We start from the raw sequence: 144179 nt of genomic DNA on the forward strand, positions 1-144179 counted from the left end.
GTGAGCATGATACACATTCGTGTCAGAGGGACCCACTCTTCCATAACATCATGTGTTATATAAGCAACTAAAGAATAAACAAACTTTTAATTAATATAAATAAAGTTAAAGAGAAAAAATAAAATAAAAATAAAGAAAACTGAAATTAATAATTATTACAAAGTGCATGTGTGTTTGTGTGAGACGAGTGTGATGTAGGTGTATCTGGGAGTTATGTATGTGTGTGTGTGTGTGTGTGTTTGTGTGTGTGTGTGTGTGTATGAATCATTGATGTGCATGTAGTGTCAGGATCGGACCGGCGATTTTTTATATCGCTAGGCAGCCTGTAAACTATTGCGCTATTGATGTACGATTGTAATGTAATGTAAGTTTAGCATTTGCTTCTACAAACGACTATTAAGGCTCTATAAATATATATATTTTCTCTGTATGTTTGTCCTTCAGTATAAATGTTTTAGAGTTATACTACTCGTGCGAATTCGGGACGCGTTGCTAGTTATTAAATGGCACTTCCCTATGCATTAAGGTTATGTGATACTATCAAAAACTATTTAGCGTTATGGCTTTTTAGCCTGAGCAAATGCATTGATTTACGTGAATCAAAATTTCGTTGAGTTGGAATTTGTATTTATGTTCATTCATTCATTCTTTTATTTTGATTTGGTATCGCTTAGATTAGATGGTTATTTTGCAAATAAAACTAAATATATAGAAAAGATTTGAAGTCCTGAGACTCTCGCGGACTTTGACTCTAGTACGTCTCAAGACTCAAGACTCGACGACAAGAAAAATTACAAGAAAATGTCGACACTTACCAAACTCTAGTTTTGATAGACATACGATACTCAATAAAATAGTAGGCAGATGTAGTTTGCTTTCTACATTAACATCGTATATAAATAAAAATTACACCAAATTATTGCGTTATATTTAAATTGAAGTAAATTAAGTTATACATTCTGTTCAATGCGATGCATGTCAAGCAGATATTAGTATTGGTGGAACAATAATACCATCAAAACACACTACACACATTTAGAGTTGTTGCGCTAGTGTGTGTTCTCGCCAATCATATTTGTTTATTCTTATTTAAACAGGACATTACGCCACCTGATTATAAAGTCTTGATCCCATGATCAAGACCGTTGAGTTTTTATGAGTCTTTAAATTTTTGATGTAAAATGTTTATGGACGGATAAGACTGACTCGTATTCGGACCGCCAACAGCCTGACGTCATTTTCCTTCTGCCTTGTAAATCCTTGTATGCGTTTTTGCTGTATAATATTATAATGCTACGAAAAATATATTTATTGTATTAACTAAAGGCATTTTTATTTTTTTACGTCATATATTTAATTCATTCCTGCGGGGAATCACGCGATGGCCACGTTATTGTCTCGTGCTCAGTAGTGACTAAAAACATTGGAAAAATTAATTTCTGCCATGTGTATCACTAACATTTGAGCGCCTCTGGTCTTTGCGAAGCAGTTGCACATTTACATTCCTTACCTTACCGGTCCATTGAAATAAATTAGTATCAATTACATCACGCAATAGTTCTGACATCGCTTTATAATGTAACAAAACAAATTAACATCAACCATGTGCTTGTTTGGGCGGCCACAAATGCAATTTATGAACGGTACAGCGTGCCGCCGGCTGCCTTACAAAACTGGAGCCAAGCGATTTATGAGCGGACAGCCTTAATGTCCCGGGTTTTCCGTAACTATTAAAATCTGGCTTAGCGCATTTACATTAATGTACTTTTTAATGCTAAAACTTGCAGCCTTTGTTTTTAGTTCGCTTAGACCATTAACAGCAAGGTATGGATCTCTAGTAAATAATATAAAAAAAAAAAATCATCTGTATGTCATTAATTAATGCCACGGGAGGTGACTGAGCATTCAATACCAATTTTCATACGACTCTGTTTTAAGTTGCCAATTAGTAAGTTTAAAGTTTATGTCAAAAATAAACCGATTTAGTCCAGTGGCTAGGACGCGTGAATCTTAATCGAAGTTTATGGAGTCATGTGCTCAATTTGTGTTTATAATTGATCTCGAGCTTGGCGCTGAATGAAATTATTATGTTAGTACCAGCAGCGGGACACTTACAAGCTATTAATCTTAGTTTTTACCTCCAAACATCATAAATTAATAAGGCTGATTATTATATATGTCCCCGAAAACTTTAAACGAATATTTACTATTTTACCGTGACATACACATATATTTTGTCGGTAAACTTAGTTTACTTGAGGTCACTTATAATTTTTAACGATCATGATTTCGTTTTGGTCGATTTCCGTCACAGTTTTTTAATTAAAATACAAAACGATGTTAGCCAGATACAATATATTATACCTATAATATATCCTGCCTGGAAGTCAATTTTCAATCGACTATATAATCCTGTATTGAATAACATGCTTTTTTTATTAATGTAAAAAATACTTTAAATACATAATTCAACGAGACTTCTTTATATAAAAGTCTTATTGAAATCTTCTATTTAATTTATATTATTTTGTGAACATATGTTATCTAGTTAGTTATGTACGTCCAGTCCAGGTTGTAGCTCTGCTGCAGTTAAATAATCGTAAAGTAACTGGAACGTTAAATTCTAGACTTTCTACAGTCCGACTAGTCAACATGTACGTATCAACGTGTCGATATCTGTCTATAGAAGAAGGAACAATAGACCGCAATTATTCCGTAAACAATAAACTTCATTCAATACAGTTACTTATTCGTGTAATGCGAGCAAAACAGATTTAGAAACCTATTAATCCGGAACGGCCGGAGCGTATTCTACCCTCCCAATATTGATAGCTGAACAAAGGAAATCTAAGCGTTCACTCGAATAAAGGGGGATTTCTATAGAATGGATGAATTCAATAATTTGGGATAGAACTCATTTGTTTTAACCATTTGATTTTAAAGTACGTTGAAATATTAAAAGCAGAGTTTCTTCCACGAATATCGGATATATATCTGCCTGTAACTTTCCCACTGCTGGGCTAAGCATATTCCACCACGCTGCTCCGAGGCGATTTGGTGATTTCACATGTGGAAAAAATTCAATTTTTCTTCACCGCCGAGCACAAGATGAATTATTATAAACACAAATTAAGCACAAGAAAATTCAGTGGTGCCTGTGCTTGAACCCACAATCATCGGTTAAGATGTACGCGTTTTAACCACTGGGCCAACTTAGCTCTTACATAAGTAAGCTCGCGTATTAGATAAGTTGATAAATTATAAATGCTACGAGGATTTTTTACGTTTGTTTCTTCTAAAATTTTCGTTGAAATAGTTTCACGAAGTTTCGTCATTGTTCTAGTGTTGTTTTTAATCATTTTGGACGCACAGTTATTCCTGTAACCTGTTTTTTTTTTATTTACGTATCAAGATCAAAGTATCATTTCTTATGTGAACGTTTGCATTGCCATATCAAAGGATTTTTTTTATACAATATTTGGGCTCACGTGCCAATGGGACACTTGATCGTATGTAATCATTGTCCATAGAATTTGGTACTGTAAAGAATATTAAGACATAGTCACTATTAAATATATTAAACATTCCTTAGATCACCAATTCGCCACTAATTTTGGACACTAAGAGCCTTAATCAAATTGGCACTGATCCCTAAACTGGAATTCAACTATAGAATTATTTTTTGACTGTAGATAATGAATAGGTGAAACTTATCAAGGCGAGCTTGCACAACGCCTTCTATTAAACACAAGGCAATCAGCTATCAGTCAGAAAAATAAACTTTACAGAGCATACTGTTGAAAAACTTTTGTATAATAAAACATTTTTCTGATTTCTACAAATTTTTAAACATCATCAACTGGAGCGTTAAAAGGTAAAAAAGATTAATAACGGTTATTAAATATAACATCGTTGTAACATTGTTACTTTCTCATTGATTTAATAATATTTTAGATGATTTAGAAGTTCATTAATAACTTGTGTAAAATTTTCGATCGTCAATTTTGAAGACTTTTTTAATTAAATCGATATAACTGTCTATCTACAATAATTGACATTCTAAATTCAAAATTACGTTTAAGTCATCGTTCCGTATTATATTTTTTAGTAACTGAACATTATCACGATTTAACGTCAAGTCTTAATTCAAAATTTCATAAGCATCTGAGAATTATCATCAAGGTTGCCACTGTTTCAGTATTTATATTCTACCGACAAGAACCGCCAAGAACGTCCGTAGTTACTTTTTCCCATCATTTCAAATACAAATATAAAAACAATATTTATATGAACTAAGAGCATTCAAGAATCTACTTATACCCTTGCAAGAACCTACCCTTTTAAATGTAACTCCTTTCCTCTCATGACTTGTAATTCACGGCTCGAGTTCATATAATTAGGATTCATGGAATATATTATTTTTTATAATATTGTTAAGTGGACGCGCAAATGGACCGCCTGGTAAGTGGTTACCACGGTCCATTGACTTTGTGGCGCTGTACGAAATATTAACTATTCCTTATATCGCTGATGTGCAACCAATCTTTGTAGTTATGACCCTTGTGCCTGTAGTTACACTGACTCACTGGTATGTAGTGGTAACTCATATAAACTTCCATAAGGTCATCTACCACCAAGTAATTAATTCTAAAATATTATGTAAATCTCTTATTTAATTTTTAAATCCATTTAGAATAGCAAATATTTTGGAAAGATTAAAAAAAAATAGTATAAAGGTTATTTAAAATAGACAAAATGAAAATACGCTTTGAATCGTAAATTGTTTTTCTTTTGCTTTACGTACAATATTGAAACGTCAAATATATTCAGATTATAGAACAAGAGGTAGCTGGAGAGAGCCTAAAATAGCAACATACTTGAACGCGAAATTGCCGGTAATATGTGTACCAATTAACAGTTTGTTAATACGTCAGTCAAATTAATAATCAAAGTGATCTCATTTATGACGTATTTACAAAGCGACTTGTCGTTTGGCACTACCGGGAATTTGTATTCGTTGTTTTTGCCCCATTATAATATTCCGTGTGCGCCCATGAGTTTTTTTATAGTCTAAGCATGTATCGTTTTATTATGGCATAGGTGGAAAATTGTATTGTAATTATTGTTTTGTATTGTTTTGTAATTATTAGTTTTAGTTTTTTCTTTTTCTTTTATTTTTATTTCTTAAGTTTTGTTTTAAAGTTCAATACTTTATAAGTGCATGTTGTGTTCTCCTATAATTGGAGGTACATTTAATATTTTATTGTCTAAACTTGTATTTTTTGTATTACATATGTACCTGTGTTGGAGTTCCATATTAAATATTAAATAAATAAATAAATATTAAATAAATCACACCAGGTTCACCCGATGGAAAGACTAACACCCGCAAGACGGTTCCGTAAGTAGATTCTACCGAGAAGAACCGATAAGAAACTCAGCAGTTACTCGTTTCTAACTTTTGATATATGTACAAAGTTATGTGAATTACAATTAAATTTATACAACATATCTGTAAGTCGCCAAGTATCAGCTCCACGCTTTTTTTATCACCTATATAATCTTGTGTTGAATAATATGTTTTATTTATTAATGTTTTAAATTAAAAAATATATATATAAATCGGTAACTTAAAAATGTCAGCGGAAAATCGTTCATATGGTATGGTATATACGTTTTAGGCATATAATCGTAATGCAAAAAGTTATTAATTATATCGCTGAACCTTATTTTTAACATCAATACAGGTATTTTTATTTTTAACCTTTATTAACATATGGAATAAACTCATGAGATGTTAGTTCAATACATCATCCTCCTGCCCTTATCCCAATTTTACCATACTTCTCTGTCGGACGTCATCTATCGTCTTTCACACAATCCATCCATCTTTTCTTTGGTCGTCCCCTACCTCTATATCCATCCACATCATGCTCAAGACCTTCCTGTAAGTTCAATACATGAAAGTATATTATGTTATGACTGTAAAAGAAAAAAATGTATTTTTCTTTAATTTGAATTCCGCGCATCAACCGTCATCGAACGCGCAGTGACATGACAATTAAATTTTGTTAGCCATGAAAAATATTATCAATCTCGTAATTGTAAAAAGTAAAGTATAAAGTATCTTGTGATTTAGGAACAGACATTGTTAATAAATAAACATTAAATGTCGTTTCTCTTTTTACAGGTATGTAATGGTAGTCCTTCTGATTACTGATTACAGCTACGATGGCTATTCTCAATAGAAACTAGAGGTGCTCGGGATATATAACAGTGCACAAGCGTTCATATGTAATCTTATAATCCCATCGTATGGGAAATCCTACACGATCGGAAAGAGTTCAAGCGCAGCTGAATGTGCTTTTCAAGGCATAATACTATGGAAGTTTCTAAAAATTTAATGCTAGAAATATTTCTCAGGGTTTTGCCTCGGTAGCTTAAGACGTACAGTTTTATAAGCAAACCACTAGATCAAGATCGTCTTACGACTGTTTAAATTTTGTTTAAGTTTCAATAAGTCTAAAGTGTACGAAACTTTAGAATAGCCGCAGGTTCGATCAGTTCCTGTCATGTTAGTGTCATAATAATCCCCAACAATTAAGCTTAACAAGTTAATTGAAATTTTAGTATTTACTTGAACACAGTCATTTTTTATAAAGGGCGGATGAACAAATACGCCACCTAATGGTAAGTGGTCACCACCGCCCATAGACAATGGCGCTGTAAGAAATATTAACCATTCTTTACATATTCAATGCCCTAGCAACCTTGGAAACTAAGATGTTACGTCCCTTGTGCCTGTAGTTACACTGGCTCAATCATCCTTCGAGCTGGAATAGAACAACACTGAGTACCGTTTGGCGGTAGAATGTCTGAAGATTGGGTGGTACCTAACCAGACGGGCTTGCACCAAGTAAAAATGTCAGTCAACGTATATAAACAAATAAATGAATAATATTAATATAAAAATTAGATACGCAAAAAAAGTAGGCGTATATTTTGTAGCTATACCTTGTAAAATTTCTATAACATTTCCAATGTGAAATTATACAAATAAATGTTATACTCGACCGCGATGGTTGTATTGAACATAAGTTGCTATTCGAAGAATGGCATTCACGATAACATTTTTCTGTAATGATTTCCGCAGCTCTTCGAAAGCCACTCGAAATATACCGAGAGTTCGCGTTATATTGAAGAAAATCATTTTCAGAATTTTCCAGCTAATTTCTATGGTAACTATAAAATTTATTATAATTTGACTAATGTATATGTCAATGTTCCTTACTTTTGATAATGGATCCTATTGAAAACTATTTTAGGACATTGATAAGTGGACGGGCGAACGAGCCACCTGATGGTAAGTGACAATTTTAACCATTTCTTACATAACAAATAAGCCACTAAATAAAATAATAATGTTAAGAGCCGGTGCCGCTGCGGAAAAGGCTGAAGCAAAAAAAAAGATCTAAATATTCGTGTCTTATGTCAAATTACTTTTTTGTCCCATTTGCTGTCGAAACACTTGGCCCTTGGAGTAATGGTGCAAAAAGCTTCATCAAAAGTATAACACCTCGCCTTATTGCCTCCACTGGTGACAGGAGGGCTGGTTCGTTTTTGCCCAGAGGATCGAAATTGCGATTCAACGGGGAAATGCTGCCAATCCACGCGGTCAAGATTAATACAGTAACTATTTTTAATTAATATTTGTATATATATTTAAGCACTTAATGTTATCTATCTTTTAATAAATAAATACAAATAAAAAAAAATATATAAGCCACCAATCTTGAGAATTGAGATATTATTTCCTTGGACCTTGAAGTAACACACTCAACCTTCAAACCGGAACACAATAATACTAAGTATTGCTGTAGTAAATATATATGATAATTTGTGGTACTCACCTAGATGTAATTGTACAAATCTTAATGTACATTATAATAGAAAATTAAAATTAAACAATTTTTCAAATATTATCGTAATAAATAAAATCTTGAAAAAAGAAAAAAAAAACACTTGCGGCATTACCTGCGCTAAATGTATAAAAAATTACCTATAGCACACAAACCATCACGCCAATTTTATCTCATCGAGGGGTCAGTTACAAAACGCCCATGTCCTTCCCCTGGACTCAAACTATCTCCATATCAAATTTCATCTAAATCGGTTCAGCGATTTAACCGTGAAGGGGTAACAGACTGAGTTACATTTATAATATTCGTATAGATAGTATTGGTACCACCCATTAGCAATGGTGCAGCAATGAATCACAAATGGACTATAAATTCTGTCTGAGTCTAAAACGAGCATGCTGACTCTAAGCTTGCACGCCGCATCTCTTACGCGTAACACGAAAACAATCGACTATCACATCACATTTATCTTCAACGCATTGGCACATCGAGGCAATACCGTCAGCACTTTCAATTGTTAATATTATAACTGTTATAAGGCTGTTATAAGCCTTTGAGGATATAATTATGTATAGCCAGATTAAACCCATAAAATGGCATATTATTAGGAACTGACAAGAGAATCTTATAAATTAGCTTAGACTGACAACGCCTTTGAGGCGAAATTTAATATACTCGTATATTTAAGGGTACGTTGGTGGCCTCTGATAAAGCCATCACCGATACGGTATGTAGATTCTAAGAATTTGCTACGTTACTCTTTTCCGATCAAGTTGCATATATTTAACAAAGATCTTACAAAGATTTAATACAATTGTTATTTATCCTGGATCGAATTTTACAAAAACTAACTTCACACTTTTTTATCATCTACATAAACATAATCAGCCTGTAAATTTCCCACTGCTGGGCTAAGGCCTCCTCTCCCGTTGAGGAGAAGGTATGGAGCATATTCCACCACGCTGCTCCAATGCGGGTTATTGTTACAATAGGTTTATGTTTTATCATCTATATATCATTTATAGAGTTATATGTTTCACTATTTTAAGATTTCTTAACATGTTTTTGATGTGTAGTCATTATCAAAGTTAAAATTAATTGAAGATGCTTTTCTCTGCTGATATTCTGATCTTCGTACAAAACGCCAAATTTAAGATCAAACGTGCCACCTTCGGTTGGCAGCCTCTAACGTAATTCAAATTGGTTGTCATGTGAAGCTCTGTATATTGTTACGAGCTTGTGAAATATTTTGTATATTTGATATTTAATTGGGTATTAAGCTGGCAATCTCTTTAGTCTTTTACTAAGATTCATCACAAAGTTAATAGTCCTAAGATATTTTTGTCACCAAAATCGCCTGATATAATTGATTTTATTTAGTTTTTTTTTTTTTATAGTATAATACACAAACATGTGATATCAAGGTAAGTCTTATGTAAGCCAACGAAGGTTACATTGTAACATTAAAACATGGAGTAAATCCAATGAGAAGTAATTAATATTAAAAAAACAAAAACAAAAGAATATTAATGACAAATAGAGTTTATTAACGCTCTTAAGAACTTAAACAGATTTACGTTGAAGATGTCTAAATTAAAGTAATGTTCATTATAATTGTCACATGCTCTCACTAAAGAGCGATTCTTGGTATAAATCGTTCTAAATAAAAGGAGATAAAACGTATCCTTTGAACGAGATAAGGTATAAAGGTTTATAAACTCAATTCTGACTGGTTGTAATACTCAAGAGTAAGCAACGATCAATGGAATTTATTCTTTTATTTGTATTGTGCTTACTCTAATTTATTGAAACCAATTAGACGCACATATAATATAATATCAATATCACAATATCACTCGCACCACCTAGATGTCCGAAAATCCACAACAGCGCGATTTTTAAGACATTTTCTGCCTCGCACAACCACTCTGTGGAACCAGCTTTCGCCGGCGGTTTTTCCGAACCGATACGACTTGGGAACCTTCAAGAAAAGAGCGTAATCTTTCCTGAAAGGCCGGCAACGCACCTGCAAGCCCCCCGGTGTTGCAGATGTCCATGGGCGGTGGTAGTCACTTTCCGTCAGATGAGCCTCCTGCTCGTTTGCCACCTCTAATATAAAAAAAAAAAAATTAGACGCATTATAAGTATTAAAAATAAACGGGCCAAGAGTTAAATTAAAATTACTAATTGCAGATTGGATGAGTCAAAGAGTCCGAGTTTAACACCACTTATCTCCTCTACTTCCTGAATCGGTGTTTGAGGACAATGTTGACAACCCTTATATTTGCTTCAAATATAATTGTAAATATTAAACATATTATAACTAATTTGAAATCATAACACGGTAATAAAATAACTTAACTGTGAGGAAACTCATTAAAGGTAGATAATTCAGTAATTGATGTGATTGTTAATTTATTTATATAATAAAGAGGAACTCTCATAGATACGATAGAACGATCCAAAAATACGAACTTAGTAGATAGTGTTAAACCCCCCAATTACCTAGTGTCGTGTGTTAGTGTAACTTTAATTATAAATAATTAATAAAACGAAAACAAACAAAAGTAATTTATGTACTACATTACCAATAAGGGAGGTTTTATTAAAAAAAATTGCGACTTTGTGATTGTAGCCTTGATTCTACCGCAAAACAGCAGTACTTAGTACTGTTGCGTTGAATAGTGAGAGTCAGGTTTACTGCACAAGCATTTAAGTTCCCAAGATTGGTGGCGTATTGGTGATATGATTAATGATGAATATATATCTTTCAGTACCAATGTCTGGGCAAATGATCACTTGGTATTTTTGCCAGCTAGACAAACCTGCTAACGTAAATAATAATAATTACAAAAGAAAATCAATTATACGTGTATGTTTGACTCTCTAAAAAACTCTTGAAAGCGTTCGCTATTAGGTCAAAGACAATCAATAAAATCAGAATCAAAATGTACTTCATTCGAGTAGGCTTTTACAAGCACTTTTGAATCGTCATTTAACAAATTATATTAAGTGAAGCTACCACCGGTTCGTAATGCAGATTCTACTGAGAAGAACCGGCAAGAAACTCAGTAGTTACTCTTTTTCAACATTTAAAAATAAAAAGTCATGTTAGTTATATACAATTACATATGTATACAATACATCCTGCCTGGAAGTGAATATTTAATGCCACTGGATAATCTTTAGGCCGGCGAGTATGAGATTTAGATTTATTTTACTTATTTTTATCAATTTTCATTGTATAATTAAGTCTTCTGTATATATTAAGTAATAATAATTGTATAATGACGAACGTTAATAAATTATATTGTGTTATTATTAACTTTATTATGTACTTTTTATGTGTATTAAATACGAATGTGTGTGTGCTTTTTAAATTTTATTATTTTAAATGAACTTTAACCTACTACCACAGATACAAAGAAGTATAAAAGAAAAAAGTCTTCTAGATGATCAGCCAAACAATTGGAATATTATGAAAAGTAACATAATTATTTTATCAATGGAATAAAAACAACATATTACATTAAACTAAATATATAAAATAATGAGATGTTAAAATAATGAATGTGTAAATTTTTTTGTTATTTAGCAGTAAAACTGTTTAACATTCGTAGTCCTGTTTATAACGTGAAAATCTATATTAATATTGTAAATGCGAAAGCAATTCTGTCTGTTACCTCATCACGGTTAAACTGCTGAACCGATATAGATTATATTTTCTATGGAGATAGTTTGAGTTCCGGGGAAGGACATGGGCTACTTTTTTATTCTCCCCTCGAGCGGGTAAAATGGCGGATGACTGTTTGTGTGCTATAAGGGAAAGTTTTATTAACTTCGCGTGGGTAAAGCCGCAGGTTCAGCTAGTACATATTGTTTGATTTAGTTTTAATTTCATTTCGTGTAATAAATGTTTTTAAAATCAAATATAGTGCATTCTTTATAAAAAAAATGACTGAAGGAAAAATCTATTGTTCTATTCGATTTGGTAGAGCGAAATAAAGTCATGTGTTCGATTGAATACCACTCAACGCTTTTAGATCTCTCTGTTTTACGCTTTTTCATTCAATATCAAGTTATTTCATTTTATTTTGCATTCATATTTAATAAAATGTTATATATTCCTCATCGTACTTGTATACATGGTTACTTAAAAATATGTTTTGATAGATACATTACATTAGCAGGCTGTAAATTTCCCACTGCTGGGCTAAGGCCTCCTCTCCCTTTGAGGAGAAGGTTTGGAGCATATTCCACCACGCTGCTCCAATGCGGGTTGGTGGAATACACATGTGGTAGAATTTCGTTGAAATTAGACACATGCAGGTTTCCTCACGATGTTTCCTTTACGGCCGAGCACGAGATGAATTATAAACACAAATTAAACACATGAAAATTCAGTGGTGCCTGCCTGCGTTTGAACCCGTAATCATCGGTTAAGATGCACGCGTTCTATCCACTGGGCCATCTCGGCTTTATATTAGTAATAATTATGTGAATATATAAATAAAAAATCAAAAATATTTATTCAATATACAAAAATTACATTTACTTATTGATTGGCACAAAAAATCAACCATCGGTTCCGAAAGAAACTCCTTAGCTCTGTGAAGAACCGGTAAAAGAAAAACAGTGAGTTTTCGTTTGTTTGCAGTTGCATTTTTAATACAATTTTTCATATTCATTCGAAACTGCCTGAAGGCGATCGTATCATTCCAGAGGTATATTATCATCTAAGAACATCGATATCTGAACATCTTGATCCTGTTGTAAAAATATATGTACTGTCTAACAAAATAATTATGAACCTCGTATAGATGTTAACGTTCATAATTACCTTATGCTTGTTCCTAGTACTAATGTTATGTAGGTCAGATATTCTACAAAAGTATTTTATATTTTTACGAACACAAAAATAGTAACACCAATATATCCATAAAGATCTATTCACTTACGAAGGCGCGCCCTTCACGTCAATTTTTTACCGTCGTGCATTAGAAGGAGTGATTGGTGCTCGTACTTCCGAGATGTCTCAGTGTGCGTGAGATGACTAAAGACAGCAAAAAAAAAAAAAATTGTTAAGTTAATTTTATTTGAAAATAATTAATTTAAAGTGGAGGGGCGCGCCTTCATGATTGAATAGAAATCTATCTACGATATAATAACCTTTTTTATTGCATTTCTTGTAAGTATATATATGTCACCGTAAGATTACAAACATCGTTAGATTACAATCTATCGCGTCAGATTGTAAACTGTCGAAATATTGTGAACCGTAAAATATGATTGCAATTTAACGCATTATTTTTCGCTATATTCACTGCTGACGAGATAGATTGTAATCTAACGATGTTTGTAATCTTACGGTAACATATATATTTCATTTGTATAAAAAAATAAAAACAATTGCGATAAATTAATTTTTTTTCGTTATGTATGAATTAACGTGTGAAGTGCCGAATCTAAAATAAAAAAGAAAAAAGCTCGTGCACTATTCTAGCGGCAAGGTACGATGGCCGTTTTGACACATTAAAAAAGTGATGTGAAATGTAAATTTATTATCGATATAATATATTCAAATCTTTGTTTTTTTGCAAGTAATTTATTTCAAGTTTTTGTTAATGAACTTTCTTTCCCATGTAATGATGTAGGTACGTTCTGTTGCCTGTTCTGAGTACTAATATTATTTCTATTATCATTTTCTACAATAAACATATATAAATAAAATAAAATAAAATAAATAATTTATAAAATAGATAAAATATTTACTGTCAACACAAATATAACACCGACTACGAGGTCGAGTGTGAGAGTGTGACGTACACGTTTACGCAAAAAAATAAATAAAAAAGTTATCTTCGCGGTACCCTAATATTTGTAGTTTAGAAATCACATTCGATAAATTTTATGACTAACTGCACGTCACTATTGACAATAAAGAACAACAATTTGCTCCTTTGATGTAATTATTTATTAAATACGAAACTTCATGAGCGGGCAAACGTCAAAACGGCCATCATAGCGTGCCGCTACTATAACATACGCTATTAAAGTTTTAATCTCACAAAAATATAAAATTTACGATTGTCATGCCAATAGTCTAAATTTAAAGCAAGTCAAAATACAAGGCTACTTATATAAAACTAGTTGTTGCTCGCTGATTCGCTCGTATTTTAGGAATATAAATACCCATGTCCTACCTTGAGGTTCAAGTTTGCTCCATACCAAAATTTTATCAAATACAGTTCAGTGGTTTCGTCGGTAAAGCGTAAATGATATACAGACTTACTTAAACATTTACAATATTGGTATATATAATTATATACTAAATTAAGTTTTTTGTGTATTGCTTTATTGATATTTTCAGTTAGGCATACGAAAATGCGCCTTCATTTAATCGTATAGATCATACACCAAGAAGTTTCACCTTAAAAGTTCATAGATGACTTCTCTACTTATTTATCATCATTTCTATCTATATTTAATATAAACGCGTATTTATATCTTATTCAAGTTTTAACTGTTTAAATGAATTATCATCCACCAATACAGATAACAAGAAATCTCAAACCGTAATATAAAAGGAGACTTCTAAAAGAACGATCAAGCTGTTTGAGTATTATGTACAATTACATAGTTATTTATTATATATATAAAATAATATTTTACATTAAACTAAATATAATGTTGTTTAAATAAATTTAATGGTTAAAACTTTTTATTATTCGTAGTCCTGTTGATAAAACGGCGTATGAAGGACGCATGCGTTGTGGGAACGTTCGTGCTTTTGGACCAGTATATTCTGAGATTCGTCGGGACACGGTCCTGGCACACTCTGTGATCCCAGTACGATTTCATCGATATAACCGCGTGATTCAAATAACGTGTTTAATATTATTTTTCGTAATTCACTTATTATCTGCGATAGATGGACGAAGACCTTAAATCTGATCAACTTTAAAAATAAAAGTTTGTACAGTTTAAAATATTGGTGAAAGTGATTGTGTTATAACTTTTGTTACGAGTGTCAAATAACAATTCCGTAGTTGAATATGTTTAACTAAGTGTGAACGGGGTTTTATGTTAATTACTCTTTGAAAATTTAATGAGTATAATTTCGTGGTGAGTATTTTTTATACTAATTAAAAGTAGTTTATAATCAGTTATTTTAATTACAAGAGGTATTATTTAAAAAAAGGGTTTTATTTCGAAGACTCAAACTCAGTCTCAGACGAACTCATTAGTTAAAAGTGTTTTAAATATATTTTAATCATAATAATGAGAAGTGAAAAGTTTTGTTATAGTAATCGAATACAGTTTTAAAAGTTTTTTATTAAAATAAAGGGTAATCATTAAAGTTTATAATGATAATTGTAATTTAATTATAATTTTTTTTGTGTTACTTTTGTGTTATTTCTTACTGTATAATAGTACCAAGTAAATAATAATATTTTTGTGAAAAAAAATCACATTATAGAACTATAGAGTCTATACGAATTACGCTTACGAAGATAGACATTTTTATGAGTTTTTATTTAATTTTACGATGTGTGAGTCAAATTTCGTAATTGAATTTTATGCATAATGAAGGTTTTGATCGATTTTACTGTTTTTTTCTATTTTTATGGTGTTTATGATAATATAATCTAAAATTCTAATTATTGTTATTATAAAAATGGGCGCCAATAAAATTGGGTTTTAAAAATGTTTTTTTTTTTTAACTTTGATTTATTTTAAGAATAATGATCAAACGAAAGCTTAAGTAAACTTACAACACTATGAAAACATCTATTATAAATGTTACATCAAATGTAAATAATTAAATAAAATATAAAATACCGAAAAATATCATGATTTTTTTTTCCGACATCATCGGATTTGATTTGACTGTACCGTAAACGTATATTTTAAGAACCGCACCGATTATAAAAAATCAGGAAATCGAAATGTGTTTCATAAAATAGATTTATAAAAATATATATATCAATGTTCTGTTAATGTAGTTAAGTTAATAGGCCGTGATTATAATTGCCGGAAGAATTTTTTTTTTTTTATATTAAATGTGGCAAACGAGCAGGAGGCTCCCCTGATGGAAAGTGACTACCACCGCCCATGGACATCTGCAACCCGGGGTGCTTGCAGGTGCGTTGCCGGCCTTTCAGGAAAGAGTACGCTCTTTTCTTGAAGGTTCCCAAGTCGTATCGGTTCGGAAATAATAATTAAATTAAAAATATAAATATAGGAATACAAAATATACACAATTGTCACGACAATAGTCTAAATATATAACGGGTGCAAGTACAAAGTTACGCTACTTACATAACAATATTATATACTAAAACCTTCTCCGAAACGCAATGCATTCTCTGGTATTTATTTTATGTATATGGGTTAAGCAGTCCTTTTAGTTAGGCATTACAAATCGTCCCATTGTTTATTAATATAGATTTAATAATACATAGTAAGAATTTGATTAAGATTAATCAGAAGAGATTTCTTTACCCAATACTCAAACGATTATAATTCTTAAGTAAGTATGCTATTATTTTTAATTCCTTTAATTTCAATTCTGATACTTGTTTTAATCACTTAAGTTAATGATTAATATTTTAATGTTGTTTGTTAATAATGTATTTATCGTGTGGTAATCAGCTTGGTGTTCTCTATGTAAAATACCGATTTGTGTCGTTTACCTTTTATTGGTATATAAATAAGAAATCGCTAAATAAGTTCACAGCCAATTATTAAATACAATGATACTGACGTCTAAGATTAATTAATTAATAATCGTGGGTGCTCTTAATGTATTGAATTATAAAAATAAGTCAAGTGTGACAATGTGACATTTGTATAGAGACACACTCCACATCGGTTTCGTAATATTAATAAGATAAATCTTTTTGTCAAGCTCGTCAATACAATTTTCAAAGGCTCTTTCACAGCCGCATGGCGACGTAAAATTCCAGCGTGAAAAGCATTTCCATAAAGGATACAGCCGATCGTAACAATGTGCTAAATCCTTTCTTCTTTCAGTATGTCGAATGAGACTCCTGTAATACAGTGAGTGATGGTGGACGTTGATTAAATTGAACCCAAAAAGAACTTTTATTGTTTTCAATTACAAATAATTAAAATGAATCATTTCCCTTGGTCACACTATGACACGAAAATGACTGTACCGATTTCATTCAGTTTGTTTTTTAAAATCTAATACTTTCCTACGGAAAAAAAGATTAGGAAAAAGGAAATTTTCAGAAAATTTACGAGCGTTTATGGTTCTATGTTGTGTATAAAAATTTATTACAATAAATTTATTCTAGTTCGAATTGAATATTCATATCTAAGACGCGATAATGTCTGTCAGATCAGCTAGTTTTATATATAAAATGTTCGAGTAGCTGTTTGAATTTAATATAATTCAACATCGCACATAATATGTGTATTTTATTAAAGAGTATTCTACTATCCAGTTTGTTGTTACTCGTCGCTAGATGGCGTTGCCAGGCATCAACTTCTATATCGTCTATTCGATTTCTATGACTGTCAGTATAAATAAAGACCTTACAACATCTACTAAGTTTTACTAATATATAACTTTAATGAAATGTAATACATTAAGTATTTTGGGCTTAACATATGTCTGTTAGTTTCATCACAATAAAAAAAAAGACTATTCAAATCGAAATTATGGTATTTGTAATAATTTATTTATAATGAGTTAATGCAATGTGCCATAAAAACGATATTTTTTTAAGAAGCTTCTTTATTAATTAGAAATTTCTGTAGGATTCGTTAGTATTGTGTAATTTTATTTGTAACGATATTAATATCAATAAACTAAACATTATATCTTTACATGCAATATTATTATATAGGATGGTAATTAAAAAATATTTAATATATAATAAATCAATATAAGATTTAAAATAGTTTATGATCTCACTTATCATTAAATAAAAAAAGTAAAAGCTAAGTAACAACTTAGAGCTTACTCCACTTAGGTACTCCGATGTAGGTTGGTGGATACACATGGCAGATTTTCATAATCCACGTGCAGAATTCTTCACGATGTTTTTCTTCACCGTCAAGCACGAGATGAATCATAAATACAAATTAAGCACATGAATTCAATCGTGCCTGCGACGGGTTTGCTCTCAGAATCATTGATTAAGATTCACGTCTTTTAACCACTAAGTTACCACGGATCTTTAATAAACATATATGACAAACATTTAAACTTGATGCCAATAATGTTCAGAGCATATATGGGTTAAAAAGGTAGACAAGCAAATGAGTCACCTGATGTTAAGAGGCATCATCCACATAGACGTTTACACATTCACCGCTCAAACTGGAACATGGAATAACTAATGAGTATAATGTCCATCTAGGCCGTTACACTAAGACGACAAGCCTATGGGTCGTATAAATAAAGCATATCTCGATTTGTAGTAAAAATAATAAAGCGTAACTTGATACGTAACAGTATTAAAGTGTATCTGGATTCGTAATAGTCATGAAGCGTATCTTGATCGTGACAGTAATACAGCGTATCTCGATTCATAAAAGTAATAAAGAATATATCGATTCTTAACACTAATGAAGCGTATGTTCGAATGTTAAGAATGTTTCGAAAAGTTTAAAAAAGTATTTCTGTACAAGACGGTAGAAGAATTCAACCGTTAATTGGCAACGGTAGAACCTGAACTTTGAACTTCATTAGCAAGACAGCAAATGCTCGACGAAGAAATCGGAAGACTAGTTTTACTTTTTATTAACACACAATAGTATTAACTATTGTGTTCTTAAATAGCTTTTAAAAAACGTTTTATTCTACGTTTACTTGGAGAAGGGGGCATGTTTTACGTAGCTTAGGTTTATGTTTAGTTTTATTCAATGGCATAGATAGGTGGATGCTCAAATGAGACATCTGATGATAAGTGGACATTTATGCTGGCATTACACTATATTGGCATTACAAAAAAAACAAACAATTACATCTCGAATGCGCCTTCTATCTTGCAAACTGAGATGTTATGCCTCTCATGCTAGCACACCCACTCAACCTTCATACCGGAAGACAAAAATACAAAAGTATTGCTGCTTGACGGTACAACATCATGATACCGTTCCAATCAGGCAGGCGTCAAACACTACCATCAAGTAAATAGAGATATAAAGTACATATACTTCAAATTTAATCGGAATCCGGTCAGAAGTTTTGGCGTCTAACAGTAACAAAGAACCATTAATCCTGCCATACAAATATTTGAAATATTTCGATATTATTATCGAGTAGGATAAGATATTTTAATTACAATAATAGCTAAATTAAATGGTCTTATTGAACAAAGCTATCAAATATATTGCTGAGTTTTAGCTTGAATATAAGTGAGCCAATGTATCTGTTATAATTTTATGCAAGCTAAATAAAGATAGGACTTAAGACTTCAGGCTATTTTGTTAGTATGCCAATTATAAAAAAATAATTGAGATGATCTAGTAATTGGAATTCGAGTGAAACCAACAGTTACTAGTTAAAATAACTGCCTGTATTGTGATACATTGTTGGAAAATACTGCCATGAAGGATGGACGTATTTATTCTGAATTCTTGAAAGAAAATGATTACGTTGCTGTAAAAAAAGAAAAGTTACAGTCCATAAATACTGCTGCTGGGCTAAGGCCTCCCTTCCCTTTGAGCAGAAGGTCTGGAGCTTATTCCACTGCGCTGTTTAAACGTAGCAGAATTCCATTAAAAAAAATAGACACATGCAAGTTTCGTCAAGATGTTTTTCCAGCTACGTTATCTTGCTATTGACTAATTATGATGTCATCTTTCGTTTTTTTTTTTTTGTAAAATGTTGGCAAAGTTTCAGAAATCCACGAAGCAGTGACAGATAATTTATGGTTGCGACAAGTTTTTCTTAAAATTTTTATTGCAACAACTGAGAATGAAATATTTTCAAGAGTTGTCGTGAAGTCGAATGCCTGTGAATGTTGTTTACGGAAACGTGGAGTCTGTAGTTTTTGATTTTTGAAATAGAAGCAAATATATTTTACTTGTAAGATTTTTTTGTAATTTTATTTATTATGTTCTTTTTGACATCAATAAATAAAATTATGAAAAGTTTTGTGCACGCCGACTGTCATGGTATGGGCATGTTATGCGGAGGAATCAGGACCATATCGTGAGGAAGGTCTTGAGCATGGACGTGGATGGATATAGAGGAAGGGGACGACTAAAGAAACGATAGATGGATTGTGTGAAAGACGATATGGCTAGAAAGAATGTTACTTGTGAGATGATGCAGTCAGAGAAGTATGGAAGAAGAAGACATGCTGCACCGCCCCAAATAAAATTGGGGTAAGGGCAGGAGGATGATGATGTTTTCTTCGACATCGCGTTACGTATTTTTTGTGGACATTTATTAATATTATTTATTAAAATACTATTGGTGGTATCACTCATTTGTTATATATATTAGCAACAGAAGTATGCTCTACTTAGTATTCATATATTTTAAGAAGTGTGAAGGAGGTAGTAGGGTCACGTGCTAAAACGAATCACACACGAGTACACTTTGATGCGGTATAATGTTTATTCATCCTGTTAGGTGGGGAAGGAAACCTGCACGTATCGCAATTTTCGTATATGTATTATTGAATAAGCTTCCCCCCCTTCACCTCAAGAGCAGTGCAATTCTGTAAAAATTCACTTCGTATCTAACTCGTGAAATGTTGAAAATCAACTTACGGTGCAACGCCATTTTGATATGCATATAACACTCTGAAATTTCTCATTCGTGTTCTGCAGTAAGTTTCGAGATTTTTTTTACAGAATCACTATCACGTGACTTATATTTAATTACTACTTTTTGCAAAGGACTGACTTCAATAACATAGCAATCGCTCTTGATTCGCTGGAATACATTGAAGATTTTTCGTCTGTCTCCGAAACTCATCAACACGTCTTTCTGTAAATTAAGCGTAACTTTCTCCTAACTTAAACCTCGTTCTAATAAAAAACAATTTTTGGTTGTACACGAACATTAATTATTTCAACAACCTTGCATACATTTTCATTAGATCTATCTAATCTTTAGAATTTAATCGACTCTAGAATTTAATTAGTCTCTTAGTGCTAAAGATAACTCTTTTTTTTACAATATCGGTAGGCGGACGAGCAAATAGGGCACCTGATGGTAAGTGGTCACTACCGCCCATAGACAATCGCGCTGTAAGAAATATGAACCATTCCTTACATCACCAATGCGCCACCAACCTCGGGAACAAAGATGTTATGTCCCTTGTGCCTGCAGCTACACTGGCTCACGCACCCTTCAAACTGGAACACAACAATACTGAGTACTGCTGTTTGGCGGTAGAATATCTGATGAGTGGGTGGTACCTACCCACACGAGCTTGCACAAAGCTCTACCACCAAGTAATAACAAGTAAAAACTCGACAATATACGGTATACAAAGGCCCTTAAACAATTAAAACATCTTCTAATGAATCTCAAAAGTACAAAAACTGAACGTTATTTAAGTGAACGAATAGTTAAATTTTAATGTGTTTTATAGTCTTTACTTAAATAATGATGATTCCCCATACAAACTTCTACTCTTATTTTTTCACCCATACGAGATGATTTAAATGATAAAAACTAAATCCGTCCTTGGGACTCAAACTATAACGAAACTTTATTTATTCGGTTCATCAATTTACACGCAAAGATGTAACAGACCGAGTTACTATCGAATTTGTAATATTTGGCATTGACATATTTGTAACATTTGGGATAGCAATTCACGTAGCAACCGAGGAACAGATTGACATATTTTTTTGCTTTGGTAGGTATAACTTATCCGTAGATTAAGACTTACTTACTTTTTGCCTGACTACAGCCAATACGAGGGATATGTTTTCAGAAGGCTATAAATACATGTTCCCCCATATCTTTTAAGCTACAAGTACATTTTATACTCAGACAAATAATCCTGACCACAAACATTTGACTTTGAAAATTAACATCGGATGATATATATAATATAATAATTTAATTTAAAAAATATAGGTATATACCTCTTTTTAGATTATAAATAAGCGGTTGTAGACCAAGGGTTCAGACAAGAATGATTTTTTCTTTCGTACTTTTGAGATCGCGATTTTTTCATAGAAAGGTTTTTGTTTTCAAACTATTTCTTTCATTAACACTGAAATTAATGTTTATACGCTTGAATGATTGAGGCCGTGGCCTAATATAAAATAATATGATTCCAAGTTCAAACTCGATAAGATAATTTGTGTTTATAATCATCTCTTGCTCGGCTGTGAAGGTAAACATTAAATTTGAATCTGCCCTAGTAACAAATCCCTATTAAAACAGCATGGTCGGGCAGGTTTCAGACCTTATAAAGGAAACATCTTAGTCCTGCGGTGGGAAATTTACAAGATGTTTACTGTAATATGCACATGTGTGAAATGTGTTTAATAATATGCCAACTGATGAATATGACGATGCAACTAACGATAATATGACTCCTAGGTCGGTAGGAAACTAGGTCACCTCTTAGAACACCGGACATGAACTGACATTAACAGCTGCATTATACTACGGAAAACTACACGGCTACACGACTAAACTCGTATGTAGTTAGTTAACGCTTGAAATATACAGTGTAAGAAATTTCAGTCTTGTCACGTCAACAGCGTACAAGCTGATGAAACTGCGAATTTCATCTACTCGTGTAATCATTTTTTACTAAACCTTCCCTGAATTTTTATTTTAATGATTATGGTACGGAGTCCTTCGTGCGCGAGTCCGACTCGCACTCGGTCGGTTTTTCATATATTAGTTTAGATTTAATAGAATCGTTATAAAGTTTATGAAAAACATTTTTTTTTGTTATTATTAAAGTTAAAATTTATCGTAATCTCTAACGAGGGATGTTGCCGGGACGGTTTTTGAGATAAAGATCTTGTCGTATTTACCACTGACTTCGTCCAAAGTTATGAAAAGAGAGAGTGGATTTAACTAGACTCTCTCTATTGTTTCCGTATATCGTCAAGATTACTTCTTATACGAAGATTTTAATCACATCTTCCATTAAATACGATTGTTTTATAAAGAGGATTACAGTGTGGTATTTTATGTAATATATATTTACCAAACTACAATAGAGTAGGGGAATATTTTTTTAAATTATTTATGGCAAAGGAGAGGAGGAATAAACCCAGCAGTGGGCTATGCAGACTGTTGCTTATGAAATATATCTTTAGAGTAATAAACAACTGAACATTATATTTGATCATATTTGTTTTATTATTTATTTATTTGTACAAAATTAATCAAAGGCTTAATGCAAAACGACGCGAAAAAAGATCAAATTATAGAACATTCAAATTAAACATACAAAATGAGATATATCGTGGGACACACGCATCGAACAAAGTTTCTTTCGCAATATATTATATATTAAATAACAGACAATGAAAAAAAAAATAACAACGTTTGATACTAATTAAATGGCAAGACGTAAAATTATTATTAACAAAATTCCGTGCAATAATAAAAAAAAAATCACATAATATTATATTAAATCGTTTACAACAGAAAGAGACAGAGAGAAAAAGAAAGAGAAGAATAAACGCCTGGAGACAACGCTTTTCCTCACGTGACGATATCTGCTAGTTCATTACTGTCAGCCGCGTAAAAGAACTTCGTTCGAACCAGTCTGGGTCATCACCTACTCATAATAGATTCTATCACCAAGCAGAAACACTTAGTATTATTGTGTTGCGGATCGAACGGTAAGTGAGCCAGTGAAACTATAGACACAAGAGACGTAACATATCAGCTCCCAAGGTACTAACCTTGCATTGGTGCATTGGCTATTTAGTAAATGGTTAATATTTCTCACATAGTCATTATACAGTATTAACCAGACTGTAACATTTCCTTCATTATAATTTCTTACTCATTTCTGTCAGTTATAAGAAAATAATTAGACTAATACATATTTGCTCGGTTAGTTATATTTTAACCGTAATATAAATTAGAGTAAGTTTATTGATTTTCAATATTAAATACTCAACTGAACATCATAAATTTTTGCTCATTGTACAAAGAGGACATGGGTTACCTAACACCTGGTTCTCCCCCTCACACATGCGGACAATCTGCTGGCGAATTAATAACTAATCATTAATAAACATATTATTAATGATTATATACTTTACATATAGCACATAAACTACCACTCCCTATTTTACCCCTTCGAGGGGTGAATTATTAAAATAAGTCGCAGTCGAGTTACTTTCGCATTTATAATATTTGTATGTATATAGGATTTTGATAAATTTAATTATAACTAATAAGATTTTATGAGCAATTTCTTAATATTTATTATTATTTAAATAGTAAACAGTTTTTATTGTAATATTTGTTTGTAAGATTTTTATTTCTTTTGTTCAAAGAAAGTCATCAATTTAATATCAAAGAGCCATTAATTTCACTCCAACAATTAATCTTTATAAGTAATTAATATAAATTGTTTGAAAATTTTGAATCGGTTGTATTAACGCTTTAAAGGATAATTTGAAAGGATTTACAATCGATTTACTCAAATTGCTAAGTTTACTTTTCGTACGTCATGAAGATCTTTTTCAATGAAATTGACCCAGTGTTTTCTAAAGATGAACTTGTAAGCTAAGGTTTTAATATCTTTATTACAATTTCAAGTCCTTTATTTACTACATAAATTATTGCAGTCCATTGCTGGCTTTAATCTTATTTCAAGACGCGAAAGCTTTCTGCCAAACCTTCTATATCAGACTGAACTTGTATTATAATTTAGGCCACTTTTCCTCGTCTATCTATCCTTTAGATATCTATTTAAAAAGATATCCTTCCAAAAGGTTTTTCTTACTTTTTATTCAGTACTCTTCTGGAAGATTTTTTATATGCGGTTAGGCAAACGGAAAAATGGACTACCTAATGGTAAGCGTCGCCAACGTGCAAGACATTATCCTTGTAAGAAATATTAAATGGTCCTTACATCACACCGAAGCGCCACCATGGAAGCCAAGAAGTGCCTTGCGCTTGCAATTACACTGGCTTCCATCGTCCATAAACGTCCGTAGACATTGGAACTGTAAAAAATCATGACCATTCCTTCGCGAAATTGTCGTACCACGAATTAAGTATGGAGTTCATAAGAAATAGTTACTGTATAAACAAATATATATATTTTTATTTAAGCTTATCTTTATTCTAGAAACCTTACCGATTATGGGAAAATAGATTAAAACGTTAATAATTCCCATGAGTAAAGTACCGGACCGTGCGTGGTCTGAAACGAAATTTTCTGAATTATTTTAATCATAGCTAAGTAAATAAATGGTGGCGTGCTTGTAGTTGTTAGTTAAAGGTAAAATACGAGCATGGAAACTTTTGTTGCGTCATTGCTGTATAAATAGGATGAATGGAGGTACAGTCAAGCTGAAAAGGGGAAAAGCGATTAACGATACAGACGCGATAAAAAACTAATCCCGTCCATTAATATTGGTAATGGTTTAATTACTTACAAAAATGATTCAACATGATTTTGCACAATCTTTATTTTGGTTTATTCGTGTCGGGTTTGGGTGAGTACCACCCACTTTCCAGTTATTTTACACTGTTGTATTTTTGGGTCGAATGGTGTAATAGATGGTAACTGGTAAATGGTTACCATTTCTTGCAGTGAAAATGCGCCCAACTAAAATATTATGTTCCTTGTGCCTGAATTGCACTAGCTGACTCTTCAATTCGGAACATGATAATATTAATCATTACGGTTTAGTGGTGAAATAGGTGATGAGTGGGTGGTAGCTATCCTTACATAATGCCTTACCATCAAGTAAATGCACTTGAGTTATAACTTAGATCTCAGGATGATGGATGAAGAGGTTTACAATTCATTCATTAATCCATGAGCTAAGGTGGATCATTTCATCGTCTGCTTTGCTGGAATAAATTAAAAAAAGATTTTTTTTAGCAAAATATAAACTTACATTTTTGAATTAAAATAACATACTTCGCACGAACGAAACTTCCGTCATTAAGTTTTTTTAATAACTTGACTAGCCGCAGCTAGCTTAATTAACCTAGATACGACCGAGCTATCCGATGGCTTGACATAACACATTATTAAAACGCTGCATCATACACGACTGAATAGATCTCATCTAGTTGACCTAGAACACCTTTAAGGTACTCTTCACTCTTAGTACTGTGTCTTAGTGTTATTAAATAAATATAGAGAGTTAATTAAAATCTGAGTTTGAATGTCAAATAAAATGAAATTCCTTTATTCAATATGGTAGAACTACACACTTGGTTATTTATTGTCTATTTAAAAACTACGATTCGGAAAAGAAAATACAGGGGACCTAGAAGAAATGGCGAAAGAAACTCAGTGGGTCTTTGTTTGTCAAATTTGTATTTACAAATATTCAATATCAAAAGAAATAGCCATGAACTATAAACGTCTATGAATATTATGAAGTTTTATATATTCGAGCCGAGATAACTCATTGAACACAATAGGTGGAACTTAATTGAAGGATGGGTTCGTATCTGATATCTCGAGTGCTGGATGAAGATCTACCACATGCCCAATCCACATTGAAGCATGCTGCAATTTGATAATTGCAAACCAAGCAGTCACCCAGTAGTGGATATATACTGGCTGGTATCATTACTTTACTCTTAATAAATATTTCGCAAATTTAAGCTGGTATATTTAGCCAGTTTTCGCCGGCGGTTTTTCCGAACCGATACGACTTGGGAACCTTCAAGAAAAGAGCGTATTCCTTCCTGAAAGGCCGGCAACGCACCTGCAAGCCCCCCGGTGTTGCAGATGTCCATGGGCGGTGGTAGTCACTTTCCATCAGGTGACCCTCCTGATCGTTTGCCACCGCTTAATATAAAAAAAAAAAATCCCTAAGAGATTGACATATACCATCGCAGACTTTTTTTAAGACCTTTTTAAGGTGTACAATATTGTAGTACAATATTTTGATCTATCTGCGTTTGCAATGTAAGCGCAAAAAATGTGTTCATTTACGGCATCACTTTAGAAAACTATAAAATTGCTGTTCAACGCTAAAAAAATAAAAGTCGAAAGACGAAAATTCATTTATACCCGTAATGAGATTCGGAACTTGTACCAACAGGTTATTTCACGCTCACCTCAGAGTATGAGATGAAAAGTAAACATAAATTATGAAGCATGTAAAATTCAGTAATATTTGTTCAGATTTTAACAAGTGGTTGGTCGTGATTTTCATATGTTTATATTTTTTACATAACATAATAACATAATCAGCCTGTAAATTTCTCACTGCTGGGCTAAGGCCTACTCTCCCGTTGAGGAGAAGGTATGGAGCATATTCCACCACGCTGCTCCAATGCGGGTTGGTGGAATACACATGTGGCAGAATTTCGTTGAAATTAGACACATGCAGGTGGTTTCCTCACGATGTTTTCCTTCACCGCCTAGCACGAGATGAATTATAAACACAAATTAAGCACATGAAAATTCAGTGGTGCCTGCCTGGGTTTGAACCCGAAATCATCGGTTAAGATGCACGCGTTCTAACCACTGGGCCATCTCGGCTCGGCGGCTTTTTATTTTAATGAAAATAATTACCCGATTATGGCAAAGTAAAAATGTTATCATTATTTTTGTCCACATACTGTTGTATTTTGTGTTTCATTTCTATATCATATAATTGTATTTTGATCGTTCATGGCTCTTTTACATTTCTACTATTAACTATTTGTCGACCGTGGCTTCGCTGGCGCTTTAGGGTTTGGTTGTCATATGTTCTTGCTTGGAGTTCATATTTGCTTTATACCAAATTTCATCGAATTCGGTTCAGTGGTTTCGTCGTGAAAGAGCAAGAAACACACAGACAGAGTTACTTTCGCAGTTATAATATTAGTAAAAATGAAAATAATTATATACATTTATTGGCGTAAGGTGAAATATGGGATACTGCGGAAAAATATTTTTAATAGGATTCAAGCAATATTAAGACATTATATATTTATATTATGTTATACATTGGCGGACGAGCAAATGGGCCACCTGATTGAAAGTGGTCATTGTAAGAAATATTAACCATTCCTTACATCACCAATGCGCCACCAACCTTGGGAACTAAGATGTTAAGATGTTATGTCCCTTGTGCCTGTAATTACACTGGCTCACTCACCCTCCACCCGGAAAACAACAATACTGAATACTGCTGTTTAGCGGTAGAATATCTGATGAGTGGGTTGTACCGATCACCACACCACCATGTAAATCTTTCAAATTACCAGTTGAATTAAAAAAAAACATACTTGTCCGTCACAGGACACCCGACAGAATTAATAACTTATACTAATCTAAGTCAAACGTCTAGAGAAAGAGAAAAGGAAGCCCGACAGATTGGCGCCGTAACGCGTTACGTAACAAAGTGGATTACCCTCCCATAAGAAGTTATCACTTCAAAAATATTTTTTGAAGGAGTAACTTGAGGACGGTTTAGAGGCCATTGAACATGAAATAACATTTTGTCCCCCAGAAACCACGCTAGTAGCTAGTACGTAGCTAACATATGTTGTATTGTAATACAGTCATGAATTTTACCAACTATACTTATTCTTAAGAAGATCACTTAAAATAGTAGCCCTGAATTTGGTCATGACGCTGTGACTGGCTATGACGTTGTATGTATGTTAAGATTTAAGTACGTTCATATTTTCCCTTATAGCTCTTAAGCTACTCCTCGTATTCCGGCGAATGAGGTGTCGTTATACTTTCCGAGCTAGACTTAGAGTTCCGCGTAATATAAAGGCTATGTGATGTCGTTTAAGAAAATTACATACATGATAAAAAGCTTATAGTTAATATTTGTTGAATTCGGGCGCGACATATATTTAAACAATGTATTTGTTTGACGTCATTTTGTATTTGAAATTGTGGAAAAGAGTAATAACTGAGTTTCCCGTCGATTCTTCTTTGTTTAATTTATATTTGAAAACCGTGGTTGCCTTAGTTTTAATGTAATCCTGTAAAATTACATTTCAAAAGCCTTGAATCTTGGAATGAAACATATTTTGATTTTGATTTAATTCAACACTGTAGATGTGACTAAAATACGCCAAGAAAAGAAATAGATTTAATTATATTAATTCACAGATATCGTAAATGTTATATACCATATATATCAACGGTTCTCATAATTTCATAGTCATATTTATATTTTTTAAATATATGAAGTATTACTTGAATTAAATTGAAACCGAAATATCTTGTGATTGAAAAAGGAAAAAATATTAATAAACTAAACCACGGAAAAAAGTAAGTTAGCGCAGTTTCGTAGCACCCCTTTTCGTAGGCTTTCGTAACCTACCTTTTATTAATATCACAGTAAAAGTAACTCTATTTGTCTGTAATCTGAGCACGACTAAACGCTGACCCAATTCTACTGAAATATGAAACTGAGGTACCTTATTAGGACTACTGTATAATAATTACTGGATTTACGCGGAAATATAATAGCTTGTTTATTATAATAATAATAGAGAGATGGTCAAGTACTTAGAACGTGAGTCATAAGCGTTGACTGCGAGTTCGCAGAAGCAAAACTGAATTTTCATGTGCATATTTTTTCTTAATCTCGTGCTAATGAAGGAAAAAATCGTCAGAAAGTCATCATGAAAGTCACACTTGTGTATCCACTAAACTATATAAAAACAGCGTAAAACTAAGCTCATTGTCTCATCAAAAATACAGGAGACTTTGGTCCAATATTGGGACATATACAGGCTATTAATTTTATTTCCTTAATTTTTTATCCTGCTCGATGGCAAAGATAAATAATCGTATTCTTTTACGTATTTTATTTTCCGTTTTATGCTTTAATACATTTAAACTAATGGACTCATAAAATATTTTGTAGACAAAGTTAGATCAATAAATAATTTGTAATTAAATAAGAAAAGCTGATAATGATGTATGTATGATAGCTAAGATAACGTAGGGTGTAGAACGATCGGATTTTTTTTTAAAGAATGCGGATTCAGTCCCGGGCTAGATCCATATAGATAAATGGTACATACATATACTAATTCAATCAAATTCTTTTGTTCAATATCGAAGCATAACACTAACTTATTGATTCTCAAATTATGAGAAAGAAAATAAAAATAAAATAAAAGAACCAGCGGAAGAAACTCAGCGGCTCCTTTTTTTTCATATTATATATATATACGACCACCAGTGTGCATTAGAGCAGATTGATGGAATTAACTCTAAGCGCATTGCCCACCAGTGACATATCAATAGTCTATTTATTATATATGAAATCATTATTAAAAACAAAAATCCGTTCTACTTAACTACAAACGGTTACTTAGTGGTAGGGCTGTCTTGGTACCACCCATGCATCGGATATTCTACCGCTAAACAGCAGTACCCAGTATTGTTGTTTCGGTTTGAAGGTTGAGTGAGCCAGTGTAACTGCAGGCACAAGGGACAGAACATGTTTCAAGGTTCATTGGCGATGTAAGGAATGGTCAATATTTCTTACAGCGCTATTGTCTATGGGCGGTGGTGACTACTTACCATTAGGTGACCCATTCGCTCACATGTCACCCTACAACAAAACAACAAATTTAAATGTAATAATATAACCGTAGCGGTGAGAGCTTTTTCGGTTATAAAGATAAGAAGTTAATAAATAACCATTTAGATTTGTGTTTACATAGAATTTATGAAATTGTTTTATGTATTCTTTCTACGAAGTTGTTTTACACGGCTTACAGTAACTGTGAACCGAAATCTTCACATAAGGAAAAGGCGTCATGCTTGCAAGAGAAAGAGAGATCACTCTATCTCTTTCTTTTTATTAAACACCATTCAATATAATTTAATTCTTTGGTTATTGCTTAAATAACGCTTTTATTTCTTGTTATTTAATTGTTCTCAAATTATTTTAATTTATTTCACTGTGTTTAATACATAATGTATCGTGAAAATAATTTCGTTCCAACCGGTTGACCCACGATATATCTCGTTTTTGTTATTTGCTAAAATGTTCTTTATAAGACTAACACAGTTGAATTTCTCTGGAATTGTATCTGCTCATATAAACAATACCCTACTGCCTGACCATAAACGAAAACGTACATCTATGCTATTAGACAAGAGGATTTGCATTCTGGAGGAAACCTTTGTTGGTCCAAACATTGGTCAACAAAGATTGGCCAATGGTGATGATGAAATGTATTATGAAACGATTTTGCGTTAATATGATTTTAAGAGTGCAGTATTCCTTCTGTTTCTAACTATATTCTGTATCTGACTTGTTTCCGCCCACATTTTTGACCTCGTTTTCAAATTTGAGGTACCCCATGCCCATTACTGTACCTAAGGTCTATGCTAAATTTTGTAATGATCAGTTAAGTAGTTAAGACGAGGAAGCGTAACAAACAAATGAATGATTACGGTTTCAAACCCAAGCAAGCACTACTCAATTTAAAAGTGCTTAATTTGTGTTTATAATTCATTTCGAGCTCGGTGGTGAATCTACCAAACCGTTTTAAGCAACATGGTAGAATAATACTATATTTTTAATTGTATTATGTATAAATAGCCTATGTACATGAAGTAGCTATGTATAACTGTTTAGTGTTTTGAATATTTAAAATTCGATGCAAAGACGAAAGTAAAATTAAAGAAAAATATAAAGCAAGGCATGGATTATATATTTATATATATCTAAAGCAGTTGATTGCGTGCAACATAAAAGACTAGTCAGCTACGTGAGTTCGGTATTAAATAAGCTGTATTTAACCATCTGATTTACTATCTTAGAAATTGAATCCAATATTACGCTTGATATCGTTATTAGACATAAAACTTGGTAGTGTGGGTGAGGTCAGAATACAAATTACACTTTAGAAGCATTTACAATACTTTACATGGATTTGTCAATAACACAAAGATTATAGGTAGAAGAAAATAAACATACCACAAAGATTTTCTTCGTGGTAGGGCTTTGTGCAGGCCCGTCTGGATATGTACCAACCACTCATCAGATATTCTACCGCCAATCAGAAGTTGTCAGTATTGTTGTGTTCCGGTTTGAAGGGTGAGTGAGCCAGTGTAACTACAGGCACAAGGGACGTAACATCTTAGTTCCCAGGGTTGGTGGCGCTTTGGTGATGTAAGGAATGGTTAATATTTCGTACAACGCCATTGTCTATGGGCGGTGGTGACCACTTACCATCAGGTGGCCCATTTGCTCGTCCGCCTACCGATGTCATAAAATAAAAAACAATCAAAATTATGGACACAAATACAGGTTGTGGGGTTATCTGCAAGTCCATCTAGGGTAGGTACTTGACATATTTATCTTAAAGCCTAAAAGCAAGAGAGTGAGCCAGTACAAAAAAAAATATTTTTATTATATATTTCGTATATATAGTACATATAGTGACAATAACTGAGGCTGGTGGTAACCACTTACCGCCGAATGGCCCTGTTCACCCCCAATACTACATTCATATTCTGATGGTACGGGAAATCGATACAATCTGATATAGATAAGACTTAGGATCACTGTAATCCTTTACTAAGGCACGGGAGAGTAGAACTATTATTTTAAGTATAAGAATTCTTATATAACGTAATAACTTTTATTGACTCAACATGGGAACGTCCAAGCTTACGGCTAGACCAATCAAACAATCTTATTATTGTAGTATTAATGTCTCGATATTGTTTCAATTGATCGTTTGTTCATTAATCGTTTTACCGACAGTCTCTTGAGATTTTGTCATAAGTTTACGAGCGGTATTTGTTATGTAATATATAAATTAATCCATTTCTACAGCTTGCGTTAGAAGCTTGTGCTTTAAGGAGGGGTAAATAGCAATATAGGAATATTCTTATAAAAAAAATAATCGCCGATAGAAGGGTCCTTGTTATGAATAAATATAAATATTAATTATATATATATATATATATATATATATAATTTTTTACACACACATATGTCTGGCAAATACTGTCGTGCACAAGTCCGTGCAAGTATAGTCGCATTCTCTTATTGTTCATTCTTATAGTCCAATTCGAAGAGGATCCAATACAACCAGATATATTAAGATCAACAGTTTCAATTGCTTTCCGGGGTACGGGGATTTAAAGTACCAATAATGTAATTGCGATCTATTGAGATACTTTATTTTCTTACCAGATCTGCCAAATGCTAGTCTGGTAATTTCTTTCAGGACCTACAGGATTAAAAGAAAACTTCATACAATCAAGTGTCTAAATTCAATCAACTAGTACTATCAATGTAATATTACATAACAACATTTAAGATAATAACCTATAAAATAACAATAAAATGTTCAGATCGTTGATGTTATTTGATGCAATAATACGCAACACTAATTAAAAAATCACAAAGAACGAAACGAAACTCATTCAGGTTAAATCTTTGGCAACGCAAAGACGACACAAGTTGCGTTTGTGGGAAAGTAGAGCACTCTTTCAGTCTTTACACTTAACTGTAACGCTTAATTACGCAAACTGGTTTGTATAACCAAAAACGCAAAGTGATTTCAGCGTTTAGACGAACTTTTACGCTTTGGGTTTTGTAAACGTCTAACTTTGGATAGTTTTCAATTCAGGAAACTCCCAATTGTATAATTTAGTAGAGCAGCTTCGAATCGCTGGTAACTTGACTAATAAATTCTCTAGACACTTGTTTTGTTATTTAATTAGTTAAGGTAGACAAATCTTTCCAGATTTAAATTAGGTTCTGTTTGGTGGTAGAGCTGTGTGCAAGTCCGTCTGGGTTACTCATCATATATTCTACTGGTAAACAGCAAAACTTAGTATTGTTGTGTTCCGGTTTGAATGATAAGTGAGCTAGTGTAACTACAGCCACAAGGGATACAACATATTAGTTCGCAAGGTTATACACTGATACAATACTAATGTTTATTTACTTATTTCTTTTTAATTTTCGTTACGTTAAAGGATTTAAATGAATGTAAAGCAAATACTGCGCAAAGGCGTTATCGTTATCCACTATCTCTGCCAGGCGACTTCTTTTCAGAGCAAGCAAAGAACAGAATGGGAATTTTATAACGTGCTCTTACAAATTACGGATTAAAATAAATTTAAAACCAGAGGTTTTCTGGTGTCCCAGATATCCCGGTTGGGACGAAGTTGCTTTATCTGTATATTATGTATTAAATAACTGACACAATGAAATAAATTAACAACGTATGAGAATCTCGGCGGAGCCGAGATGGTCCAGTGGTTAGAACGCGTGCATCATAACCGATGATTTCGGGTTTAAACCCAGGCAAGCACCACTGAATTTTCATGTGCTTAATTTGTGTTTATAATTCATCTCTTGCTCGGCGATGAAGGAAAACATCGAGAGGAAACCTGCATCTGTCTAATTTTAATGAAATTCCACATGTGTATTCCACCAACCCGCATTGGAGCAGTGTGGTTATATGCTTAGCCCAGCAGTGGGAAATTTACAGGTTGTTAATGTATGTAATGTATGTATGTGAATAATTAAATGACATGAAATACAATAGTAAAAAATAAGTTTAAATAATGTAGTACAAAACTATATACAATAAAAAGAGATAGAGAGAAAGAGAAAGAGAGAAAAAGGTCGCTTGGAGGGGGCAAAACGCTTATTCCTCACGTGATATCCGTCAGTTCACTCTACTGTAAGCCGCTTAAAACAACTTCGTTTCAATAAAATATTAACAATTCCATATTTAAATTAATAAATAATTATGAAATTAATCAATCGTTAATGCGTCACTAATCTTGGGAACTGAAATGTTATAAACATCCTTTGTGAAGCTGGCCCACTCACCTTTCAAACTGGTATACAACAATACTAACGTTGGTACTTCGAGATGGGATATGTGAATGTAAACAAGATTTGATGGAACACGATCAATAAGCAAATATAACGCTTCTACCTTTATTTAATAAAGATTTTGTCTTTGTCTTTGACAACCACAAAATATAAAGCCCTACCACCGATGAATTCTGAAATTTACCTATAAATTCTGGTGTACGAATTACAAGAGGCATTCGATAGAGTGAAATTCGCGGTAAAGGAATTACTGTATAATTGAATGTAACCGAAGAGCACCGAAAGTTTTTCATCGCTCCGGGTGTGCAATGTTAAAAGGATATCAGAGCCGAGAAAATAGAATCACTCACCCACTCCGTGAACAAAAAAAACTTTTACCATTAAAAATACTTTTACCGGGTCTTTGATAAAATGACAAATGCGAAAACTACCAAAATCGATGCCCAAAGTTTTGGGTTTGCCTGGGTTAAGGTAAAGGTTTACGAAATTGGTAGAATATTTCATACATAACGCGGAAAGGACATGCAAATTAGCCACCAAACTGACTCTTTTCTTTGTTGGGATGTTATCGAATTTACGTAGTCTAAGTAAGAAATGAATATAAATATAAATCTGTGTTTTTTTCGCCGGTTCTTCTCAGGTCCGACGTATTAATTTCCGATCCGGTGGTAGATTTTTGACTATCAATGAGCAAGTGCAACGCTTGTATATCGAATAAAGTTTTTTGGTTTTGACTTTGAAATAATAGATATAAATAAAAAATAATAATAAATGAATAGTATCAAATAATTTTCAAAATCAAGCCTTACAAAGGCTATGACGTTTCGCGTCTATGCTATTGACCATTGAAGAGTTCCTTTATTTGGAGCTAATCTTGCGGGTAGAATCAGGTCATGTTATCGGAACTGACCGAACATGTAAATTCAAATCCGTACGATAAATTAAAGTGGCTTTAATTCGGTTTGCAAGATTTGACCAAAACAAACTAACAAAAAAACTTTGCTCCACTACTGGGCTAAGTCTTTGAGGTTCATTGTGGTTCGGTGGATATACGTGGTAGAGTCTCATCCACCACACTCAGATTTCCTAACGATTTATTTCTGAACCGCCGAGTACGAGATAAATTGCAAAAAAAAAGAAAGAATATAATTAATTTACTAAAAAGTAAATAACACGGGATAAAGCCTATCATAAAAGTCACGAATAAAACCATTGGGAGGCGTTTTTCGCAACCTACAAAAATAGAAACACAATTGGATATTTGTGACTGATGAAAGATCTCGTTCGATTTCGGGCAAGCACGATTTTGTCCGCCCAATAAACATTATAAGATTTTTCTTTCATATTATTAGAATGACACTATAATCAAATACGTTTTCTGAAAGCAATAAGAATGAATTTTTTGAAATGACAAATATTTTATACAAAAAAAAATGTTTATGCTGAATATTTATACAAAAAGTTACAATTATTGTATCATCTTTCGGTCGCGATGGCGTTGAATGTACAAAGTAATATAATAAGATTATGAACATTTTTTTTAGGACTTTATTACGGTACAAAAACTTTTAGTAGTTTAAATAGATTATGGTTGTTCTCTCAGATTAATCGATATGTTAATATCTCCAAGTATATGACTGAGGCATAGAAATTTATTCATGGTCCTTCGAGCCGGATCATTATTAATTGACAACCAAAAGTTGTCCAAGGATAAGAGTTTATTTTAAAATTCTGTCATAAAATGCGTAAATGTTACGTTTAGATGCTCATAATTTTCAATGACAACCGGCTTGGGAACAGACGCGACATTTGACTTTACCGTCGTCGTTAACTGTTGATAAAATGCTATCCGTTTTATAGCAACAACGTTACAATAATCTTTTTATTTTATGATAATGCTTAATGTCTGAATATTTTAATACTATTCAAGAAAAAATGTTACCAAAAAATTTGATTTTATCAATATATAAAATGGATATTAGTTTCTGTTGACATTATTAGACTGAATATTAAGAAAACTTGCACAAATATGTCTTTTTAATGACGAAGAGTTTTTAGATTTTTATAACTCGCTGCTGAACGGTGCTAAGACGCTAATTATACCATTTATGTATATATTGATGACTTTTTTTGTGACATGTGGTTTATTTTTTTTAAGCTGCAGCCTGTAATTGTCATTGTTTGAGGCAATAATTATGGTTCTTATTTCAACACGTATCTTCGATGTTAGTTGGAACTTCCACATGTAGCAGATTTTTATCCGACATATTTCATTTTACCTCCGATATTTTCCTTCACGAGCGAGCAGAAAATGTACTATGAACATAAATCAATTACATGAAAGTTCAGATGCATTTCCTGAGTCTGAACCAACAGTCTATATTCAGCTCGGCTCAATGTTTCTCTAATTACTTTTTTGAACAAATTAAGTGAAGCTTTTCTATGAAATGCATGTAATTCCAAACGCACAATAAGAATATCTAGGCTAAATAATATACTCACTGTTTAAATTATACAAATGAATTGTATACATTTCAAAAGGCCCAGGGTTAGCGGTTTATTGGTGGTGTGGTTTGAAGCTATTTAATGGATGTTATCAACATTTTAGCGCTTAAAATTGCAACACAATTACGCTTCAAAAACATTAAATCTTTGTGGTTTTAAACTTACTTTAGCCAGTAATTTTAACAATTAATTTGTGGTAATAGTTGTGTTCTTGTTGTTAGTACATCACTGCAGATCAAGGTCCCAAGTTAAGTTTATAAACTACTTAACTTACTTTATAATCTCACGTTATTATTTTATGATTAAAACATCGTCGCCGCGGGTACTGGTGTAAGCACATTGGTCGTGCAAAATGTATGCTCTGAAAAAGAACTTCGTTGGTTATCGGGATGATATCTTCTCCTTTTGTTCTGCTTCGAGCGTGATGGAATACACAGTGCACCTGCCTTTAATACTTCATATTGTAGCTGTCTTACCTTCGTTGAATGATCGTCGTAGCTAAATTCAGGATGTTTTATTTTATTTTACTTTTCTATGAAGGCTCAGTGCTTACAAGACGTGATTCTTAACCTAACCAATGATTCTAAATTCAAAACCGGGGCGAGCACCACTCATTCACAATACATCTCGTGCTCGGCGGTGAAGGAAAACATAGCCAGGAAACCTGTGATTCATGGTGGATAAGAATCTACCACGTTATACATTAACTCGTATTGGAGCAGCTGGAGTAGGCTACAAACCTTTTCTTCAAAAGGGAGAGGAGGCGTTTGCCAAGCAATGGAACGTTAGATGGCTGAAACTTTACTTTTTATTATACCTTATTGTATTATTTTGTATAATGTATATGTTTACATGCATAAACAATTTTATTACTATTTTAAAGTTCTATGATTGATTTCTTCTTTTAACACGTTTTTGATGAACTCGCTTTCAGCAATTTTTGTAGAGGCTTTGGATTGGTCAATAATTTCACGATTACTTGAAATTTAAAATGAAATTTTATTATTTAAGCACATGTTTTATACGCAGTTGAATAGTTTTCGAACGCTTCTGTGGCACAGAACATTTTGCATGTTAATTTTATTTCATAGAAATATTATGAAAAATAAATCACAATAAATTTCGATGTTCAAGTTAATTTTTTTTTCAAATGGTAACATTTTAAAAACAACTTTTTAAAATGCCATTTATATGCTTCATTCAAATTTGAAAGCGGGTGAAATGGAATTTATTAAAACTATCCTAGTCAACGTCTCGATCCGTTTGTGGCTGAAAATTTCGTTGGTAACGTCTTAAGTCATTGGGAATTCAACGAGGTCAAGCAGATTCAATTGTAAATATCTCACAGTTTCCAACTAAAATTACACTAAAAGGCAAAAAAATATATTAAACTAAAACTAGTGGGTCTCCTGCTAACTGCGCGTTTATTCAAAAGATTTAAAAAAAAATCGAAACCTACATATGACAGGTTTTATTTAAATTTAATTTCATTGTAAACTGCAAGTCACTCTATATTTTGCGCGGAATTAATTAAACTTATTTAAATGAAAATTTTAAATTCAAATAGTATACATTAGTTGAGTTAGAATTGGAGTTTGTCGAAAACAATGGAGTTTGTTCCACCGGTCCTTCTCAGGTCAAGGTATTGTCCATTCCGAACCGGTAGTAGTTTTAAATTTGACAATCTATGTGTGAATGTATTTAATTATATATTTAATAAAGGATTTCGATTTCATTTGATTCTATTACGTATATAAATAACTTCAAACAGCTCAAAAAAAAATAGTTGTAAACTTTCCATAGCAGAGCTTAGTTCAATTAAGGCTTGGAGTTTATTCCACCGCCCTGTCTGACTGCACCCGTATTGACTTAATAGATAACCATGTGTCAGGTTTTCAACTAATACACATAGGCTTCCGGTTAAGATTTGCGTGTTTTAGCCATCAGGCTTTTTTAATTATGCTATTTATAAAATAAAGCTTGTTGTCTGCCTAAAATGGCTTACATTATCAAAGAGCCTGTTGAAATATTTTTAAAAAGCAAGACTGAACTGAACCCAACTTCTTAAGCAGACACACTTAATGGAAGAACTTAGAATTTTCCAAGAATGTACATTCCGGGAAAATAGTTCGGTACTAAGTTAATATATATTAGGCAATCTTAAAATTTAGCTTGTGACGCTGCCTGGAAACAAAACCATGCAACATTAAAATAACATCAAATCAAATTATTAGAAACGAATACAGTAGATAATAAAAAAGAAGTTTTAATAAATAAGTAGGCGGGCTAGCAATCGGGCCACTTGATGGTAAGTGGTCACCACCGCCCATAGACAATGGCGCTGTAAGAAATATTAACCATTCCTTACATCACCAATGCGCCACCAACCTAGGGAACTAAGATGTTATGTCCCTTGTGCTTGCAGTAATACTGTCACTTCAAACTGAAACACAAATATACCGAGTACTACTTTTTGAAGGTGTAATATCTGATGAGCGGGTGGTATCCACCTAGAGGGACTTGCGCAAGCCCTACCACCAAGTAAGAATTAATAAAGTAATTTAGATAATAGTTAGTATTGTCGTTTCATAAGAGTTGTAGGTAATGAGTGTACTAAAATGTTACGACTGTCACACAATCACGCGGTATTACTTTGCTGCAATACAATTACAACGAAACCACTTACCTGAATAACTTTGGTAATTTACTTTTATCACCAGAACAGTATCTCTAATGAAATTCTCGAAATCGTTTAAGACGTTTGTGTTGTTTGTGTAATTCAGAAAGCAGTTGCTGTAGAGATCACTTGATTATATTTATTTCATTTAAATCACGGTTTTATTCAGTAGTTTAATATAATATTTGTCATTTATGTAAACCACGTTAAATCTTTTATCTAATTTAAAATTGTATTTTAATTTTTGATCGTAATTAATTAAGAATTTATATTGACAGGATCTTGTAATGCAATCAAAGTTTGTAAATAAATGAAAATTGTAGAAGGCAGTTATTTTAGAATGTTATTAAATTATTAATGAATAAGGCATATTATAGGATAATAACATTAGCATCATTAACAGCCTGTAAATTTCCCACTGCTGGGCTAAGACCTCCTCTCCCTTTTGAGGAGAAGGTTTGGAGCATATTCCACCACGCTGCTCCAATGCGGGTTGGTGGAATACACATGTGGTAGAATTTCGTTGAAATTAGACATATGCAGGTTTCGTCACGATGTTTTCCTTTACCGCCGAGCACGAGATGAAATATAAACACAAATTAAGCACATGAAATTCAGTGGTGCTTGCCTGGGTTTGAACCCGAAATCATCGGTTAAGATGCAGGCGTTCTAACCATTGGGCTATCTCGGCTCGGCTAGGATAATAAAGATAAGTTACATTTTTATCTGTTTTCTAAACTGTTATATCTTAAACTATCAAAGGAACATCATGAAAAACTAACTTGGTCGTAGGTGTCTGCAAGCCCGACCACTTATTCATCAGATTTTCTACCAAACAGCAGTACTGAGTATTGTTGAGTTTTGGTTTGAAGGATACGTGACCCGGTCTAACTACAAGCATATAATTTCTCAGTTTCCAAGGTTGGTGGTGCATTGGCGATGTAAGGAATGGTTAATATTTCTTACAGCGACATTGTCAATGGGCGGTGGTGACCACATACCAGGTGACCTATTTGCTAGTCTGCCTACCTATATCATAAATAATAATAATAAACAATAATGTTACACATAGATAGGGTTAAAGTTAACACGCGGGAAAAGTTACGGGCGAATCGAGAATATGATAAAATAACCAAGTAATAGTGTGCGTTGTCTGTCTAGAATCTACATTCAGAATCGATAGTAGCTTACATTAAATAGGAATGTATAAAATGAGTAAAGTGCTTATAAAAGTCTATATGAATAAAGTATATTTAGATTTAATTCGATTCAGATATTTATTCGTTTCAAATTTTGAGGTTTAACAGACACGCTGGTCAATTAAAAACGTTTTTACATCTTGCTACTTCATACGTTGTTCTTAAAAAGTTTAGCTACGTATTATTAACATAAAAGAAGTATATACTCGTAAGTATTTCCGCCAAGCGTACTGAAATAAGTTTCTTTACATATTCAAATAACAATTCCGAACAATTATTTTTCTTTTCAAATGATCAACAAAGTCTTATCAACGCGAAATTTGATTTCTGTTTACACAAAAGAAATGAAAATAATGATTCAATTTAATGATCTTTTCCTTCTCAAATAAAAATAAACTTCGTATCACAATGGATTGTATCCTCACACGTGAACGCGATTTCTCGCAGTTCAGATATGAGTAATTTTCGTAAACAATATCCGGTAGCAATATAGCTCCCACGCGCCATATCAAGGGCGACGAGTCAAGCCGTTTTGTAGGAATAAACTCGAAATTCACTGCAGAATACAATGGTGAAATTTCAGTAAGTGTTATGCGTCATTGACTTTTTTATATAGAATACGCCGAGCTAAGATGTTATGTCCTTTGAGCCTGTAGTTACGTTGACTCACAACAAATAATAATACTAGGATTTTCTGCTTCGCGGTGGAATATATTATGATGAGTGGGTAGGTACACTACCACCAAGTAAAGTAAAAATATCCATATATATATATGTCTATATATGGATATTCACTCGGATATTATTTATAAAGAAATTCTTCGTATTTTCTAAAGTGTCTATTAGAGTCGCTTGGTATCGTACGTTGCCTATAGAACATTTTCCACATTTTAAATTTCAAAAATTCAACCTTCTCTATACATAATTTCAACCTCAATTCAATTCTCTTAAGGGATGAATTTTCAAAAACAGAATCACTATGACTAATATCCGTATTTGTAATTTTAATCAATTATGAACTTCCATATAAACATTAATCCTCAATTTCACCCTCTTAGGCGATGAAGTCTTTCTTGACACTCATTTTACAAAAAGAAATCAGTTTCCATAAATAATTCCCATGCAAAATTTTTATCTTTTAAACCCACTGGTTTTCAGTATTTCCGTCAATAAATTCATAATTATATCAAGTGGATATCATTAGCATTCGAAACATTTCGAATTTGGAAGAACGTTGCAAGAAATGCTTAAAAGATTTAACAAACCGTCTTATTGCTCCCACAAATGACAGGAAACTGGTCCATTTTTCACTTACGAAACCGAAATTGCGATTCAAGGGGGAAGTGCTACTAGCATTCTTGCCACTTTTCAAGCCCGACGTGATTTATATATAAAGTATTATTTATCTATGGTCTGTATTAAGTAAGTTATTTTATCTGTACCATCCATACTAATATTATGAATCTGTCAAGATTGGTTCTTTGCACGCGTCAATTCCGGATTAAAAAATTTTTTTCAAATGTCAAATCATAGCTCTTTTGTAAAATTCAATAAAATTGCACTGAAATATGGATATACGTGATTGTAAATTGATTCATATAACTGTAATTAATGAGGAAGAGAAAATTTACTCAATATACTATCGGTTACGATCGATTGAACTTAGACTAGAAGTTAAGTAAAATTATAAGCGATTAAAAAGTATCAACTAAACTATGGACGACTGACTTAATTCGGATGACATGAGATTTTAATAAAAAAATTAAGCCATGGAACCGATCTTAATATCATTTACAGGGTGTTATATAACATCCAGAGACCGTTTGAAGCACACGTACGTACTATAAAGTTATTAAAATGTTAAAGAGTACTAAAAAAAAAATATGATAAAATAAATGGCAATGACAGATATATTTTTATTTAAATACAATTTCGTAATAAATGAAGCGTGGCAGTAAGCAGCGAGGTGATATATCCTCCCTTTGTGAAGCCTCGGCAAGTACTAATTTATATTCCACTAAATATAGTTTCCGCGCGATATTTTATGTTGAAAATGTTGAAATTGATGCATTTTAAATTATTTTTAGAATCAGACTAATTTTTTTTATTTCATTTAAATAAACGGTAAACATTTTCTGTACACTCTTTCTTGGTGCCAAAGCTTTGAGCTAGCCCGTCTCGGTAGATACCACCCCCCCATTAGATATTCTACCGCTAAACAAGGGTGAGTGAGCCAGTGTTACTATAGGCACAAGGGACATGACATCTCAGTTCCCAAGTTTGGTGACGCATTGCCGATGTAAGGAATGGTTAATATTTCATATCGCGCCATTGTCTATTGGCGGTGGTGACCACTTACCATCAGGTGGCCCATATGCTCGTCCGCCAACCACAATATATATGTATATATATATTATTTTTAAACAAATATAGCTTTAAATTGAAGAGTCAATAGCGCAATGGTTTAATGGTCATTCAACGCGAAATCTATTATATAAGTATAATAATATATATTATGTATTTGGATATTAGTATTTTTTAGACAATTGTAATATTAATTTATTATGTTAGTATATAATATGGATTGTCTACAAAATACCTTTATCGATAAAAATTTAATAAACTCTTTTAAAAACCACTTGACACCTACTTATGCCAGTGCCATATCCTCAAGTACTCCGGCTATCCAAGTATCATATTTTAGTAAAAACAAACGGCAACTATAGATAAAAGAAGAATAAAATCGTAATGTTCAGAAATATCATTCAGAATTTAACGTCCTTTGTCGTCTGAGAGAATCGAAAAGTTTTCTCGCCCGACCGATTACTGCTATGAAATTTTTACACCTTATACGCGAATAAATCTTTAAACGGGCACATAAGTAACTACACTCAAACATTTGTAATATTCAAATGTGAGAGATATTAGCATGAGTAAAAGTTTGAAATACATTGCGTTTGTTATGTTAGGTATGAATTATTTATTATACCTACAATCGTACAATATTTATACAACTTTTTTCTTGTTTTATGAAGGTACTTGTATACTATTTACCAATCTTGGGAGGTAAGCTGTTACTTCTGTAGTTACATCAGATCACTCGCTCTACAAATCGCAACATAACAATATTGGTATAGCTGTTTGGTTGTAGAATATGTGATGAGTGGTGGTACCTATGCAGACTGGCTTGAGCAACTTACCACCCAGTAAAATAATTTATTATACCTACGTACGACATGAACATGTGGCAAGGATGTGCGACCTTTTTGAATGAAACCTCTGTGAATACAATGACAGTAATTTCAAGGTTAAATAAAAAAAAAAAGAAAATGTATTAAAATAAGATACGCCAAAAATGATAATTAGACAGGTTTTAATTTTATAATTTTATTTAATTTCATATATTACATTCGGAAATTAGCAAAGAGATCTTCTCAAAATTTCAAATTACAAATAGATTATAACATTAATTCCTTTTTTAATGGAAATAATAAATTTGATTTTGTTATATCAATTAATAATCATTTATAATGAAAATATATATAATTAATAATCACATACACGTGTTACTAGTAACAAAATATAATAAAATTAATAAAATAAAAATTAATAAAATATAATAAAATTCATACGACGTCTTTCTACGTCTATTTAAGCAAATAGTATAGTATAGTATAGGAGCTTTATTTACATTTTTATTAAAAAAATATACAATAAAATGCATCTTTTTCTCGTTTCCATAATTCCGACAGACACACGTATTAATGCTTTGCCAATATAGCATTAAAAATGTGTCCTTATGTAGTAAATTCGTTACAAGGAGTGTTTTTCTGGAGGATCATTGACGTTAGTATGTAATGTCATTTATAAATCTCGAGAAGATAGGTTTCTCTATCGATCGTGCTGTTGAAATACCCTGTGTGGAATTCCAACTATTCATTATAGTGCGTCTACCGGAATCAATGTCTTTTGTCTTTGCGAAATGTTTGTAAAGTAATTTAAACTGTGACTAGTAACTGTCAATAATGTTAATTGTTTTAATTTACTTTTGGATTTATTATATATTTTTTTAATAATTATTATTATTAGAAATGCAAAACGTAAATTTTCTATTAGCTTTAATATACGTAGAAAAATATAGTATGTATTATATTATTTATTATGAAGCAAGGAAACCGTAATTCAACGTTTTTTAGAATTTGTTAAAGCGGTATTCATAAACTTTATAAATGACTATGCATTTATGCTAAACGTATTTGTATGAATAAAATTCTAAATTCCGAATTTGAAATCAAAGTTACGTTGTTTATAATTAAGACTGTTTGTGGGAAACCAAATAAGCAATACCCGTATTTCTACATGTACGCATGTGTGGGCTATTAATGGTTAAGTCGGAATTAGGAGGGATAAACGTATTTAATGAAATTAAGATTAGATCCAATTTTAAAAAAAATTTAAAAATTTTTAAAAAAAAATTTAGATCCAATTTTATTTATAAGATACCAATTCCCATTCTTCATAAATACATGTATATTACAAGCTGAACCTGCGGTTATACCCGCGTGGAATATATTAAACTTTACTTATAGCACACACACAGTCCCCCATTTCAACACCGCGAGGGGTGAATTTGGAGAATATGTCTTTCCCGGAGACGTAAATATCTACATACCAAATTTCATCAAAATCGGTTTAGCGGTTTAAGTGCGATGAATAACAGATAGATTTTCGCATTTATAGTATTAGTATAGATCTAAAATAATGTATTTAATGATATTATATTAAGTGTTTCTATTTGTAACTCAAAATATATGTAATTTAACGCTGTTAAATATACTATAGTTAAATTATAATTTAACATTGCAACCGATTAATGTATGGTCCGTGAAAAACTCGCTCACTCAATCCTATGTAAGGATGCTGCACGACACTAAAGTTTACGAATAAAACTATTAGGTGCAACTGATAACCGTATTTGTTTGAATCATTCCATAGTGCTATATAAAATAAATAGCGAATCTTGCCATCGCGATGTAGAAATGTCTACGATTTGACGTAACGCCATCTAGTATTCATAAGTTATAATATATATTATGTATATATTTTAATAAATGACGTGTACAGTATGTGCGCGATTATGTCGACACTATCATTTAACAGATCGACAGTCATTAATTCTTACTTAATAATATATTTATCTTTAGAGAAATATTGATTGGTTTGTTTAAAAAAATAATGTAATTAAGTTAATGCACACATGCATGTGACTTTAAGGATCAAAATTAAAATGAAAAGTTTCGTAAAACCATGCTGCGATGACACGGTTAATATCTATACTACATAATCAGCCTGTAAATTTCCCACTGCTGGGCTAAGGCCTCCTCTCCCGTTGAGGAGAAGGTATGGAGCATATTCCACCACGCTGCTCCAATGCGGGTTGGTGGAATACACATGTGGCAGAATTTCGTTCAAATTAGACACATGCAGGTTTTCTCACGATGTTTTCCTTCACCGCCGAGCACGAGATGAATTACAAACACAAATTAAGTACATGACAATTCAGTGGTGCCTGCTTGGGTTTGAACCCGAAATCATCGGTTAAGATGCCCGCGTTCTAACCACTGGGCCATCTCGGCATTAATATCTATACTGCTACGTATGAAATGGCATATAGCAAGAGCACTTACCCGCCCAGAGCTCTAAGTCGTTTCTCTAGACTGCGCCCAATTACTGAAGGACGTCCGTTACCAGTTAGTGAAGGATCCAGGGAATGTCATCCACACTCATATGATTTTAATTTCAAATACGAAGGCAGGCTGGTGGTCACCGTTACCTATAGATATTCTCACTCTAAGAAATATTAACCGTCCCTCATATTGTTAATGCACCTGAACCATGGGAACCAAGATCCCTTATGCACGTAGTTACACTGGCTCACCCTTTAAGCCGGAACATGAATGGGTTGTACTTGCACAAAGGCCTATCAACAACTATTTTTTTTCTTAGAAATACATTATATTAATAAAAAATATTATTACACACATACATGCCTACATATATACACAGATTTAAAATAAAAATATTAATAGTTTACATTCATATTGACAATCACAACACGCGTCATGTTAAATTTAAAAATCAATACCTTTTGTCAATTGTTTTTTTTTTTTATTATTAACAATGACAAGGTATCATCCAGCTGAGCCTTACCTTTCCTATCTGTCGAATAAATGTAACTTGTATTTTTGTTAACAACGAATGATAGTCGAATTTCGACCAATGAGCGACCACTAGTAAGTATTTAACGATATAATCTTTATTTATAGCGAATGGTATAATCCAGATTTATTTTACTGTACGGTCATAGATTTTGTTTTATAGGTACGTCACTATGTTAAGAGAAGTGGGGGTACTCTTTTATTGTGTCTGGAAGTGGGGTAAAGGTACAATAGTGTTAACAATGTTTCGTGATCTAGATTCGTATTATGTAAGAAAAGTGTGTCTTTAAAGCTAACATTAGACGTCCGTATAGAAATGGAGCCACTTAGCACGTGTTCCAACCGTGAAGCTTAACCGATGATTGTGAGTTCAAACCCGAACAAGCACTACGGAATTGTTCATTTGTTTAATTTATGCTTATCATTTATCTCATGTTCAGGAGTGAAACATCTGCTGCAACTAATTTATACAAAAGAAATAAATGTGTTATATTATAATTTTTATTTCATTTTATAATAATTACCAAAAAATTAATTAAATTATAAAAATAATTTATATACGTTTATTTGAAATTGCATCATGTAATTATTCCATTTTTATGTGAGCTTGAACCCTCTTCAGACGAAGGTCATCACCAAAGAAGCCAATCAATATCTGCTTTATTATTAATCGCACAAAGAGAATACCTAATCCCAGAGGATTATGTTTCGCAAATTATTTCAAAGCCAATAAACGTCTAAACCAGTGGTCGGCTAATACATATCCAAGAACAGTTTAACGAAAACCGGTTTCCTAATCAAAAGACCGAAGCGTACCCCTTTGCCCTCTCGAGACCATAAATTATAGTGCAGACCATAATGTAATGGGAACCGCCATTACATTTAATTAAAGCCGTGATGTCCCATAGGAACTGTGATTCGTTAAGGGGTAGAGTTATTTTATGGGGATTGTAGAATATTAAAGTTCATTTTTACTCAATTATTTTACAACGAATTGCTAACTTTGTTTTTAATAAGTAAGAAACAGCCGAGATGGCCCAGTGGTTAGAACGCGTGCATCTTAACCGATGATTTCGGGTTCAAACCCAGGCAGGCACCACTGAATTTTCATGTGCTTAATTTGTGTTTATAATTCATCTCGTGCTCGGCGGTGAAGGAAAACATCGTGAGGAAACCTGCATGTGTGTAATTTCAACGAAATTCTGCCACATGTGTCTTCCACCAACCCGCATTGGAGCAGCGTGGTGGAATATGCTCCATACCTTCTCCTCAACGGGAGAGGAGGCCTTAGCCCAGCAGTGGGAAATTTACAGGCTGATTATGTTAGAAAATTCTGCCACATATGTGTTCACCAACTCGCATTGAGGCAGCGTTGTGGAATAAGCTCGAAAACCTTCTCTTCAAAAAGAGAGGAGGCCTTAGCCAAGCAGTAGGACATTTGGAGGTTGTTACTAACTAAGTAAGGATGTTTATTTTTAATTGATAAATTCTTATGGGTGGGTATACCGCTTCGTTACGTAACGCGTTACGGCGCCAGTCAATTTTTGACAGATAGAACTAGTGATTGCGGCAAAGTAAAATTTCAATATGAAATAGTTCAACTTATATTAGTTGATGTTATTACTTACCGAGACGCACACGTATTTTTTAATTATATTTTATAATTATGCTGTTGTTTTAAATATTTATGTGATTTTCGTGACGACCACCACATTTAGATTCGGCAGGGGCTGCCTCTTACGAGTGACCCCAATTTAGGTTTTTCCATGCTGACTTGATTGGCGCATATATTAGACCATCGGAGATCATGTAGCGTCATATTTTTGACGTTCATCAATCGAAGATCATTTTCGTTGTTCCCTCATGACCTAATTATGGATATAATACAAATAATGAATCTATTATACGTGCGTGTTTTTTCAATGAAGACTAGTGATGCTATGTTTCATAAGTATATGCGCGTTTTTCTTTGTCCTTCCTCTCCACAGCTAAGAAGACTAGATAAGGGACTTCCACTTCCAACTTCAAGCCTTCTTAGTCTTTAGTTATCTTCGGGCTATTAGTAGCTTCACATAATATCAATATGTTTTTGTTCTTATTATTACTCCAACACTTAGTTCAAGCTCTGGGTCATACGACCATTAAACTAATTTCTTATTTTATTCAGCTCCTTATTACTTTGACCTGTCGTATGTAAATATACAAATGCCTCTTTCAAAATAACATACATAAATCATTAAATGTAATCCATTAGCTTTGATTGAGATTAAAGGTAAGATGCGCTGAATTATATACTTGGAAAAGGTTTCGATAAAGAAATAGCTACGCTTATTCAAAGTAAAAAGGTTTTATCTAAATTTTTCAAAAGATGATTGATGTTTGCGTAGATTTTTTTATAAAATAAAAAGGAGATATATAAATTTATATTTAAAAGCGTCAAGTTTTACAAAGATTAAAAAAGTATATCCTACTTTGTAATATTATCGTTAAGATAAAATATATATTAATCTATTTAATAAGCGAACCTATATAGTGAATATGATTTATATAAGTTCATAAATATTATTATGGATTACCTTATAAACGATTTCACATGCTAAAAAAGTATGACACACTGTCTCGACATAATAAATTGTTAACTATAATATAATATTATTATATATATCTTGTATTTTTCTTAAAATACAGTATATGTTATGAAGTATAGATAAGTTAAGCTGGAGTTGAATTATAAGCACAAATTAGACATAAAACTCAGCTGGGCTCGCTCGAATTTGAAGCCGTGACCATCGTTTAAGATCCAGATATGTTATCGACTGAACCTACCAAGGTTTTATTTTAATATTATCTAACAATTCGTCATCATCTTATTCACCAGTCTTAAAAGGTCATATAAAATGCTTAACTTAAAATATCGTCAACGTTGTTAAACATTACAATGTATAGAATTCAATTGTAAGAATCGTTAAAGTATCCAATACTTATGATCTTTTGAGATTGCGTCGAGTGGCATTTGTTACAAGCCTAGATAGCAAACGTACGCATGCTGAAGTAGATCCTTGATCTAATAATGTACCATTCCGTCCAATAGCTAAAGGAAAATCGTAAAACAAATACAGTAGCAATTTTCCGAAGTCGTCCATGTTCATAGTGAATGATGTGACCTTTCCCTTGTCAGGTTCCGCCTGAAATACTGTCATAGAGGGCTCTGGTTGATTAAAATGGTTAGCAATACAAACCGTAGTGACTCAACTTATTTCTTCCTTTACACGAATCGCGTTCGTTGTAATACGATATTTTTATAGTATTGGAAAATAATTTTGGTTCCACACTTGCTTTTATCGACGCGGTTATTAACCTGATTTGCTGTTTCCGAAGAGAATTGTGTAAGAGTATTGCTAAACGAAATAAATATTTCAATTATATAAATAAAATGAGATTCTTAGTCTTTGTGTTATGATGTTGGGTGATTATTTTTTGTTTTATTATATATACAATTATACATTATTTTTTAAATATTTTTCACAATAATTAAACCTAAAATTTTGTGTGAAAGACGATATGGTTAGAAAGAATGCTACTTGTGAGATGACGTCCGACAGAGAAGTATGGAAGAAGAAGACATGCTGCGCCGACCCCAAGTAAAATTGGAATAAGGGCAGGAAGATGAATAATTAAACCTAAAATATTGAAAATAAAATTACATTTAAACAATCGTTGCATAAAACGACAACGGTGGGTCAGATACTCTGCGGTCAAAAAGTGGACTAGCCACTTGGGTAGATCCAAGTTTATCTACTGTAAAAAATACGAGTGATTCATTGTATCTTTATAGGATGAGTGAGCCAGTGTGAACAGACATATGGAATTTTAGATCCCTAAGTTGGCAGCACATAAGCGCTGTGTATAGTATCTTCCAATCACAAGAGGACAAAAACCAAATAAACAACATTTGACATAAAATTGACGCGATATCATTGGTCGAGAGCTTGAATAATAATATTTACTATGGATTTGTCGACGAAGCTGTTATTTGATCTTTGGAAGTAAATTTAAAGTTGATATAAGCAGGTAAATTAATGTTGTATTATAAATTAATCAAGAATTATTATAATATTAATCAAGAAATCTTAGTAGTGCACAATAGAGCTGAGCCATTAGCGAATACGTGGAATGCATGGAATACGTTAATCAAAGGTTTGTTTATCTTTATTCCTTATTCTACTGGAATAGGAATATACAAAAGGTTATGTTGGTATTAATAACTAATAATGTAAATACTAATATTCCTAAATTAGTAGTGTGTAAATAAGCCCTTACCTATACACACTGGAATTGATATATATGAATTTGAAACGATATTAATGTTATATGGGTATATTATGCATGTACAAGGAGTAATTACATCTGCAACTGAAATACTGTTTAGCTGCATTAGGGTGGTTTCAAACCGGGGCCATTCGCCTGTAATGTAACAATCTAAGATTACATTTTGGGCGTTATAATACTTACTGGTAAGTTTGAACCTGCAATCCACCTTCTCCGCTACAAATTTATACTCGTAACAATTACTGAGACAAAAGGAATCAATAAAACTTAAATGAAGCCATTTCACGTACATACATCCACGCCTTAAGTGTCGTTTGCATGACACAAAGAGACACTAAACTTACATTACATACATACATTAGTAGCCTGTAAATTTCCCACTACTGGGCTAAGGCTTCCTCTCCCATTGAGAAGGTTTGGAGCATATTCCACCACGCTGTTCCAATGCGGGTTGGTGGAATACACATGTGGCACATGAAAATTCAGTGTTGCGTGCCTGGGTTTAACGCCGAAAACATCGGTTAAGATGCAGACGTTCTAACCACTAGCCGAGATGGCCCATCTTGGCTCTCTGAACACTAAACAATATTAATAAAAGATATAGTATAATAACAATAAGAAATAGTTCTAGGACTATACATTTTAGACAATCACATCACAATTCGTTCAATTATTATTATAGTTTAAAGCTCGAGTCATAAGTACTATCATTCTTCGGTACACGAACTATCTCTAAGCGAAATGTTATTTCGATACGTTCCTCTGTTGCTTGAATGAAGCGGAAATCAACAATTCTAATTTATTATATTTAAATCTAATACCATTTATAAGTCAAGAAGACCAACCAATTTGTTATGACAATGTAAATAATTGATGCTTAATAAATATTCAATACAATATATTAAACTAGATGACAACTGCGGCTTCTCTTGTTTTTGGGGTCTGTCGTGTATTAGGCAAAAAGTAGTTGGTGTTTAAGCTTGATTTATACCAAATTTCAACAGTACAGTGGTTTTGCTTTGAAAGCGTAACAGACGGAGTTACTTTCGCATTTATTATATTAGTACAGACTTTTTCGTAGGCGTGGAATATTATGACACGAATTGTATTACTTTGTAAGAATACCTTTTGTATTTTATTTCTATAGTTAGTTATATCACGCGAAGCAGCTAGTGCTGACATCACCTGCGTTAATCGTTACTTCAACTCAGTGGTTCGTAATGTTATATATGTATATTTTTAAACAAATATCTAAAACGAAATATAAGTGTCAATTAGCTGGAATCCGTTCCGTTTGATCCTTCCCTACTTACCATATTTAGTGTTGCTAACTTAAATCTTCGCTATTTTTTCTCCTATAATATAAATTAAATTTATTTTAATGATTTAGTGAATTATCGGATATATAGTATATCGGAATATGAGACGTTATTAACTAATTCGTTTACTATATACTGTAATAAAAATATAATAAGTTATAAGAGTTTGTAAGGAATTTTTATTTGACTAATATTTGTTGATCACCAATTATGAATTTTTATTTTTATTTACCTTAAATATCTGGCTTTCTGGTTGGTAATACTTTGTTTTAACCCGTCTGGTTAGGTACCACCCACTCATTAGATATTCTGCCGTCAAACATGAATACTTAGTACTATCGTGTTCCAGCTTCAAGGGTGAGTGAGCCAGTGTAACTACAGGCACAAGGGACATCTATATATACTCAAACACGGTCGACACACATTCCTTGGGTTGACAGTTGGGTTTACTTAGATACTTTGAAGTCGAGTAAAAACTGAATCGTGTTGTGGTTAAAGGGGATAATTTAGGATGTTTAATAATAACAAGTTTTTGCAATTACAATCCATAAATCTAAGAACTATTCAACTGTGAGTCAGTTTCTGTTTCTTCATTAGCTGTTTTATGAAATATAGCTTCACTAGTTGTCGTCTGCGACTTCGCTCGTAATTTAAGGGTCCGTTATATGTGATAGATGTAAATAAGTTGTCAATATCCTTCTTTAGGGTTCAAGATTTCTCCCTACCAAATGTTATTAAATTTGGTACAGTTCCTTGGCCTTGTAAGCGAAAGGACAGAGTTACTTTTTCCATTATAATATTAGTATAGATACTACGAAAATATGATGCTATCATTACAAAATGTGGAAGTGATTACTGGAAGCTTAGGGGAAGCAAATTGTTTTTTTTTTTTACGCTGGAAAAACGCATATCGCTTTTCCCCCATATGCTGTTTGTATGTGGAGCTCGCCGGCGCTGAAGGCGCCGGAAATACCTACTGAAAAACCAGCGGTACTCACTCCGGCTTTTTGGGAGACGTCACGGGATCGCTTGCGCATACTACCGTGACGTCCTGACGGTAGGCCCAACTCTGTGGGCCTCCAAATCCTAGGGGGTTCTCGGGGTACAGAGACCCCCTATCCCCGGCGAGCCATATGGCGGGAGGAGAAGGTGTCCATAACGAAGACGCCTTCTCCCCGGTCTTCTTCGGCGAAGCAGGTCGGCAGTACTATTCTCACGCTCCCGCTCCGCGACCTCCTTCTGTGTCATCATGTTTTCACAGAACAAGACCATTTCCTTCCTGCATCTCTCGCTGTCGATCATAGCGTTTATCACGCTCGGTAGCGAGAGGTCTCCGCCTACAATGGACGCCAGGGAATGGCGATGAGGCCCCCATGCGAAACACTCAATCAGGGTGTGGCGTGCCGTGTCCGAAGGCGCGCCGTGTCCGAAGGCGCGCCGCACTCCTGGCAGGAGGGTGTCATCTCTCGCCTCGCTATCCAGTGCAGATACCTACCGAAGCAGCCGTGCCCGGTAAGCACCTGCGTCAGCCTGAATGAGAGTGTGCCGTGTCTTCGTTCCACCCAGCGACTCAAGTGGGGACGGATAGCCTCCACTGTCGCCAGGCCTGCCGACGGGGATCCCAGGTCCTCCTCCCACCTTCTAATCAAGGCTCGCTGGGCTAAAGCCCTGATTCGCTTTACCTCCACCAGTCCTGGACAATCGCCGCTTGACCTTGCTTCCACCCGAAACCGGTACACTTCCGCAAGCACTTCCGCCTGTAGTTCCCAGGGCGGATCGCTCGCAAGAAGTGTCGCCGCCGTCCACGACATCGTACGGTAACCCGGTATCGCTCTTACCGCTATGACCCTCTGCGATCTCCGCAGAAGAGCCTTGTTACGAGCAGTGAGCGAGTCCACCCAAATGGGTGCACCGTACAATCCCATAGAGCGCGCCACGCATCACTTTTGTGATGGGTGGGTTACACTCCCTTGACCTTATCAAGTGCTCGTAGGGCCTGCCAGCGTCGGTGCACACTGCGCAGTGCAATTTTCCGGTGCAGGTAGCTGACTTGTGTCTTTCGAAACCACATCTGAAGCACAGTCCTCCTCGTTCCACCTTAGATGGGCAGAGCGCCTTAGTGTGACCAAGACCCATGCACTTGAAGCAGCGCAACGGGCGTTCCTCCAAAACGTACACCTTGGCCGAACTCCAACCAACCAGGAAACGACCGGCATCAGACAGCTTTTTCGCTGCAATTACGGGGCATGTCACCTTGACAAGCTGGGACCACGCTGTATATCCCCGCACCTAATCGGCTCTGGGGAGCAGTCCCCTGCGCGTGCTACTGCGGCGACGACCTTCTCCTTTGTGACGGAGTCGTCCAAGCCTGTCACTTTGAGGTCCACCCGCTTCACGGGCCGTACAACATTGGCGATTCCGTCCAGCACAGTGCGGAGCTATTCGGCTAGCTTCTCAGCCTGCTCCGCCTGTGCCTTCGGGAGTTCCAACACCCTGGCTCCCGTGGCCGACCATTTGCTTGTAAGATGTTTTTCCCGTGTGTATTTTCTAAGGAGAATTTTTTTAATTTACAATATATTAAGGTAATAAGGAAATGATTTTAAAATTTTCGTACAAGTGGAAAAAGGCCTCCAATGAGATTGGGCCGATAAGACTAATTGTGTATTTTCTATCAGGAAATTATCGGTAGTCCTTCGGAGTTGGGAAGGTGGTATCGTTAAACTGCCGCTAGTCGTTTCGAAAAGCCATCCCAACAGAGTATCATAGTAAGGTAATAATTCCAACTGTGTACACGAAAAAATCTACAATATTACAGATATTCAAACAAATCCAACGTCTCAAGCTTTGGTTCATGGTCAGATTTTCATGTTTAATATAAATATTACTCTAAATGTAATGTAAATACTGCTCAATACGTAGTTGTTTCCTAACAACGGCTAGGTACATTATCATCAAGCGACACCTCTTGAAAAGGCATTATGTTGCGTAGGCAGATTTGAAATGGAACCCTCTATCCGTAGTGGCAAACTCCATTCATTCAAGCTTGACGGTTGAAAAGGATTTTAGTCACAATGGCAATACAAATTGTATTTTCTGATGTTTTTACGCCTTGTGATGTGAGACATTGTTGATTTTCACCACTGGTTAGGCGTTTCGAATAACTGGTTATTGCTGTGTTTCGGATTGAATAGTGAGTGAGTCAGTGTAATTACAGCCAGCACACACACACATACACACAAGGGATGTATTACTTACTTATTTCTAATCATTATAATGAAATATTTCGTTTAAATGAATATTAAATTAATAATTAAAAACTAAATATCTTTTAGTTTCCACTTTTTAGTTTTCCAGTATTTTAATTTTAGGTACTATAACAGTCCAAAAGATCAAACTCGCGACTGTCATGTTGCGAGAAATAACGAATACCGATGGGCCTTTGAGGCTTTAATAGAAAAATTGGTAGATTCTTTTAGAAAAAATGCCCGGTATTCAGGTATTTTGGCGAAGTGAATTAATAGCAAACGGAGCAAAGATGTATTTTCAATCACGGAGCTAAAAGTTAGAATGCTCGATATGGATTTTTTGTTATGGGTATGTCCATATTGATTTTTCGTGAAATGAAATGGATCCTGTATGTCAACGCAAGGGTCATGTGTCGGGTCTTTTGTTTTTTTCTACTGTGTACAATTGGTAAATTTACGTACAATGTTAGCATTATAAAGAACATTTACCATTCCTTACATCACTAATAGATTTCCAGCCTTGGCAACAAATATATTATATAATTTGTACGTGTAAATTGCCTTCCATAACCCTTCACACTCGAACTCAATGATACCAACTATTGCTGTTTGGCGGTAGAATATATGATCGAGAAGTACAGAATGATACTCAATTTCATATTTATTACAAAACCCAAAAGGTCTTTAGATATTATATTCGTTTCAAGGTATTTTCATAATACATACGTTGTTAGAGCGGCCAATAAAGCTATACCTATATTAATATATATTTAATAAAAATAGCAACAACATTACACTGGCTTACTGATTGCCAAAAATCTCACTCACATACTTACACTCAATAACTAATGGGGATCCTGAGACGGCGCACCGCGCACGCGGATCTGCCAGCATAATGCAATTGATCGTGTGCGCGTCCGCTCGTAGTTCAAAACATTTCGAATATTTGATACGTGCGTGGCGGATTCCGTATGCGAGATCCACTGTCACTCAGGACGGACACTAAGACATGAGAAGAACTGGAGAAAAAAAGGTGGATTATAATTTTTTTTCCCCAATCATTGATGCTTAAAATATAATTCTTAACATCGCGTAATTTATATGAAACGTTCTGGAAGGGATCATTACATTCGTAGGGTATTAACATCCAAGATACATATTTTTCAGACACGTTCAAAAAATAATTTTATATAAAGTAAGAAGCGGAAATTTGCTCATGAAAACAATTCACAAAACGCTCCCCAAGGTTGTAAAGAATTCGACACCAATTTTGTGACGTACGTGTACGTATGAAACGTTGATCGTATTAATAATTTAAAACAAATTTAAACTCGTTGTCGCGTACATAAATAATAACCGCGTTCTTTTATGGCAAAACCGTGTCCACAATTCTAAAAGCCCTTTTATGTGCTGTAACATTAAGTACAATATGTCGGACGACGCGGATTTATGGCGGTATGTCCTTATTGCTATCGTGATTAATGAAGATGAGTCTGAAATGAGAATAATGTTCACCTATTGGTACAAAGCATATTCTCTGCGAAATACCAAAACATTAAATATATATGTTAATACACAGTGTTCATTATGTTGACGCTCTCATTATTTTTCTTATATTTGTCAAACGTTATTTCTTGATGTAAAATAGTTTGATGCTGAATTAATATTATAAGAATTTTATATTAAGAATCAAACCATCAAATTTTTTATAGGATAGTTAGTTAGTCAAATGTTTCATCTGATGATAATTGGTGATAACTGCCATTGACATTGGCGCTGTAAGAAATATTAGCTATTATTTACATCATTACCAATGAGCTTCCAACCTTCCAACCTTGGGAACTGAGATGTTACTTTTTTTGTCGTTGTGGTATTTTGGCTTACTCACCCTTTAAACTGGAATACAAAAGTGACAAGTATTGTTGTTTGGCGGTAATATAAGTATATCTGATGAGTGGGTCGTGTCTACCCAGGAGGACTTGCACAATCATATTTAAAGCAACATTTCCTTTAAAATTATGAAAATATTTTTATAATCATGATGTTTTTTTAATATTTGTTAACAAGGTTCGATTCACATTTGAAAGTTGGTAAAATATTCCACAATAATATGCTCCAGAATATTATTAAATATGTTTTTTAAACTACATCTAGTAGAAATTATTTGATTTTATGAACGCTATTGGACTATTTATTCATTTGTGTAAATTGTGAAATTTAATATGTTTGTTTATTTATTTGTTTGTTACGCTTTATGCCTTAACTACTTAACCGATCATCATAAAATTTCACATGCAGAAAAGGACATAGAGTAACCTTATATACGGAAACGCAGGCAATGCCGTGAGCATAAACTAGTATTGCTGTTAAGCAAAAACACTATCCACTCCTGCTTTCAACCTTTATCTGATCAGAAAATTTAAGATGAAAGAAATAAAATAGGAAAAATATATTTAAAAAGAAATAAGGTTATTTCTGCGAGTCATATATAATTACAATAATATGTGACTTAATTTATTTTCACCGATAAAAATAATCGGATTAACTCAACGTACAAATGTACAAACGTACGAGTTTTATTTTAAAAATAAAGCGTACTTTTGTCAGCGCTCATGCACTGCAAAGTACTGACATCAAAACAAAATCAGCCCCAACTCAAGCCCTTACTAACAGCCATCGAAGAGCCCTCAATCTTCTTCGTGGCACCATTATTAGATCAGATTGTTCGTCAAAAGTGCTGACACTTTAATTAAATTAATTATTATTTAACAAAATGAACAAAGAAAGAACGCGCCGTTTCGCACTACCGGGAAATTTTCATTCTCTTTTGATTTAAATTTGTATTGGCTGTTGTTGCTTCACTTTAATGTTCCGTCCGCTCCGTTTACCTTTTGTTTTACAATCTGAGGATAAAACAATTCGATGTAAATTAAAATCGATTCTCAAAAAATATTATTACGAACTAATTACATAATTGTTAATCTGGTTATTTAGAAAGAGCAACTATGCGAATTTCTTAGCGTCTATTGTTAAGTTGACATGAATAAAATACATTTGATTTAATTACTTACTAATTTATAACGGTTACGATTCTATTTCGATCCAACTTTGACCAAACCACAATAGTGTTCGATTGCGCTTCGATTCGGTTGCAATAAAGTGTCAATTTCTTAGTACAATTTGCTACATTATTTGTTGGTTTGTGAAGCCTTTGATCTCGATAAAATAAAATGAAGGAAGAACTTACGTCACGTTGAAAAGAAAGTTAAATGAATTTTTGGTTATATTCTCTTATAAATCCAGGATTTTACCGCGCTTTTTTTATTTAATATGATGTTGCGACAGAGCTGAAGAATATGTCGTAGTCACGTGTTGACCGGGAGCTCCACACCATCCGATGTTGACTGCACGAATGATTGAAGTGTTCCATTTTGATGATCCATGATGTTTAGTGATCAATGGTGAAACAAATATTATATTTCTAATATCATATCTTCTAGAGATGGTGTATTCTTTCATTTGTGTTATATATGTGTGTGTATGTACTTATTTAAATTACTAGAAAACCGATTTTAATAAATTTTTTTATTAAATATTTGAACAGATTGTCTTTGTAAAATAAAATATTTTCGCCAAGTTTAAAATTTCCCACGAAGTAACTCTTGTGAATAGCTTGGCGATCGTGCGGTCAGCGTAGCTGAGCAGATTCAACTAATTGAATGTCGGAGCGTTAAAATTTAGATCGTAAACAATTTAAGTTTATAGAAACATATGGAGAATTTAATACCACCCACTTGTCAAATATTCTACCGCCAAATAGCAGTACTCAGTATTGTTGTGTTCCTGTTTGAGGAGTGGGGTCTTAGTTCCCAATATGGTTAGTATATTTTACAGCACTTTTGTCTATAGGCAGTGATCACTTATCATCGGCCTATTTTCTTGATACTTCTACCTCTATGATAAAAAAAACATACATTTAACAACCTATATATTATGTAAATAAAGCTTAACTTGTTCCACGAGATAACCGCAGATGGAGATAGACAGAAATAGACCCCTCAAGGGTTAATTTAGGTCAGTTTTTCTTGAGTGACGTCGCGCAAGACCATTATAAACATTTCAAGAAAATTCATATTCCTGATTCATATTCATTTTATAGTTACTTTAAATGTATGTGAATAAATTATGACATACGATATTCCTTGAATTGATAGAAGTTGTATAAAATATATCCGTATATATATATATAGATAATTTATTTTATAAGCTAGTACTAGATATAATATTTAGAGATAAACATGAATGTATTTAAACCACTTACTACTGACATTGATGATGTCGTCCTGACTGATTTATCGCACGGGGGAGGGGGGGGGGGGTCAATTTAAAGTGAGACTAGCCAATTACGCAGGACATATTGTAGTTTACTATTGTGTGCGCACTCTCTATTACGTCACTCATATAATCCAAATGGACGGCGAATCTGTCTCGACCGGCAAGAGTTTAGGCCCAGGACCAACGTATTTGCTTTCCGAGACTCGATCTAGGGTTTGAACCTAGGAAGTCAGGATCAGTGGGACCAACGAGGCAGGACTACTACTAAAACTCACATAAAATTATATCACCCTTGGTGTGAATTTATATAAGGCTTGTGTTTTCGGAAATAATTATCATCCTGAACAGTTACTATATAAACAACATTACTTTGAACGGCCTTGTTTCATTTTCAAGGGTGAGAGAGCCAGTGTATGGGGCACAATGGTCATAACGTTTTATTAACCTACACTAGAAATATATTGACGGTGTAAGGATTAGTTTCTTTTCCACAGTGCCAACGTGGGACCACTTGACATCAGACCCATTTGACCGACATCTTGTTTAAGGATGAAATCTAAATTGTTTACCAAGACAAAGTTAATTGCTAAAATAATATACTTATGAATATGATATTGTCATGTACAATTTTAGTACAAAGAGAGGTCATCTACCAGTATTGGAAACTAACATTTCCGAATAGTATACTATTGTGATAAGTTGAAAAATTCAAATTTGCACAAAGAACAACTGCGTCATATTTTTATATATGCACATATAATCAGTGTACTGCTTTAGCGAAGTAAATCATAAACTAATTCTGTAAATGTACCTATGAGTTCACGAATTAATGCTACATATAAAAAATAATATAAAACTGAAGATACAGTTAATATTAATCTATTTCGCGAGATTATTAACTATCGAAATGTTGTGAACCGCAAAGTAACAGTTTTTATATGTCCCACGCGTGTGCTATAAGTAAGTTTAATTATTTGACTATTGAAAGATTTCTTAGTGAAAAGCAAAACTTTTGAACCGTAAGACACTGCTTAAAATTTAACGCATTATTTTCTGTTTGATTACAATGTTTAAATGGATTTTAATTTAATTTCAGTTAGATTATCATAAACACTAACCTAACTTAACCAGAAGTTTGAAAGCTATTGATTTTATATGTTTTATCTTTTGACAGTTTACATCCTCGCGAGATAGAATATATAATATAATGGTATTTACAACTTTACGATGATATACATATGTATTTTTACATATATTGAGCCTAGGTGGATCAGTAGCTAGAACATGTTAACCTTAACTGGAAATGGTAGGTTTTCACCGGGGTAAGCACCAACGAGGTTTCTTGTGATTGACTTATTTCAGCTGTAAAGGAAGCTATCTTGAGTAAACCTGCTTGTACCACCATTTAAGTAGTTAGATGGAAAATAACGAACACTAATAAACATTTTTAGTCAATTTTTATTATCGATAGAATAATGTATATATTTTTGATATTCAACCGGTTTTTGATGTCATTCTTATGGGAAAAAGTATGTCATAAGTCACTAGGTCAATCAAGTAGGTAGAATATTCAGGGCAAATGTCGACAATTCTTTTACGATTCGAGGTCGACAGCTTGAGCTCTCTGCTGGCCACAATTTACCTCAAGTAGGTGTTATAATTTCCCTACTTTAGCATTTAGGTTACTATATAATATTAATAAGATATCCAAAAAGGTTATTAATGATTTCCTAATGTGTAAAAAATAATACTTAAGAGGTTAATTAAAAATATTAAACCGAATTCAACTTTATTTTTATTTTTTAAATGCAAACTTTTGAGGTTTAATATAAAATACAGTTCTGGTACAATTAAGGCGTTACCTTTAAAATAATTCAAAGCAATGTTATTAAAATAATGGCTTCTACGACAAGAAAAACGAAAGTGCATGTTTTTATAATAAAATTTATATCGTGAAAACTCAACGTTCGGCTCGAACCCATAATTATCGGTCAAGATTCGCGCGTTCTAACCACTGAACCACCACGGTTTCGTAAACAGTAGTGGCCCATTAGTATTTGTGCAATATTGTTTGTAGAAGTAATAACAGGTATTCCAATCTACAAAGTACGCCCTTTGTCAACACAATAACAAATTGTTGAATAAAATTTTACATTTTAAACAATACGAAACAAGTGGAAACTGATATAACAAAAGCAATTGTTGCCATCACTTTTTATGTAGATTTAGTGCATAAAAGTTTGAAAAGAAGAGAATTTGTAAAGAAAACGAAACTACAGCGATGATAAAAATACAACACGTTTTAGGGATGTTTTTTTTTATCGTGGTAACAGTATTGTTGGCAATCTTCCTACGAGATATCTTATTTTGTTTTCCGAATATTAAATCATATATTCATTTGGATAAAATCCAAAATGTGTATATGGCACGTTGGAATCAGTGTTTCATGGAAAATGTAAGATTAATCAATTATCTAAAGAACGTAAGAATAAGTGTTATCATTTTTACACATAAGCCTTGCTTTGGACTTAGAAATCTTTTATAATATAATTATTTTCTTGAGAAAAATTTCATAAAGAATTTATTTTTATTTAAAGTAGGTCAGTTTATTAGTAGGTAGGGTTTATTAGTATTAGTAGGTCAGTTTATTAGTAGGTAGGTATGCAGATCATCAAATAGGGCCCCCTGGCTCATTGATACCCTCTAAAAAATAATCCATTCCTTACACTGTCAATGGACTAGCAGCCTTCGAAACTAAGATGCCATACACAGGCCCAATCAAAATATACTTTATTCAAGTGGTCTTTTACAAGCTTGTGCTTTTGAATCGTCATTTAATAAACAATATTAAGTAAAGCTACCACCGGTTCGGAATGTAGAGATGAGATGATGTAGATGTCTACCGAGAAGAACCGGCAAGAAACTCAGTAGTTACTCTTTCAATTACAACAATACTAAGTTGAACTTATAGAAGTACTTTGTAAAGAAAATTGAGTGGTACCCTCCCAGCAGGCTTACAGAAAGCCCTACCAAGTACCTACATTTAATAGCTTACAAGCTAGCCACTAGAGCAATGGAATAATATAGAGCTAAGTAGGCAATTAACCACAAATTAATGTAATATGGAAAGAAGGCAGCCGAATTACTGCGGGTGCTTTAGATTGTTAGTCGCGCAAATAAAATAAAAATACATAAATTGTAGACTGGGTCAACTGTTGAGAAACACGCAAACGAAAAAGGTAATAAGGATATGATGAATGTTTACTTCGTGCTATAACGTTTTTATGCGCTAATGACATCTTGTAGTTGCTATAACTTGAGCGACTGTTTTTTTTTTTTATTAAATACCGTCATTCTGCTATTAAATACCGACAACCGACTTATTTACAAAACAAGTTGTGAACAAGTCGGTAAATCGAAATAAACATTTTATCATGAGTGCAAAACTGACACTAGAATATTTTTTTAATATTTGAAGTAAGTTGTACTTTATTTTAACTCTTGTTAACTCAACTCTTTTAATTTTATAACTTAGAGATAGAAATATAGTATTTAGTGTAGTCTGAGATACAGGCTCGGCCTAGTGTTAAATAGATATCGCACTTCTATTTGCGCACATATTTGTGCGCTATTATTTTTCTATTATCTGTAGAGAGGATTAAGTATGGCCGCCGTGAGTAGAGGCTAGATGACCTAATCATAATAATTATGATTTCTGTAAATATATACATATTATAAAATAAAGACCTCCCGTTCTTTGGTACGCGATTGAATTTATCGGAAAAAAATATGCCAACCAAGCTATTATGATATGAACGTTTTATGTAGACCCTTATTAAGGTTCCCCGTACCCAAAGGGTAAAACGGTACCCTTTTACTAAGACTACGCTCTCCGTTCGTCTGTTTATCCGAATGTCACCAGGCTGTATGTAAATGTAAGCGTGGTAGTTGGACAATTGAACACCGGAATAAAATAAACAATTAAGGGTGGTTCCCATACATCAGATTGCCGTTTTTATAGATAATAGGAGGCAACCCTTCGTGCGCGAGTCCGACTCGTACTTGGCTTACTTTTTTTATTAGTCCAAGGTCGATTCTGAAAGCTTGCTTTATAGTTGCTTTATAATTGAATTAGTGCTTGACGGTACAGAAATATATCGTGCAAAAATTTGTGTATGTGTGCAAATTAAGTTTTTGAACACATTTGTTTATTTTTGCAGTGCAGACATAATAAGTTTTATTACTCCGCTTAAAATCTTCTCCTTGAAAAAATACATATATACTACCTAACCTTCATAGTGACCAGTGAAGTCTATTCGTTTAAACCTCCAAAGAGAATTTACCGACATCAATTTTTATATACTTATAAGCACATAGATGTATGGATTTTACCGTACTAAATTGGAAAATTACACTGGAAAAGCGAGCAGTTTTAAAATATGACAACGTTATTCGAATCGAAGCGGAAAATTAACAAGTCACAGAGATAGTATTTGTAACAAAAAAAATAGATTCATTTGTTTTATAACAGATTAAGTGTCGATTTAAAATGAAATCTCATTGCAAATTTTGACACGGTAAATTGTTTATCAGTTTATTTTTAAACATGTTTTATAAAGTCTTGTCCATATATATATATAAAACTTTATAACAATTTACCTAAACAAGTAAAAACTCTAACAATTTTTTCTATGTTTAAATCTCGACTTTATAACCGTATTCTGTGTAACGATTCTCTGTCAAAATAATTAATTGAAACTGTTATCTCATCTGCTTTGCTGATCCGAACGAATTGTTATATTTATAAGTTAGATATAAGTTCTCATGTAAATGACGTTGTCGTAATGAGAATAAAGTTCTTAAACTGAAATAGCTTATAAATCAGATCGTAGGTTGTTGTACAAGCTAGTCTGGGTTGGTACCATCCACTATCTTATAATTTACAGTCAGGCAACAATATCATTGTTGTGTTCCAATTTAAAGGGTGATTGCGCCAGTGACATTGCAGGTACTAATATGTATGTCTTAGTTTCAAATGTTGGCAACGCATGGGCGATGAAAAGATTGGTTAATATTACAGTGCCAAAGTCTATGGGTATTGGCAAATTTGTCCGCATTTCTTGGCGGACGCCTACATATAGTATAGAAAATAAATAAGATGTAACAAAGTTGCTATAGCCACATATTATGTATTACATAACAGACACAATTAAATAACAACATTTGTTAATGAAATTCCGTGTGAATTAAAATACAATTACTTGGTAAACATTAAAACATTTGTGCTAGCCCGTCTGGGTTACAGGAGTACCTAGTATTGTGTTCCGGTTTGACGGGTGAGTGAGCCGGTGTAACTACAGGCACAAGGGACGTAACAGCTTTGTTTCTAAGGTTGGTGGCGCATGGACGATGTAAGGAATAGTTAATATTTCTCATAGCACCATTGTCTATGGGCAGTGACCTTGACGACCTCCGTGGTCGAGTAGTGTGTACACCGGTTTTCATGGGTACGCCACTCCGAGGTCTCGGGTTCGATTCCCGGCCGAGTCGATGTAGAAAAAGTTCATTAGTTTTCTATTTTGTCTTGGGTCTGGGTGTATGTGGTACCGTCGTTACTTCTGGTTTTCCATAACACAAGTGCTTTAGCTACTTGCATTGGGGTCAGAGTAATGTATGTGATGTTGTCCAATATTTATATTTATTTAGTGACCATTTACCATCAGGTGGCCCATTTGCTCGCCGGTCTACCTATACCATATAAAATAAGACATTTAAATAATGTTATATAGAATCATATATAGATAGGAGAGGGTCGCCAGCAGGTTTTTCCTAACGTGGTGATTCTGTTAGTTCACTTTACTGTAAGCCGCGTAACAGGACTTCGTACGTAAAATAAGCTAAGCATAAATATGAATATTTTGTTAGCTTGGCCTACGCTCCACCGCTTGTAAACCGAAGTCCTTCTCATTATTTATCATCTCAAGGTTCTCGGTAGAATCTACATTCCGAACCGGCTGTACGAATAGCTTTACATTTCATTCAATATAATACCTTGATAGTTTAACACTGCATTGATGAGCCAATTTGTATGTATATTTCAATAGAACTGTTCTGCTGTTGACACAAATTGACTGAGCGGTCAACCGATTAAAATACATCAACTAGTAACATTAGTTTCCCGTATTTTAAACGATGGTATCATTTATTTACAGCGTTAGTTTCATACTATGACCTGTACATGTTATCTATATATCAAATTAGATTACGATCAGTTCAATGTGATAACGTTACAATCAGAAAAGTTATGTTCATATTTCTAATAGAAGTCAAAGATTAACGTGTCAAAATTTTCGAATATACGTTAATTTATACAGATCAATAATGTTCTTAAATTAAATATTCAAAGGCTATTTTTACGGGTAGCGTTACAGAACAAAATAACATTAATACGATTTTTTATTAGTTCGTGTGAAATTAGTGGATATTACTTGGTAAATAAAAACGAATAGCTTGTAAACGTCAATTTGTAGGGCAAAGAACTCTATTTAAAGAGGTTTTAGATAAACCACTGCCGGTGGCCGAATGCCAAAACATGTAGATTACCACGATTTTAATATTTATCGTTAGCACGAGATGAATATATTTAAAATAGTAGGCCCACGAAAAGTCACGATTGACATCAAGTGAAATTTTAACTGAAGTCTCATTGAATTGATTCACACCCACGGATGTTTTTTCTTTTTTAAACTGTTAGTTTCAAAGCAGTCGAAAGTTCTCGATATAACTGTTTAAACGATGACAATAGGCAGTGTTTTTACGCGTTATGAATTAATATATTTCTTAAACTACAAATGAAATAAGTTCAGTATTATTTTAAAATAATTGTTTAATGTTTTATAATGATTTATTATTTATTAATAGAAACGTGTTACCGAAATATTTGTGACGATATTTTATTATTCTGGTTGATATATAACATAATATTTTTAACATTATTAAATAATTGAATCAGCCTTATGCCAATTTAGTTGGGGAAGAGTCTCAAGTCAATAATCTTATTTCCTTAGAGAATCGTGGTTCATGTCTTAATATAAATTGTGTGCGGGATTTAACGAGAAAACTTCGATAGAAAAAATAATAAGACGTGTATCAGCGGTGAACTGCTATATTCAGAATGACGACAAAAAAAAATGTAACCTCAGTCTAAGTACATCTAATTGCACGACGGCGCAATAAGTGCAGCTGCATTAAATTTTTCGTAGGCGCTCAAACATGCCCCCGGGCGTTGAAATCACGGCTTTTAACTATGAAAGGTTATTATGATGACAGAGGCAATGGACAAATTCTGTTGAATGCCCTTCTGATAACACCAGTAGATGTCCGAATATCCGCCACGCGAACAATACCGTCCGAACCAGGGTGAACTGCAACAACTCTTCCAAATCTCCACTTTAAGGGAGGAAGATTGTCCTCCTTCACAACAACCATGGATCCTAACTTAAGCCCATCTTTACATGAGCGCCACTTGGTCCTCTGTTGGAGTTCAGCTACGTAGTCCTTACTCCACCTTGCCCAGAAATGTTGGCGGAGTTGTTCAATTCTTTGGTAGCGAGTAAGCTGGCTTGTTGAAACATCCTGAAGATTAGGTTGTGGGATTGAGGTGAAGGGTCGGCCAATTAAAAAATGTCCTGGCGTAAGCGGTGTATTGTCATCAGGATCTGAAGACAGCGGTGTCAATGGGCGGGAATTTAATATTGCTTCGATCTGTGTCAACGTAGTGTAAAGCTCCACAAAAGTTAAATGACTACAACCCAACACTCGCTGCAAATGATGAAGAACGCTCTTTTTAGACAAACTGAATTTATTAATTAACAATTTGTGCTCAGAAAATTATTCACTTTGACTTTGAAAAGTTATTACATTTAAGGCATTCTGTAACTCGAACTCTGAAATAAATGTATCATTTACTGAAAGTTTTTTACATAATTTAATAAATCGAAGCATGTAAGCAATTGAGCGCAAAAGTCTAATGTATTCCGAAAAATGCTTAAAATTAATAAATGAACTATTGCTATTATCAGAAACCACAACATTTAACGAAATATCAGTACGAGTTTCGGGCAAAGTTTCGACCTGTAGATATTTATATTGATTAGGCCAATTGCACCTATCTAGCCGTAAAAAGTCTGGACCTGACCACCACAGATCGGAATTTTGCAGGTTCTTAATATCAATTCCACGCGTTATTAAGTCTCCTGAATTCTTATCTGTGGGAACATGTTGCCATGTACAGTTACCCGCCCTTTCTAATATTTTAGCAACGCGATTGCGTACAAAAGGCTGAAGCCTAGAAGGCAACATCTGTAACCATCCTAACACAATTGTCGAATCAGTCCAACAGTAGGTTCGGCTAATGTTACTCGAAGTGAATCTTGAACCTTCTCATACAGACGCGCTCAAACTAATGCGCCACACAACTCCAACCTTGGAATAGTTGTAGGTTTGAGAGGCGCCATCCGACTTTTAGCCATTACTAAGCGAACCAAATATTTACCCTCGGGATTATTGCTTCGAATATAAGCGCACACACCGTATGCCCGCTCAGAAGCATCGGTAAATATATGTACTTGTAGTTCCTTGCATGCTTCGCAAATAACATTACGTGGCATCCTAAAATTGTTGATGATGTTCCAACGTGAACTAATATTTGCGTTTAGGGGTTCATCCCATGAGTACTTATCTAACCACATTTGTTGTAATAACATTTTCATTGTGATGACACAAGGACATAAAAGTCCTAATGGTTCAAAAATCCGTGCAATCACCGAAAGTAAATCGCGCTTTGTATTGACTGCACGAACAACATGCGCGCGATTCTTATAATCATACACTTTGATTAAAGCGGTGGACAACAGCACATCGCCTTGCTTACGCTCAGCACACTGCAAGGCAACGCTTGCTGGTAACGCTACGTTATTTAAGTCGCAAGTGGCTGACGAAGATGAAGACAATGAATTATTATTCGAATAATTAATGTTATTCTGGTTTTGATTACTGCTATTTATAGTATTTTTATCATCCGAAGTGTGGATCAGTGTATTATGTCTACGTTTACATAACTTGCAACCTTGCTTCTTACGATGATTCGCAAAATGAACGGGGTTTTAAACAATTAAAACACACTTTGTATGATGGCAATTATTTGTGACGTGCGTCGTTACTGAGTGCGAGGAACTGTGGACAATTTATTAAATTGTGGTCACCTTTGCACTTGGGACATGACTTCTGTGCTGATTCCAAGTGAGACATGCGAGGAGTCGGTGTACTTACCATAGCTTTGATTTTAGGACGTAAGTTAGATGAAGTCTGAGACTGAGTACGGGACAATTCTAAAGTTTCGATTAAATCGGCTCGAGCGCGTATAAACAGCACAAACTGGTTGAATGTAATAGTGTAATCCTTATCGAGACGACCCTTAGATTCCTCCCACTCTCGAAACGTCTTATTATCAAGCTTGCGGGTAACTATGTAAATTAAAAGGTTATCCCAATACTTAACTGGTTCACCTAATGTCTCAAGGGCTTGCAGGTTTTTGTTTAATTGATCTATTAAACCCTTCAAAATAGACGAAGACTCTTTATGAATCATTTCTACATTAAATAATGCTGATACATGATTTTGCACCAATAAACGCTTATTACTAAATCGGTCGCATAATAACTTCCAGGCTACAGAGTAATTATTAGCAGAAAATTCAACTGATTTAATAACCACGGCAGCAGACTCATCGAGAGAAGCTCGTAAATAGTGAAACTTGTTCACTTCGTCAATATTATCGTTATTGTGAATAAGACTAGTAAAAGTATCCTGAAATTCCTGCCAAATGCTGTAAGAGATAGATTAGGTAACTTAACTGGCGTATGTGTATTGCTATGAGTACATTTATCACTATTACTAGATTGAGAATCTATATTAAAATTACTTAATAAATTGTTTGCTTTAGAAAGCGTCTTATAATACGACGACTCAAAATCTGAACGCTCAGTAAACTGTACTTTAACGTCTTCGGTGATGCTTTCTAGACGCAACTGTACCTCATCATATTGCTCATATAACGACTCCATCTTCCAAATACGCAGCTGTAGTTCTGTGACATCACAACTCGATAATTTATCGCTCAGCTGATCAAGATAATTTATGAAAGCAGTCAAACGACCTTTGAAGCTCCCTCGCTTCTTAATTAATTCTTTTTCCTCAGACATTATGGGAGATGAGTGCGATGATCAATCTGAAATTTATATAAACCGATATTGAGCAACAAAATATTTAAAGATTAAACAATATATAAATGTACCTACTTAGCAAATTCAGCGCTAACACAATAATAGCAAAATATAAATTTATAATAAATATTTTATTATAATTATTTATTACCCACTATTATGAATCCATAATTATAACTACAGTTAGCAATATTGAATGCGAATAAGCAAAGCAAAGTTAATTTAACTAATCACGTAAGCAACAAATGTTCTAGAAAGGATTTAATAGTTACCTAATGACTCGACATTCACATGCAATTTAAACAATAGACATAATAAAATAAGATAACAATAATTGACAATATTTAATAGCAGTAAAACAAACAAACTGTATCTTTAATTCTTTATCTATTTAGGTAGTACTCGTAACAATCTTATTATGTAAAAGTACCGGCACACGAATAAGAAAAAAACTAATAAATTGTAATATCAATTAGATAAAAAACGAAGCAAATTGCTTACAGTACCTTTACATATATATTTATTTAATTGCAGTTAATTATTATAATATACAAAAAAAAATGTAATTACTTATTTAAAGGTCGGACACAGTAAAATATAATTATGCAGTATATTATAATTTACTAAACTTGTAAATCCTTAAATAACTTATATACTACCTTTACGAGTGTTGGGTGACCAAATGATAGTGGAATATAGAAAATTAACACAAAAACTTCAGTTCAAATCCACGTTCACGCTATTTAACCTTGACCGGGGTTAAGGTTCAACTTATTTATTTCTTCGAGTAATTATAATGTTGTATGTTTCTCAATAATCCACAATTGATGCAGCTTGTCTTCCGCTAATTCAATAAAATCCGGCTCGAAGGACCATGTGCGGGATTTAACGAGAAAACTTCGATAGAAAAAAATAATAAGACGTGTATCAGTGGTGAAGTGCTACATTCAGAATGACGACAGAAAAAAAATATGGAACTTAAATCTAAGTACATCTAATTGCACGACGGCGCAATAAGTGCAGCTGCATTAAATTTCTCGCAGGCGCTTAAACAAATTGCGAAGAGTATACGAAGAGCTTTTTTTTTTTTATCTGGATTTCTGTATTGCTGTTGGCTCTACTGGTCTTTACAGCGTCACCGAACGTTGGGGCGAGTGTTAAGACTCTGCCTTAAGGTGAACCCTTTTGGGCTCGAGAGTGACGTTCGTCCTGAGGGTGTCTCCTATGAGATCGCACCTCGGCTCAGAACGTAGTCGGTGGGGAAAAGGGAAGAGTTATTGATTCCCTTCTTAACTTAATACGAATGTAATGATTAAATTAAATTCTTTATATTAACGAAAGACAGACTGGCAGATTAGGCGTGTAGGTACATGCACAAGGGACATAATGTCTTAGTTCCCAAGATTGTTGAGACATTGGTGATGTAAAGAATGGTTTCTTACAGCGTGATTGTCTATGGGTGCTACCTACATCATAAAAAGGAGCGTTACTACCAGGAATAGCGTTTGCGCTATTGGTATAGCGTTCTTTTATTGAAACATCGTTTTTTGCGAGTGTGAACATTGGGATGTAATTTTGTATAGAACATCACAATTATTTATTTTAGGTATTGACGTTAGAAATATGAACATCGGATCCCATATCATATTCCATCGGTTAATTATTAATATGACATTAAAAGCGGGTACATATTGAGCACAGTGTAATTTGATTTTGATATTGGTCTAATTAAGAAGCACTCTATTTATGTACTTAAATAACAAACATTAATTACATCTCAAATGCTCTGGGCTACCTCAATTATTAAGTAAAGAAAATTGCCTCATAAATGAGCAGGGTTATATGTAAATTGTTACAATTAACTCGAAACCCTACGATAATTGTTACGTATTTTCAGCACACAGAAAAGGTCATTGGATTAAATCACGCAACAAAAATCACTTAAGCCGGATTTCTTTTTAAATGACGTAATAAAAAAATATGAGAAAATAACCCAAGTAAACCTTGTTTAATTTTCTGTGCTAGTATACAATAACTAATTGACTTCATATAAAAAGTATACGAATTTACCTACGAGTAGACATTTTGTCAAAAGATTTAACAATGTTCTTATTTAGATATCCTCTATAAGAAGAAACTCTCCTCAGAACATAAGCGTAAAATATCAGTATATACTATGCGAAATTGACTTTATTGATTAAAAAAAATATAGGACACACGTATCAAAATGGCGTATCATTAATGTCGAAAATCAAAATGGCATAACTCGATCGTAATCATTTCACGAGCTAAATACGAAGTCTCTAGTACGAAGCCTGTAGTTACACTGGCTCACTCAACAAAATCAGTAGTTACTCTTCTCAACCAATTACAACAACATACGTTTTATAATTTAATGCAAATAAAATACTTAGCCTTCGGGCTTAATTATTTTATACATTTACTAGCTGAACCTGCGGCTTTATCCGCGCGCAATTAGCACCTAAACCGCCAAATTTCAATTAACTTGGTTCAGCGGTTTTAGCGTGAAGAGGTAACAGACAGACTTTCAAATTTATAATATTACTATGGATATAACAGAAGTTACAAATTTCATTATAATTATTACAATTATCTATCCCATCGCCATTTATTGAGAAAAATACTTATGAATACTTGAGTATATATATCACAATAATATATGTATAAAATATGCATTCAGAATATAATATCACAAAAAAAAATAATTATAATTTCAATGAAGACTACAAGAAATGTCTTATTTAAAGCTTGCGATTACATATCGATTATATATCTAAGCTAGATAGCCTAGTGTCAAGACGACGCGAATCTTAGACAAATATGGCAGGTTTGATCCCACGAAAGAACTACTGAATTTTCATGTTTTTAATTGGTGCGTGGTGGAGTAAGTTTTCCTAAAAAAGGATGGGACGCCCAAGCTCAGCTGTAGCTCCAGGGATATGTATCTACAGTCTGTTTTTTACGATTGTTAGAATGAGCTTGCAACGCACCGGAGACAATCTTTATTCTCTCTCAATATTATTATTATAAGGGAATTGATAAGCGTCCGACTTAGTACAGGTGTCTGAACCGTTTTGAGTCTATGACATTTATAAAAAGAGAATAGAATTATTATACATTTTAAATAATCTTTTAAAAAAAAATTACAAGATATATTTTGCATTATAATTACACATGATTAGTAATTAAGTAAATAGATTGGATTAAACTTCCAGTTATCCATACAAAAAAGATCCAACAAAATCAATACACACGTCAAAAGTTCCGCTCAAACAATACACGTAGAAATTGGCACCCAAGGAGTTTCTATACTAAAAGTCCAGATATAAGAGATGGGAGCAGAATGAACGAACTTGTCAGAATGATCGAAATGAATGATAAAAGTTGTTCCATTTTTAAATATGAAAATTCAAATGGTTTTTACAATTTCCCCAGTAATAGTTCCATAAAACGAATACAGTGGTAGATAAATGTTCGTAATCAGTAGAATTTTTATAATTATGACTCAGGAATAAGTTCCTTAACAGTAGACAGTAACTTCGTTAATTAGACAGGTTTATTAAAACTTTTTTTAAAGTTTTTTCCCCATTTATGTTTCATAGTTTTATTACTTAACTGGCTCTATCTGTCGCGGTTTTTCTTGCTAAAAGTTAAAAAGGTAATATTACCACATTAACGTGCGACGAAGTTGTTTTAAAAAAGATAATCCTTGTATGCATATGTATGATTCTTCTGTATGTGCTTATTACTGAAGGGTTTGGATTGACATTGATAGTTTTGTGACTATCTGGGTAGCCTGGAGGTTTTATTTTGAAGCTCATAGGCCGCTATAATAGTTCGAGTAATATGATTATAATAAAAAAAAAACGAGAAGTATATTGGTTTCGAATGAAGTTGCTTTCGCTTTGTTTGTTTAAATAATAAAATACACAATTATATAAATTAGAAACGTTTGAGTATAAAATAACAAACATTAAATTTTTTAATAAAAATCCTATGTGAATGAGGACATTGGGTAAGTATAAGCCGCTTAAAAGAACTTCGTTCAAAAGGAATACTTTTTTCACGTCAGAATACTATAATAAATACTAGCCGCAGCAGCAGATGTAGTTAGTATTACTATATAATTCTTCTCGAAGCTACATATTAAAATATAAAAAAATAATTGACTTGAAAATTTAGCTTTAGAATACATTTTCAACAAAATCTTAGCAATGCACATTACTTGTAAAATTTAAATCTGATTCCATCTATTGGAGTATAAAATATTATTAGTATCTATTTATGGATACGTGTGACCATGAGTACCTTGATATCTAAGTATATTATTATATTTCACCTGTATCCATATGATTTATAAATTAATTTACAACATCGTTAGATATAAATATTACTCTTTAAGTAGTCTATGTTTGCGCAAAGCGTCACTAGTATTATTATACGAATTTTAATTAATTAGCTTTGTTAACGGAAAGGTTAATTCCACATTTATTCATGGAGGGGCCACTCCCATTTATTACAACAATTTATACAACTGCCAAACGACACAGCCATATTTAGTTGTATTAAAACAGGAAGGTTCAGTGAGCAAGTGTAAATATAAGGTTCGTTAAAACTTACGACGTTCCAGTTGTGTTCTAATTTTCAAAGAAAATACAACAAAAACGACGAGTTAAAAACAGAAACTTAAAACATTGTTAAGACGTTGATAATACATACGTATAAAATTAACGATTATTATTCGTTGTAACATCAACGACGCGATGACGCGATTCGAAATCGTTTTTAATATAAACATATCGACTGATACTGATTTTGTTTATTTGAGAACTTAAGTTTGTAACTTATATCGAAAGGATGGAGTTTGGTACTCGCTCCGAATTCCAAAAGCCACACTATTGGACTTAGAAATGTCTAATCTCAAAGGAACTATCTAAAAGTTAAAAGAGGGCGAATACATAGCTGAGCAAAATAATAATGAAAAGAATTCAATCTCATTTAAAACTTACTTGTTCTACTATCCTTGTTAGGATTTATTTACGGGTCTTATTTTGCTCTGCTGTCGTCGTAAACAACGGAATACGTCTTGTCGTATTGTTTTGTTTTATTTATTAGTTGCAAACACAAACAGGTTGAGATTAAAGATCGCAGATAGACCACTTTCTCCTCAACCTATGTATGAATATAACGTAATTTTCTGATCAATTTTCACTTTCTTCTATAAATATATACGTATTACCGTCAATCAATCAACAACTTTGAATATATTGGAAATAAAATCTTAAATTAAATAAATTAAACTATTGGTTTACATGCGCTATGTTGCGCACGCACAATTTGATTCGATCGATTTACAGAATTATGCGCTTTTCTGAGCTTCCACGTACAGACGAGGATATAGATACCTATGTGATAGATCTCTGAAAAAAAAATCAATCCATTGAGTTTCTTTCGCCGGTTTTTCTCAGATCTGTATTTTAGTTTGATTATCAATAATTAATGCTTCCATAACAAATTTAAAAATGGAATACATTTATTAAGTTTTATTTAAATATATGTTAACAATAACACTAATTTATTTATTGATCAATTAATATTTTTCTTTGCCCGTGTCCCAATCTATTTGGGCTCGGGGCTTTTGGTATATTAATACTGTTGAACTAAATAGTATAAGTGTTTGAATATGTATTTTTAATCTTTTTATATTGTGTAGTGTTTACACTGTTTATTCCTTAACTTTTCCTTAATTGGCTAAAAGGTGAAAAGGTCGCTTAACTATTTCTTGGTTTTGTATGTTTTTAAGCGATGTTGTTATATATTTGAGATTATTTGTAAGATGTTGTTTGGAAAGCAATTTGGTATTACGCAGTGATTTTTGCTCGGTATATATCTTAATTGTAACTTAGCTACTGAACTGTTTATGTATCTAAATTTTATTTTAAATTTGTATTAAGTAAATAAGTATTTTTTTTTTACATTGGTTATTATTTTAAAACAATTTTGTGGGAATTTTAAAGAGGGACCTTTAGTACGAATTCGGTCATGTTCGAATACGAATTTCCACTAGCGTCCTTTCTGATCATTTTATTTCGGTTGGTTTGGAATAAATTCCTAGTTTTTATACATTTTCGGAAAGCTAAGTAAACGTTTATGTTTTTAAAATAATCTGCAGAACAAGTTTCATAATGTTCTTTTTTTGTTTTTTAGGCATATTTGATGGAAAAAAATAAAAAAAATATTGAAATAATATCGTTTTCCGTCTCGCATTTTAAATTTGAACCGATAACTATTGTTTAAATATTGAAAAATATCCAGTGTTTAATCGTTTTTATAAATCAGAAGAAAAAAGTAGATACTTTTTTTAAATAAATTTTTTAAAGTTGCATTTTTGACTTATTTTGAAAAAATCTAAAAAACGCGATAACTCAAAAATGGTTCACTTTTGCATCATGTCATATGGGAGTTAAAATTATCGCAAATAGTGACCCCTATCACCTCCTAACGAGAATATGTCGAATTAACAATAACCCTGTGTATATATATTGTGAACCGCTTTAAATTTTATCAATTCTGTTAAATGCGACTCAAGAGTACTTTGAAAATACTCTTTAAATGAAGTACAATTCTCATTTTGGAAAATGGATCATTAACAAAATGTGACGACGAGGTTTTGTTGTATTTGTTGAGAAAATACGTGCAGTACGTGACAATAATTTTCTGCGTTAACAAATCTGCCGCATGTAATTCTACCCTTATTAGTTGGCGTGTCAGCCACATAGCTATTATTATATTTCCAACATACAAACAATCTCCCTTCAAATGAGTTGACAAAACATACGAATTGTTCCAGGATATTACCTCAAATGTACAGTCAGATAGATTAAACTTCGCACGATGAAATATTTGTTTGCATGAGTTGAGAAGTTTGTTATTTATGCGGAAAAAATATCTTGTTATATTTCGTCGAAAAGCCGAGATTGTTCAGTGGTTAGAAAATGTTAATATTAACTGAAAATTGCAGGTTTAAACCCAGGCACTGAATTTTCATATGTTTAATTTGTATTTAAAATCAATCTCGTTCTCATTAGTGAAGCAGCAGATCGTGAATCTTCATGAGTGGGATTAATTTTACATGTTTAACCGCGAATTAGAAAGCTTCAAGCTTCTTCTCAAAAAAGATAAAACCTTCGTCTTGTAGTGGGAATTAACAGACTGCCACTTTTTATTTTGAGCTTGTCTGTCTGTCTATACTCATATAAACCGTTGAACTGATTTCGATGAAATTTGGTATGAATATAGTTAAGTTCTGGGAAAAGATAAAGGTTACTTTTTATAATTCATCCTTCAAGATTAAAATGGTGGTGACGGTTGGTATGTAAAGCCGCAGGGTTAGCTTGTTAAGATAAATTAAATAGCTGACCTATTTTACTCGATGTTTAATTTAAATTATTGGATATTACAATTGTTTTAAATCATTTTGTATAAATTATTGTGGTTCAATTCTGTTCCATTTGTTATCGGGGGTTTTACTAAGCCACAACACGAGTATACTTGACGAATGATGCTTGACGCATGCTTGATGAACTAAATAAAATATCATCTGAAATAATATAAATTAATATAGAACGATTACTTTCAAACAAAATATATATATATATATGTACTTCGAATGTTAGAACATAACAATATAAGTATTTATAAACAATCACGAAGTCCGATTAGGGTCAAGTTAACGTTTAAAGTTTATCTTAAATTGTGTTGCTCGGTAATGCACTTTCAGAAGTAGTTGTATCTGATAGCTCTAACGAATAAATGAGACGCCAATATAAGTAAATCTCTCATGTTTAGTGGAAAGTGCCCAAACCTATTTCAATTTATACTTACTAATTGAGAAGGACGGGTAAATGGACCACGCTATGGCGGTCACCAGTACTCATAGACATTGAAGTCGTATACATTTTTTAACTATATCTTACGTAACTTTCCCCCCTAAACTAATTGTGCCTGTAGTTACAAGGGCCCTATCACCCTGGAAAACGGAACCCAACAATTATTGCTATTTGATGGTAGAATATATGATGACTGGGTGGTATCTACTCAGACTGCACAAAGCTCTACCACCAAGTAACACATTATAGATAGTTCAGGTATTGTGCTTTTACCTCTCCGAGAAATATGATGTAGAAACAACTATCAAAATATATAAAATATACCAACTATATTTGTAGAGTATTATTAAACCTGGACCAAATCCTTAATAACTCTTTACAGGCCTGACTTGGGATATATACCAAGAAACTCGGAATTTACAGCCTTATAACAAGTCAAAATTATAAACTACAAATGTATTTTTGTTGCAGACTAATGGATAAGGAGACTTCAAAGCTGCTTGTACCAGCGAAATTTTTAACAGTTCTTTCGTGCCTGTGGAAAGATCGTCAGCACCGATGAATCTTCTTAATCATGAGTGCTTGGTGCTGCATCGTGATCATGATGTGCACGATCAACAATGGAGTCCTATCTCCGGCACCAATGAATGCAGAAGTTAAGGAAACATATGGTAATTATTCATCTTTGTTTATAAACAGAACGCAACTTAACGGTGTCCCTCAACCCGCAGTAGATTAAGTTCCAAACTATCTTATCAAGGGTATGGAAGACCTTAACCCAGGAACCGGATATTTAATAGCCATCAGTTAACTTTTACTTCATTGAATAAATTAAATATAAATGTGACCTATTCACATGAAAATATCTTCAGAGAAAGCTGCTTATTTTTACGCTTAATCGCATTGAGGTATATCTCTAAGTAATAAAATAATATGTTTATGTATGTCTGTGTAAGTATGGGTCGTTGTGTGCGTGATGTAGTTCTCAAAGGTCCATGATGTGTAAACAGCTCTGAAGTCAGAATTGAGTCGTTGGTTAAAAATAATAATGGTCGAGTGGAGAAGAAATGTGGAATTCGTAGATCGCTTTGATGTTATTTCTTGTGACAATTGCGGATCAGACCATCGACGACAATCACAACTTTTCGTTTCACTAGGTATTTACTTTTATTTGTTAGTTGCGGTTAAACAGACATACAGGCTGAAGTGTGATTTGTGTTTATAAACTTTTCTATTTTCAATTGAAAAAATCGTTCGATTTATTTTGTAAAGATCGTTTGTAAGTAAAGTTATTTGTACAGATTTATTTAATTTTAATTAAACTAGCTGTATACCCGATGAAATATATAATTGGAAGCGGTTTTCAGAAACCCACTTAATATTCTTAAGTATTAGAGTTTTTTTGTGACCTGCGTTGCCTCTAGATCATATTTTATATCTGGCAGTACAAAAATGACGATGAATTCCATACTAATCTTCATCCTTCATTTATTCGCCTTATAGGACAAAAGCGTTTTAACAATTGTCTTTTACTCATGAAAAGAAGCCTAAATAACAAAATTCTAATTTTCAATAATGACGAACAATCCATACAAACTTTTATTTACTATTTAACCCATTTAGGGGATGAATTTTCAAAAACTCGTGCTTATTTATTTACTATTGCGAAAGTGCTTCTTTTCACTCTATAAAAAAAATCCTGTACGAAAAATCATCTTGTTAAACCTACCCGCTGCTTGTTACGTGTGTTGCGTACGTGCGTTACTTGTCAGAAAGACATTTTAAAATGTATTTAAGTAAATATGGTAGCTGTATACTAATCATTTGTTATTTTGTTTGTGTAATAAATATGACGATGTCCTCTAGACTGATTTGACTCGGCATTACACAACGGAGAATAGCTAGAAGCAGAAGATATTAAAAAGTGTACACAAAGCAGGTGTATTCAGTCTCTCCAGTAGTTCGGGATTGTCACGGAATAGTCCTGGCAATCCCAAACTACTGGAGATATTTCGGGCCCAAGACAAACAATTTAAGTTTTAAGTGATTTTTCGCGCGCGCGCATCGTGCAAGCAAGTCGTGTGTCAGTGCTCTCGTCAAGTTATTAAATAAAAAAGTGAAGTAGAAAACGAAGTAATCGAACTTCTGAGTGAAAGCTTCAATAAGTTGTGTCTAGTGAAATAAGTGATAAGACATTCATAGCACAATATAACACTTAAGTTAAATATTCCATTACATATTTTAATTATTCATAAATTGGATTCAGACTTATAGTTCAACTGTTATGTAGTTATAATTACCCGCATTATACAAACAAAAATTCAGTATCTTTGATAATGGTTAACATTTTTCACATCTGGTCCTAAGAATGACATAGCTCAGCGGGCAACGCACTGACTTCATATATAAAAAGTCACGGTTCAAACCTCTGGGCGTTGAGGATTGTTTTCCATTTTTGAAATTGAATATTCACTTTAGTACATTTCTGCAAAAACGAATACATATCAGCACAGCATAATAAGAAGGTAAAAGTACATAAAAAAAAAAAAATGTCAAAGATACAGTGGAACTGCTATAAGGAAGCAAAAGGCGACGAAGATTATATATGTTGTACTAAATGCAAAAGCGCTTATCACCGCGCATGTTTAAAGTCGACTGGGCAGTTATGTACAAGTGCTAATATAAAACATTCTTCGGAATCGAATTGCCCCTCTTGCACACCAAAAAGACAGAAAGCTAAAAACGACAACACACCAGTATGCGGTAAAAATATGATGTTAGGCAGCGAACACAATGTAACGAAAAGGTCGACTAAACGAGTTGCTGCTTCATCGCCGGAATATACAAGTTCTACTCAACAGGACGATTTTCGCATAATAGTAAGTGAAATAGTGAAGACTGAAATGAAGGAAATGCTCACACAAATAACGTCTTCTATCAAAGATGTTGTGAATGGTGAATTGAAGTTTTTAAGGGAGATTTAACAACCAGTACGAAGACTTTATGAAGGAGCATCGTGTAAATAAAACGGCTTTGAAGGATCTTTAAGATCAAAATAATAAACTGTAGTCAACTATAACTACCTTGAATACCCGTGTAAATGACCTCAAACAAAAATCGAGACCCAACAACTTGGAGTTGCAATGTGTACCAGAAAGAAAAAATTAAAACCTGGTCAATATCATAGAGCACTTAGGCTCTGCTATTGGAATGGACAAAATCACTGATAAAATTATGAATATTACCAGAGTTGCAAAAATCAACCGTCAAAGTACCCGGCCTAGGTCTATCATTGTACAATTCAACTCTCAATTGAGGGAAGATGCTTACCGTAATATAGCTGTTAATGATTATGACATCATTATCTTGACAGAAACGTGGTTAAATGATTCTATTTCAAGTAGTGAGCTGTTTGATATTCGTTATAAAGTATACAGACGAGACAGACATACTTCTAAACCTAGTACTAAAACGGATGGCGGTGGAGTGTTGATTGCTATTAAAAAAAGCATAACTTCTGATAGAGTAAGTGGGTAGGAAAGCGATTGTGAGGATTTGTGGGTGGTTGTTGATTTACCACATCTTTACAGTATTCGTCACATAGCTGTATGTGGTGTGTATCTTCTACCACCTGTAAATAGGTGCCTATTGGATGTTTTTTTGAATAATTGCAAAAAAGTTTCAGACCTCCATAACATGTTTACCTGTATTATTGGCGACTTTAATCTAAGCAATATCACCTGGAACTCATCTCTGAACTCTTCTAGTAGTAATAGGTCTCTCACAAATCAAAATTTATTTGATTTTATATGCGAAAATGGGCTCCGACAATGTAACTCTATTCTTAACAACAGACAAAAGATTCTTGATCTTGTTTTCGTAGACTTACCCGCTTGTTCTGTTAGCTATTCATATAGTCCTATTTGTAACATTGACCTATTGCATCCACCCCTTGAAATCAACATACCTAATGTCAGACCACACACACTCAAAATTAATACGTCATATGAGCGATTAAACTTCCGCAAGGCTGATTTCGACTCTATTAATAAATACTTAAGGGCAATCGTATGGCGAAATATATTAGATATTGATAATATAAAAGACATAGTCAAAGTATTTTACGAGATTTTGCAGACAGCTATCACCAAATATGTTCCTTCTAAAAAAGTTAAGAACGATAAGTATCCGTCATGGATAAATAATAAGGTTGCGAAAAGAATAAAGGAAAAACATAAAATGCTAAAGCATTTTAAAAAATATAATAACACGATGGATGAAATAGAATTCAGAATACTGAGTGACCGATGTAATGACATAACGCGTGAGGCCTACATCAAGTACAATGACAACCTCGAAATGCAAATTCAGAAAAATCCCAGAACATTCTGGACCTGTCTAAAGAGTAAGCGTAGTAACTCAAACACGTATCCATCTGTCATGAGTAATGGAATTGAAACAGCTACTAGTGGCATTGATATATGTAATATGTTTTCGAGTCTTTTTGCTTCTATTTATGGTGATTCAAATGACGTCTATGGTTCAGACTCTACTTTCTACTTACGAAAGTTTCCCTATTTGGGTATTAGCGAAAATCTAGCAACTATAGATATAAGTCAGAATGATAACTTAAAATAACTAAAAGAACTGGATACTTTAAAGGGAGCGGGACCAGATAACATACCGCCAATATTCTTAAGAAAGTGCGGGACTTGTCTACCTTTACATTTAATTTTCTCAGCCTCGTTACGCTCTGGTACTTTTCCAACTATATGGAAAAAAGCAAAAGTTGTTCCAATATTTAAAAGTGAAGACGAGAAAGGTATATATATCTATAGGCCCATATCACTTCTTTCGGTTTTCGCCAAAGTATTTGAATCTCTGGTTTGTCCGCTCATTCAAATGCATTTTAATCGTTTTGTTTCTGAACATCAGCACGGATTTTTGTCTGGTAGGTCTACTACCACTAACTTGGTTAGTTTTGTCTCTTCAATATCTGAAGCGATAGATTCGCAGAAGCAGATGGACACCATATACACTGATTTTAAGAAGGCGTTCGATAAAGTGCCCCACGACGTTCTTATTGAAGAACTATCGCATTATGGATACTCAGGCTCAGTGCTACAGTGGATATCATCATATTTACATGAATGTTCCTTTTATATTGTCATGAATGGTTTTAGCTCTGAAACTAATATAATAACGGCATAAAGCCATCCCTCAGGGTTCACATCTCGGACCAATTTTATTTAATATATTTGTCAACGATATTGTATACTGTTTTAAGCATTCAACACCTTACCTATATGCTGACGACTTAAAATTTAGTAGATTAATTAGTTCTTGACGTGATTCTAGTTTACTACAGAGCGATTGAAATAGAGTAACAAATTGGTGTCTGTTTAATGGAATGTAAAGCCTCTAAATTGTCTAGATTTAAGCACTTTTAAGGACTTTAAAACAAAAATCTGTCTTTATAACAGCCTTGTCCGAAGTCATCTGGAGTACGGTAGTGTTGTCTGGCGTCCGCATTATGCTTGCCATCAATTAAGATTGGAACGTATTCAAAAGAGATTCACGTGGCACCTATCCTACTCAACTAAGATACAGAAAACAATAGTAACATATAAAAATAGACTACAATTTTTCAAAATGATGAGCCTTGAGAAAAGAAGAGATTTTCTTGATTTGATGTTCCTATATAAATTACTAACTAATTGCTTAGATTGTCCCAGTTTACTCGAACAAATAAATTTCAGAGCGCCACATTAAGCTATTACACCTCTTGTGCCTCGACGCACCAGAACAGTCTTCGGCGCCAACTCCCCCATTCCTCGTATATGCAAATCATATAACAGAGCCACTATCAATAAACTTATTGATATAAACATAAATCCATTTAGCACCTTTCGCAAGTTAGTCATCAACGACCTAGTCTGCCAGTCACTATGAGTATGGAAATTTTTGCTTATAAATCGATGATTTTTTTTTTTATTATTATTTTACCTTAAATTAAGATTAAATAAATTATTAATAAAATACACTTATGATTATATTTTAGTACTTATATTATTATTAAATTTCGTTAACTTTTACTAGTCTAAACAAATGTTTATATACCAGAGTAATGTTTAAGCCGACATATGTGTACAAACGTTTTAATAGATTTTATTTTTTTTCTCTTTTCCTCATTTTTCGTTTTTTCTTTTTTTCACTTTTGTTGTTGTAGCAAGCAATTGTAATTAATAGTTTAATTAGCATGTAGTGTTTGCTTTTAAATTATTTTACATAATCTATGGATGTACATACCTAATTGTGTATTTATGTAAGAATGACAAATGTAAAAAACGTTAGCGAACCTAATAAATAAATAAATAAATAAAAGTGCTTCAAGAGCCACGAGAGTGTTAACTGTCAATTTCAAAATTCCATTTCCATTGACAGAATAACTCATTATTTTTTTGCCAAATACGCAGATAGCTTTACGTCTTGTCGCGTCGTATGTATTTCTGTCGTTTTATAAGCCGATCTAAAGGGGCAATCAAATACATTTGTTTGGGATGGAAATTGAGATATATTTCTTTTCAACAAAAGTCAAACTGTATGTAAAATCTGAAAGTCTAGACATAAATATGGTTATTGTGTACGTCTGATGAAATGAATGATGTATTATCTTTCCTATAAGAAACGACACAATAAATAGATATCATCTTTGTCTGATATTTCAATATATTTGACTACTCATTACTGTTGTATTCCGGTTCGAAGCATGATTGAGTCAGTGTGTAAACAGGCATGCGCTTCTGCAGAGACCGCAGAGGGTCGTAGCGGTGAGGGCGATACGTGGATACCGTACGGTTTCGTGGACGGCGGCGACGCTTCTTGCGGGCGGTCCACCCTGGGAACTCCTGGCGGAGGTGCTCGCGGAAGTTTACCGTTTCTGGGTGGAAGCCAGAGCGAGTAGCGACCGTCCAGGGTCCGCGGAGGTGGAGCGAGTAAGGGCTCTTGCCCAACGAGCTCTTAATCACAGATGGGAGGAGGACCTGGGCACCTCAACAGCAGACCTGGCGACAGTGGAGGCGATCCACCCCCACTTGAGTCGATGGTTGAAACGAAGTCACGGCACACTCACGTTCAGGCTAACTCAGGTGCTTACCGGGCATGGTTATTTCGGTAAGTACCTGCACCAGACAGTGAGGTGGGAAATGACGCCCGCCTGCCACGCGTGTGGTGCGCCATTGGACACGGCGCGTCACACCCTGATGGAGTGTGACGCCTGGAGGCCTCAGAGGCATTCCCTGGTGGCGATAGTAGGCGGAGATCTCTCGTTGCCGAACGTGATACCCGCGATGCTAGGCAGCGAGAGGTGCTGGAACGAGATGGTCTCTTTCTGCGAGAGTGTAAAGTCGCAGAAAGAGGCTGCGGAGCGGGCACGTGAGGAGAGTGCCTCCGCGGATTCGCTCCGACGAAGAAGACCGGGGAGAAGGCATCAGCGCTATGCGCACCTTCTCACCCCACTGTAAGCGTCGCCGGGAGTAGGGGGGTTCTCTGTACCCCGGGAACTCCTCTAGCTTAGAGGCCCATGGTGGGCCAACCGTCGGGGCGTCATGATAGCATGCGCAAGCGATCCCGTGATGCCCCCCTGTAAAGACGCAGTGGGTACCGCTGGTTTTTTAGTGGGTATTCCGGCGCCTTCAGCGCCGGAGTATATGGTCAATATCACTTACAACGCCATTGTCTATGGGCGGTGGTGACCACTTACCATCAGAGTTCTCATTTGCTCGTCCGCCAACCTATACTATAAAAACAATCTCAATTTTTAATGACCTTGAATAGTTCTTTAGTTATCCAACATTTTAGTATAGATTTAATACTGATTATATTAAACGAGAATTAAACTATTGCTATATTGGATGTAAGCAAACGTCTACCAGTGTTAATGACAGCTTAACATCGTACCGAAATAAGGTTTGTTAATCTTCACTTCAATTGTAATTAAATAAGTACACGATGAGTACTATGGATAATAGTATTCACTTATATAATTTAATATAAATAATCAGACTATCTCCCATCAACTTCAATAATTATTAGTCATTCAGGTCTATCACAAGTAACAGCCTGTAAATTTCCTACTGCTGGACTAAGGCCTCCTCACGGTTTGGAGTATATTCTACGACGCTGCTCCAATACGGGTTGGTGGATACACAGTCATGTGGCAGAATTTTCGTTGAAATTAGACAATGCAGGTTTCCTCACGATGTTTTCCTTTACCTGAACTATGAACACTGAATTATGAACAACAATTAAGCACATGAAAATTCAGGTCTATAAATATATAATTTGTTAATAGCTGAACTTCCATGCTGAAATATTTACCGGTTGTCAGGTTTCACGCCTGATCACTCGGTGTTTAAGTCAATTAATCTGAAACAGATATGTACATCAATATCCATTTATATTAAACTATAGTTATATCATCCTTCATGTTGTATACAAAAGTATTCCATAAAAGCTGATATACATACTATTAATACAAGAAATAAGAATAAACTTGTAACCCCTACTTTCCGTTTGCATACGGTACAGTGAACGTTTTTGGGCAATGGTATACGCATATATAATAAGATACCGGGAAATGTAACCAATTTACCATTTACGAAATTTAAAAAGTTTATGAGACTAAATTAATAAATAATTCTGATTATTCATTAAAAGAGTACTTTTTAGAAAAAAAACGCCTGGATTTAGGCTCGGGTTTCATCGCAGGACACTATTTTTTGTAAAAAAAACAGCATTGTAAATCTATTTATTTGAAAAGAGCAACTATGCGAGTTTCTTGCCGTTTCTTCTCGCTGGAGGCTGCTTTCCGAAACGGTGGTAGTTTTTTAATATCGACGATTCAAAAACACTTCGTTGTGAAATTTACTTGAATAAAATTGATTTGATTTGATTTGATTATATATATAATATACAATATATGGACGCGTTGCATTTGCGTTTTACCATTCTCGGAAGAAAAATTACGGGAAAAGTCGTAATCAACCATTTTCGTATACTGATAATATTAGTACCACAAAATGCTCAAGAGCGACTAAATAGGACCCGTAAATGTTAAAAGCAACAAATACTACCGAAAGCAACACGTGAAAGTACAAAAAAAAGTAACCGCAGGGTTAAGTCATAAACTATATGTTTCGTCATAATTTAGAAAATGGTTAAAAATTGTTTAATGAGAGCCGACGATCCTTTTGTTTTAACGATATTTATCGTGTAAGGAATAGCAAATAGTAAAGGTAGTAGTTTTTACCGCATATAGTATGTATGTAGTATGTTTTGTACTTATAAGCTTTTGGACGGTAGTATATATATCATCAATCATCGATTTATATAAAGATAAAGATGAAGTAATCTTTCAGATCGTCAGTACTGGTATGCGCAAGCTCAAGAGACGCTACAAAAGCGTCTCCTATACGCGACCGAGAAGAATCCAGTGGCCAAGTAAGTAACGAATAATTTAATATATGTACATTTATTTCAAAACAATTTTGTATATTAATCACCTTACATTGTATTTACAATATTTAGAAATCATAAGAATTGTCAATTTTTTAATATCAGAAACTTATGCGATACACAGGATATTACGGTTTTTTTTTTTAATTTTTAAAGTACACAAAAAAAAAATGTATTACTTAAAATTTTGCCCTACGTGTTAGATACATGTTTAAGAATTCAATCATAATGATTACAACAAAAAGGTTAAATGTTAATGGTAACATTGATTTACTTTCGCAACAGTAAATCTTTGAAAATTCCCAATAATAATATACTTTATTGAAGTGGGCTTACTTAAATTAAGCGTACCTTTAAATCGATAGTTTTTAAGAGTAAATTTAATGTAAAGCTAATATAGATTGCAATAAACAAATTAAAAATAAATAAGTAACGTCTGAAACCTGGAACATGGGCTGTACGGTCAAACCAAATCTTTTTTTTTTAACTTTGCTCGTATTTAAAAAAAGAACAATTGATGTTAAAAATATCAAATTTGTTGACTTTAACGTTTGATATGTCAATTTAAAATAAGAAAACGATTTTTTTTTTAAATAAACGTTTACTAAAATCTGAAACTAACAGCCGGGACACATGTGTCACAAAATTTATAATCTATTTCACGTGGTTTCTAAATATAAATCTCATCGAGTGCATAATATATACAGTAGAAATCGTAAATTTATAGAATTATCTAATACATATTCTCCGTACCAACTTTGAACTCCGATTAGAATATTTTAACTTCACACGTAGAGTTTGCACAACTTAGCTTCAATAGTTTATGGTATACGGGCTGCTTACCGATGTGAAATTCGCAAGTTTGATCTCCTTGGGCTGTTATTGCTCCCAATACTAGCATAAGTAGTTTACGTATAGTTGTTTGAGACATATAAATATATTAGTAATTTTATGGAAATATTAATTATGACTACTTAAAAAAAACCTACAATTGTGTTTTTTTATTTTTCTTTAATTTCCACTAATTAATTTTACATTTTTTTATTGACATTATATTTCAATTCCCGATATTCTCTGAGCTTTATAAGTAACGTAGATAGTTAGTTCTTGCAATATTATTTTGACTCGAATAATACAATTATAAAAGTAATCAGCGGCTCACGCTCTAAGCAGCTGTGCTTGCAAAAATAAAAACGCCTACTTTGTTTTCTTGCGAGCAGAGATTATGATTATACTAAGAGTGAAATTATTTGCATAAACGTTTATTAGAGAAATTCAAATTCAGTTATTATTTTATAAAATACTAATATTTATATTCTTAATAAAAGTAGATTTCAATATTTCTATCTAATATTTTTTTTTCGATATAATAACAATTGAAACAACTCAATTATCGAGATAGTGGGTAATTAAACAGCGTGTTATGTATTATTATATCATCGAAATTGTTTTAAGAAGATATGATATCGAAAATAAAATATACGTATTATTATTCGACCTCATTCAGCCATAAAATTCCATACTTTGTAATCAAAAATATATTTATTTACCTCAAGGCAATTTATAAATATTATTATAAAATAAATTTCTCGAAGAATTCTTAACATTAATTCCTTAAATATATACAAATATGAATTAAAATTGTTACTGTATAAATCTTGACCGCGTGGAATGGGTGCAAGAATGCTAGCAGCATTTCCCCGTCGAATCGCAATTCCGATCCTCTGGACATAAAACGAACCAGCCCTCCTGTCACCAGTGTAGGCAATAAGGCGAGGTGTTAAAATTTTAATAAAGCTTTTTGCACTACTACAACAAAGGCCAAGTGTTTCGACAGCCCTAAGATACTTATTACATATAATAATTGCCCCTTTAATCGATCCTCAAAAGAGTTTTTCTTGAGACTTGATACCGCACGATAATAGTTATGTGCGTCAAGCGGATCACATTTTTTTCATTTTCAAAAGCAAGTTAGTATATTGGATATGTATAAATGTATAATATTATTTGTATAGGAACGTAATATTAGTCGTTGGTGACGGTATGAGCTTAACAACAGCGACAGCGGCTAGGATTTTGCGCGGACAACGGAGAGGTCAATCAGGGGAAGACGCGGATCTAGTCTGGGACACTTTTCCCGCAGTTGCTCTTGCAAAGGTTTGTCTAAAAAGTTTTTATATATGTTAAAGTAGATTATAGATTGGTACCAATACATATTTTACATCTTATTACTTATTTATTAAAAAGCAATATAAATAAATGTATGAATATATTTCGTATTATTTTTATTACGATGAAACTTGTCCAATACTTAGTATGAATACTTAACGAGCACTTATCTTTAAGATTATGCGAGTTAAATATTTAATCGAAATATATAAAGTCAACGTCACACGGACTGACCTTACAATTAAAACTTCTAAGCCATAGTAATTTAGCTAGTTACGTCCAGTTTCTAAGATTAAAGTGCAACTTCTCTCTTTGATCCCACGGTAATTTCTAATCTAAACAAATCGTCTAGTATAATTATATTATACGGATAGACTACGGGACAAGATCAAGAAGGGACTTGTATATACATGGCGTTTTGCCCAACTTAATTAAAACTAAGTTAATACATAGTGTTATCTTAGGAGGCGATAAAGGCTCCGGGGTCAGGATGTTTGGTGTATAAGTCATATATAACACATTCTTGTAAAAATAAAGACTATTATTACGTATCACTTTTTTATTGGTTGCTTAATTACAAACGAAGCCTTATTTACTCGAAGTCAGTCGTTAATAAAGATTTAAGTGTCAGGCGTTTATTGCATTATGTTCTGAAATTGGAGCTAAATAAGCGTCTAGTATATTTTGACGACCTCCGTGGTCGAGTAGTGTGTACACCGGTTTTCATGGGTACGCCACTCCGAGGTCCCGGATTCGATTCCCGGCTGAATCGATGTAGAAAAGTTAATTAGTTTTCTATGTTGTCTTGGGTCTGGGTGTTTGTGGTACCGTCGTTACTTCTGATTATCCATAACATAAGTGCTTGAGCTACTTACATTGGGATCAGAGTAATGTATGTGATGTTGTCCAATATTTATATTTATTATTTATTTATTTATATTTTGATTCAATAATTAACAATATATAAACGTGTGTTACTATTTTGTTTTGATTAAATAACTATCAATGTAAATATTGTGGTGTGTTTTAAGCAGAGTAAGATAAAACAGCTAACATCAATCGTTGCGTCGTAAAACGAAGGAATATTTGACGTTTTTTTTTACTTTTATTAATATAATTTAACAAAATTATCTTCAAAGTTACAAGACTGCGTGTAATCACAGATGTGCCGACTTTACTCCTGTATACATAAGTTATTTCGTTTGTATGTCATTAGACCTACAATATTGATGCTCAAACGGGCGAATCCTCCGCCTGCGCAACGGCCCTCTTATGTGGAGTGAAAGCTCGATATGAGACCTTGGGCCTCGACGCTGGAGGTCGTTTTAACAACTGCGCCTCTGCCATCAATTCCAAAGTTACTTCGCTGATCGACTGGGCGCACGAGGCTGGTAAGTAAATACGACTAAAAATATTATAAGTAATAATTTTGTTGATTGATGTTTTTTGAATAATATAAATTAATATATTTTGTTGATCCTCGATTCTCATCGAATTAAATGTTTGGATGTAATTCCGCTATGGATGGATTTAATTCGACATATTCCGATATAATCATGTTTTGTCTCCTTTTTTATATCATTGATAAACGTATTAATAAATGAGCCACCTGATGGTAAGCGATAATTAGCGTAAATCGTAAGAAATTTTAGCCATTATTTACATCGCCAATTCGCTACCAACCGTAGAAACCATTGAACACTCACCTAATCTTGAAACCGGTACAATATATCATGTTAAACTTAAAAGCGTCCTCGGTACGTTCCTTGCTTACGAGATGACTTATAAACTATACTTTATTAATATAGATTTATTTATGTTTGACTGTATATGAACGCGAGTTCTCAAATGTCTTTAATTCATCTCATGCATCAATTTAATCTCATGCTTAGCAGTGAAGGAAAATATAGTTGGGAAACCTCTATATTACGTCTGATATGTTTTAACACCAAACCGCATTGGAGCAAGTTGAATAACTACCAGACAACTTCTCCCACAACAGAGCAGTGAGATTTTTAAAAGCTGTTTTTGTTTTTTTTATAATAACAGGTAAATCAAGTGGTATAGTAACAACAGCGCGTATCACGCATGCAACACCAGCAGCGTTGTATGCGCACGCGCCTTCGAGGTACTGGGAAGATGACAGCCGCGTGCCACCGACTGTCAGACGCGACTGTAAAGATATCGCCTTACAACTTGTTGAAAATGAGCCTGGAAGGAGTATAAACGTATGTCATTAAAATTAATCATTAATTGAGCATCTATCTAGAATGATTAATGCTATGCCTTTGCTTATGTATTGTAGAACATGATTCAGCAAAATAATCTTTGTTCGTCCGTGTAGTATTAAATAGTATCGAATATAGTTTAAGTATTCCGGGTTAAAATGTATTTCAGATTTATAGCTGTTACAGAGTACCAACTTGACTTTTACTTAATACTCGAAACTCCTCGGTGGTTTGGGCCTTATCGGTGGTGATTAGGGCATTCTCGTCCCGGGGGGACAACTTAACTACAAATCCCGTAGATATTAGCACCCATAATATGTCACTTGTGATTGTAATTAAACTGGCTTACTTCCTTGAAGCCAGAACACAGAACATCACAAAATATTGCTGATTGATAGTAGAATATGTGAGGAATGGGTAGTACCTATCATACCTATCCAGGGCTTGTATAAAGCACTACCTCTAAGTAGCGTAGTCTAGCTACAGGCTATTTTAGTTCTCTCTAAATGACCACATTTAAAAAAAGACTTACCCGACATTCTTTGTTAAGCTTTTTTTTTTTATATTTACGTGTAAAACGTAAAGGCCAAGGCAGCCTATTGATGTAGGGCAAGATAATTATTTTTCCAATAACCTTTTTTCTATACAAGATGGAAAGTAAAAGGGGATTGAGGTCGCATTTTATGAAATAGTTCTTTGTTCAACGTCACGATTGAATTTTTCAATAGTAAAGTTTTTAACTCGAGTAATGGCAATTAAACAAATATTATTCGTGATTTAAATATTAATATGATATATAAAATCAGGCTGTTGTACATATAGTTCAAAATACAATGGCAGATAGTGTAATGTTTTTATTACTTTTGAGTCAATGAATGCAGATTCAATCAAATATTTGTATGGAATTTGTGCTGTAGTGATGTTGACTGTCTCTTAGAGTTGTTTAGCTAATACGGCTGCATATATTACTTAAGTTCAAATCCAAAAGAGAAATGATAATCAATAGTAGACAAACATTTGGAAGACAGTGTTTACATACCCTTTTCGTTCGGAGTGTACGTAAAGTCATTTGTCCTTCGCGTATAATATTTCTGAGTATATCAGTTTGTCATTACATCGAATTATGGGTATGAGGGAATAGAGAACCCACTTGCTTTTGAGCACTTGCACATTATAATAAAGTGCGGTTAGATATTTTCAATTGAAAGTGGAGAAATCAAAGTTTTCGGTTTCATATATTTTAGGATACTAACGGCTTCTGTCATTATCTTGAAATCACGTCATCGATTTTAAATATCGGTATATTTATTAGTGTAATATTGTTATGTTTTCGAGGATAATACTAATATTAGTAGTTTTAATATTGTTAATATAGTTTCGATAAATGAAAAACAAAACTTTGATCAAAATCAAAATATATTTATTCAAGAAGGCTTTTACAAACACCTTTGAATCGTCATTTTACAAATGATATTAAGTGAAGCTACCACCGGTTTGGAATGTAGATACTACCGGGAAGAACCGGCAAGAAACTTAATAGTTACTCTTTTTTAACATTTTAAAATCAAAGTTATGTTAGTTAAATACAATTATATATGTATATAACACATCCTGCCTGGAAGTCTACGAGTATTAGCTCGACGATTTTTTATCATCTACATAAGCTTATATTGAATAATATGATTTTTTTCATTAATGTATTATTTACAAATGATTTAAATTTTATTTTATGATTTCAACTAACTGATCGAGTTGATTGATGAATTTAATAAAATTATAATTTTGACAGGTAATAATGGGAGGAGGGAGGCGTCACTTCCTACCAACGGTAACCCCAGATCCTGAGCATCCGAATAGAGAAGGTAGAAGACTAGATGGTAGAAACTTAGCAGAGGACTGGGCAAGAGAGAAAAAAAGAAGGCGACTCAGAGCCCAATACATACATTCGCGGGAACAACTAGCTAAGTTAGATCCGAGGACAGTTGACTATTTATTAGGTAAGTAATACGAAGGTGAAAAGATGGACAAAAATTGTATCGACCTTACCGACCTGACCGAACGTGTCTCAGATTGTAAGAGATATCTTTGTAATTAAATAGAACAATTTGTCTAAATCTTTTCTTTAATAATATGATTGCATCAGCTTGGATATTGAACGGATGTTCGATAATCAATTACACCAAAACGGCTAAACGGATCTGAATGAAATTTGACACAAAGATTGATTACAGACTGGAATAGTACATAGGTTGCTTCTATCCCAGAAAAATATACCTAACACCTAGATGAAGTAGCAGGAACTAGTAAAGATAAACAGATACGTCTGTGTCTCGGGACGACCGACTGAAGTGATAACGTAAACATTATTTTAGTTATTTCAGAGGATGTGTAATATTTTGACAAAAAGAGTATGAATTTTATATATGAAAATAAAATTATCAAAAGTAATTAAATTATCAGTATTTAATAGGCAAAGCAAACGAATCCAGTTTGTTCACTCATTGGATATTGTATTCATTTTATGATGTGCTAAAAATATATGCAATTAAAATAAATTATACATTGATGACATAAATACAAAGAGGAATACAAAACTGAAATGAAAAAAATATTTCAATTCGGTTTTCAGATAAATTATTATATATTTTATTGAATCTCACATTACAATTTATTAATATTAAATTATTACATATGAATTCATAATTGATACAAAATATCACGCGACGATAAAAAAACATCAAAAATTATTTTATCTCAACAATGATAATAATGATACTAAATGAATTACATGATAAAAAAATTACACGTGCTAGATGCTACACGTCCGTCCATGTCCGTTACTGTGGTAAATAATAAAAAAATTTTTCATCTTCGTCATAATATTAAAAACCTGTAAATTTCCCATTGCTCGGCTAAAGCCTCCTCCCCCTTTGAGGAAAAGGTTTGGAGCATATTCCACCACGCTGCTCAAATGCGAGTTGGTGGATACACATGAGGCAGAATTTCGTCGAAATTAGACACATGCAGGTTTCCTCACGATGTTTTCCTTCACCATCGAGCAAGACATGAATTATAAACACAAATTAAGAACATGAAAATACAATGCTTGCCTGAGTTTGGACCGGCAATTATCGGTTAAGATGCATGCGTTCTAGCCACTGTGCCATCTCGGCTCACATCGGCTTCTCCAGCCACTGGGTATATCAATTTATCTGTGACACTACTCTGATTATTGCGCTAGCCGTAAGCATGATCGGCCTATGGCTTATTTAAAGCCACCCGCGAATATGTGAACATCTTCGCGGGTGGCTTTTATGTATCTCATTCTTAGACGCACTTTGGTTATCACCTTGTTCCATCTTCTTTTCTTTTAACCCTGTGCCTAACTTCATTTTAATTTAATTATCCAATTTGCCATGTCTTTTCTTGCTGGAAACATTATGTATGAGTTAAATGCCGAGGGAATCGATGACTCTCTGTGCAACCGTCATTGTGTACAGAATTCCCAGACTAAATATTTTATACTAATAATTTTTTTACTAAAACGACAAATATTGCACCTTTGGAAAAATATCTGATTTTTCATTAAACTTTTATCACTTACATATTTCTTCGGACTTTTCGAGAGTTATTTTTTAATATTCTGGAGAATTATGAAAAGAAAATACAAAGGGTATTAACTATACTGAAGTTCCTTTAGAACGTAAGAGATCTTAAATTTAAACGGAGATAGGGGAAAACGTTTCCAACTATTCAAAATAAGTTCTCGAACAATAAATGAGCGGTGAATTATTCATTTTAAACAAAAGACAAAGAATGTGAGACAGTTCAACCGTATCTCGCGAGGATAAACTTTAGCTGTATATAAAAATAAACCTAATTTTAAAATATTTTTTAAGTGTTCCATCGATATAAATAAGTTACTTCATAACATTCGTTTTTGTAAAATATAAAAGGTATCTCGTTTGAATTTTTATCACGTTATAGGTATTTAGCCGAAACGGTCCAAGTAGAAATCTAAATATTTTACAAATAAATAAAATTGTAAATTTTAACTTACATATTCTTTTACTTTTCTTTTATCAACGGAAAGATCGTCTGAATTTTAATTGCTTAATTTGTGTTTATAATGAAATTCATCTCTTGCTCGGCAGCAAAGGTAAGATCTTAAGAGTATTATATTCGCCCATATTTATGTCTAAGAAACAGCAGCTTAATCATTAGGTATAAAATTTAAGAAATTTACCCACTAGCAAGATATGTTCTGGCTTGTATTGTTTGTAGAAGCCTTGTCTTTGAGACTTTACGTATTTTATAACGGTATTTTGTTTTAAACAAACGATGTCAGTTTTCATTAAAGTAAAACACTCTCTTTTTGTTAAATGCAACAAAGTATTCCTTTATAATGCATTGTTCATTATTTACTGGTGCAAAAATGTATCCACATAATTATGGTTGTAATTTAAACTGAACTTGTTTCCAGTTAAACAATAAATGCGGTCAGTTTATTATGTTTTATTCTCTCATCGGTGAAGTGGGTGGCGTAACTTTTATTTATGTATTGTTTGTCATGAATAGTAACCTCATTAAATAAAATATGATAAATCTAGTTTTTTAAAGACTTGATTTGACTGGAACACATGCACCTTCATCGTTTATTTACGAGTTCAAGCCTAGCCTAGCCTAGCCACTGAATTCCCATGTGCTTAATCTGTGTTTATAATTCATCTCGTGCTCGGCAGTGATGAAAAACATCGCAAAAAAACCTTACGGATGAAAATCTGCCACATGATTGTGTCATCACATCAACTTGAATTTTAGCCGCACTGTGAAATTGTCTCAAAACCTTTTCCTTAACAGAAGACGAGGCTTTACACCAACAGTGGGATCTTTGCAGGATGTTATTTTATATAATTTATTACTTAATATATTAAAATTCGAAATACTTCGACAATTATAGCAATCTTTATATAAATAAAAGTATAAATGCAAATTTTTATTGCTCAATTACTTGGTCACAGCGGCATTCCCCGTAAGTAGAATAATCGCTACAGATATAAAGCGGCCAGAAATGGTCAGCTATCTAGAGTTCTACGCAAACGGTGTAACTATCGTCAGACAATAAAATGTAATGCGTTTTAAAAAGCTCTCGCATATCGAAAGCTTTTCTATCCGCCAATGAAAATGGTTCTCCGTCTGCGGGTTTTATAGCCTGACTTTTAGAAATTGCCAATTCTCGAATGAAACTAAAACAAGATGTGGTTATATCTAACCAAAAGTTTTTCGTGTAAGTTCTGTATAATTTATATATTTATGATATTGAGTTCGATTGCATCTTTATTGTACTCAATTACGAAAATAAGTTTCACGGATAAATCCTAAATCATATTATTATTGCGTATGTGAGTTTGTTTATAACGCTTCCCGTCTTCTTCTATCCCTTGACTTTGTCTCAAATTATTTGGGACAGAACACCAAGTCTATTCGTTTTATTCTCCTCGGTTATTCGTAATCTGATCGTCGACATTCATTTCTCTCATATTTACAAACTCTACGTCACCATGTCTTCTTAGGTGACACATTCACGTTTTAACTACTTAACTCATCATGAGAGTTTTCCTACACGTTGTCAGGGGTACAGAAAATCACATGGTGTAACTCATACATATCCGGAGACTAGAGGATAATAAAATAGCATGCAATGGCGGCCTTGTCACTAATAGCGACCTCGTGAGATTTGATACACAAGAGAAGTGTAAATATACAATCCATAAAGAATCTGTGCAAATATATATAGCTCATCATAATATATAAAACATCCAATATTCTTAATATTGATTAAAATTTAAAACATTCTCTTAAAATTTTAGCAACGATTCGAATGCGAAGTCTTTTAATAAAGATATGCTAATTACGATAAACAAAGCCGAGAAGTAATATCTTCAGCTGAACAAACAGTTTAACTACCGTCAGAAGATAACTAGTTGCACAGAACTTGTTACAGTTAAGAAACTCAAGATGACGGTTGTTAAAATGGACGGAGCGAATCAAAATAGCTTAAAATGTGTGCAGGGCTGAAATCGCTTTTTAATTAATTTTCTGGGTTCTTTTTATTTGGAACTTTGTATTAATTTTATTATTTAATTGTTTTATAAAATGATCTAGGTATATACGGAATTAATTTTATTCAAAGATCGTGTACTTATGAAATGACTTATATTTATTAAATGTAATATAATTTACGCTCAATGAGAATATATTTCAAGGTCAAATTATGTTTATTGTGTAGCGGCTTATAAAACGTTTCTGATGCAAACTTTTCACTTTTACTCGGTACATAATTATTTAAATGAGACCGCGTAATCAGCGCTGATGCCTTTTTATTATGTTTGAGTTACCGGGACTTGTGCTGAGCATGTTTTTGTGTAATCACAGCGGTCTACTGCGAAATCCTTTTAAATTATTCCTGATATTATCCGGATTTATGTTTAGGATTTACGACTTGGGGTGAAAATGTTAATCCCTATTATATAAATGCGAAAGTTTATTTATTAGTTTTTTTCTTTATTCACATAGGATAAGAATCATTTTTTGTACCGGGATAGGTTATTGATCGATTGGGTTTTCATCCGGAAAAATGGATGTTTCCGTAAAACGGGTTACGGGTTTCGATTAAACAGCGATAATGAAAATGTTTGTTTTTTTTTAATAACACACTGGCCATTTTTTTTCTCGGGAAGCACCCGCCGTTCAGTATTCGTTTTTTTCGATCCAGTATAATACTGAGTTAACTTTATGTATATATGTATATTTTAATATTAACATCTTTTGTTATCTCTTATTCGCTCGGTAATAGATTTTTAAAAATCCAATTTTATGCTTTTGTCTCTGTAGATAAGTAACGTCCAAGCCAAGTTTTAATTTCATAAGATTTATAGTTGAGAACGGAAATTTTTCGACTCAGAAGCCCTCGTAAACTACCTCGGTGTTAATATTCGCTCAAATCTATAAAATTTATAGTAAAAAAATCTTAGATTCTTAAAGTTTTCTTTGGAGTAGACGAAAGAGATAAAAAGAGATGACGTTTTTTGTATTCATAAAAATGAAGTCGATATTTTGATTAAATGAAACCACTTAAAGGAATTAAAATAATAGAAAAGCAAGCATTTTTAATGCACTAATAATGTATAATCATTTAAAACATAAGAGCCGAAATGGTCCAGTGATTAGAACGCGTGCATCTTAACCGATGATTGCGGGTTCAATCCTAGGCAAGCACCACTGAATTTTCATGTGCTTAATTTGTGTTTATAATTCATCTCGTGCTGGAGGAAATCTGCATGTGTCTAATTTCAACGTAATTCTGCCACATGTGTATCCATCAAGCCGCATTGGAGCAGCGTGATTGAATATGCTCCAAACCTTCTTCTCTTTAAAGGGAGAGGAGCCCAGCAGTCGGAAATTTACAGCCTGTTAATGTGTAATGATGTTATTTAATACATCTATTAAGTTAATCTATGTTTATAACAGATTCCTAATTATCCCAATAAATATTTTGACCAACTTGAAATTTTTCAGATATTACATATTTCTTTTCGTTTAACGAAATTCGGTTTAAATGAATGTTAAGGTTAAACAACAATTTTATAAATAAAAATTCAACGGTATCGAAGCGTGGGTTTTGATATTACATAGATATTCGTTGGTAAATATTTTCGTGAAACAATCTTACAAGTCTATGAAAATGGGTAATTTTAGATACTCCGATGTTTTGTGATCTGTAGGGCCTGTAGACTAAAAATATGTCAAATATGTTTATATGTATACAACATAAATATTTATATGTGTATATATAATAATTAACCGATGTGTCTTATAAACACTTTCCCGGGTGGTTGTTCAGAAGAGATCACTATTTCAGGGATAAGATCGCTCGTTGCATTTTATTTTTTAAATATCTTTAGTCTTATTTTTTTTTCTTTTTCTGTGTATTGAGTGTTATGTGAAATAACATTTCTAATGAAACATATTGTTTTTATATCCAATCTGGTAGATCTTCAAATCTTCAGACTGGTGGATCCTGATATTAGTCAATTAAACTTTTTAATATAAAAATAGACACCTTATAGTCGACTGGTCAATTGCAATGAAAAAACCGAGTATACTCAATCATTATAAACATAACATTAAACATAATACTGTTGGTTTGTTTGTGTTTGTTATAAAAACAGCTAGCTCAGCAGCATGCATTTAACTCAACAGCGTATTAAATTAATTAGGTAAACAAATACGTTACTTTTAATCGTGCCATGAATTTCGCATGCAAGTATTAGCGCAGAGTCAGAATGTGTTCGTTAATTAAAAAAATAAATAAAATGGTTACTTCAAATATTTATCAATTCCGATTTTTTTCTTTGTAAGAACAAGACATCTTTGTTGATTGTGAACTCATTTTTGGTAATTGTATTATGTATTTTAAGAAGGTATAACGTCGTTAAAAATCATCAACAACGATGTCTAGTTAATATTTTACTATATAAAAATATTTATATATATACTTATATATATTTTATCCAAAGTTACCTATAATAATTATTTTTAAACTAAAATAGTTTAGTACACGTCATAGGTTTTAAATTTGGTTTTTCCTTTAGCTTTAAAAAAATATTTTATTTTGATACACAGGTCTATTTGAATATTCTCACATGGAGTTTAACGCGGAACGAGGAGCCGTGCTAGACACAGAGGAAGGTACAGCTGCTAGTACAACCGTAAAAGCCGACGACCCTTCTTTAGCCGACATGACTCGTGTGGCACTTGCTATATTGACGAAGAATGACAAAGGATTCTTTTTACTTCTAGAAGGTTTGGAATAAGTGAATAAAATACTTATATAAGTTTGACGTATCATTAAATATCCATTCCATTTTCAAAATGTCAATAACAACTTTTACGACACAATCTGACAAAAAGAGATCATTTATTGTCTTTCTCTTTCTAATAACATCTTCAATTATGTCAATTATTTTGCACGCAATTTTATAAGTATCAAAATCCTATTCGAGTATTCATGTATATTCTGCATCATACAAAATAAAACACATTAACAATTCAACCCTTAAATGCGACCCTTATAATGTTTTCATTTATTTCATTTTTAGGCGGACGAATAGATCACGCTCATCATTATAATAATCCCTATAGAGCACTTGATGAGACATTAGAATTGGAAACGGCGTTATTAGCGGCCTTGGAAAAAGTAAATCCGGCAGAGACTCTCATTGTCGTGACCGCAGACCACGGCCATGTAATGACTTTTGGGGGGCAAGCCACACCCAGGGGACACCCCATATTAGGTATGAATTTATGTTATGATGTCTTTAGTTTTATGAATATAATTGTAGGTCTTTTTTCGCTATGATTTTTTTTTCTTATGCAATTAAGATAAATATTAAAAGTTATTTAATGTTTGTAGGTGCTGATACAGTAGTATCAGATATTGATGGTTTAAGATACACTACTTTACTATATGGAACTGGACCAGGGCATTCAGAGCCTCGAGCTCTTCCTTTAAATGGTACCAGTACTCCAGCTGATGCAGTTCACGCTGCAGCAGTACCACGGCAATGGGCGACACATGGAGGGGAAGACGTACCAATTTATGCCTTAGGTAAACTATTCGTTGCAATTTCTTTAAATATTCTAGAATATTCTAACAATAAAATAATATATTATTTATAACGATTTTACAAACGAGTCTTGTTTGTTACAAGTATTCGTTTCTGGCTACGTGAAGTATCAAATAATTGAAGATCAGCTTGACCTTTTTGAATACAGATCCTCGTGAATTTATAAGGTCAAGTTTAATTTCAGATTTATCTAGGCATAAAGCCTTCATTACTCTGCATTTCAATGATGTTAAAGTTATTTTTGTGATGGAAAATAGCTGAATTTTTCAAAAATACGATACAAATCGGAATCTTGCGATTCATGTTGTAAATGTCAAATTTAAAAATACATTTGTTTTCTTTAAAACTACAAACATTTCTATGCCGTTAAGTAGAATTATGTTTGTGTATTAAATGTGTCTATCAAAATGCGTTAAATCAGGTTAAATTTCGCTGCAAGCGCCAAAAGTTATTAAAGTCAAAAAGGTACTATTTCAAGTTCACAAGAAATCTATCATCTCTACGATTTCACAAGATTGTTCTTTTAAGTTATATTTATAAAATTATGATGGATTGCGTAAGAAATTGAGTCACCAAAAAGTAACTACATGTTGTGCTACATCCAAACCATATCGTTTGATCTTTTGAACTGCTATTTACTGCTTACAACTGGATTATTTTTGTATTTGTCCCCATTATAGAATGTTTACCCTTATCTACCCTCCATAATATATTTGAAGAGTAAGTCTATAAAATGTATGATAAAAGCGTTATATTTTCTTAGGTCCAATGGCGACGGTCTTATTCGCTGGAGTGGTGGAGCAAAGCTATATTCCTCACGCCATTGCCTACGCTGCATGTCTTGCGCACCAAGCACGACGATGTCATGAATCGATTTTCAATTACACAAAACCACAGGTAAGTTAGAGGAAGTGTGTGTAACAGCCAGTAAACGTCCTATTGATGGGATAATGACTCCTCTCGTCTTCTTCTATATGACGAATGTTTTGGTGTTTATATCATCATGCGGCTCCAATGGTCGGGCCTCACGGTATATTTCTTCACACTGAGCATAAGAATTGTAAACACAATTAAATATGACAAACACAATTAAATATTGTAAACATAATTAATTATGAAATTTCAGTGGTTTTTCCCGCGTTTCAACCCGCTACCATTCACGGGTTCTACTGGGCCATCTCGAGTCATTTTAGTAAATAGTATTTTAACATGAATTTTTTTGCAGGCCAAATTGCCGAACTGCGTTCCACCAGAGGTAAGCAGTGTTTCAGCAGCAGATGAGACAAGAAATGAAGGATCCAGCGGGCGTCGTGTCGTTGTCGCGTCGAGTGTCATGTCAGATGAAAGAGTTCCGCGTTCACCCGCTCCGCTTATCGCTCCTCTTGTGAATGTAATACACTACCTGATATTGTTTGCGTTGAGTTTTGGACTTTAAGAGCTCAATTTGCTACTATTTAAGTTGTTTGATGTCACTATCAGACATATCCTAAAATGTTTTTTGTACAGGGATCGTTTGTAGATACTACGGTACGAAATCAATGTAAATATTATTGTATTTGATAATTGTAAATAAATACTTCGGATTACTTACAATTTGTTTATTTTATTTAGAATGTGAAAATTAAAACCCGGCGATTATATTATAAGGGATTAATAATGAGGCCAGAATATATTCAAAATTACTAACAAAACAGCGTTCAGTACTAACAATTGTTTTTTTTTTATAAATGATAAATCTATTAAAGAAAAATACAAGCGTAAAAAAAATGTTTATTCTAATAAAAACTGGCAAAAAACTAAGTAACATTAGTACGGTAGTTGATCTTCTTATATCAATCCCTTTTCAACTCGATCAATAAAACTATATGATATACGTTATTCATAATAATTCGTAAACATAATTATAACGCCAACATTAAAGTTATAATATAAAGACTGCTTAATGAATGTATTGAATTTTTAAGCGTAAATAGCAAAGTCAACTTATAAATAAAATATTCTTGTACTTTAAATTACTTCGGCGAAGCAAAAAGATCAAGAAGCCGCGTGCGATGTTAAGAAACGAGGCAATTTCCTGTGGGCTTATTCTGTCAGAGTGAACTCGAACCGTGACGTAGATTTCAAATATTTTATTGTAAAATTTCAAAAAAACATATTATGATACATTGGCTACAATAAATGTAATCCATACTTCCATACTAATATTATAAATGCGAAAGTAACTCTGTCTGTCTGTCCGTCTCGCTTTCACGCCAAAACTACTGGACCGATTTAAATAAAATTTGGTACACAAATAGTCTAGAGCCTGAGAAAGGACATAGGTTACTTTTTATTTGGAAAAAAGGGCTGTAAAGTGTTGAAAAGGGGGATGAAAGGTTATAACTTGTTGAAAGTATTGTTATTTTTAGAACTAGAAGCATAAAACTTATATGTACACTTATAAACTAACATACCATGACACCCACTAAGGAACGAATTTTGAAAATTCTACCCCTAAAGGGGTGAAATAGGGGTTCAACGTTTGTATGGAAGTCCGTTATTTTTTAAGTTAGAAACATGAAAATTTATTTTTGGGATACTGATTAAAAAGGAGTAGATACTAATTTAAGTGTTTCTGCATATTCTACCCCTACGGGGGTGAAATAAGGGTTGAAGTTTTTATGGAAGTCCATCATTTTTTAAGTTAAAAACATGAAACTTTATTTTTGGGCTACCGATTAAAAATGAGTTAATTCGCATTTAAGCGATTCTGGATATTCTACCCTAAGGGCTGAAATACACACCAATGTGATATACAAAGAGGTCTTACATTAACTTAATATTATAAGTTAATTTGTAAATATATTCATATTCTACGCGACCGAAGCCACGGGTAACGGTTAGTATTGTATATAATAAATAGAATACTTTTTTTAATATGGATATTCAGATTGGCAATTACGCCAAGTGGCAAGTGACTACTACTCGTAGATTTTGGTATTGTAAAAAATATTACATCACCAAAGCACCAATAACTTTTGAAACAAAGATGCTATCTCCCTTTTAGCCTGATACACTCAACTTTCAAACTGGAACACAACAATACTGAATATTGTATGAGTTAGCGATGCCTACGCAAACAGTCTGCACAAAGACCTACCAACAATTTAAGGCAATAAAATCAACAGATTCTATTTCAAGATTTTCCGATGTGGTCAAGTGTCAAATATCTCCCATCCGACGAAAACAAAAGGCTTTTTTGAAGTGAAGCTACCGGGTTGTAAGTCTTACGAGAGTAAATTTAAAGGTCAGGCTGGAGTACGATGTCTGAAATCCAATAAATTTTAAGCTACTATCGGTTCGGAATGTAGATACGGGATAAACCAGTGAGATAGCTTTACTCCAGTAATTATTAAAATTTCCCTCATGTTATTGCTAAAACAAATATTTCTTATATCTGAAAGTAACATTTTTCATTTGTTAAAGGCATTATACAGTATTGTTTACTCTGAATATACTACTTTACGTAAAATAATACCTTAGACCTCATTTTTTATATTCAATATCGAAACGGCCTAGAGTCATTATTGCCAAGATGCTATCATTTAAAAAGCTATATTATAGTTATTCACTTATCACTAGAATTGAGGTCAGGTGATATAGTTGTTTTAAGGAAAACAAAATAAACTACAGAAAGACAAGTTCTTACGCAAAATATTTTGTAAAATAAAATATCGTCGTTTATTTCAACCAGTAAAAAACAAAATTACGCACGATAGACGCCGACGAGCGGAGCATCGCTTCAGACATCGCGTACTTGAAACGATTCGTTTAAATAATTTACTCGAGAGAATTCATTTCAGCAGATATATGCAAAGCGCGACCAAATAAGATCAGATAAAAATAGTTTTAAATTGAATAAAGTTTATAATTTTTTTCAGTTCTGTTCATAAATAAAAATTGTTACAAAACCGTGTCACTTTGTTTCATTTCAAGTTTTTCGGTTTCTTAGTTCGATGACACTTGGAAGTTAGGTTTTGGGCAAGCCCTTCTGGGTCTTACCTAGACCACTCACTCATCACATATTATACCGGCATACATCAATACGTACTAATATTGTTACATTACAGCTTGAAGGATGTGTGAATCAGTCACAAAAGAAATAATATCTTAGTTTCCAAGGTCAGTGGCGTATTCATTTCTAAGAACCATCAGGTGGCCCATTTGCCAGTTCAAAATTTGGCACTGAGTGCACTAGAATACCTTCTAAAAAGTCTCACCTTACCACTTTAATTGGGAAACTGACCTTGTACCTCATATTCACCATATTTATCCACCAAGTTTGTCGGCCAGTTTCTCTACCTATTGAGATATCGACAGCTTTAGACAATTGCTCCTGATACAAGACATAGGGCATATGTAACGAACTTCTGCTCCGTTTGCGGCTACGTTACCAACACTGCAGCTTTGTTAGGGCCGACCAGGTTGAGATAATGCAGGCGTAACTTGCAGCGCAATGGTTCTAGCTGTAAGGGCTGGTTATTTTTGGGGTTTAAGCCTGGAAAACATCAACTAATTTTCATGTTTATAAAATTCGTGTTCGGCGATAAAGGAAAACAGCGTAAAAAACCTGCAAGTGCTAGACAAAATTTTGCTAAATGTTTTTTCAATAATATACAATAATTCTGCCTTGGAACGTCGTGGGGATATAAGCTCCAAGAGCAGAGTCAGGCTTTGCCCGGCTGTAACCCAATTTCGAGCTGTTTCCTGTTTATTTTTTAAATATAATTTGACATTATATTTGGTTCACTGCAATTTTATATAATTATAATAACATTGCTCTTAAATGTTAAATGCTCAAAGAAGTCACAAATGCATTTGGGTATTAATATTTGGGTATTTTTTAAATAAAAATACCGACAATTAATGCATTTAAGTTCAAAATGGTAACACACCCAATAAATTACCTTTTATCAGTCAGTTAGAAAAATGTGAACCTTTTAGAAAGCTTATTTTCTACAATATATTCCCGCTTGGCCACGGGCACGGGTCGTTTTATGTCTCACCTTCGCCAACGAACCAGAAGAATAATTCTTTTCTTCCAATCTGTTCCGTACTTTGTTACGCACGAATGCTAAATCTTTCATAAAACGGTTTTGGATTTGACGTTAATATTACCATATAAATGGTTGAATATTTTCTTCAGTATTTTAGGTTTTTCTCGACGTTATTAATTTCTGATCGTTATTTAATAAAATTTTATTTCGTTTATAATTATAAAATAATTAAAAGTTTCATATAATATTGTAAAATATTTATAAAGTATATTTTTTATCGAGAATAGAAATTTTCAAACGAACAACTTCTCTGAATATAAACTCGACCAAGACTGAATTTATTACGTTGATTTTATAGTAGTTCTTATTAATGGAATACCTTGAAGGTTATATGAATTTATATTATGTAAAATGAAACAGCCAATAAAATGCCCGATATCAAATGAAATCGACAACATCTAATCAAATACGCCTTAAATTTTTAAGAAAACTTTTCAATAAATGAAATATTCTGAGATCAAAAGCTTGGTCACAGAGATGGTAATATATTTTTACCAATAAAGAAAAACGATTGGCGCTTGTTTTTATTGGTAAATGAATTTACTTCGATATTTGAAAATATTTTAGTTTAATTTTATACTTTATTGCGTATGTCTTCTCAACATGTAGTCCATTGAAATGTTACAATTTTAGGGCCAATATGAACATTTGCTAGAGGACGCGATTTTATTTGTGGGACATGTAGGGGGGTCAATACAACCTTAACCCCAATTTTGTGGGGTTGCCGCCCTAGCGCGCCTAGTGCGCGCCTTCCCCCTCATCTTCCACGTGGGAATGAGGCGAACTCCCCCGAGTCCGCTACTGAAGGCTGGGCGTCAACGAAGCTGACGCCCTGCGGCGGATACGATGGTAGGCTCCGCCGCTGACCGCCGGTGTAAAACACCTGGGAGGCTCGAGTAGCGCGCCCTCCCACTCCCTCCTAGCCAACGATGCCATTCACATGGTCCGCCCTGCCGAATCAGAGACGTACCAGGAGCAGCCCCGCGGCATCCCTCCGCGCCAGTCTTAGCCGCGGCCGACGAGCAAGCTTAAGCCGGCTCCTTTGCCCAGGGTACACCACGAGGAGGTGACTGACATGTACCCCAGCATGTAGCGACCGCAGCTAACCCAAGACCAACTGAGTAAGTACCACTCATTCATCATCTAATATTTTTGTGTTCCTGTTTGAATAATGAGCAAGCCAGTATAACTATTTGTGTAAAGGACATAACATCTTAGTTCCTAAGGTTGGTGGCGCCTTTACGGTATAAGATCGGATTGATGATCATAACAGTCAGGTACCTATTTATCTACATTTAAAAATAAAAAATAAATAAAAAACATAATTGACCCGTCCAAAGGATTCATGTCTATGTGTAATTTGAATAATTTAATATATTTTTATAGGTTAGTTTGATTTTTATTTTTGAAGATCAATATTGTTTACACCTTTAAATACATATTACTTTGAATGTTACCTATATCAGTTGTTTACTTTAAGTGTTTAGTGATAAATTGATGGTGTAACTATTTCAATAAACATTAATTCCTTAACTCGCTAAAAGTATAAAATACATAACTACTATTATTTTATTATGGTAAGTTAGATGGGATTATCTTCAGTTTTATAATTCACTAAACAAAATGAAAAACAGAAAATATCCCAGGAACGCATTAGATTTGAGAGTGAAAACATTTCATCTGAAAAAAGAAGACATAAATGAAATCTCTAAAAATAAACGGAAAGAATGAAATAGAATAGTCGTACTTGTCTCATAACGTGCTCAAGTGTGTGTTAAACCAAAACATTACAACACCAGAGCAAATGTAAAATGAAAAGCCTACGGTAGCCTTGGCCTAGAAACGTGAGCTACAAGTATATATGTGTGTCAGAAAGCTATTGAGTCAAATCTGTTTCAATGTCAGAAAGTTTGAATAAGAATATTTTTATTTTGAAAAATTTCAGCTAGTTATTATTACATGTCAATTAAGAAATAAAAAAATGTCAATGTCACTTGGTGGTTTTGTGCGAGCTCACCTGGGTAGGTACTACCCACTCATCAGATATTCTACCGCAAAACAGCAATGCTTAGTATGGTTGTGTACGTGTTTTGTTTGAAGAGTGACTGAGCCAGTGTAACTACAGGAACAAGGAACATAACATCTCAGTTCCGAAAGTTGGTGTAGTATTTAAGAAGTGGTTAATTTTTTTTATGTTAATGCCCATGGGCAGTTGTGACACTTATCGTCACGTAGTACAATGAGAAAACATATAAAAAATTAAAGTGAACCACCACATTACTTCAATGCACTGGGCACTGCACATGCAGTTATTCTAACATACACATTTTATCACCAAGCAAGAGAAAAATTATAAATTTTATTTTTTCAACAAATCAAATTAAATCAATTTTATTCAAGTAAACTTTACAATGAAGCGTTTTTGAATCGTCGATATTAAAATACTACCACCGTTTCGGAAAGCAGCCTCCAGCGAAAAGAAACGGCAAGAAATTCGCATAGTTGCTCTTTTCAAATAAACAGATTTACAATGATGTTTTTTTTACAATAATTAGTGTCCTGTGATGGAACCCGAGCCTAAATCCAGGCGTTTTTTTCTAAAAATTTTTAAATTTTGTAAATGGTAAATTGGTTACATTTCCCGGTATCTTATTATATATGCGTATACCATTGCCCAAAAACGTTCTCTGTACCGTATGCAAACGGAAAGTAGGGGTTACAAGTTTATTCTTATTTCTTGTATTAATAGTATGTATATCAGCTTTTCTGGAATACTTTTGTAAATTCTTCTGTATAAACATTATATTATCATAAATATATTGTGAAGCAGCCGTTAACACACCTATTTCTTTAAATTTTTCGCGTAATGATGTCCTAGAGCTAATATCGTAAATATTTCGGATAGCTCTTTTCTGCAGAATAAATACTATTTCAATATCTGCTGCATTACCCCATAACAACATTCCATATGACATAAGACTGTCAAAATTACTAAAATAAACTAGTCTAGCAGTACTTATGTCCGTGAGTTTTCTTATTGTTTTATTGCATAAATGGCACTACTTAGATTCCCTGCTAGGGCATACAAATGGGTGCCCCACTGAAGTTTGGAGTCAAGGGTTATCCCTAGAAAGGCCGTCGACTCCACAAACTCAATCCTTTCATTATTCAAAATGACGGCAGAAGAATTTGACTTGAACACTTAAAACACTTTATATAAATTGCCTCTTTTTTATTCATATAAATAAATACTAAACAACTATTTTGACGCACACACCTCGGAAACGACAAATAAAATTACGGATTGAAGAATGTTCTTAAACATTTTCGGCGGCAATAAAATTGTTTGTCGAAATTGGGTCAAAAGCAATAAGGGAGCTTACTTACTTCGGAGTTTAAATTTAATAGTTCAGTGATACAAGCTATCCAGGACTGGCTGAGCATTCCATATAATTTACATCTCAAACACAACTAATGTTAATCGAAGTAAATCCGAGGTTGTTACCAAGGGAGATTTCTGCATCACAAACTGAGCAACTGAAAATTAGTGATATTAACTCGCAATCTCGATTTAGGACTCGACTTGAAATATAACAATTGAATTAATACGTGGTCAATTTACGTACATAGCTCGTTATGTATATATACTATTTATTATTTGACTCGGTATCAATTTAAGATTATTAATAGCTTATAAACTGGAGCATAATCTATTTCACGTTTATAACATAACAGTACGAAACAACTCCTACACTATTCCGTGTGAAATGCAAATGCATACATAAAGAAAAGCTTATTGGAAATCTTATACCTGTCTGTATTTAGCTCTGAAAGTTTTGCTGCTAAAGTTTAGCAGTAAGTTATCTCGAGGGAAGAGACATCTATCTAATATTAGGATATTTACGTCACAACCTTAACATTATTCCAATAGAAGAAGGGCTTAATATAAACAAACCTTAGATTAACATATTCCATGTCTGCTACTAGTGTGTCTGAGATGGAATATACAATATATATGTACATATGTACACTATGCATGAGAGCTGAGATGGCCCAGTGGTCAGAACGCGTGCATCTTAACTGATGATTGCGGGTTCAAACCCAGGCAAGCACCACTGAATTTTCATGTCCTTATTTGTGTTTTTAATTCATCTCGTGCTCGGCGCTTAAGGAAAACATCGTGAGGAAAACTGCATGTGTCTTATTTCAACGAAATTCTGCCACATGTGTATCCACCAACCCGCATTGGAGCAGCGTGGTGGAATATGCTCCAAAGCTTCTCCTCAAAGGGAGAGAAGGCCTTAGCCCAGGAGTGGGCAATCTACAGGCTGTTAATGTTGTTATTGTACACTATACTGTATATAATAAATACACTACCGCTTGATCACTTATAAACTAAACTTCAGTAACATTCAAACTGCCATTATTTTGCGAATCCATCCTGAATATTATAGGGATTGATTACTTAAGAAATCGTACAACGATATCGCATCAATTCAATATCTGAATTGTTTATTTTCTTTACTGCTCTTGGTTGGTGTAGCACACATATGATGCAGGTTTAATAACAAATACATGTTATTTCGACGTAGATACAACCTTATGTCAATTTACCTTAAAACAATAATGGCAGAATTACATACAGATGTCTCCTACGAGACACGGAGTTGATATTTGCATAGAATACAATTACTGACAATGTGAATGTCGAATACAATCTTGTATCTTGTTAAAATGCAAACACTGATAATTCGCATAATGAGATACAGGAAAATGGTCTCCACGAAGAAAATAAAAAAAATAAGATTAAAATATACATACTAAGGATAATAGCGCTCTGAAGAGTACGAAACGAGAATTTCTTTTTTTTTGACATTTTTTATCCACAAAATATTCAATATTTATCACTTAACGAGTAGACAAAATATACATTTAAATTTAACACAGAAATGACAAAACACAATGTTCAAATGATAGACATATCATATTATGACACCGTATCTTAAGGGCTGTTCAACGAAACGATCTATTTCAAAATATAAAATTATCAAAAAAATACACGTATGGTACGAAGTGTATTTTTTTATATAAGATCTTCATAAATTCTGATCATCTATTTCAGGTTGAGCAGGATCAAAAACGATAAAATGATTACTAATTCGATTTCCTCTATTATTTTACTATGAAATGAGTTATTTTACTTGAAAGAAAAATATGTACTTCAATGCCCAATTTCGATAAAATGTTTTCTTTCTAACTGCTTAATAATTAGTACATGCTAAAATATATATAAAATTGCGTTGACAAGCGTAGTTTAGAGAAAATGAGGGAACCTTAAAGCCGGAAGAAATACCGACAGCAAATAAGCCTAATGGCATGATGGTCATTGCCTTCTCCTCAGCATCCTCGCCTGCCACTCAACTGCAACTAATACGTATGTAACTCTCTACGCAATGGACTAGTAATTGTCAAATTCCACTCAATTACAAGTATCCGGAATGCGAATGATAGTTATTGGCTTCACTTCAACAATCTTCGGCTTCGACTGGCGTAATTAGATTGGGAATTAGACCAATAGATTGATAATTACATAACATATATGAAAATCATATTATATGGTATTCATATAGTTAAAGATATAACTATCACCCAATCAAGTTCATCGGCTTTCTTAAACTAATTTATCTTTAAGTTTAACGATAGACTACGAGTATTTGAAAATCTCGAACGCAATAATCAAACGCCCTGAGAATTTGTTATAAAAGCTTTTACCTTTATGATAATTTTGTGAAATTTACCGCCATTTTGTATGACATGGAAAATATTAAGCTTATCATGAAAATAACTAGTTTTGTGAAGACTTTACGTAAAATTCGTCATATTTACAGGAAATTTAAAATCATATCAATAATAATAAATAATAAATATTATATTTGTATTTTTTCTTAAAAACAAATACCAATTAAAGGAGTCCAACTTCTTAGAAGTACAAATGAATACATTATTAATAGCTTATTTTTTCCATTAAATAATTAGAAAAGTTTATGGAAATAACTTTAATATTTATGATTTAAATTATATGATTCATATATTTTTTTAAGATCATTTCCTCATGTCCAAAGTTCAAATCCCAGGTCAAATCCTTAAAAAATATTTTGTATTTCTATCGATATTGATAAATTCTCAGAAACAACCTGAAGTTCGGAAATTGGAAACACTTCCAATTCATACAGGGGAGTATATACAAGTACCCGGATTCCCCTGCATCGAAAAACACGTAAAGAATTTGGCTCTGCGCTTGAAATCTTTACGTTAGTGTTGAATTTGACATCCTATCGAATGATGAGAGCATATAGAGTCCACGTATGTTTTCGTACGCACTAAAGCAAGACAATAAAAATGTATTAGTAACAATTTATTGGCGCCAAAAAGAAATATTACAAAAATAAGATTATATAATCTTATGAGTTTACACAATAAATATGCCTATTACTAAATATTACTATTGGCTAAGTACTCTATAAATATAAAATAAATAAAAAATGCAAAATTAAATATATTCAACAATTTCCCTTTTATTTAAAATTGATACTTTATTTAATGTATGTACATATTAAAAAGGCCAATTACATTGAACCTTTTCATTCTTCAAAACGTTTTTACATGTGGTTTGGCTCTACGAAGAGTGAAACTTATTATCCCTTATGGGTATTTACACAACCCGTGTTAAGGATAATAAGGAGAAAAGGATATAATATAATGGTGAAGTTGGCCGATCTTCCTTATGATTGATCGCCGTGGCTGAAATAATTATCACCACTGTCATCTTAAATATTAAAAGCGTGAGCCGATTTTTGTTCCAGTGATTATGGGACGATAGCTGCACATAATTACGATCTCATATTAAAGGGGTCCAGCCTTTGATGTGCAGAAATTAAGGATGTTTCTCGATTGCAATTTACTGAATGGTTATAATTTAATGAATAATTAATTTTAGAGGGCGGAAAAAAGCTACTGGCCCGTTAAGGAGTAATACCGCGGCTGTATAAGAAAAAAAATAAAAATGTAAACAAAATTAAAGTAAATTGTTTTCAACTAAATCCAATTGTAACTAAACTAATGTATACTAATTGACATTAAAATTTCATTTAAATAAGCTTTCATAATTTTGGTGCCAAATTTAGATAAGTGGCAAATGTAGATAACTTGCAGTTTACAATTAAATAAAATCAATGATAACAATCATAGGTTCAATCACAGGTTTCGAAATTAGAATGGAGACCCACTGGCACTTCTTTAGTAGTTGACTAACAATGGACATTTCTAAGGAATTACTAATATACCTCTTCAACTAAGCGTAGTGATTATGCTAAGAATGGGTATGATAGGTATCAAATAATATCACATTGGATTTGTTCAGAGCTATGCAAAAATAGGTATTATATTGAAGAAGAGAACATTAAATGTCTTTTAACTAAGTGTTTCTGGATTAAATAATAATATACATATTTTTATAAAAGTTACTTTTTAATCACCCTTCAAAACGAAACAAATCAGAACACATTTTATTAATGTTAAGTATAGGTGATCAGTGAGTATTATCGACCCTGAGTTTCAACAAATCTCTAACGCCGAGAAAAGACATCTATTTTTATTTCAACTAAAGTCTTGTTCAAATAAAAAGTCGTTGAAATCATTATATTCATCCACATATCATAAGTGGATTGATGAAACAACAAAGCCTTACTTGACCTTAAATTAAAAACTATTTTTGAATTAAAAATAATATAACAAAAACGTACGTTAATTCGAAGTCTTAATTATTTTAATTACTCATTAAATGCCGTCGGCTACGGAATAATTTTATCCAGACCTTACACGATCATTGCATTCGAAAATTCGAATTTTAAAGGCAACAATAAAAAAATGTCGAGTCGGAAAATGTGCATTACGCCGCTCAAACCACGACTGAGGCCAGGTTAACGACGCAAAATTAAATATATTCAACAATTTCCCTTTTATTTAAAATTGATACTTTATTTAATGTATGTACATATTAAAAAGGCCAATTACATTGAACCTTTTCATTCTTCAAAACGTTTTTTACCCTTTTTAAACGTTCGACTTATGAGTGCAATGATTATATATCACGCGTCAATGAATACGGGTATAGTTCATTTCTCGGTAAGCATATTTAAGTCATTCGGTATTCCAATACTAAACAAGAATCTTAAACAAACAGCCTATTCTCCTGTGATCGGATCTAACAAAGCCAGCCGAAGCATTAAGAGAACGTATAAATGGGGTTGGAAATATCACAAATTAATGTCACTGTTGAAAGCGCATGGATAATGATGTAAGTTTAGGGAATCACCATACAATTACTCCTATGTCTGCCTGTAGGAACAAATATGTTTATAGATTTTTTTTTTTTATGGTATAGGTAAGCGGACAATGGCGCTCTAAGAAATATTAACCGGTCCCTAAATCGACAATGTGTCATCAACCTTGGCAACTAAGATGTTATGTCCCTTGTGTATGTTACACTGGCTCAAACCGGAAGTACTACTGTTTGGCGGTAGGATATGAAGTAAATAATTTTATTATATTAATATTTTTTTTATGTAGTCACCTAATGCTAAGTGGTCACCACTGACATATATATATATATATATATATATATATATATATATATATATATATATACATAGGTGCTGTAAGAAATATTACACATTTCTTACAGTATCGTAAATAGGCCACTAATCTGGAGAACTGAGAAGTTATGTTCCTTGAAAACATAATAATACTTCTGGTTTTCCAAAATGTTTTTTAAGTATTGCTAATTGACGGTAGAATATATGGTACCTACCCAAAGCGGTAAAAAGGCACAAAGCCCTACTACCAAGTAATTTGATAATTCCATACTAATGTATACTAATATTTTAAAAGCGAAAGTAAATTTGTCTGACTGTTTGTTTCTCTTTCACAACTAAGCCACTGAACTGAATCTGATGAAATTTGTTATGAAGTAAGCTTGAATTCCGTGGTAGGACATAGGATACAATACAAATACGAAAAAAATACAAGTAAACTAAATATGAAAAATGAATCAAAAGCGAGAATATAGTACAAAAATATCCAAGCCAATTTAGATTAAAGCAAATATGGTTTCATTTGACTTTTTGAAAAATATTTTTTTCTCGCCGTTAAACTATAAATCTATTTCCCTGTATGTTTCATCTTCATAACTAAACCAATGAACCTAAATTGATGATATTTGGTATGAAGGCAGCTTGTATCCCAGACTATAAACCTACGAATGATTGGCAAAGCCACACGAATGTTAGGCAAGCGTGAGAGGTGCAGTTTAGTTGAGTGGAACAGAATAAGTCTCTGTGACATGAGACTTAAATACTAACACTTAAATAATATGAATAAACCATAGATTTATTAGAATTGTACTCAAGGAATTTTCACAATGGATCTAATTAATTATAATTAAAACAGAATTAGTATTAATATTATCAAATTAGAAAAATATTAATGATTTATTATTTTGACGTCCGACTCGTAACATGATTGAGATTCAACTGTCAGTCTCCCCGACTATAAGTTAACTTAGGCTAATAAAGATGAAATCTTAGCAAATTCGGAGATGATGATCAGCTCATGTACTGACATCGCTAAGATATTATAGTTTAGTTATATCGTGCGTTATTATTTCGATGGATATATAGTATTTTTGTTGTGAAAACGTTTATGAAAAAATACTAACGAAGTAAAGGTAACACGAGAATTTGTAATAAAATACGCGCACTTTCATTGTAAACTCGTGGCATTTTTTTTCTATATTTGCAAACTATAAAAATAATTCTAAATTCTAAATAATATGTTATAATATCCTTTGATGTTTAAATCCGTAAATAAATATGGATTAACATAATAAAAATATTTTTTTATATTATTATAGTTAAATATAGTCAACAACAACAACAACAAAAATATGTGTATAAAAAATAACATAAGTATCAAACGAAATATGTGGCAGGGAGACATGACGGCATGCGAGTATCGTGCCGTTTGCTGTCCCGTCAAATCCTTCCTACCCACAATCCACGCCAATAGATATTTCACATCAAAGTCACGTCGGTCCATTGGCCTATTCCTGCATAAAATAACATTACAAGCATAACTTCTTATGAAGCGTATTTAGGATATTGCATATATTGAATAGTTGACTTATGACGTACTTCTGTGTATTGTTAGTGTATAGTTAGTCCGCCGCGCTTTAAAGTTACCAAGTGTAACGAGCGATTATCTTTCTCCTAACCTAAAACTAATATCAACCATCCCTTGGCTCATATTCTCACCAAGGGAGTGCTACCAAGAATAAAGTGCCTTCGATGTATGAGACCGGATTTCGAGGTGACCACTCCCCTTTCTATCCATCTTAATATGGTCCATTTAACTGCAGAAAATAATTTTATGACATAACGGAATCTTATACAATTTCACTATGCTATTTTTTAATATGTATGTGGATATGCCAAGGGTCCTTTTAATGTTAAGTGGTCATCGACCCCCATTGACATTGGTGCTATAAGAAATATTAACCTTTCCATACAACACTAATGCGCCACCTTGAGAACTAATGTGTTATGTGTCCTTGTGTCTGTTAGCCTGGCTCACTCATCCTACAAATCGGATCACAACATTACTGAGTATTTTTTTTTGGCGGTAGAATATGTTATAAGTGTGTGGTAACAAAGTCCTACCACTATTCAATGGTTGTTATAAGGAATACATTTTCTAATTTACAGCGTGGACAATATAGAGAATAACTACTGAGTTTCTTGCCGGTTCTTCTAGGTAGAATCTACATTCCGAACCGGTGGTAGCTTTACTTCAGTTCGTTAAATGACGATTCAAAAGTGCTTGTAAAAGTCTACTTGAATAAAATATATTTTGATTTGATTTGATTGTTTATTTACATATTACAACACAGCCTTAAACACAGTCCTCATATTTTTTTATTTGATCGTACTTTATTTCGGCGAATAATTTATCTCGATATACATATAGTGATACATAGTACTTTCGAATGAAGTATTAATAAAGTTTTTTTATATTCCATCTATTAAAAAATAATGAAACCTCAAACTTATTTAAGCCGATAATAATTGTTCATAAAAACAAATATAATTAAGTACTTAGTCTCTCACCCAAATCATTAAAAAAAGAAATCAAATAAAACATCGCAATGAGTTCAAGAGTTCAAATAAAACAACATTTAGGTCAGAATGAAACAAATTTTCACTTTTATTACAAAGTAGCCACATCTTCATGTCGAACGACGACAAAGCGAGATTAAAATACCGCAAACTAAGACGTATATTTCGGACAATTTCGTCATTTAAATTCATTACGTTCGAATAACATAATTGGTTCGAATTGGCGATGCCAATTAGTATTCATTTTGGAAACTGAAGTGTACACTCGGAAGCGGCTGTTGATTATAAAATAATAAACTCCTTTCATTTCCAGTTAAACTGAATAATCGTATCTGTGATGAATTTGTGTGTAAATAAATAGGCTATTTATTTAGTTATACAGTGAAACCGATCCGAAGTTTTTATTCACGTGACTTGGTAAGCTTAAAATTAAAATTTGGAGGGGTTCCTTTAGCGATATTAAAATACTAATTATATAATGAAATACTAGTTATTCTATTGCAGTCCCTTATTTAATAACAATGTCACCCTGAACAAGTTTTGAACGGAATCGACTCCTGACGGAATCTTGTGGACTGGTCAACTGAGCCAAAGATTTTATAGCATATTTGTGGAACAAGTCTATCCTCTTTTCCCTCGCATTCACAGAATCTTGTAATCTGATGCGACAGCAATCCGACACGATCAGAGATATAAACTAATAAGCTTAACACCCAGTCTCCGACTCCGTAAAGTTGATAAATCCTTTCGGGTGAAAGTGTTCGTTCTGTTATAAAATTTCGAAAATACTTTTTACATTTACCAATATAAGTATTTTTTAAATCACATGTACTTAATACTGTATTACTGTATTATTGTAATTAAATATTAGCAATATTATGTATTTATATTTATTAAGTTATTTAGTATTATCATCCTCCTGCCGTTATTAAAATTTTATTTGAGGTCGGCGCAGCATGTCTTCTTCCAAACTTTTCTGTCTGACGTCATCTCACAAGTAAGATTATTTCTAACCATATCGTCTTTCACACAATCCATTCATCATTTCTTTGGTCGTCCCCTACCTCTATGTCCATCCACATCCATGCTCGAGATCTTCCTCATAACATGGTCCTCATAACTCTGCATAACATGCCCATACCACGACAGCCGGTTTCCACATAGCGTCTTGGTTACTGGTGACACTTTCAAACTTCCTCTTATGTACACATTCCTTACTCTATCCATTCGCGTAACACCTCACGTTCCTCTCAACATTCTCATCTCCGCCCCTTGCAATTGTCTTTCAGTCATCTCTTTTGTAGCCCAATACTCGGATCTATATAGAATAGGTTTGACCATGGTCTTATAGATCTTCCCCTTAAGTTTAAGTTTAATACGGAGGTCATAAATTCTTCCCGTAACCTGCCGCTATTTCATCCAACCTGTTAATTATTATTAATTATTTAGTAATCACACCGTAATTAGTTTATTGTTGACTTTAATACCGTATATACATATGTATATAAATGCTGTTCACATGTCCCCGTTGAATGGAAATTCGGATACTCTGGGCGAAAGTTGAACCAATGGTCAGCGGTGGAGGCACTAAGACGAGCTGTTATAATTTAATTACTCCAAGGTTTGTGTTTCAACTGCAAATGCAACAAAGAAACAATTTGGAATAAGAGACGAATACTGATATCGTTCATTAAATATCTTGAAATATTTATTTCTATTTATGACATAAAGCCGACTTCAAAAAAAAAATCAGAACATTTTTTTAAAGTGCAAAAGAATTTGGCGAATGGCTAAAAACAACTCGTTTGATACCTTTTCTAAATATTAAAAGAACAATAGTTTTATAATTAAATCGTTTCTATTTTTCAAGTGGTTTAAATTTTTTTTACACTATAAAAAATTGGAAAACGTCTAAGTTAAATAATAAGCAGGCAAAGTTTCGAAGTCCAATTTAATATATTCTTCTTTAAAGATATATACATATGTTTACGCTTTGTGCATAGAAACTTAATTAATTTTATTAATAATCTCGAGGTTAAGTTCACATTGGCTTAGTATAATTTTATATAGACAATTAATGTTTGAATATTTTATGACGCTAACAGCCGCCGCTCATCAAACAAAGCTTAAAGTAAATTTTCTGCAGTATATGTTCAGAATATACCAAACCTAAAATTTTCTACTAAATTTTTCATTTACAAATTTTTTGGTATTACGTTTCATTTCAGTTGTTTTTTTAATGATTCTGCTTTACAGGAATGTTAAATATTTGAAATTTACAGACTCCGATTCGACTCATCTCGACCAATCAATATTAAAGTAAGTTTAGATTTTTTTTCATGAAAAATGCTTTTATGTTTCATAGTTGTAACTTCAACTTCTAAATAACTTAACTGATTGCCAAGACAATCGGCATTTATACTATACTGACTGAGTGATATAATACTCAGTCAGTCTTCCGTGTTTTGCTAGTAAATTATATATCAGGATTAAATATACTATAATATTGTATAGCGTCGTAATTCAGACATTCATTTTCCATTAGGAACCACACTTAAGAACGTCACGTGTTAATTTATTATGATCGATAGGATTAATTGCTTTATTAATGGAACTATTCTGAAAGGACAAACTTGAAAATTACTGTTTTACACAATCGTAGGTGAGTGAAATGTGACATCTATATATGCATACAACATTAACTGTCTGTAAATTTCCCATTGCTGGGCTAAGGCCTCATCTTACTTTGAGGAGAAGGTTTGGGGCATATTCCACCACGCAGCTCCAATGCAGGTTGGTGCAGATTGGTTACCGCCAAACAACAATCAGTATTGTTGTGTTCCGGTGTGAAGGGTGAGTGACCCAGTCACAGGCACAAGGGACATAACATCTTAGTTCCCAAGGTTGGTTGGTGATGTAAGCAATGGTTAATATTTCTTACAGCATAAATGTCTATGGGTGGTGGTGACCACTTACCATCAGGTGGCCCATATGCTCGGCCGCCAACCAATACCATAAAAAAAAGTTGGTAAAAAGCTGTTCTATATAAAAGACTATATACATATACAATAATATATTTTAGCCCTATTATAACTTCATGAAAGCGATTTCAAATTGTTTTTAGTACTCCAGGTGTTCAATTGTCAAGGTATCAACAATGTAATCACAGAGTTTATATTTCAATACTCAAAACGAATGTATTTGTCTCTTTAGCAACGATGTTATATTAAAATTTGGGTTGTTATAAATTTTGTATTGAATATATGTTTTAAAGTCATTTATGAAAGTTCATTGAACTTGTTATACTCGAAGTTTCATCTTTTTTTAAATGAAATGTATTCATGCTTTAGATTTGTCTTGTTTGAGCAAAAAATATATTTTCCTTGTTACATGTATCTGATGTTGTCAGTTAAATCAAATCACAAAGTAAATCAGATCAATTATTAATTCAAAAAAACAATTCATCTATCAAACAAAATATACTTTTTTCAAGTAGATTTTCACAGGCACTTTTGAATCGTCATTTTACAGGATGTAGATTCTATCGAGAAGAACCGGCAAAAAACTCAGTAGACACTCCTTTTTAATATTTAGAATACAAAGGTCGGTTAAATATAATGACATTTATATAATATGTCCTGCCTGATAGTCGACAAATATTAGCTCCGCGCGTTTTTTATCATATATATGAACTTGTGTTGAATTATATGCTAAATATATTAATGTTTTTATATATTTATGAATCGTTAAAGTTAAAAATATCTCATATACGTAATAATAAACATAAAAAGGTTGCGTATATTTTTAGGATTTACAGTCCATTGAAATTTTTGAAGCGTCCATATCGTAATGGTTTACGGGCCGCCTAGCGATGGAAAAAGTCACAGGATCGATCCTGACCCCTTGAGCCAATGTGCCCCTTGGCAGTTCTAACACTAGTGATAAGCATAAAAGGAGGGGCAAATAGGAATATTAGTAATTCCTTAATTAATTTGAGGCGTTGCTAATATTATTTTTAATTACAAAAATTAGTGCTATAATTATGAATGTAATATATTCGACAAATACAAAATAATCAAAGACATAAATAGTGAGAGAAATAGACTTCTTATTTGCCATTGCTGCAGTCAACCGCACGTGTCGATAACTACTGTGTTTCGCTCGCCAATTTTCATTTCTACCAATGATTGTAATTATCGCTGTGTTTTTAGTTGTAAATTAAAAAAACTGAATTAATTTTTTCGTATTAAGATTTACTCGTATTTGCCTGAGACATATCTGAGTATTCTGTTTTTATAAAATAGGTAGGGAAATAAAAATGATGGCCCCCAGACATGGGCGATTCAAAAAATCTTAATCATTCCTCCGTCAATGCGTCACTAACCATGGAAACTAAGACTGTGTCTGTTGTTAAACTTGCACAAAACTCTACAACCAAGATTTATCAGAAAAAAAAAATATGGGTAAGAAGGTCGTTTACCATCATGTGAGCCATTTCTTCAACATACCGGAATAAAAGATTTTTTAATTTTTCGAATAATCGTATCTTCACAGGCGAATTGTCTGTTTCTTGGTCGCATTTTAATGTGTTAAAATGTTTTTAGTTCCAGACAGCATAGCCATCTAAAATTTCGACGGATTATCATTGGCGACAATATAAGATCTCATTAAACTCAACGATAACAACCTGATCAATGATTCAGATTGCTAATGTTGTGTGCTAGTCCTGCGTGTAAATAATGTATTAGTGGAAGGATTACGTGGAACGAAAGAGAAGGCAATGGGATATTTAAAGGCAGTTACATTTTCGTATTACAGTTATACTAAAACTGATGCACACATCATTTTTTTTATGGTATCGGTAGGCGGACTAGCAGATGGGCCACCAGATGGTTAAAACTTTTTTTTTTAAATTAAATTAAATTAAAAATTTAATTGGGAACCAAGATGTTACGTCCCTTATGACGACCTCCTTGGTCAAGTAGTGTGTACACCGGTTTTCATGGGTACGCTACTCTGAGGTCCCGGGTTCGATTCCCGGCCGAGTCGATGTAGAAAAATTTCATTAATTTTCTATGTTGTCTTGGGTCTGGGTGTTTGTGGTACCGTCGTTACTTCTGATTTTCCATAACACAAGTGCTTTAGCTGCTTACATTGGGATCAGAGTAATGTATGTGATGTTGTCCAATATTTATTTATTTACGTAGTTACACTGGCTCACTCACCCTTCAAACCGGAACACAACAATACTGAGTACCGCTGTTTGTTTAGAATATCTGATGAGTGGGTGGTACCTACCCAGACGGGCTCGCATAAAGCCCTACCACCAAGAATAAGTATCAGAATAGTGAAAGTATCGTTAAGTTCACTTATTTTAACCTTGCTCTGATTCACCAAGCGTCTAAGTGTGCAATCAGAAACTACCGATTACTTTTCATAACGGATAAGTTCTCATATAATAAACTACCGGGGAAAGTTTTTACGTTTGTAAACAAAGTTGTCAAACGCGTTATAGTTAGTATAAAACTTGTAGTTATTAGCTGTCGAATGTGGCTTCAGAACTAAGAGCAAACATTTATAGCAATACATCAAATGATTTCGTTTATTTACAGAATGAATATTTCTATGGAAAAATATGTAGTGGGTAAAATTATAATAGTTATTATTAATGTTTAAGTAAATCTGTCAGTCTGCCTGTTACGCTTTTATGGCTAAATCACTAAGCCGATTTTTATAAAATTTGGTACGGTGCTCAAACCCTAAGATAGTACATATTCTATAGATATAATAAAATTGGAGTGTCTGTTTGTAATATTAAAATAACCGTTTTTTACAAAATGCTTATGTATACACGGTACATATACCAAAATGTCATTTTTTCAATGTTTGTCTATCTGTCTGTTTGTTCCGGCTAATCTCTGGAACGGTTGGACCGACTTTGACGGGACTTTCACTGGTAGAACTGATGAGCTGATGTAATAAGGAGTAACTAAGGCTACACCAGTAATTTTTTCGAAGTCGCGGGCACAGCTAGTATTTATAATAAAATTAAAATGACAAAAAAATATATAATAATATATGTTAGAGACGATGTTGGTATATTAAAATGTATAACATATCTTATTAGTTACTTTAATATTTAATTTACTTCTTAAGGGAATATGTAGATAAAAATACGAAATCCGCGCAGGCAAAGTCAGTTACCTAGTTTTCAATCAATTGGAATTCGAGAATTACATTTATTTTAAACCAAACCCTGAAATCTGATTCTTTAAAAAAATGTAAACGGGGCAATAACAGTAAAGTGAAACTCTATTACCAATAAACACAAAATGATGATAGTCGGATTAAACCCACTGAAAACAGATGTTGCGGGAATCGATTCCCAAGGGGAAATAAGGGGAGGTCGGATTATCGGACCGATATATTCACATTTGTAGGCGAGCCTAGTATTGTATTTGTATTGTAATTCAAGGATTTCTTAATTCTCGGTTAAACATAAGACTTTTAATGCGTCATTCAACGTCCAGACACCAACCGTTTGTAATGATGTGGTTTTGTTAGTAAACAGTACAGTGAGCCAGTGTGATTAAACGCGATGAAAACACATGTGGCAGAGTTCCATCCTACACATTCCGGTTTCCTCATGGTGTTTACCTTAACCCTAGAGCACAAATTATCATCATTCTGAACCTGCAGTGGGCTGGAATACGTAGTCTTCGATTACGTATTCGAGTCCAGCCACAGAGTCATCTCGTCTCTATTGTGAGAATTTTATGAAATTGTTAATATAAAATTCACATCATACAAAACACGTTTCTCACATGGAAACAGATTTTGCAACATTTCATTATGTGAAAAGATTTATTAGGCCAAAAATTGCGAGTCTTTTGTTTGGCTTGCAGACAGCATTAGAGGTTTTATAGGACACAATACAGATGCCAAACCTAAGTGCTCTGACATTTTAAATGGCTGGAACCTTTTAGGGCTCTACAGCAACAATAGTTTACTTGAATACTCATTTAGGAAATCCAAAAAAAGTAATCGATTAGATTTTATTTTTTATTATGAGTTCATTAGTTTAATAAGAAAATACTATTAACTCAAAGCGAACACATTTTTATAATTACGTATCTACTTCACCTGTAAAATACGTTTGTTTTCTGATAAAAGCAAAACCAATAATATTATTGATGTAAAATTAATGTTTCGTTATAAACAGCTTATATATTTTAAAATGACATATTTTGACAGTGTGTATAAGCTATCTTCAAACTCCACGGCATTTGAAATGTTATTAGGTTTTTCTGCCAAGAAACGTACAATTGTGGACCACAATAATATATTCTGTGCCATTGACTAGTCTCCCGAGAATGACTAGCATTAGCATTACGTTACCGCTTTTGTACGGTGCCATTTTCTGCGGCCTTTAGAGCTTAAAATAAAAAAATCCTTTACGATCAGGCGTGAGATTAATTAAAAACACTATTTAAGAATAAGAATATTCAGTCGTGCTTCCCGGGTTTTAGTCATAATCCTTTGTTAAGATACATATTATGTTCCAATCACAAAGCTTTCTTAGCTTTCGTATATAAATAAATAGAACAAAATAAAGTCTCTTTCAAGCTCTGTCTGAAACTCCGCTTTCTTCTTCTTAATACAATCAAATGAAACGGTCTTAGATATAGTTTTTTATAACAGAACAAGCGAAAAACAAACAAGTATATGTAAATATTATTTTCAAAATGGCTGAACCATGACTTTGACTTCGATTATCAAATTTGGATAATTGGAAACTATAATCCGTGACCATATTATTTTGATCTGTGTTACACAATAATTATAATTATGATAAGAGCCCAGGTGGCCCAGTGGTTAGAACGCGTGCATCTTAACCGATGATTTCGGGTTCAAACCCAGGCAGGCACCACTGAATTTTCATGTGCTTAATTTGTGTTTATAATTCATCTCGTGCTCGGCGGTGAAGGAAAACATCGTGAGGAAACCTGCATGTGTCTAATTTCAACGAAATTCTGCCACATGTGTATTCCACCAACCCGCATTGGAGCAGCGTGGTGGAATATGCTCCATACCTTCTCCTCAACGGGAGAGGAGGCCTTAGCCCAGCAGTGGGAAATTTACAGGCTGATTATGTTTTATGTTATGATAAATGATTGTACATATTTCTCATTTATGTTATACATAAACCAACAAATAATTAAACGTTAAATATATCTACTTCGATGCCTACTTAATATGTACTTTAGCACCGCCAAAAACACCTCCCATTTTCCTAATTAAAAAAATGCACCCATGCGAAGCAAGCACGGGTCGCTAATAGTAAACATTAAATTTTATGTAATAAATTATTTCAGTACTTAAAATAGTCAACGAAGGCATTTTATATATAAATTCTTAAAGAAATTCCAAAATACCTTGAACTTTAACATTGAAGTATGAAGCGTCGGTAAATTAAAGTCCGACTTATAAAGTACTTTCAGGTCTCAGGGCTATTGTGTGAAGTGGTCGTAAGGGTATCTGTCATGTTACCATTGCGTCAGCATTCTTGGTCTTTATTACGTTTAGAATGGCGTAGGCGTGCACAGCTTAAAAGACAATTTTCACTTACATAATACTTAAACGAGAAAATTGTTTGAATATTTCTTTACGAAATTTAAAGCTATAGTCTCGGGATTTTTACTTAGTGGATAACTTATATACATTTAGTCTGATATAGCATCGATATATTGAGAGAATAAATACGCTTCATTTTCTTAATTTTTTATACTAATAAATAATTTATGTTATGTTATTGCTTAGAAAATATATTGTATGAACAATTTATATTCCAAACTCGCTCTCTTTTGATAAATGTATGTACTAGTTTCTATATGACGGTACAAGACAAAAGTACAGTAACCGTGTTATACAAGAATATTCCAATTCATACAAAGAAAATCAATTAATAGTGACTTATATTTAATTTAAAATAATAAAAGAACAAACAATATATGTTGTCACGACCGTCCGTTGGCATTGGCGACGTAAGAACTTTTTACAATTCCCCAAATCACCAATGCGCCTCCAGCCTTGGGAACAGATGTTATAGAAAGCAATATTTTCGGAAAAAAATTATATCCATGCTGTTACTAACAAAAATAAAACCGTGGAACTATTTAGGTTAACACAGCAGAACCATCAAAATATAAACAAACGAAAATCAAACTTGACGATACACTTGTGGATCGAATATTGATCCCAAATTAAGTTTATTTGGCGGCTTCGTGCAAGCGTGTCTGGGTAGGTACCATTTACTCATCATTTAATCTGATGTTAAGCAACAATACTTTGTATTGTTGTGTGCCAGTTTGAAGGATGAGTGAGCCAGTGTAACTATAGACACATGGGACATAACGTCTTAAATGCCAAGGTTGATAGTGCATTGATGATACGAAGAACAATTGATATTTCTTAAAGTTTCAATATCTGTGGGCAGTGGTGAACATTAACCATTAGGTGACCCATTTACCTAACTCATAAAAAAAGTATTTCTCTGTTGAAATATCTAGTATTTCGTAAAACATTTAAGGATTTGTGTCCGTTAGAACTGTTTCCGGTCATATCAGACTGTCATCTTTTCGGATTATGCGAGCGCGGGAAAAGTGAGTCAAATTTATATACACGTTACTATAATATATTTTGCACAGTTGCCGCCTCCTTAATATTCGCAGCCGTGAGATTCGATTCGTGAGCTCGAAAATTTCATTAAAAATTAACGTAAATGTGTCAGTTTTGTAACAGTTTAAATGGAACGGAATACTCGGAAGCGGTTGTTGATCTTCCTATGCTGATAGTTACAAAAACAACAGTGTGGCACCAACTTTACACCGCAGCGACGTCAAAATACAAACGACCTTTATACAAACATTCGGAAACATACGACGCTTGAATTGGGTCAAACAATACTCGATTGCACTTATTTACGCTTATATTCGAAAAAGTTATAATACGAACAAATAATAATAAAGTTTTCTATACACAAATTAAGCACGTGAAAGCTCATTGCTTACCTGAGTTTGAACCCGCAGTCTGCGGTTAAGGTTTAAGCCACAGGGCTACCACGGTCATTGCGACTAGTATACTACAAAATCAAGTATCGTGTCGCAGATGTTCTAAAACGAGTTACAATAGTTGCGCTCTGAGAAGCTTTGCGCATCTTTTAAGTGAAAACTTCACCAACATGGCCAACTCTAGACTTATTGGTGAACAACCGGTAGAGTTTTCGAGACCAACGTTTTGTTGGCGCATCTACTTATCGTCAAAGATGTTCGTTTGATTACTCAGTATTGTTCAACGTTTTATTATTTTATATTATTTTACCGACCCCTAGACTAAGTACAGGTATGAGAAGATCATGAAACTGAAACACAAAACCTTGTCCTTCTCATTTGACCTTGACTTGACCTTCTCATTCTTATTTAACTTAGCTAACCGTTACTTTATAGTATTAAATAACATATAACATAAATAACATAAACAGCCTGTAAATTTCCCACTGCTGGGCTAAGGCCTCCTCTCCCTTTGAGGAGAAGGTATGGAGCATATTCCACCACGCTGCTCCAATGGTTGGTGGAATACACATGTGGCAGAATTTCGTTGAAATTAGACACATGCAGGTTTCCTCACGATGTTTTCCGTCACCGCCGAGCACGAGATGAATTATAAACACAAATTAAGCACATGAAAATTCAGTGGTGCCTGCCTGGGTTTGAACCCGAAATCATCGGTTAAGATGCACGCGTTCTAACCACTGGGCCATCTCGGCTCATCAATCCTCACGATTAATATTAAATGCATTTTCTAAATTACAGCTTTCTTGTCTTAGTAGTTTTAATTGTACGTTGATCGTCATTCAGGGCAGACGATTTTACAAGCGTAGATAGATTACTTGCTTTGTTTTAAAATCACTTACAATAAAATTATTACGTAGATTATTACTTTATATTTGGTGGTAGGGATTTGCTTCCGTCTGCGTACCTAGTCAGGCGGTAGAATATCTGTGGTAGGTACCACATATTTATCAGATATTCTACCGCTAAACAACAATAGTTAGCATTGTGGTTTTCCAGTTTGAAGGATGATCTTACTGGATTGCAGTGTAACTACAGGCAAAAAAGACATACCATCTAAAGTCCCATAGTTGGTCGCGCAATTGTGGTGTAAGGAATGGTTAATATATCTTACAGCCTCAATATCTACTGCCGGTGGTGACCACTTGCCATCAAGTGGGTAATTTTTCCGTACGCCTACCTATACTATAAAAAAGTCTTGAAGAAATTGAACTTCTGAACAACTAATAGATTTGAATCTTACAGACTATTAAATAACAAGTGTTTTTGATCTGAAACTAGTTTTTACCTTAAAGTAAGAATTATATCTATTATCAAAGTACAAAGTAAAACTAAGCTCGAAACATTACTTGGGAAAAAATTTAAGCACAACAGGACAGATAGATAAGTGACGATTTAGCTACTAATGTATTTTTTTTTTTATGGCATTGATTGGCGGACGAGCATATGGGCCACCTGATGGTAAGTGGTCACCACCGCCCATAGACAAAGGCGCTGTAAGAAATATTAACCATTCCTTACATCACCTATGCGCCACCAACATTGGGAACTAAGATGTTATGTCCCTTGTGGCTGTGATTACTATTATTATTATGTATTTTAGTACTAGCTGAAGATTTGACTTTACCAGCGCGATATCTATAAAACTTTACCTATAACTAAAAACCGTCAACCGAAATCTTACACCGTCGGTGGGCGAATTAAAAAAAGTAGTCTATGTTTTTCTCTGGGACTCGCTCCACATCAAATTAAATCTTATTCGTTTTAGTATTATACTGTTGTATATATAGATTATATTTACTATTCGCTTTTATATAGTATTTCTTTCTTTTACGTAATTTTAATGATGACCGTTCGATGAAGAATTCTTAACATTCCTGTTACGTGAAGCGTATGGAGAAAGAATTTTCTATTTTTTTTTAAAGACAGAACGCTCTTTGTCTCTAAATACAAAAAGTGGCCATAGACATCTGGCAGATGTAAAGCATCAACACATATTATCGAAATAATTTGTACTAATATTATAAATGCGAAAATTGTCTGTCTGTTTGTTTGTTGCTATTTCACTGCTACGCCAAATTCAATGGCATTTGGTATGAATCAAGCTGGAACTCAAAGGAAGGACAAAGGCTACTTTTTCATTCGGTTGCGGGCTGCACATGACCGGTCGTTGTGGTGATCTTTGGGGGAGGCCTATGTCCAGCAGTGGACGTCCTTCGGCTGAGAGATGAGATGATCTGAGTACCGACGTCTAAAAGGCAAGCGAAGTCGCGGATGACAACTAGTAATATATAACAACGAAGCATAAGAGAGTGACATGATATTCGCCGTTCCGGCTAACGAGTCAATTGTAACTTTCCTTTATGTAATACATTTATAATACTAAATTATTTTGTTTTTCATGGAGTACTCTCATAAAATATGAAATTTTACCGTTCATGATATATCATATTGATATTAAAAAGTTATATAAAACATTGAATTGAAGTCCCGGCTGCGAGTTTGTCAAATTGATTGATGATTATAAACTTTTCATTTAATTGATTTATATTTATCTAATTTGAATGTTTCGCTTTTTTCATTTCAATAAAATCTGAATCGGATTTAATATCGTCATGAGAACCACGTCATCATTATGCTTCGGGGACGGTTGGAATCGCTTTGTAATATATATGACAGGAGATAATTTCTCCTAGGTTTCGAATACAAGGGCATGTATATATGAATACATAAATAGATACACATGCGTGAAGACTGGGGTTTATGAAAACTTCTGATTCATAGTTCTGTGTAGTTTTATTTCGTTCTTGATTAAAAATATGACTGTTGTTTTGTTTGTTTCTGCCAGATTGGCACTAATCCGATTGATATGAAATTTTTACACTATTGGTTTCAGTTTTGGCCGGCCATAGGCTTCGTAAAAATATATAACGTATAAATTATTGTAAGTTATTTTTTTTGTGTAAAACTTCAGCACTGTTTTAGAGAAAACTTTTCTTCTGGGTGGTTTGTAAGTGAACTCTGGCAGATCAGCCATCATTATAAGCTTAATTGCAGAGTAATAGACCTCTAGGCTAAGGTAATTTTTTAAAGAGAAGGAACCTAGTCCTCCACGATGCTACAATGCAGATATTTATCGGACAAGTGAAGATTGAAGTTCACAATTTTCCCTAAAGGTCGTGAACCACTGACCATTAGATAAATTCCACGACTTCAGTTCCAGGATTCAGACCCACAATATTCGATTAAATTTACGTGTTATCCCTAATAAGGTTCATAATATTATTAATTAAAAGCTTTAATAATATTAATTACCATCCAAAATCATTTTTGTAACACCGATGAAATAACTTAAATGGCGCCTTTAAAATATACGCTCACGAATACGAAATGAAAACATTTTGGATGACGCTTTTCCGGTTTTTACAGATTACTCAGAGCGTAACCATTAAAGTGGCTGTATTTGTGACATTTGCAAAATTATATTTTTAAGCCTTTATAAATGTAAAAATACAAAATAAAAAAATATTATCCTGTATTCTGGGATGAACATTTTACATTATCTGTGTAATGCATTTGGTTTAATGCCTGTTATTTAAACAAATGCGTACGGTATAAGATCGGTGTCTTCTAAATGAACCCACCCAGGGTATTTGATGTTAAAAAGAGCGTGCTGTCCGTCTCATCAAATGCCGTCATACGAAAAAATCATACTACGGACAATGAATAACGTTTCAATATACGTATTATCCTAATTATACACATACAGAAAAATTAAGAACATGAAATCTCAATGGTGCCTTTCCAGGTTTGCCCGCAATCTTTCGTCATTTAAGTGTTCACACTACTGGATCACCATAACTTTTTCTACATGAGAGAAAATAAAAAACAAAATGCAAGATAAAAAGTTCGAATGACGTAGAAAGACATATGCTTCTATACAGATAAATGATGCACCCGCTTCGCAATTTATAGTATACGAATCTTCGGAGCACGTCGTTTGTAACTATCAAACGTATTCCTTTTGAAAATATTTTCTCTGCTTCTATCAAACAAATTATTAAATAACATACATTTTAAAATTACACTTGTACTGTACTTGTAGCTCCAGTTCGTTTACTGATAAACATGGCGTGTTTATGTTTCTTTATTTTTTTCCCCTCATGTACTGACCGAATATAAATAAATATCATGTCTCATATATTATTCGTGAAATAACAAATGTTACTAATCACAACATAGTATAAAACAAAGTCACTTTCCGCTGTCTGTCTATCCCTGTGTATGCTTAGATACTACATAATAACCATTTTTTATCCTTTACTTTTTACGCAGGTTTATTTACGAAGCGATTTTAAGCAATACAGCATTAATCTTTATCCAATAAACTTATTAAATACCTTAAATATATTGTGCATTTAATATAGATTACTATGGTATTTTACAGCATATCATTTAAATGAATATTTTTGATGATATTACAGATTTAAAACGCAATTACAAAAAAGCTGTGAAAATTTTATATAAAGACATTCTGTCACAACTGCACTGCACCCGTGCAAAGCCAGGGCGGGTCGCTAGTATAGAATAAATAGATATCACTCTTAACAAAAATAATAAATGTAATTTTAAGTCAAATAAGCGTACGTAATTGAGTCAAGTTTCTCCTGTTTTAAGGAGAAGAACTGAAGCATATTCCATCATACTTTTCAAATGCGATTAATATTTTAATATGTATTTATATGTAGCAGAATTTAATTCTTGATTAATCTGACTTTTATGCAAATTTAGCTATTGGCATATTCTTTGGTTAAAATGTAGGCATTCTAAACATTTATATCTTTACATATGTATTGATTTCCTCTGAAAAGGTATTTGACTTTTCCTTTTAACGTATATATATATCTATATATATGTAATATATCCTTGTAATTTAGAGCCTTTTGTTTGTCTAATATTATTTTGCAATTTAAAAATATAAATTATTCCAGTAACAGTTTGTAAATATTCCATTGCTGGGCTAAGGTCTTCTTTTTGAGAAGACCAAGAGAGATTCTCATCCGATACATACAGATTTTCAATGTTTGATGATATTTCCAATGATTTTCATTATTTTATCACTCACAAGATCTTATAAACACTAATAATCGCGTAATATTTGTCCAGCAGGCACCCGAATTATTATAATAGGACCAACCCGAAATTTTACCGTCAAACAGCAAAACATAGTAAGGTGTACCAGTTGAAAGGGTATTAACATATATATTTAACATATCAACGAATCTTTACATTGAGTACACAACATGTATTAAACACTTCAATAAAGCTATTTGGTACGCGTAGTTTCATCCGTGCTAACCTACAAAGGTTACTGGGCCCCCGTTGCTCGTAGCATGCGAGTATGGTATGGATGTGAATAAAATATATGTATTCAATTTGTTTTCATTTTAAATATTTCCTATACTGCAAAATAAAACTAAATAGCAACAATATACATATGCAAATGGACCACCCGATGGAAAGCGGTTATTACTATAAATAATGGCGCTGAATAGAAATATTAACCATTCCTTACATCGCCAAAGCGCTATCGACGTTGTAAATTAAGATTTTATGTCACTGATGCTTGTAGATACACTGACTGACTCACTACAAACCGGAACACAACACTACAGAGCACTGCAGTTTGGCGGTAAAATATCTGACGATGAATGGTACCTACCTAAATGGGCTCACACAAAACCCTTCCACCAAGTAAATTAAATACCTTGTATGGATATTTATTTCAACTATTTATGTGCACTTTCATGACTTTTTTTTCTAAAATAATTTTATCTCTTATTGAAATCTCAAATGTAATCATATAATTGTAAATACTGACATCATTACACATATTAGTATGAAATAAACTGTTCTTTTAATAATATTATTTTCTTTCATTATAATTTTAAAAATGTGTTGTTCTTACTGTCATATTATCTGTTTCATAAAATATTATATTCGGTTTTTAAATAAAATCAACTTGTTTCAATGAATTCATGATCAAGACTTCAACAAAGCCGGATATTTAATACTATAGCTATTTAGGTAGGATTTAGCTTAGTATTCTGACGTAGTCTTCGAGAAAATTGTCGCCTTAGACGCTTTCAAAACGAAATCTGCCAAAACTGTAATAAACACTCAAGAGAATTTCTACATTTCCAAAATATCTAAAATAATAGAAAAACGACCAAAACTACTTACAGATTTAGTTTATTTATCACAAGGTTATTATAATTTATTTATTTTATAATTTATTTATTTTATAATTTATTTAGTTTATTTATCCTCATGAACATAAATAACTTTAATTTTGAAAAATTTATGTTTGAAAGAAAAGTGTGAACATTTTAATTGCCTTCTATATAGTTAGATAGTTTTAGAAACATTACGATATATTCGTACGATATAATAGGCATTTCATGCATGCAAATGTTTATTGAACCTCATTGATTTAAAAATAATAACAATTTAACCTTTACTCAACTACACGCACGAAATATATTGCATAAGAATATTAAATTCGTAAAGTTAATATTGTGAATCAACTATAAATAATTTTCTTGACATGAAATACTTTTATAACGATTAATCTTCTTCAAAACCATCATATCTTTATGACGATATAGCGAGTACAAAAAGATTAGGTCACGTTCAGACCAAAGAGTAGTTTTTCCATGTAATCAGTGACATAGAAAAAAAAGATGACATGAATTTACCACAAACTCTATTCTGATGTATTTCGAGTTGATAAAATATATCACAATATAAAGTTAGTATATAATAAACATGAAAGATGGGAAGATGAACTTTTTAAATTCTTAAACAAAGTCTGGATGAGAATAGCTCAAGACAAAAAAAATTGGAGTGAGATGGAGGAGGCCTCTACTCGTCGAGAGGTCCTTAGTTAAAATTAGATATATAAAAAAAATAAAACTCTTATTACTATTATTATACTAAGGAATAAATGAGACTTAAATAAACAAAATAAATAAAAAATATAATAAACATAAACATGTAAATTAATCTATGACGCATTTGTGCGTTATAATATTTCCAGGAAATCTAACTATTCTCCGTTGAAAATGGCAGTCGCGAGTTGAATCGGTCAGGAGGCGGATCATCATAATTTTTTTTTTTTTTTATAGCAAATATAGTACCTCCGCATGGGACACCTGAGGATAAGTGGTAACAAATCAAATAATTATCTAAGATTTTTTTAATGCCATAGGTGGTAAACGAGCGTTGCATGATGGAAAGTGAATATCACTGCCAACGGAAATCTGCAACACGGGGGGTAGGGAGGTTATTTCTGGCAAGTGCGTAGCCGGTCTTTGTGAATAAGTAAAACAATATTAAGCAATAATCATATTAAGTACAAGAAGAGTTTTAATAATATGCGTGGGCTTATAATACTTGTATAATTCCATGTATAAAGTTCGTAAAAGTTAGAAAATGAGATATATGAAAAGAACGTACTCCCATAAATACCTATTTAAGAAGGATTACGTCAGTGAAGTTGGGTCTACTTTACCTCCATAAACAAAGTTCAGAGCACACACAGGTAATATATCCTTGTAATTTAGAGCCTTTTGTTTGTTTAATATTATTTTATGCATTTTGCAATTTAAAAATATAAATTATTCCAGTAACAGTTTGTAAATATTCCTTTGCTGGGCTACGGTCTTCTCTTTGAGAAGACCGAGAGAGATTCTCATCCGATACATACAGATTTTCAATGTTTGATGATATTTCCAATGATTTTCATTATTTTATCACTCACAAGATCAATTATAAACACTAATAATCGCGTAATATTTGTCCAGCAGGCACCCGAATTATTATAATAAGACCAACCCGAAATTTTACCGTCAAACAGCAAAACATAGTAAGGTGTACCAGTTGAAAGGGTGATTGAGCCAGTGTAACTAAAGTTACAAGAGAACTTACCTAACCTTTTTATTTTTGTACCTTTTTACTCGCCTACATATTTTAATTAAAAAAGCGATTACCTTGAAAGTGTATGCCTAATATTAACAAAAATTAAATTTTAAATCACAAAAACAATGTTTATCAATTTATCGTTCCGTAGAGTATTTACGCAGTAAGATGAACAACAATTTCCTGTTTTCAGAGAGAATTCTAAATACTAAGTATTGTTATTTAGCGGAAGAATATCTGATGGTATAAGAATGGGTGGTACCTACTCAGAGAACACGACAGTGTTTTAAAGTCTACATTTTATAGAATATGTGTTATTTATTTAATATTTTTATCAGAATTAAATAATAAAAAAAATGAACGGTATTTATAAATAATTATACGAAAAAGAAAATCACTTTTATAATAAACTCGCTAAGAGCTATATTTATGAAGACCATGACTGTGTTTTTGTTTTTTATTTCAATATTCATCCTCACAACTTTGTAAGTGAATTTACGATTAAAAACACTTTTTTTTTTATACTCAAATATGACATAAAAACTCACTTCTATGAAAATGATATAAAAACTTGACAATCGTATCAGGATGAGGATTAATAAACCTCTGATTTATATATTTCATGCGATTGTTTACATCTCTACTATATAAGTAACTAACGACCCGCCCCGGCTTCGCACGGGTTCAATGCTGATACTAAATATACTACAGAATGTCTTACCAACGTTCACAGTTTTTCAGTCGTTAGACAATACAAACCGCTATGTCCCTGCGTTTTATTTTTTAATTCATTTAAATTACATGCTCTAAAGGGCCGTACTGGTCTATATTAAACGTAAAATATATTTAAGTACTTAATTGGATAAGGATTAATGCTGTATTGCCTAAAATCGCTTCGAAAATAAGCCATTATTTCTCGTAAAAAGTAAAGGATAAAAAATGATGGGCTATCCCTTAGAGATAGACATATCCCATTGCGAACTTTTTTGTAGACCTTTTCTAAGGTGTACAATACTGTAGTACATTATTTTTATCTATCTCGTAGGGTTCACACAGCGTTTGCAGTGTAAGCGCAAATGATATGTTTATTTACGACATCACTTCAGATACCTTTAAAATTATCAATGTTTCTCTACTATATTGTGCATGTATTATACATATAAACCTTCCTCTTGAATCAATCTATCTATTAAAAAAAAACTGCATCAAAGTCCCTTGTATAATTTCAAAGATCTAAGCGTACATATGGACAGACAGCGGTAAGCGACGTTGTTTTATACTATGTAATGATACACGACATACGCGAAATCATAATAAACATCATAGATTATTCAAGATGTCGAGAAATTACATTACGTCAATTCAATCTCTTAGTTGTTTATTTTGCTTCACTCCTTGTGATTGGAATACACTGGATGTATGAACGTCAGGGAATAAAATTGCATGATTCCCTTTAGAAATAAATTAACTTTTTTTTTAGTTTTTGATAATGTACTCATGCAGTAAAGTTAAAAAAGCAAGCACTATAAAAGTTCTATACTGTTTTATTAAATAACCGTGCTCTTAGGAAGATTAAGTTTTACGGCCGTTTAACCTAAATTTTGCTCGGATTAGAGAAACTTGCAACAGATTTACAAATAGTATAAATTAAGTCGCATTCTGCTTCTGTCTGTATCTCTGCTAACTTCTTCTAAACGACTGGTCGAATTTTGATGCGATTTTCAATAATATAAATAATGATAAACGAGGAAGGTTTGTTCAAAATAGTTGTACAGTATTTATAGAAAAAAAAAATTATATGGTTAACATTGCCTAAACTTTAGGAGATAACAAAACAATATATTATATACTTACTTGAAAATTATAGGTCTTCAAATTGAGTACAAATTAAATCATATGCAGTATGAGTCCATCGTCTAAGGTACATTCATAATAACTATTTTAACGAATCTATAATATTTATTAAATAATTTATTTGTATTTTCTTGGTAGGCCTTTGTGTAAGCCCGTCTGGGTCAACCCACCACTCATCTGATTTTCTACCGCCAATCAGCAGTTGTCAGTATTGTCGTGTTCCGGTTTGAAGGGTGAGTGAGCCAGTGTAACTACAGGCACAAGGGATATAACATCTTAGTTCTCAAGGTTGGTAGCGCATTGGTGATGTAAGGAATGGTTAATATTTCCTACAGCGCCATTGTCTATGGGCAGTGGTGACCACTCAGGTGGCCCATTTACTCGTCCAAATTTTTTTTTTTTTTAACGAGGATGAAATGCATTTACGCATGCCGTCCGGTCGGGAGACCGGGACGGATATGTGGGACTCAACCGGGAACTAATGCCCCGTGCCAGGGCACGCTAATGCTGATGCCCTGTCCTATCCACTAAAACCATCCTCGGGTTTCCACCATACCGCCGAGTGGTGAGGCCACGGGATCACCAAGGGCATGCAACCGCGACCTCACCAGCGGTAGTCGCCGTAAGGCGGCTGAATATTCATGGAAAACTCCCCCGAGTCCGACACTGGAGGCTGGGCGTCAACGAAGCTGACACCCTGCGGCGGATAAGGTGATAGGCTCCGCCGCTGACGGCCGGTGTAAAACACCTGGAAGGCTCGAGTAGCGAGCCCTCCCACTCCCTCCTAGCCAACGAGGCCACTCACATGGTCCGCCCTGACGCCGATCAGGGACGTACCAGAAGCAGCCCCGCGGCATCCCTCCCGCCAGTCTTAGCCGTGGCCGACGAGCAAGCTCAAGCCGGCCCCGTTGCCCCGGGTACACTACGAGGAGGTGACTGACAATTACCCCTATTTACTCGTCCACCTACCGATATCATATATATATATATTGGCTGTAAGGATGAAATAAAATCTATAAACTCCGGACAAATTTACATCAACTTATTATTAAATTAGAACTCTACGATTACTTATTGAACATCAAATGTATCCTCGTATATATAAAATAAATTGTAATATCATGTCCGAGGACGAAATGACTTTGCTGCCACGAAAATTTAATTTAATTAAATTATTATAAGCGATATTATCAACTGATTGATTTTCCGAAATCAACGGTTCCGTTTTCGTGGTAGCAAAATACATATTTCACATCCAATAATACGGTTCTATTTTTAAAAACCTCGACTCTCTCCTACGAAACGATATGTAAACGTTTCTGCTGCACCTTTTAATTTCAGGTTTCTCTATCCACTTGAAGAAATTTATCAAGGATATTATTGATGCGGTTTTTTAATTTGTTCTTTATATAAATTCTAGTACAATATTGTTTTCGTGTAAACGCTCATTCGATAAACAGTGTGTGCATATTTTTTTCTTCGTTTGGTGAATTATTCGTCTAGGACTTCTCATTATTAAAAAAAAAAAAAAAGATACATTAATAGTATAAGGTTAAAGATTTTTTTCATTTGAACAAATAAATTAAGTAATGTTTATAATATTTAATTTACACGAGAGTGTATATTTTAGGAAATGTTGTATAGTATTTCCATTGTAAACGAATTACGAACTTATTTCATTTTGATCATGAATAATGTCAACAATGTTTTATTGCAAACTATGTTTAAATAATATATTTTGATTGCAGTTTAATTAAATGTGACTAAAATATTTACCACTAAACCAGGAATACCAGTGTTAGCATTTGTAAAGAACCAGCATTTGTAAGTTGGTTGGTATACCGAATTAGGGCGTAAAGTTTTTAAATTCTATAAATAAAAATAACGGAGGTAAATATTAATCAAATGTTTTTTTTTAATTAACTAGAAACTATAGACAAAATACTTTTTCTTGGTTAAACGAGTCTTTATTAAAAAAAAAAGTATTTTTATGAAATAATTCAATTAAATTTTTTTTATATTACACAAAAAACAGGGGGGTGGGCCGTTGACGGTATCTGGTCATGAAAGGTACTGACTAAGTATAGCATCAATACACAATGGAATGTATATCAACCGTTTTTGCACAGCACTGTGCACTATTTTAATTAAGCATTTAAATAATTAGAAATTAAGCAGACGAACTAAACGACATGAATAATGGTATGAACTGGCGTTTGTTTTAAATTTCGAATTTATAGAAAAAAATAAACAGGATAGTGCAAACATTACATTACATTCAAGTACATTCAGGTATTAACTATGTTCATCCTTACAATTTTGTACTTTTAATTCGACCTTAGGGGAAAGTGGTTACCCTTCATACACTTTTTAGATTTTATTATTTTTACTATGTGATTAATTATCGTATTTACCTAGTTTATGTACTTAAGTGTAACAAATATATTATAGTTTGTTACAAAAAAGTTCAAAACTATTATGCCAAAAGTTTAAAGGCATTTTCTACATAAAATATTTGTACGAATGTACCCCACTTATGGGTATGGTATGGTATGGGGTATTTTCGTAGGCCATAGGGTAGATTCATACAGGGTAATTAAAAGGCCAATTAAAATCGTTAATTTTTTATTTATTATTACAATAATATTTATTATTATCAAAGAACTAACTTAATAATATGTGACTTGACTAATAGTCGATAAATCTTTCTTTAGAAAAATAACAAAAAATAAATCGTTCATCCTTCGTTTACTTTTTGATTATTCTAAACTTTACAATCAGTGTAAATGATATGCTTACAATATTTTGTATGGCATCGTTGTACAGTCTTTGATAATTCAGCGATCCTTCAGATTCCTATGAATTTTCATCACTTTCTATTTGCTTACCTCTCTTTTTCTTTAGTCTTGAATTAAGTTCCTTCAAACTACGTTTCATTGCCTTGCTCTGGTTTTCCTTTCCTGTTCTATTTTTTTAATTCTTTCTGTCTATTTCTCTCTTCTAGTTTAATGTTTTCAGGTGTATCTGTATAAACACGGGAATAGCTGTGCCCGCGAATTCGTACGCGTTTGAATTTAACATAAAAACCGGTTAGTAATACTTACTTACTTAGTTCATCTGGTTACTTGAAAAGTAAAAATAAACAATTGCGTCCCACGACACTCGACTGTGGACTGAAAATTTATTGACAGAAAAGTCGAACAATAAGTCAAAACCGTCAAATTATTTTCTCCATACTAAAAAGTATGGACGACGAATGCCAAAAAGTAAGCAATATTTAAATAAAAATTACAATAATATTGTGTGATATAATAGAAATTGAACACGGTGAACTTATTATTTACACTTTTGTGTCCCCATTTAACCAAAAATACATGTATAAACTAGCAGCTAAATAACTTAAAAAATGTTAATAGAAAATATCGATTTCAGTGTTTGGAGTGATGTTGACGATGAATTTACTAAGTTATTGATACATATTTTATAAATATCATTCGGTAAAACTTGAGATATATCTATTCAGATACTGAATGTATTTTTTTATCCATAATCAATGCTCCAGTTTTAAGATATTTTGAAAATAGTAAGCGCTATTTTAGCATTCCGCAAGGACTGTCCTCTTAAACTAAATGTCGCACGACTTTGTCAATTTTACTCTTATTTAATTTAATAACGATCAAATATCGTTGGAAATAGCTACCGTAATTTATCTTTGCGAATTACATACAAAGTGTACTTTACCACGCGTTCATAATTTAAATAAAAAAAAAGTTACAGATTGATGTATTGTATGATCAGTAAAAAATTGAACGGTAAAAAGGCTAACTCGAAAAATATGAATAACATCAGATATAAATTGAAATTTTACGCAATCATGTGGAACAACCAATTTTATTGAATCACTTGAATTCAGGTTGAATAAAATGGCGAATTTAATCCAGTTGATCTATTTATTATTAATGTCGATGACATTTTTCAAATGACATTTGGTCACGTAATATTGATATTTTATAATGTTTTTTTTTTTTCATTTGAATTGGAATTACAGGAAAATCTTTTTAATCCATTTATGATTTATTAGTTTTAGCCCGAGGCTTTATCTGTGTGTCAAGTATGTGAAAACGTAACAAATAAACGAACTCACTTTCGAATTTATAATATCGTATGACGTATAAACTACCACTTCATTAAAAAAAAAACAAAAATAAATCATCTGTGTTAGGTAAGTACGTGCGTCATCCTAAACGTGAGCGTTTCTCTCGAATCCCAGCGAATTATGTTACGTGACATGGGACGTAGTGCCTCCACTATCGCCGGCTCGCCGTGGGTGACTCCAGATATTTCTGCCATTGGACGATCACGGCTTGCTGGGCTAGAGTCCTGATCCGTCCGACCTCCATCGCCTGAACCTGACCTACCTAACCTAACCTGAGTAACGAACTGCAATACAAAACTTCGTATTTACAATATTATTAAGATATATATATATATATATATATATATATATATATATATAACGGGGCGAGATTACTTTGATTGTTGATTTGGATAATTAATGAATCGAGTAGTTGGCAATAATGTTTGATGGCTGTTTAATTTTAAGAGCGGGTCACCCCGAATGGAATTGTAAGTGTCATGGCAACGTGAGTCGTTATGTTTTGACAAGCTACTCGAATGCGATGGTTGCTTGCAAACCCATTTGCTCTTAATCGAGATGAATTATTCTAATCCTTTGATATTATTGTGTTGTACGATTATTGAATCAATTAATACAGTGATTAGACGATATTAAATACGTCTTATTTTGTGAATATCTCCATTGCACGCCCACATAGTCTTACAAATGTCGGATTAATCCCCGAACCCAACTGTTCGGCATCCTGCTCCTCCGACATATATATATATACTACTAGGCGGACGGGCAATGAGGCTGCCTGATGGTAATCACCGCCCTTAGACATTGGCACTGTTACATTCATCATTCCTTACGTCGCCAATTGATTAGCGACTAATAACACATCGTCTAATAATAATCGAAATTATAACAAATTAAAAAAAAAGTAATCTAATACGTACATAGCACGCCGAGTACAAATTCCATTGCAGAATCAGTTGGTATCTGCAGTGAATATAATTGTCACCGAACAATACACCATTCCTGCACATTAAATTTGTTCCCGCAACCCACAACGAGCAACCGTAGAAATTCACACGGCAAATATCACTGAATTATAAATCTGATACTTTTAACGGTAACATCGTACGATCTTATACATTTTTTATTTACGGTACCCATGCTACTCTTATAAACATCAATAACAAGTCGTGGTGAATATAAGAATGAAAATTACTAACGAAATTCCCACGCTCGCACATTACG

General features: G+C 33.2%; 2 protein-coding genes across 2 annotated transcripts; one reads left to right on the forward strand and one right to left on the reverse strand.

The window, feature by feature from the left end:
* Positions 1 to 14940: 14940 nt before the first annotated feature.
* LOC113400886 (alkaline phosphatase-like) lies at positions 14941 to 104101 on the forward strand. Its single transcript, XM_026640561.2, has 12 exons — positions 14941 to 15044; positions 79378 to 79577; positions 88326 to 88407; positions 90438 to 90579; positions 91808 to 91982; positions 92641 to 92819; positions 94609 to 94816; positions 101505 to 101684; positions 101981 to 102175; positions 102295 to 102489; positions 103272 to 103405; positions 103734 to 104101. Exons 2-12 carry the CDS (start codon positions 79481 to 79483, stop codon positions 103941 to 103943), a joined length of 1797 nt encoding a protein of 598 aa, XP_026496346.1. The 5' UTR covers positions 14941 to 15044; positions 79378 to 79480; the 3' UTR covers positions 103944 to 104101.
* LOC135193512 (uncharacterized) lies at positions 54522 to 54944 on the reverse strand. The gene has a single exon (XM_064216310.1). The coding sequence runs from the start codon at positions 54942 to 54944 to the stop codon at positions 54522 to 54524; it is 423 nt and encodes a 140-aa protein (XP_064072380.1).
* Positions 104102 to 144179: the final 40078 nt, after the last annotated feature.

This window comes from Vanessa tameamea, chromosome 11, assembly GCF_037043105.1.
Source record: "Vanessa tameamea isolate UH-Manoa-2023 chromosome 11, ilVanTame1 primary haplotype, whole genome shotgun sequence".
Lineage (NCBI taxonomy): Eukaryota > Metazoa > Arthropoda > Insecta > Lepidoptera > Nymphalidae > Vanessa > Vanessa tameamea.

Excerpts from the sequence above, each read along its gene's own strand:
- LOC135193512 (XM_064216310.1), bottom strand. The coding sequence starts at position 54,944 with ATGTCGTGGACGGCGGCGACACTTCTTGCGAGCGATCCGCCCTGGGAA.
- LOC113400886 (XM_026640561.2), top strand. The coding sequence starts at position 79,481 with ATGAGTGCTTGGTGCTGCATCGTGATCATGATGTGCACGATCAACAAT. Across the intron at positions 92,820-94,608 it reads AGCCTGGAAGGAGTATAAAC|GTAATAATGGGAGGAGGGAG; the intron begins GTATGTCATTAA and ends TAATTTTGACAG. Across the intron at positions 102,176-102,294 it reads CAGGGGACACCCCATATTAG|GTGCTGATACAGTAGTATCA; the intron begins GTATGAATTTAT and ends TAATGTTTGTAG.